The following is a 121492-nucleotide window of genomic DNA, read 5'->3' on the forward strand; positions in this document are numbered from 1 at the left end:
GCCACCCCACGCTGCTCCTCGGGGCTGCAGCAGCCCAGGGCGGGACGTGGAGCGAGCTCCAGCCCCGGGTGCTCCCGGCTGGGAGGAGCCGCCTCCCTGCACGGGACAAAACCTCCTTGAATTCAAAGCTGGAGCCGCCCTGCCCGTCCTGTGGGCTGCCGGACACACGGACAGGCTGGCACAGGGACACACGGACAGACTGGCATTAGGACACACGGACAGGCTGGCACAGGACACATGGACAGACTGGCACAGGGACACACGGACAGGCTGGCACAGGACACACGGACAGGCTGGCACAGGGACACATGGACAGACTGGTACAGGGACACACGGACAGGCTGGCATAGGAACACATGGACAGGCTGGCATTAGGACACACGGACAGGCTGGCACAAGGACACACGGACAGACTGGCATAGGGACCCATGGACAGGCTGGCACAGGGACCCATGGACAGGCTGGCACAGGGACACACAGACAGGCTGGCACAGGGACACACGGACAGGCTGGCACAGGGACACACGGACAGGCTGGCAGAGGACCCACGGACAGGCTGGCACAGCTCCCGGCTCTTGTTTTTCTTCTTTTAACCATTAACTTTAAAAACACAACGCTGTTTTCTGGTTTTCCTTCCCTCGTAAGTCAGCCGGGCTGCAGCCCCTCGTTCCTGCCCTCCCAGCTCCCCCCGGCCGGCTGGCTCAGCCCTCCGGGGATTTCCCCACCGCCCCCAGCCCCTGGGGACCCCCAGGTCACCTCTGCTGTGCCACCGCTCCCCGTTCCTGGCAGCTCAGAGCAGGGCACAGGCGATGTGCAGAGCCCAGCACGGGCAGAGGCACACGGGCACAGAGCGCGGTGACACCGGGGGGGTGCGGTGACAATTGGGGGTTCAATGACACCGGAGGGGTGCAGTGACACTGGGGGAGGGGGTGCAGTGACAATTGGGGGTGCAGTGACACCAGGGGGGGGTGCAGTGACACTGGAGGGCTGTGCAGTGACACTGGGGGGGTGCAGTGACACCGGGGGGGTGCAGTGACACCGGGGGGGGGGTGCAGTGACACTGGGGGAGGGGGTGCAGTGACAATTGGGGGTGCAGTGACACCAGGGGGGGGTGCAGTGACACTGGGGGAGGGGGTGCAGTGACAATTGGGGGTGCAGTGACACCGGGGGGGGTGCAGTGACAATTGGGGGTGCAGTGACACCGGGGGGGGTGCAGTGACACTGGGGGGGGTGCAGTGACAATTGGGGGTGCAGTGACACCGGGGGGGGTGCAGTGACACCGGGGGTTGCAGTGACACCAGGGGGGTGCAGTGACACTGGGGGGGTGCAGTGACACCATGGGGGTGCAGTGACACCGGGGGTTGCAGTGACACCAGGGGGGTGCAGTGACACTGGGGGGGTGCAGTGACACCATGGGGGTGCAGTGACACCAGGGGGTTGCTGTGGCACCGGGGGGGGTGCAGTGACACCAGGGGGGTGCAGTGACACCAGGGGGTTGCTGTGGCACCGGGGGGCTGTGGGGTCAGGCAGGGGGAACCAGGACTGGCTCCTGGAGCCCCAGCCCCAGGAACAAACCCTTTGTCTGGGCTTCCGGGCACGGCTGGGACAGTTAGTGGGGATTTCCACAGGAATTTCGAGAAGCTGTTTGAAGATATTTTTATGCAGGAAAGGCAGTGGCCTTGCCTAATTATGAGAATTAAAAGGATTTGCGTGGAAGCTAACAGTAGGGAGTTGCTGTCACGTGGCCCATGTGTAGGGCTGGTCTCTGAGTGCTGGGGAGAGGAAAATCTCCATCCAGATTGCAGGAGCAGAGACAGAAAAAGAGGCAACACTGAGGGCTGGGACCGCTGAGCAGCACCAGGAGGAAATTGCTATTTACACGGGGGGAGGCAGCGCTTACATCCCCAGGGCTAATGCACAGCAGACATCTCTGGAGCCCCTCCAAAAAGGAAACTAGAGTTTGGTTTGGGAACTTCTGGTTCTAATTCCTGGAAACACAGCTTCAGCTCAATTTCACAGTGGTTTGTGACATTTTTCCAGTGGTTACACAAATTTTGGGAAAACATTCCTCTCCTTGGAATTGTCTTGTGATAATATAACCCCGCTTAAGTGGTTGGAGGTTTCATATGGCTTCACACCCCTCCAGAGGGGCCTGTGAGGAGCAGCCCCCGTCTGCCTGGCGTGGATCCTGCCTCCTCAGGCACAGGAATCCTTAGGGATGGGTTGTCCTTGAAGCTTTTTATGGTGCAGGTGCTGAGGCCCTGGCACAGGGTGCCCAGAGCAGCTGGGGCTGCCCCTGGATCCCTGGCAGTGCCCAAGGCCAGGCTGGACACTGGGGCTGGGAGCACCTGGGACAGTGGGAGGTGTCCCTGCCGTGGCAGGGGGCTGGAATGGGATGTCCCTGAATCCCTTTTGTGTCTCTGGGCTCCCAGGTGCTCTCTGGGAAGGGCTCCCTCTGCACGGGTGCTGCTGGGAGAGGGAGCAGCTCCAGGGTGTCACTGCTGATGGGAGCCAGCCTGGAGTGGGCTATAAATGCTGCTGCTCTGGCCACCTCCAGCTTTTGGGGGAGCTTTGCAGAGCTCCTGCCTGGGGCAGCTGTGCTGGTCACCCAGCCTGGGAGCACTGGTGGCTGCTGGAATCCTCCCTGGAGGCACTGGGCCTCGCCTCCAGCTCCTGTGAGGCCAAAGGCACTGGGATGGGACGTGTGGGTGTCCAGTGCAGGTGGTGGCCAAAGCTTTCCTGCCTTGGCTTTGGGCTTGGTGCACCTCTGGGTGCTGGATGCTGCTGTTCCATCTCCGAGGGACACGGGTGAGTTTTTCTGGAGCAGGATGAGGCACCTTTACACCCCCAGCTCCTTGGGGTCCTGCTCCTCTGCCTGGTGCTCCCTCTCCTCCCCACAACCCCTGGGTCACAGCTGTGGGAGTGTTTATCCATGGAGCATTACCAGACCCAAGCTCCCCTGTGGAACGTGGAGAGAGGCTGATCTTTTATCTTTGGAGAGGAAATGAGTGGCAGCTGCTTGCCTGGGCCTTTGAGGGGATTTTGTATTTCTCCCAAAAAGGAGAGTAAGAATAGGCAGACTGTTTAGCCTTCCCTGACAATGGAACTTTGTCATCTTTATAATTAACTCTGTTATTTAAATACTTCTTCCATGGATATCATTGACAATTTCATAGCCCTTGGTTCCTTTACTTTTCCATTTCAGCTTCCTGCACTGCAATGACTCCCAGGGGCGTGACTAATTTCACTTTTCCATTTAATTGAGAGCTTGTTTCTGACTTTGTGTGTTTAACTGTAGCTTGGCCAGCTGCTCAATGCCTTGTCACTGCCCAAAATGCACCTGTCAGGCCTTTTCTTTTCCTCCTAGGGAATTTAGAGAGCGTCTATGACCAGCTCTTCAAAAACATTTCCATCACAGTGAGGTGTTGTGAGTTTTCTGTATTGTGTGCTGTGTGTCCACCTCCCCCCTTAAGGAATTCACCCAAAAAATCCTGAGCTTGAAGCTCTTCGTACTTACGTATCACTTCTATTTTTCTGTCACTGAGGACTTCTCTGGGGGCCTGTGGTGATGCTTCCTTTGCCACTTCTGTGAGTGGATTCCCTTCTTCCCCTCTCTTGCTAAATATCCCCCACCCTGCTCTGCAGAACCCTTGTGCCAGCAGTCCTGGAGGGACAAGGACCTCCTGAAGCTTGTGGGCAGTGAAAGATCAGGGATGAAGGGAATGGTGAGGCTGGAAGCACACCCTCCTCTCAGGATGAGATGTTACCTGGACCATAAGTGAGGGGACAGTGATCTTCAGCACCACTGACCCTGCCTTTGCCTGCAAATGAAAACAGGGAGTCATGGCTGTCCCATCCCTGGAAGTGTTCAAGGCCAGGTTGGGCAGGGCTTGGAGCAGCCTGGTCCTGTGGAAAGTTGTCCCTGCCATGGTTGGAACTGGATGATTTGGAAGGTCCCTTCCAACCCACCCGTTCTGTGAGGCTCCTTTGTGTTCTTCCTGCACCACGTGAAATGTGCTGACTGCCTCCAGACGTGCCAGCTCCCTGACCCAGCAGTGTCCCACCCTCATCCCTGTGCTTGAGCAGCCGCCACATCTGCAGGAGCTGTGACCTTGCAGCCACTGCCTTCCTGGTCTGTGATAACCCACAGCAGTGATAATGCAGAGCTTTGTGGTGTCCCACGTGTGGGCACAGCCCTGGTAACATTTACAGTGGGAATTGCTCCCAGGGGACACAGAGAAGGGTCACTGTGGCTCCAGTCAAATGGGGATTTGTGCTGCTGAGAAACTGAGCCTCTGCAATCCCCCACTGAGGCATTACTCTTTAAAATAACATTTCTGATCTGTAAGTTATTCTAAGTCCCTTTCCTGGCCAGAACAGGGTGAGCACAGACCCCAGCATGGCAATTCTAAAAGCTGCTTCAACATGAGGCTCTCAGGGTGCCTTTGATCACTGGTCATCAATAGCATCACTGAATTATGGGGACACAAAGCAGACATTGAGAGTGGCAGCCAGGCTCCAGCACCCTGAGGATCATCCTGGAAACAAAAGTCAAACTTGACATCAGGCTGGGAAATGCCAGAGGGGTTTGTGAGTATCCCTGTGCTCTGAGCAGGATCCTGGTCTTGGGGGTCTGTCAGCAGGCAGGGTTGGGGTCACACATTCGGACAGGAGGAGGGAGGTTTGCAGTTGAACAGGTGTTGGAGCAGAGTTTAAATCTTAATGAAGTAGTAAAAATGTAAGTAAGCTGCCTCTGAAATTGGGGAAGGGGAAGACAAGCAGCACTCTGGGGAATTGTGCCAAAAATTGACAGAGTTGGGCGAAGTGCCACCCACGCAGCGTGACAGGAGGAGCCCAGCAAAGCTGGGAGCAGCTCAGGGGTCAGGGGTACACACAGCTGCCCAGGGCCTCAGCTGAAGAGTTTTCTTCTGTTTTTAACAAGGAACCAAAGGAAACAAACCTTCCCCAGTGGCTGAAAGCACAAGCACCAGAAGCCTCTCTCAAGCCTGAGGAGCTGGGTCCTGCTCTATCTGCTCTGACACCTGCCAGGGAGATGAAAGGGAGATGAAAGGGAGCAGTGCCTCTTCTGGAGACAGCTCCCCTCGGGTGCACGGCCTGGGGGCGTTGTCCCGGAGATCCCTGCTCTCCCTGGTGCTCCAGGTCTCTGAGAGGCACGTGCCAGGCTTGGCAGAGGCGGCACAGCGAGGAGCTGGGCGTGTCCAGGCAGGTGAGTGTGGCAGAGCACGAGCAGGAGGTGAAGCCAATTAGCTAAGACAGATGAGAGGCTCGGCTGTGGTTACAGCAACGTGCAGGGGAGAGAGGAACTCATGGCCCAAGGCATCATCATTCCCTTCATCCCTGATCTTTCACTGCCCACAAGCTTCACTAGGTCCTTGTCCATCCAGGCACCGCTGGCACAAGGGCTCTGCAGAGCAGGGTGGGGGATATTTAGCAAGAGAGGGGAAGAAGAGGTGCTTCCAGGGACCTGGAAGGAGCTGGATGTGGAGATGGTTGTGGCCCCACAGGCTGACTCACAGGAGATGGCACTGATATTTCCATTCAACGGGAAACCAGTTCCAAAACCAGTTCCAAACCTGTGGTGTCTGGGGAGACTTGGCAGCACAAGTGGTAATGATGAGTACTGCAAAAAAATCGTGGGAGGTTAATGAGCACGAGCTGGGAGCTGAAGAGGGTTGGGAGCAGAGACCCCAGCCCGGTTTGCTTTTCATTTTGGGGGGATCTGTCCCCCTGCAGAGGCTCAGCTGTGTCACTGCTGCTCCCGTCTCCTGTCTCGTCTCGCCCACCCCTGCAAATCTGCCTGAGGGCCAGGAGGAGTGACTGCATGGAGAAAAGTGAGCTGCAGAAGGGAAAAAAAAGGAATTGAGTAGGTGGAAATTCATGTGTGACTGTGAGAGGTGCGACGCAGTAAGGAAAAGTACTGCTCCACTCTGAAATGCAGAGCTCTGAAATCGTGTTCCACGGAAAGCTCGTGAGTGCTCGGTGGAGGGAGCGCTGTCACGCTGAAGGTGTCGCTGAGGCTGTTTGCTGCAGTCACATGGAGAAGTTTCAAACAAGAATATACCCACAGCACATTTCAGCACAGCACGGGAGAAGGGGAAGCCCTTGGTGTCTGCCCTGGAGCTGTATTCACAGCCAAGGAAAGGTGCAAGGTCAAGGATCAGATCTCTTGGAGGCTGGTCAACAACAGGTCAATGTTCCCCTTTGCTTTACAACGGGGAACTCAAGGGGATTCCTTATGATGTCTAATGCATTATCTGGAGCAGGGCTGCTGTGTTTTTGCCATATACAATGCCTCATTTGTGTCTAGCCCAATGAAAGAGTCCTGGGAGCAAGGAAGATGCGAGTGTGATATACAGCCACGTAATAAATAGACCTTGAACATTGCTGCCTGAGGGCAATTCCAAGAAACCTCTGGTACAGCTCCTGCATTCTGGCAGTCAGGACGCCTGCTGTTGTCTCCTGGGGTTTAAGGAAATGCATTAGTGCCCAAGTTGTGAGACCTGGAGCAGCGGGTGGTTTTCCACCGTCCCTGCCCCTGTAACGCGGGTTCTGTCTGGTTTTTGCAGGGTGGGAACGCTGCTGGACCGGGGCAGCGTTGGAGGGAGGCTCCAAGATCCCCCGAGGACAGTCGGGGATGAGGGGTTTAGCTCGGAGCCAGCCCCTCCGCGGGGCTCTGTGGCTCGGAGCTGCCGTGCGGGGTCGGGGCTGGCTCCTCTGGCTCCTCAGCTCCCGCTCCTGCTGTCACTCCAGCTTTCCCTGCTTGCTAAACTTAACTGGCAGAGCGCTTCCCCGGAGGAGAAGGGGCTCCTTCTGCCGCGTTAGCGATGGATGTGTCACGGGCACCCAGTGACAACGGCAGCGAGGATGGGCTGGGATGTGGAGGTGGGAGGATGCTGGGCTCAGATGAGGGAGCTGATCCAGCTGAAGGCTCACTCTGGAAAGAATTGCTGTTTTCCGAACAAACCGGTTGAATCCAGCTGGTTGTGTGACCCACCCAGAGATAAGGCTGGGGACAGCAGCTGGGGCTGAGCTGATGCTACTGCAGGCAGAGAACCTGGGCTGGAAAGGGCCTCAAAGATCACCCAGTTCTAACCCCTGCCATGGCAGGGACACCTTCCACTATCCCAGGCTGCTCCAAGCTCCAGTGCCTTGGGCACTGCCAGGGATCCAGGGGCAGCCACAGCTTCCCTGTGCCAGGGCCTGCCCACCCTCCCAGGGAAGGATTTCTTCCCAATATCCCATCTAACCCTGTCCTCTGGCAGTCTCCCCCTTCCTTCCACAGCCCCCACCCCTGCACCAGGTACAGAATCACCTAATCTAGGTAGAAACTGCTCTTTTTTAAAAATTTATTTTAATGCTGGAGTAGTTTTCTGCAGATGTTCCCTGAGTGAGTGAGCGAGCTGTGGGATGTGGGTTGGTGAGTGAGGGAGAATGTGCTAATGTGTGGTCAAGGACGGCTCAGGGGTGGGAGTGAGGGATTAGGGCAGCCACAGCTTTCCTCTGTGGGGAGGATGTGTGAGCACAGCCCTGCAGAGGCTCGCAGGAGGACTGGCTGTGGCCAGTGGGACGAGCTCTCAGTGGCCAGGGTTCTGGCCAGTGCTGCTGGATCCCTGCACGGTGTCCAGCTGACCTGGCTCACTCGGGGTGAGACAACCCAGCTGCTTGAAACAATAAATCAAAGCAGGCAAATATGGCAGGGATTATGGGGGATGCAAGCTGTTGTCATCCACAGGCAGGAGGATGTGGAAGTCTGGGGCGTTTGTTTATTTTTCCCTTCAGTGATAAACGTCCTCAGGAATGTGGTGGGGTTCTTGTGGTGTCCTGTGCAGGGCCATGAGCTGGGCTTCGTGATCTCTGTTGGTACCTTCCAACTCAGAGTATTCCATGATCTTCTTTTGCAGTTTGGATGCACAGTCCCAGGGAAATGGGGCTGGGAGATGTCCATGGCTGTCCCTCACCAGTCCTGCCGCCCTGCTCTGCCCCCACATTTGGAGCTCAAACACAACGAGTGTCTCCTGATGAATGCAGGAGAAGGGGAGAAGGTTCCTCGCTGCCTGCCTGAGGCCTCGGTTCCAGTGGTATGTGTGGTGCTTCATGTGTGGCAGAGCTTTGTGTGGCCTCGATTCTGTCCTCATCAGAAAATGACAGTCTAGGCATCATCATTTTCTGTGATTCTGGAAAAGAGCTGAAAAAAAAAATCAATTTCCAGCCCCAGATATTCACATCCTCTAAGGCAGTGTCCTATAAATCTAGTTACAGGTTCTTCTCTATTAGCAGTAAGCGCTGGAACACTTTCAGATATGAACAATGGTGATGGAGAAGGATAAAACCAAAATAGTGCTCCCGTGGCTTTGCGCAGGGTAGAATTAGGGAGCATAATCCAAATAATAACGTCTCATGCTTTTATGGGGCTGTGCGCATATGGCGTAAATGACAGCTCATTAAACTTTATATCCTGCCTACAAGATAAGCATGTAATTAGTATTACATCCTTTTTTATAATTAGGAGGCCTCATCCAAAAAAATGTGGCTCACAAACCATATTTGAAGGCGGTGACTCAGCCCGAATTAGGCTGTGGTGTGAGGATGGAGAGACTCGTGCTTTAGAGGACTAAAAAAACAGAGACAAAAGGTTGAGCTGGTGTCAGGTTCCTGTGGGTGCCCGCACCCACCCGCTGGAAAACACAGGTGGATGAACTTTCTAACACCGGGCGTGGGGCCGGAGGAGCCCGAGCTTTGTGCAGGACCATCCTCCCGCAGCTCGCAGGAGCTGGCCCGGGCCCCGGCGGCGTTTCACGGCCGAGCTGACAGGAATGCTCGCTGCGAGCGGGGCTCGCCTTCCACGGCTGAGCGGGGGAAACGGGGAACCGCAGCCCCTCGGGGATCGTCCGCAAGCGTGGCTGTGGGTCACAGCCCGCGGGGAGAGGTCACCGCCGGCCCGGCCCGGCCCCGCGGGTCCCGGCCCGGGGCTTGGGGCGCTTCGCTCCCGGCCGGGCCGGGGCGTTCTGCCATAAAGCAACACCAGGATGTGAACCGAAATAAGCACAGGGAAAAGTGCCAGACGTGGGAGCCCTGGTGCCGGTTCTTGTGCTGGCTTTGATTTTTTTGGGGGGGGTTTGTTTTTTTTGGTTTTTTTTTTTTTTTGGGGGGGGGGTTGCTTTTTTGGGGGGGGTTTGTTTTTTTTTTTTTGGGGAGGGTTTTTTTTTGGGGGGGATTTGTTTTTTTGGGGGGTTTGTTTTTTTGGGGGGGGTTGTTTTTTTTTGTTTTTTTTTGTTTTTTTGTTTTTTGGGGGGTTTTGTTTTTTTGGGTTTTTTTTTTTTGGGTTTGTTTTTTGGGGTTTGCCCGGCCCGCGGGGCTGGCGCTGCCGGTGTGTCCCGGTGTCCCGGCGATCAGGGCGGCCCCGCGAGGAGGAGCAGCTGTTTTGTGCGGCTGCAGCTTGCTCCGGGAGCTCCCGGCCGGGGGGAAGGAGGTGACGAGCCAGCTGCTGCGCCCGGGCCAAATTCCTGGCGTGCTCCCGAAGGAAGCGGGCTGTGGGGAGAAGCCACCGGGGCTGTGTGCGCGGCGACAGCCATCGGGAGAAGTGGCGACATCCACCATCTGTGGAGGGAAGTGGTGACAGCCATCGTCCGTGGGACGATGCTTTTGGGGGCACGGTGCTGGGACAGGGGCCCCGCAGCTCCTCCCGCAGCCGCTCCACACACCCAGCGCTTCCAGGGGATTTACGGCTTCATTCTCCCCGATCACACCGCTAAGCCCGGGCAGTAATCTCCCGCACGGATGTGCCATGACGGGAGCAGAAACGTGCGGGGCGGGCCGGAGCGGCGCTCCCGGAGGCCGGGCGCGGGTTTCCCCGCGGCGGGGTCGGGTCGGGCAGGGTCGCGGGGAGCGGGACAGGGCCGGGCTGGGCCGGGCTGGGCCGGGCTGGGCTGGGCTGGGCAGGACCGGGCCCGCCCCGGGCAGAGGCGGCTCCGCAGCGGCGGCGCCGGCCCAGGTGCGGGAGCTGCGGGCAGGGCCCGGCCCGGCCCCGCCCCCGCGGCTGATTGGCCGAGCGGGCGAAGTGGGCGGGGAAAGGCGGTGCTGGGGCGCGCCCATTGGCCGGCGGTGGGTGGGCGTGGCGCGGGCGTGGCCCGGGCGGGGCCCCAGCGCGGCCGCAGCGGCTCCGCCCCCGCGCGGCTCCGCTCCCGCCGCTCCGCCCGGCCCCGCTCCCGGCCCCGCTCCCGGCCCCGCTCCCGCCTCGCCTCGCCTCGGCCTGGCCCCGCACCGCGCTCCCGCCACCCGCCCGCGCCGGCGGCTGCGCGCCTCGCCCTACCAGCCCTTCCGTTTTGCGTTTTCTCCGGTTTTTTTTATTTTTTTTTTATTTTTTTTTTTTGGCGTGCTTTCCCCCCGCCGTGCCGGGCAGCATGGGGCTGCCGGCGCTGGAGTTCAGCGAGTGCTGCCTGGACAGTCCGCAGTTCCGGGAGCGGCTGCGCTCCCACGAGGCCGAGCTGGAGAAGACCAACAAGTTCATCAAGGAGCTCATCAAGGACGGGAAGTCGCTCGTCGCCGCCCTCAAGAGTAAGTGCGGGGCTGGGGGAGGCCCTGCGGGACCCCGCGACCCCCGCCCGCCCGCTGAGCCCCGCCCGCCCCGCGCTGCCCCCGCAACCGGGGCTCCTCCATCCGGGACCACCTGCGCCCGCCCGAGCCCCCCCGGTGTGGCTGGGCCACGGGGCCGCGCCTGCTCCTGCTCCAGCAGGACGTGCCTGGCCGTGGGGACACGTGCGGTCCTGCTTCTGGACCATCAGCACATGCACGGGCCCTGCCCTAGCCCACCTAGGCACGTGTGCTCCTTCGGGGTGGATCCATCGGGACCTGCAGGGCTCCGGTGCTGCTCCATGGGGACGTGCGTGGCCGTGGTGCTGGCCCACCAGGTCCCGGCCCGTGGCCCTCGGGGGTCGCATCCTTTGGGAGCGGTTTTCTGGGGTGATGGGTTGGTGCCTGCCCGCCCCCCCCACTCCGGCTGTGCTCTGTCCCGTCCCCGCTCAGGGTGGGGGATGCCCGGAGCCCCCCCTGTGGCTCTGCCCGGGCTGACCCCATCCAGTGCCGTCCTCTCCGTCTCCATGGGGAAGCGGAGGTGGCTGCAGAGCTGCAAGCCGGTGAGGAGCGCTCTGGGTGGGAGGGGGATGCAGCGATGCAGGCTCCGGGGCTGGGGAGACCCTCACCTGTGGCTGGCAGCGTCCCGCTCCTCCCTGGTGCCCGGGCAGGGCTGGCTCCTGTCCCCGGGGCTGGGGACAGCTCTGCGTGGCTGCCCCGCTGCCAGCGTTGGGTGGGCTGTGCCCTGGGGGTGCTGTGCTGAGCCCCGAGCTGTGGAGCTGTTGTTTCTGCTGTTCCCTCACGGGGTCATGGGGGTTTTCTCTGTGTTTAGGTTTCTTTGGCCCAAATCACAGGGCATTTCCCCATCCAGGGGGGTGCCTGTACCCACCACGCTGGCAGCACACGTGGTCACCAGTCTGTGCCACGGGGTGACAGGGGCACATCACAAACAGGTGCCATGGAGCCCCTGCAGTGGGTAATTACCCCCCAGGGTAATTCTGGGGGCTGTGGGACAGCGAGGTCACCCCAGGGTGCACGGGCAGGTGATGCTCCATCCATTCCCACCACCCTGTCCGTTCCCAGAAGGGCTGATTCCTGCTCCCTCCCCTTCTATCTCACACCGAGCCCCATGGGTGTAGTTCCTGTGTGCTGAAGTAGCAGCTGGTAACATCTGGCTTACAGGGACTCCCATTGTACCAATTCTTGGCATTTGGGGTTAAAAGAATCTCAAACCCGACAGCTGTGGGTGCATTCATGGTTCTGCAGGTCTGAGCTGTGTTCTGCTGTGGAGTGGTTGCTGAAGGCAGCAGTGCCTGGCCCTGCCTGTAGCATTCATTTTATCCCAGAACAAATCCTACAGCGCTGTTCTTCACAGAAAATACATTTTGGCAGTGAGCTGGTGAGTCCTCAGGTGTCTCTGGGCTTAGTCAGTGAGCTCGTGGCAGGTGCTGGCTGAGGTGCTCAGCCAGCCCTGGCCACGCTGTGTGCAGGTGTTTTGGGGTGTGCTGGGAGCCCCTGTGGGCTCGTGGCTGCCAGTGGGCTCCTGTCCCCCGGCCGTGGCCGTGGCCCAGCGCCGGGCAGGAAGAACGCTCGCTGGCCTCTGCAGATAAGGATGTTTTTATGGCTGAATTGTTTTGTAGCTTCTATTGAATGTGTTCCTGGATTAGCCCTTAATTCCTGCACAGGGCTGGGGGGGAGTTCCAGTGCTGCAGGGACGGGAATAATGCTGATTGTGCTGCAGGGTAAATCAGTGCCCAGGCGCCGGCACTGCCTGCCCTGCCGCCACCTCCCTGGCACCGGGGGAGGGCCATGTGGGGCAGGGCAGTGCCCGGCAGGCTGGGAAGGGGTGTCCCCTCCCTGGCTGGGATGCTCGGCCCTCTGTGCATCCTTCTCCTGCTGTAGGAGTGACTTGAGGGGCTGTGGGGCTGCTTCGAGCCGTGATGCCTCCGGCTGCTCCCGTGCTGGGTGGGACCTGCGCTGGCTCTTCCCACGTGTGTCACCCTCAGTGTGTGACAGGTCCGAGGTCTGATGTGTTGCATGAGGCCTTGCAGACCATTGCAGTGTCCAGCAGCAGGGACGGAGATGCTCCAGGGGTGAGGAGCTGCCGTGCTGCCTGTTGCTGGTTGTGTCACTGCTGCAGGGGCTGGGATGTCACCCCTGTGAGCCAGTGCACATCTGGGCGCCGTTCCTGTGGCCAGGGGCTTGCTTTTCTTAGCCAGCTTTTATTTTTTAATGGTGTTTCCAAGTGGTTTTGGTTTGTCTGGCCCGTGGCTGGGCGTGGTGGCCTTATCTCACTGTCATTGTCTCCATGCTGCTCCTCAGCTGTTGCTGGGACACGTGGCTGTGGAGCTGGGCAGGCCTGGGGGCAGCAGACCCCTGGCTCAGGACTTGAGGGGTTCTTGGGGGTGTCTGGGCCCTTGGGCAGCGTGACTGCCTGCAACCAGAGTTTCGTGAGGTCTTGGCAATATCCTCTCTCGTTTTCCTTCCTCTCGCCTTTTCTGCTGAACGTTTCACATCCTCTTTGTGTGAAGGCAGGCGTGGGGAGAACATGTAACTCTGTGCTGTTGGTGAGGGGCCGCTGGGGCTGGGCGGTGGAGGGGAGGAGGATGAAGAGGGAGGAAGAGCCCTCTGCAGAGCTGGGCAGGAGCAGCAGCACGGGCATGCAGGGATGGTGAGACTGGAGTAAGGACACGGGGCAAGGTCTCTGCCAGGGTTTGGTGAAAGGGCTGCTCTGCCCTGCTTTCGCCCTCAGTGTAGGTACAGAGAGAAACAGGAATGATTCACAGCACTTTCTCCTTCCCTTAGAAGAAAGAATAAATTCAGAATGTTGAAAATGATCCTCATTTGCTGAAGGGCTGGTCTTTCTAAATGTCCTCAGATGTCAAGGGCATCTCTGGAGTGTGTGTGTCTGTGTGTACATAAATGCTGTTGGATCTTTTTCCCCCACTGAGTTTCTGTGCCTGTTTCCATTGTCTCCCTTTGCTGCTTGGCTGGTATTCAGTGACCTGGTTTTCAGCAAAACGTGTCCCTCTTCCTCCCTGATCCACCATCCATAAATTATTCAGAAAGTTTTGCAGATGCAGAGACTTCAAGTGTGACATAAATAATGAACTCGAAGCCTGGATGCCGTGAAACTCGTTCTCCAGCACAGGAGCTGTGGTGACCATGAGGATGCTGAAGGATTTTGTCCCTTTGCCTGTCCCTGTGCCTGTGTGAGGGCCAGGCAGGGAGCCAGTGGCTCGTCCCTGTGCTGGCATCACCTCCAGCCCCTGTGCTGGCACGGAGGGGGAGCTGGAGGCCAGGCACCCGCATGGTGATGTGGAGATGCCCACAGCTTGCTTTGGGAAGCGAGCAGCACACCTGAGGGTAGAGGATAGAGGGGCTGCCAGCCATCACCTCCCCCTGCTGTAGCACAGGGCTGAGCCTGGCACCCTCCTCCTCCTCCTCCTCCTCCTCCCTGTGCCCTTCTCCTGTGCTGCCAGGCGCCGTGTCCCGGTGGCGATGGGGCTGTTGTCCCCTCCAGGCACTGGGTGCAGCCCGGTGCCCTGCCACGTTTCTGCTGGTTTGTTTTCCTTCTTCCAACTCCCAGGCACTAATTTGAAGCCACCAAACCCGTCCACGCCCCGGCTGCTGCACAAACTGCAATTTGTGTGGTGGGGCTGGGCCGGGCTGGGCTGGGGGAGGCTCTGTGAACCCCCTCCCCACGAGGGCACACGGGCTGGGGCTGTGCCATGCCCCGGGCTCCCATGGGAAAGGCGGTGGTGCCCATGCCCCAGGAGGCACACCTGGGCTGGTTTGGTGTTTTGGATCACTTTTCCTTGTGCTGTTTTCTTGGCCAGATCACGCAGAGCTGTGGCTGGCAGTGAGGAGGGACGGGACCGAGGGGGTGATGCTGGGCTGGACCCGGATCCTGCAGTGCCTGGGAACTCCTCTGGCCCCGCCAGCCTCCCGGGGCACACGCTGTGCCACTGCCCCACAGGTCTCATGCCAGCTCTGCCCCCCACCAGCGTGTCCCCTGCTGGCTGTGGGGAGCAGCTGGGGGTTGCCCCTGCTCCCAGGTGAGGTTTGCTGTCCGAGAGGTGTGGTCTCCCTTCTGTCTGTGCCTGCAGGGTGTGATTTTAATGAGTTGTCCCCTGGGCTGACCCCTGTGTGCCTGGCCACCGTGGGAAATGCCAGCAGGGCTTTTGCTGCAGCTCTGGGGTGTTTCCTGGGACACGTCCTGCTCCGGGGCTGCTGTGCAGCTCACAAGGTGAAGAGGGCTGGTGGGGTAGCTCCTGGTGCTGCTGTTGGTGTTCCAGACTCGGGGATGTGCTTGCACATGGGCTCTGTTCCACAGGTCTGCAGCTTCTTGGTGAAAGCAAGCCTTTATGGGACGTCTGTGCCCGTGGCTGTGGGGTGGCAGTGCCTGTCCTGGATGGAGCTGGCACTGGATCTGCACCAGACTGGAAGTGAAAGTGAAACTTTTGCCCAGTGTTTGCTTAATTTCCTTTTTACACAAACAAGGCTTAGGCAGGTGATAAGGAAACCTGACAGGGATTGCCCACTTTGCCACTTTGTCATTGCCTTTGCCATCCTGCTCCCCATGGCCCCTGGTTCAGCTCACTTGGTCGCCCTGGGAGTGGGTCGGGGGAGCCCTGGCTCGGCTGGGCAAAGGGCAGGTAGAACACAGGCTGCTGTGCACCCCAGGTGCCCTCGTGTGCCTCTGCAGGGAGAAAGCCCTTGGGTGTGCTGAGCATGATCCCACTCTGGGGCTGCTTTGTAACCTGCTGCCATCTGAGGTGACAGGTCCTTGTTCCCCAGGTGTTTGGTGCTGGGGAGAAGGAATCCAAAGCCCATCTGACGTTATTTTCATCCTTCTTGCTCTTCTGGTCCCTGAAGAAAACAGTCACAGCCCAAACCTCCTCACCAGCTTTGCACAGAGGGGTCAAGGATCAGAGGTTTAGGTCTGGCCTTTCGAGGAGCAGCCCCTGTTTGTGCAGGTGCACACCTGAGTGCTCAGAGCTGTGCTCCTGCCCCGGAGAGCGCTGGGCTTTGCAGGCTCCAGTTGGGAGCAGAAGGAGCTTCCTGGAGGGTGCAGAAGCAGCAGTCAGCACCTGGCTGGGTCGCTGTGACCGCTGGCACCGGGCTCTGCTCGGGCTGTGCCCTGGGAAATGGTGCTGGGCAGCCCAGGTGAGTCACCTGCAGCTGCACAGCCCAGCGCCAGGAATTGCTGCCTTGCCGCAGGGGGGATTTCCTGGAGCATCCATGCGTTTCCCAAGGAGCTCATTCCATGCTTGGAGGGGCAGGGGAGGTTCCTGCCTGCCCCGGCCAGGCCTGCCTGGGCTCTCCCTCTGCCTTGCAAACCACAGGGAAAGCACGTGGCTTTGGGTTTGGCTGGTAAAATGATTTACTTTGATTTTTTTCCCTGCTTTGCTCACCCAGCCGAGGTGTAACGTGGCTCTCCTGTGCCAGGGTTCGTTTTTCCCCCCCTCTTCATTCCTGTAAGAAACAGTTGGTGCAGGGAATACTTTGAGCTGTGGAGGAGGGACATGGTTATGGCTCAGCCAGGGCTGCACCAGTGGAGCCAGAGACACCAAGGACTTCTCTTCCTTTGCATGACCTGTGTGGCTTGTGCAGCCACATCTTTAATAACTTGTCTGGGATTTTATTCAAATGAGGGCCAGGACGGGTGATAATAGTGTGCTTCAGTTTTAGCAGAAGTTGATCCTCCTCTTCCTCCCCAGTGGAAATTAGCAGCAGGAGCTCATTCCTGCTTGGGAGATGCTCTTTGTGATGGTGGGTCTGCACTGTGAGCCCTGGAGGGTCGGGCCTGCCAGCAGGGCTGGCTCCAGGGGGCTGCACACTTGTCCCACCTGGCTGTGCCTGAGTGCCAGAGGGAGCTCACCCCACGTGGATGCTGCAGTGGTTCCCGTGTGCCCTGCCCGGCTGTGATCCATGCGGGACGATCCTCACACCCAGGAACCAACCCAGCATCCCCAGGGAACATTCACCCATCTCCCAGGGGCTCCCACCCCAGCCAGGACCCCACAGTGCTGGCAGCTTTGGGGACTGCTGGCGGAGCCAGGGAGGGCAGGGTGAGCTCCTTGGGTGCTGCGGGAGGCACTGGGTGGGTGCTGTGAGCCGTGGGGCTGGGCTGGAGCTGGCTCTGCACTGACAGGGAGCCCCGTGAGCACCGGGGTCTGGGTGTGTGCAGGAGAGCCCGTGCTCGTGATTGCATCCTTTACACTGTGCTGACACGGGGCTGGTTAACAGGGCTGGGGGATCTCAGTAGCTGGGAGCATGCCACAGAGCACCTCTGGGCACGTGGCCCCATACGCTGGGATGGGGACAGAGCCCCGAGGAGCCGCGGGGCCCGCGCTGAGCGCGTGTGCCAGGCAGGTTAAACCCAGCTTCTGGCATGGCAGGGGATGGCCTGGGATCAAGGGCAGCTCTGAGAGGCAGGGGCTGGCACTGCCGGGGCTGTGGAGAGTGGCAGTGCACACCTGTGTCCAGGGAGTGACTCTGGGCAGGGGGGCCTGGGAGGGGTGTGAAGGGCCAGGTTGGATGTCCCCGTGTTCCTCCAGCACCGGCAGTCACCCACAAGCTGTGTCCTGCTCGTGCTTCCAGCGTGGAGCAGATTTGCCTGGTTTGGGTCAGGAGGCTGTTTTCCCAAGGCTGCAGATGTGCTGGCACAGCTTGAATCATCTGTCTCCATTTGCTTCTGCAATGCTGCCAGACTGAGAGGTGTGTGGCATCACCTGCGGCGTGTGTGGCATCACCTGCGGCGTGTGTGGCATCACCTGTGTGCCCTGGACACGGGCTGGGAGCGGTGGGCTCTTTAGGTTTCCCCTTTAGGTTTCCCCTTTCTTCCTTTGCTGTGCTGTAGCAGCTCGCAGTGACGTTGGGTATCCGTGTGAGGAAATGCCGTTCCCATGGTTGCTGCGGGGAGGGTGGGAGGCGGCGTGCCCGCGTGTCCCTGTGCTCTCTGCAGGTTGGCACACGTGGAGCTTCTCCGGCTGATTCAGTGCCAGGCGTGGCATGGGGCAAGTCCTTGCTGCCTGCCAGACCCCTGCCCGGCTGGCAGAAGGGGACCACCAACCCCTTTGCACCCTAAAACCCTGGTGTGCATCTCCCTGCCAGCATCCCTGCACAAGCCAGGGCAGGGCTGCTCAGGGCTCGGCATTCCTGCACCACGACAGAGGGGCTTCAGTGCCCACACCGTGTCCGGGGGGCAGCAGCGGTGCCAGTGCAGCCCAGGCAGCCCTGCCCACGCTGTGCTTCTGGTTTGGGGCATTCTGAGCCCCTTCTGCAGCATCCAGCGGGGGCCGGGCTGTGCCGGGCATCCGTCGCTGCCTGCGGGTTCCTTCGTGCCTCGCTTTCCCCGAGCGCGGTGATGAGGAGCTGGAGCGTGACCGGGGTGGGCGGGAGGGGAGGCAGAGCGAGGGGGAGCTCGTACGGAAACCTGCACAGCTTGTTCAGCCCTGCGGTGAATCATCCTCCTCCTCCTCCCCCGGGCACGCGAGCGGCTGTCACCGCCGGCGGGGACGGCGATGTTTTCCCCGTTTATCCTGGGATGGGATGTTTTCCCAGTTTTCCTGGGACAGGGATGTTTACCTGGGACAGGAATGTTTTCCCCGTTTTCCTGGGACAGGGGATGTTTTCCTGGGACAGGGATGTTTTCCTGGACAGGGATGTTTTCCTGGGATAGCGATGTTTTCCCCGTTTTCCTAGGACAGGGGATGTTTTCCCCGTTTTCCTGGGACAGGGACGTTTTCCTGCGACTGGGATGTTTTCCTGGGACAGGGTTGTTTTCCCCATTTTCCTGGAACAGAGACATTTTCCTGGGACAGGGATGTTTTCCCTGTTTTCCTGGGACAGGGACATTTTCCCGGGACAGGGATGTTTTTCCCATTTTCCTGGGACAGGGATGTTTTCCTGGACAGGGATGTTTTCCTGGGACAGGAATGTTTTCCCCATTTTCCTAGGACAGGGATGTTTTCCCCGTTTTCCTGGGACAGGGATGTTTTCCCAGTTTTCCTGGGGCAGGCATGTTTTCCCAGTTTTCCTAGGACAGGGATGTTTTCCCCGTTTTCCTGGCACGCTCCCCACGCCAAAGGTGCTTCCACCTGCTCCGTGTGGTCCGTGACCTTTAGGGCTTCACCCCGGCTGTTAGTGGCAAGGATGGTCTCCAGCATGGCTTGCAGGAGCTGGGAATTGGCTCCTCTGTGGAGCTGGGGGGTCCTGGCACGCCGAATGAGATGAGCTTTGAGGTCCCTTCCAGCCCAAACCAGTCTGGGATTCCATGGTCCACAAGGAGGGAAGTGTGAAGGGCTCTCTGGGCCGAGTGACCTGTAGAAAGAGCTGGTGTGTGCCTTTCCCTAACACTGCCTGCTACCGTGTCCCTTTGCTGGCTTTTTATTCTGTTTCTGGCTGAAGCAGTGTCTGTCCAGAGCGATGCCCTCGTTGAGTGCTGGTTGCTAAGCAATGTTTTACAAAAAAAAACACCCAACCGTTGCAGAGCAGAGCATTGGGTGTCTCTCCCACGAATTCTAGGGGAAAGCCCAGGTTAAAGGCACTGATTTCTTCCTGGAAAGGATGGTCAGATACTGGAACAGGCTAGCCAGGGCAGTGGTGGAGTCACCATCCTGGAGGGGCTTTACAGATGATGACAATGGTGATTGTTGGCTTTGGCAGTGCAGGGGGAACAGCACGATGTGAGAATCTTAGAGGGCTTTTCCCACCTCAACTATTCCATGGTCCTGTGCTGTGCCTTGGGCTGTGCATCCCTGTCCTCACCCTGCGTGCCTCCCTATGCTCCGCTGCAGGTTTTAATTTATATTTCTCTTTTCCTGCCGAAGCAGGAAAAATTGACTCACTTGCCACTGATGTTCCTGCAAGCACAGTGGGATTTTTCCTGTTCTTACAGCTGAGGTGGAGGAGCACCGGCGACAAAAGGATTTCCGCAGCCTCCCTGGGAGGAGAAGGAAGGGGGTTGTGCAGGGCAGCTTCTGGAGGGGCTGGGAGCTGGCCCCGCTCCCTGCCCTGGCTGTGGGCGAGAGCTGCTGCCTCTGGGATGGGGACAGGGGACAGGGGACAGGGGAGGCACTGCCCCATGTGCCAGGAAGGTCTCCTGTCCGTCCTGCCCGCAGGGACAGGGCGTTGGTCCCCTCCCCACCTGGGGCACGGGGGTCTCTGGGCCCTTCACCCCCTGGGGACCCCAATGCTTTAGTGCTGGCCCCTTGAGAAATCCAGCGGGCTCCCTGTGGCCCACCTATTAGCTGATTAGGTTTAATAACTAACTAATCCAGAAGCGGGGCCCGTGCCTGAGGCAATCTGCTCTGCCTGGTGGGGTCTGGCAGGGGCTCTGCCACAGCCCCCCTGCCAGACCCCCTTCTGCTCCACTAATGGGCATTGCCTGGGTCAGGAGCAAATTTCTTCTGGATTAGTGTCCTCTAAATCGATTAGCTGTCTCGGGCAGGCCATTCTGTCCTAATGAAATGTGATTCCCGGCTCCAGTCGATGAAATATTGTGGTAACAAGGGTAATCTGCAGCCTTCCTGGGGGTCGTGCCAGGGTTTGGAGAGGAATCACAGAAATACACGATGATTGAGGATGGAAACGACCTCCAAGATTATCCAGTCCAACCTGTGACCCATCACCGTCTTGTCAACCAGCCCAGAGCACAGAGTGCCACATCCAGTCCTTCCTTAGACATCTCCAGGCATGGGGGCTCCACCACCTCCCTGGCAGCCCCTTCCAATGCCTCACCATTCTTTCCAGCAAGAAATTTCTCCCGATGCCCAACCTGAACCTCTCCTGGCTCTTGGAGGAGAAGCTGCAATTATTGGAGCGGTGTTATGCTGATAGGGACTGACCTGCACTCCCCAGTGGGGGAACTGGGGCCAGTGTGGAGCTGTGAGTAAAACATGGCACTTCCATCCTGCCCTCAGAGGTGCTTTACTCACAGGTGTGAGGCTGGAGGCATTTACATGACCTGCCTGGGGCAGGGGCAGTGTGCAGGTGGAGGGGAAAGGCGATATTCAAAATCCTGCTTTTGGGAATAGCGGTCAGGGATTGGGGTTTGGAGGTCAGGCACTGGGTGCAGTGGGACAGCTGAGCTCAGCAGGTCTGACATCTCCCTCTCTGAGCCACCACTGTGCCCAAATCCCCGGCCTGGTTGGGACACAGGGATTTTCACTGCTGCTTCCTCACGCTGTGCGCCGGTGCAGCCGGCTGCCCGTGGAAATGCCAGCCAGGGCGGTAATTTTCCATTTCATTACCACGTCCCTGATGTTTTCCAGGCACTTAAGCTGTTGCCTGTGTTTGCTGTTTGGATGCATCCCTCCTCTGTGTTGGAGTGGTGAATATTTGCATTTGATTTTATTCGGAGACCGTGCCTGCTCCCACCTGAGCTCCGACGCCCGGCTCCCTGCCTGGCAGACTCTGTGCCACAGGTTGGGACGGGCCAGGGGGTTCTGCCATAAAACAACACCAGGATGTGAACAAAAATAAGCACAGGGAAAAGTGCCAGACGTGGGAGCTGGGTGGGGAAGTGGAGAAATCCCGTTTTATTTTGTTCTGCTGCTGAGTGCACGAAACGCTCCGTGTCCAGCGCAAGAGACCGGGGGTGGCATCCGGGGGGTGCTGCCCTGAGCTGGGGGGCAGCTGGGCTGTGCCCCTGCAGGAGCTGCAGGCAGTGATGCTCTGGGGGCTGTGGGAGCACTGGGATGTTGCTGTGTTCGTGCAGAGCACCAGGAAGCCCCCTGGGCAGGGGTCACCAGGGGCTCTGCTGATCCCATGTGCTGGTTCCCTGCACGGTGATGCTCAGCCTGGAAGCTGCCTGCCAGGGTGGTGGTACCTGGCTTCAGCCCCTTTACCTGCCAGGGCCATCCTGGGGGTATGTAGTGGTTGCCAAGGCTGCCAGGAGGGCTCTGGCAGGCCTGTGTTTCTCTGAGCCCCACTGCTGCTTGCTGGGAGTGAGGACTGGTGTTGGGCTGTGCCTCCCTGCAGCTGCAGACATCTGTCTCCTCAGGCTCTCCAGGAACGGGGAGCCTTTTGGGGGTCGTTTACATCATTCCTGGGTTTTGTTTCCTGCGTGGCCTGGCTGCAGGCAGGGCAGGCTCTGCTGCCTGGCACCTGTGGCTGCACACACAGCTCTCAGTCACTCCAGCTGCCATCGCTGCCCTTCGTCCCACCCGGCATCAGCGCCTCTGTCACTCTGCCCACGGTGGTCTCTGAGTCAAGAGCTGCTGCAGCTCCTTAAAATAACCTGATTAATGCAGAGCAGGGGTAGGGCCAGACTGTGCTGGGCACGAGACAGAGAACCACTCTTTGGAGTGGTTCCTGCAGAAAAGTCCTGTTTGGGCAAGTGGAGAACATCCTCCAGGGTTTCCATGCGGGACTGTGGGAGTCTCCCAAGTCTTCCTTTCCTGGTGGGGTGGAGAGGTCGTTGCTTGATGGTTCACATGCCCAGTGCTGAAGTCCCTCCAGGTGGGACCCTTGGTGAGGGGCACTTCATTAATCAACTGCATCATTAACCCATCCCTGCTGCCCTGACCAGCCCCTCTCCTGCCAGTGTCACAACCCTGGTGACACTCTGAGGGGGGAAAGGCAGAGCCATTTGCATGAGCTGGGTTTCTGCAGTGTCTCAGCCACTGTGAGACAAAGATCTGACTCACGAAAGTGGCTTTGTTGCAATATGACTTGATGGGCAAGCGCTAAGAAAAGCTGAACAGGAAGGATGGAGAGAGGCTGCAAGACCTTTGCCCCCGTGGCAAAGCAGGCTCAGCACTGGGCTTAGGGCTCCAGAGCCTGAGGAAGTCCAGAGCTGATTCATGGTTGGGAACTGGGACAGAAGGGCAAGGGTTCCAGATGACCATCAGCTCCCTCAAACCAGGGGAAAACAGGAGAGTGGCTGCAGCAGTGGGAGTTGAAGGAAGTGGCCTCTTGCCTTGGTGCTGCTGCAGCCCTGGCCCAGCTGCTGGATGTCACACTGGACATTCTGGACTGGCCCTGATGGTCCTTCTGGCTCCATTTCCCTTCCTGCCTTCCATCAGGAATCTTGGGAAGCTCTGCAGAAACGTCCTGGCCTGGCAAAGCTCCCAAGATAACTCCAAGCATTATTGATTTGGGGGTGGCACGATGACGTGGCCAGGGTGCTGGGCTGGTGGGCAGTGGGGGATAATTTCGGCTGTGCAGCCAGGCAGTCCTTCCAGGGGATAACTTTGTTTTTCAGGAAGCACAGAACCTTTATCTGTTAAGACACCGTGGCAGTAATTCCTGTCTCCAGCGTGTTGCTCAGATCTGATCTGCTGCTTGAGCCTGGTCAATGGTGCCATTCAGCACACAAAGGGTCCTGTGTCCCTCTGCCCTACGGAGCCACGCTGAGCGTGGGGAACCTCGGCTGGCAGCAGTGCCCAGCACTCCCCTGGCTGCAGGGCAGGGCTGAGCCAGGCCTGGGGCACCTCCTGGACCTGCAGGGCTTCAGGTCTCAGCACCCCTGAGCGGTTTTGGGGTTTCTGCTTGGAGCGTGCTTTGTAGGGAATATGTGCTTGTGAACTTTTGTGGTAAAACTGAAGCGCTGGGGTTTGGCCTCCCTGGCTGTGCTGCTGAGACAAGGCTCAGCTGGAGGCTGTGTCTGTGGAAAAGGCACCAAAATGGGGTCTGGGGGGCTGTGGGGCCACGTCAGCGATGCTCTCCCTGCCTTGGGGGTCCTGCCTGGGGTGACTGCAGGGACTGTGCCCGTGGCCCTGCTCCTTGGGGTCACCTTGCTGTCTTTGCCTCCATCTGTGGCGTGTGCCAGGCCGTGGCAGTTGTGCAGAGCATGGTGGCAGAAGCTGTGCTGGAGGTGGGGTGGGCTCTGCCCATCTGGTTTTATATATTTGCTCAGGATGATTCAGAGGGGGAACCTGCCAGCAGCTGCTGTCCCATCCTAAATCACGGATTAACTCCAACCACCTGGTGGAGAAGTTGTTTAATAAACAAATCAGTGCTAATTCGGTATGGAAGTGACTCTGGGCCCGGGCCAGGCCCAGAGGACCGCAGTGTCTCACGGGAGCAGGGCTTTGCTGACCTTGCTGGGAAGCTCAGAGAGGGGATTTAAACCTTCTGGAGCAAATGAAGCGTTTTGTGACGCTGCCCTGACGCTTGGTGCTGACCCCAGTGCTGCAAGGGCTGGGGCTGGGCGGGTGAAACCCCAAGCTGGCAGCTGCAAACGCTGCTTTCAGGCACGAGCTTCTTGTTGCTGGATTCCTGCACGAACTGCGGGGCCAGGTCGGACGAGTGTCCCATGCAGGGTGCCCCGTGCATCCATGGGCCAGGCCCAGCTGGCCATTCCCAGCTCTGACCTTGCCCAAAGCCCCTCCCTGGCTATCCCTGAGTGTTGTGTGACCCCAGAAGGGTGCTGTGCTGCAGCCCTGGGTGTCCCTGAGTGTTGTGTGACCCCAGAAGGGTGCTGTGCTGCAGCCCTGGCTGTCCCTGAGCGTTGTGTGACCCCACAGCTGCTGCTGTGCTGCAGCCCTGGGTGTCCCTGAGCGTTATGTGACCCCAGAAGGGTGCTGTGCTGCACCCCTGGCTATCCCTGAGTGTTGTGTGACCCCAGATGGGTGCTGTGCTGCAGCCCTGGCTATCCCTGAGCATTGTGTGACCCCAGATGGGTGCTGTGCTGCACCCCTGGCTATCCCTGAGTGTTGTGTGACCCCAGAAGGGTGCTGTGCTGCAGCCCTGGGTGTCCCTGAGCGTTGTGTGACCCCAGATGGGTGCTGTGCTGCAGCCCTGGGTGTCCCTGAGCATTGTGTGACCCCACAGCTGCTGCTGTGCTGCAGCCCTGGGTGTCCCTGAGTGTTGTGTGACCCCAAAAGGGTGCTGTGCTGCAGCCCTGGCTATCCCTGATCATTGTGTGACCCCACAGCTGCTGCTGTGCTGCAGCCCTGGCTCGCCGTGGGGACAGACACCATATTGCAGCTCCCTAAGCACCCTTGGCAGGCTGTAATCCGGCTGCTGATTAGAGCAGCTCTTCCCTGGGTTACCCATCCCGGCTGGCCCCCTGCCCTGGGGAGCTGTGGGGCTGTGGAGGTGCTGCCCCAGGGGCTGTGTCCTGTTCCCTGCAGCCAAACGAGGGCTGTGGGTGGTGACCCCCCAGGTCTGCCCTGCTTGGGGCAGAGGGGCTGCTGGTGGGGACTGGCGCTGCCCTCCTGTCCCTCTGTGGGGCTCGCAGGGGACAGACAGCCTGAGCCTGGTGTTGTGCTGCTCCGTGCTGTGGGGGAAGGAAGGGGCAGGAGTCTCAGTTCCTGTTGTCCACTTGAACAGTAAATATAGGCTATTAAGCAGTTTTCTTTGCAGGAAGTGTAGAAATCCTGCTCCGTGTGAGCAGGGAGCCCAGAGCTGGGAGCAGCAGCATCCTCTGTAGCAGCATTAACCCTTCATGGCCAGACTCAGCACCAGGCTTGTCTTTAACCTGAACCACCCATCCTGCTGCTTCTGCCCTGTCCTGGGCCCAGCTGAGCCAGAGCTTTTTGCTCTTTCCAGCTTATGCAGCAGCCTGGCTGCAGAGTCAGCTCTGGGGAGAGCCCCCACCTCTGAGCCAGCAGTTTCACTTTGCCCTGGCTGACCTGATCTTTCCAACACAGGACCAGGCAGGGGGGGACATTTGTCTTCCTGACCTCTCAGTTTGGTGTGTTGTGGTTCCCCTCAGTGTCCTACCCGTTGTTTCTGGGGTGCTGATTGCAGACCTGGCTGAGTGGGGTCACCCCACAGTGCCCAGGCTGCTGCACTCATGGAGGAGGGCTGGGAAATCATGGCACAATCCTTCTACAAACAGCCTTTTCCAGTAGTTCCAAATTCCTTTGGAAGAGGCTTTTTATGTAAGAAGCAACCACTTCAGCCTCCTTGTAGTAGCAGCAACCACTTCCCAGAAAGACTGAACTCTGAGTGGCTGAGGAGGAGGAGGAGGAGGAGGGGGGACACAGGGAGCACGAGGTGCTCCTTTGCTGCTGACCCCTTGCAGGATTCCTGGGGGCTGGAGAAGGTCCCTTTATCAGGTTTGGGGGGAGCCCTGGAGCTGGAGGTGTGTGGCTGGGGTGGAATTCAGCCAGCAATAGCCCAGCTGCAGAGGGAGGAAGGTGGGGTGACCCCTGGGCTGGGTGTGAGGGAGCAGGGACAGGCAGAGGGGTTACTGAGGCTGCTTCCAGGAAAGGCTGCTGCCCTCTGACCTGCTGGGAGCTGTCTCCCTTCCTGCTGTTCCTGAGGTGGGTGTCGAGGATGCAGTGGAGGGGGAGAATGCATCACTTTTAAAAGGGCATTTTTTTTTTTGCATCCTTGGTGGCTGTAGCTGTGCAGGTGGACTTGGGTGTGGCAGTTTTCTGTCAAGGGGACTTTCCTGAAGGGATTGTCCCATCCTCACCAGCCCAGGTGGGAAAAGGGAGCCATGGGAGGTGATGATGATGATGATGAGACCTGCAGCCTGAGCTGCTTGTGTTGCTCAGGCAGAAGGACTTTTCAGGCTTTTTTTGTGGTGGCTTTCCCTGATGCTGTGGTTGACTGATCAAGCCAGCAGAGAACCTGGAAGGAAAACTTGCCAGCCCCTGGTGTGACTCATGTGCAGTGTCTGGGTGGTTTTGTTGTGCGTGAGAGGAAGCAGCAGATTCTGTCGAGCCCTTGCAGGATTTTGGGTTTGCTTGTTCACAGCCCTGGGGAAGAAGAACCCTCAGGAGCTGAGGCTCATCGAGGGGCTGCCCTGTTCTCCCTGTGCCTGCTCCCACTGCAGGGGTGTTGTCCCGAAATGTAGTTGAGGGGTTCCAGGAAGAGGGCAAGCTGGGCCATGGGTGGCCTGACAGTGGCCTGGGGAGGACAGTGGGGCCCCACAGGGTGGGCATGGGTGCCCCTCTCTCCTTCCCTGGCTGATCCTGCTGCTAATTTTATCCTTTATCACTGTCACTCCAGGAGTTATCTCCCTCTCCCTTGCCTATTTATAAGCACTGTGGGCCATTGCTGCTCTTGGCTTTGCTCTGGCTCGTGCCTGGTCCCAGAGCCCTGACCTGCTCCTCGCTCTCAGGTGCAGGAGAGGGTGGCCCTGGAGAGGGTGGCCCTGCCCCGGGCTGGGGAGGTCAGTTCCCCCCAGGTGTTCATCCCTGTGCTGCAGCAGTCTCCAGCTCTGGGGTCCAGCCAGTGGTGGGCACGAGGGGTGTCACACCAGGCCTGGTTCAGGTGGGGACGTGGCACATGGAATGTGGCCAAGGGCTTGGGGGGGGGGCTGGGGCCAGCAGGGGCTGGGGGAGAGGAAATGGCTCCTTAGGTCATTAACATCATCTTTGTGGTTATTCCAGGGCAGGCAGGAGGGACTGGGTGAGAGTCCCCGAGCCCTGGGGCTGCTCCCATGAGCTCTGGTGAGGGAAGGAGGCTGCTCTGCTGCTGACATCAGCATGGGCATGGAAGGGAGCAGGGAGAGCTGCACGGGGCTGTGCCAGTGCCCTTTGCTCAGCCCTGTGCTCCCTCCCACCCTCCCGAGTCCCTCTTCTCAACCCTACCCAGGAGCACCTGGGAAGTTCCCCCAAAAAAATGTCTTTCTTCTGTAGCTGCCCGTGGAGACTGCTGGCAGCTCCAGGCATGGGAAGGGTGTAAAAGCCATGCTCGTTCCATCCTCCAGGGAGCAAAGTGCAAATCCTGTTATGTGTGAACCTTCTCCTTGAAGAAGCCCCCTCTGTACTTTTCCACTGGGAAAGCTCCCAGGGATTTCCCTCTCCCTGCCTGCCTTGGCTGGGTGATTTCCTGCTGCCTTAGGAAGCAGTTGTGTGCAGGCAGCCGGGACTGAACTGGGCAGGATTAACCCCAGGGCTGTCAGCAGCGATACTGGGAAAACAGCTTGAATGCTTGGAGAAAGCTGCCAACTCCCTTATCCCATGGGGAAAGCAAAACACTTGGACTGTGGTGTGGTTATCTCTTGGCTGTTGGTGTCTGAGAGGAGGAAACGGCCTTTGCGTGCACACACATTTTCCACCCATGCTGGGAAAGGGAAAAACCCACGGAATTTTGGGCTTTGAGTGAAGAAGTGCACGGGGAGTGAACACTGAGTTCCTCGCACCGGCAGTGCTGCAGCCACACGGTGCCTTTGGTGGCCACACGGTGCCTTTGGTGGCCACACGGTGCCTTTGGTGGCCTCACAGTGCCCAGCACTGTCTGTGTGTGCTGCTGGCTGGAAAAGCCAATCCTGGATCCACTCGGGTCACTGCGAGTAAGAACTTAATAGGATCCAGATCTCAGAGAGAATCTGCAGCTCGGGAAGCAATAAAGCTCTGTGCCACTGCCTTCCCCCCGCGGGACAGGAGCATGGCAGAGGTGCCATCTCTTGGGGGGCAGCGTCACTGTGTGTCACCATTTGCTGCTGCCCCGTGGCTCTAGGTCTGAGCTCTGGGGTGGCTCTTTTGGTATTTTGAAGTTTCATCTCCTGTAGGGTATTTTGGGGGGTGCTGGCAGGGCCCCCCTGTCCCTGGGGTGGCTGCAGAAGGGCGGCGCTCTGGGGACTTCCCTGGTGGCAGGGGTCCCTCTGTGGGTGTTTCCTGGCTGGGATCACGTGTCTGGTGGGGCACTTTCCCCTTTGTAACGTGCCCGTGTTCCCTGCTCCTGCTCTCACAGACCTGTCGGCCGCCAAGCGCAAATTCGCCGATTCCCTCAACGAGTTCAAATTCCGCTGCATCGGCGACGCCGAGACCGACGACGAGATCTGCATTGGTGAGTCCTGGTGCTCCTGGGGCCTCACCCCTGAGCAGGGCAGCCAGGGAAGCACACACCAGGACACCGAGGGAATTTGTCTGGGTGCTCTCTGGAAACGCCTTGCTCCTCCTGGTTGGACAGCAGCAAAGCCTTCCCCAGGGAATCACTTGTTGCTTCTTGGCCTAAATCTGTCCCTGCCAGATGGGAAAGGGAGAAGATTGTATCTGAAAGCACCTCAGTTAGCTGGATGTTTTGCACTGGAGAGGAGCATCTGGAGGTGGTTGTGGCTGGATACCCTGCAAGGGGCTGTGCTGCTCTGAAGCAGAGGAGCAGCAGTGTCACACAGAATCCTGTGCTTGAGGGAAGCAGCGGTGCCAAGCCTGCCAAAGCTCTCTCAACTAAGCCTGGCTCTGCCACAGAGCTTCTCCTGGCACAGGGCAGTGGCTTCAGCCTCTTCCCTCTCCCATGCTGCTCCTGCCCCAGCTGAACTTTTAGAGCTTATTGTGCACATCGTCTGGAGCCAGGAGAGCAAAGAAGCTTTAGCCCTGATTTAACTTTGCTTGTTTATTTGTGCCCAGTCTCTCAGCAGAAATAGCTCCTCATCCAGGTCTCCCTGGTGCTGTGCCCGTGCTGGGGAGCTGCCCCTCGTGTGCTGGGCATGGCTGGAGGCCAGTGCTGTGCTGTGGGGCAGGGCAGGTTTGAGCTGAGGATGTTGCTGTCTGGAGGAGGAAGCCTGGTCCTGGGCATGCTCTGCTGCCAGCTGTAGGCGGCAGGAACCTTTCTAGGGAGAGAGCAAAGATAATAAAAACCCCAAGCTCCCCACCCAAAACACAGACAGACAAAACCCCTGTGTGCAGTTTCTTCCTTTGAAAACTGAATGTTAAATGCTGACTGTGTCCCTTCCAGCCAAGTCTCTGCAGGAGTTTGCCACGGTGCTGCGGAACCTGGAGGACGAGCGGATGCGCATGGTACGGCCCCAGCTGTCCTGGGCAGGGGGTGGTGGCACCTGGGACACCGTGGTGACAGTGGCTGCCAGCCCCAGTGCTCCTTCCCTCGCCCGGCGTGGAGCTGCAGGGGAGGGCAGAGGAAGGAGAGGGTGGCTTGGTGGGGAAAAACTTGAAAAGCATCAGGAATGGATCTTGCTGTTGGAGAGCGGCCGGTGCTGGTGCAGGGGGCTCACAGGTGTGCAGAGATGCAGGGGTGAAGCCTGGGGCTGTCTGGGGCTGTGGGAAGGTTTCCATGGAAAAGGCTGTGGAGCAGCACAGGTGAGCTGTGCCTGTCTTTGCCCCCAGATCGAGAACGCCAGCGAGGTGCTGATCACGCCGCTGGAGAAGTTCCGCAAGGAGCAGATTGGGGCTGCCAAGGTAACCCAGCCACTGCCCCCCAGAGCTGGCCAGGACCTGGCACACTGCAGGGCGGGCTCGGGCATGGGAGGAGGCCGTGTGCTGCTGTGGGATGGACACGGGGCGATCCAGCTCCTGGGAAGTGCCTCAGTGTTCTGAGTTCACCCACAGCCAAAAACGTGCCAAGGGCAAAAAGCTGCATGCCAGCTGAAGTGAACATTTTTCCTTACTCCAAGGAAGAATTAGGATTTTCTTGGAGGGGCTCTCATTTTCCTGAGTCCCCCAGCCTGCACTCCCCACGCCGAGGCATCGCTGGGGGCTGCACGGGAACTCGGACGCTTCAGGCAGGACGGGGAAGCGCCGGTGTGGCTGAGGGTGGCTGTGAGACAGCCTGGCCCCCCCTCTTGCTTTCCTGCCTTTGTTCTGAAATGAAAACCACTGTCTGTGGCTCCCCTGTTGTTATAACAACCTGCTGCTGCCTGCAAGCAGCTCATGCCAGCGCCCGGGGCCGCGTTCGCATGGCAGTGGTGCCCAGGCCGGCCCCGTGCAGCTGAAAACAAAACACAGAGAGGAATCCTGCAGCATGCACCTGCTCCTGAGCAGCTGCTGGCATGGATTGGGGTGGCCAGGCTGGGACAGGGGTGCAAAGGAAAGTGAAGTTGGCGTCCTTAATGCTGCTGCTGCCACAAACAGCCGAGGTGCTGTGTCATTGTCCCCCGTGACACAGAGCAGAAGCTCTTGCAAGGGCTGGCAGGGGTGAGAGGTGGATTTGTGACCATGTTCTGCTTAGAAAGCACTTTCCTTGCTCTGTGGTTTTTGGACCTGGATCTGGATGTTTTACCAAGCACTGGGCCCCAGGAATAGAGGAGGGGTTCCCTCAAGCCTTGGGTTTTGGCAGCATAAGCTGCTTTCCTGTAGCTGCCTGATGCTGGCAGATAAGAGCAGCCTCACCTGCTCCCAGCTGCTGCCCCCAGGTCCTGTCTCATGTTAGCTCCCACCTGGGACTGCCATCCTGCCCGGTGCCATGGGGATGCTGTCACAGCTGCTCTGGGACCGTTGTGTTCAGTGTCACACTTGCCGTCCTGTTTTGTAGGATGCCAAAAAGAAATACGACAAGGAGACTGAGAAATACTGTGGTGTCCTAGAAAAACACTTGAACTTGTCTTCCAAGAAGAAAGAATCCCAGCTTCAGGAGGTGAGAGCAACCTCTGAGTTTCCATGTCTGGCTGTGAGTGTGGAGAGCTTTTTGAATGCCTCACACAGCTTATAACAATGGTTCTCCTGGCTGTAAACTCATTTTTTCCCCTCATTCTGGCTGCGGGTGCTGGGTTTTCCCCTTTTCCTGTAATGAAAGGATATGGAGCTTTCTTGGTGAGTAAATCAGAGAGATCCTAAAATGGATAGCAATCAAAAAGGAGAGAGGGTTTATAATTAAAGAGTGTAACAGAAAGAAACTGGTTCTGCTGCAGGCTTCCCATGTGCCAGCACAAATCATGGATGTCTGGTCTCCTTCTCTGCAAGTGGCTGCTCTGCTTTGTGCTCCAGGCAAGAAGGGATCAGGCTTAAACTCTTTAAGAGCCATCAGTGATTCAGGACGTGGTTAGCTGTGGTGACAAGTGCTCCTACTGGATGAGAATGCTGAGTTTTTTCAATCACTTCTTTCAAGTGTGGAATTCCTTGTGCTGGCCCAGAGCTGGGCTGGTCCTGCAGGATGTGTGTCCTGGCCCTTGGGCATGGTGCTGGTGTGCTGCTGGTCCCTTACTGGGGGCACTGGTGGGCTCCTGCACCCAGGTGGTGGGACCGTGCCCAGCAGAGCTGGGGACTTGGGAGCAGAAATATCTGGGGCACAGGGGATCATCTTCCAGCAAATCAGGGCTGAGGAGGGCTCAGAATCCAGGCAGATGTGCCTGCAAGCCAGCCTTGTCCTTGGGGTTTGTAAATAACTTCCCATGTGGCAGCACCCAGGTGTTCCAGGGAATGGTGGCTTTTAAATGGCCCTCGGAGCCCTTGGTTTAGTTTGTGTTTGAGGTACTGATATGGGGCAGGGGAGTGGAAGGAATTCTGGCTGTGGAGGGAAGGATCCACTCGTGGCTGTCAGAGGTGTGATCCTGTGCCCTGGACAGAGCATGGCCCTGTGGGGCTGCCTGGAGATGCCATGTGGGGTCCAGGTGGGATGCAGAGTGGGATGTGTGCGGGATCCTGGGCGGGATTCTGTGCAGGATGTGTTTGGGATAGAGCATGGGATTCTGTACAAGATTCTGCTGGGGATTCAGTTCAGGATTCTGTACAGGATTCTGTTGGGGATTTGTGCGGGATTCTCTTTGGGATTCAGTCTGGGATGTGTTTGGGATGCAGCATGGGATTCTGTTTGGGATTCTGTTTGGGATTCTGTTTGGGATTCAATCCGGGATGTGTGCAGGGTTCAGTTTGGGATGCAGTCCAGGATTCTGTCTGGGATGTGTGCAGGATGCAGTCGGGATTCTATTTGGGATTCTGTTTGGGATTCAATCGGGGATGTGTTTGGGATGCAGCCTGGGATTCAGTCCGGGACGTGTGCAGGATTCAGTCCGGGACGTGTGCAGGATTCACTCCGGGATGTGTTCGGGATTCAGTCCGGGATTCAGTCCGGGATGTGTGCGGGATTCTGTTCAGGATTCAGTCTGGGATGTGTGCGGGATTCTGTTCAGGATTCAGTCTGGGATGTGTGCGGGATTCAGTCCGGGATTCAGTCCGGGATTCAGTCCGGGATGTGTGCGGGATTCAGTCCGGGATTCAGCCCGGGATTCAGTCCGGGATGTGTGCGGGATTCAGTCCGGGATTCAGCCCGGGATTCAGCCCGGGATTCAGTCCGGGATGTGTGCGGGATTCAGCCCGGGATTCAGCCCGGGATTCAGCCCGGGATTCAGCCCGGGATGTGTGCGGGATTCAGTCCGGGATTCAGCCCGGGATGCCGTCGGACGCCGTGCAGGTGCGGTGGAGCAGCGCTGGCTGCTGGTGCCATCTGGTGGCATCTCCCAGCCGGACCCTGACTCGGGCTGCTGCCGGGAGGGCAGGAGGGGCTGCAGCCCGCTGGAAGCAGCTCCCAGTTCAGGTGCTGGTTCCTGTTCCCCACCGAGGGAGGGGTTACTTTAGAAGGAGGATTCAGTGTGGAGTTGTGAAATGTGGATGTGGCATCCCTGGAGAGGGGGAGAGCTTCCCAGAAAAGGGAGAGCTTCCCAGAAAAGGGAGAGTTGCCTTTTCTTGTCAAGTTCACAGTGATTTCCATTTTTCTCATCTCTACTGCATGTTTTCTACCCAGCTGTTGGGGAGGTGAGAACATGAGTCACCACACCCATTTTTCTCAGCTGAAGGAAGAGCTTGCTCATGTGGATCAGGTTTATGTTTATTGCTGTGCCATCTGTCCAGCTGGGGCTGGGGGCTGGAGCTGGGTTTGCTGTGCTTGGGGCTGTTCCCATCAGAGCCAGGTGTGCTCTGGCCATTCCTGAGCTGTTTCCTCTCCAACCCCTCTGCAGGCAGACAGCCAGGTGGACCTGGTTCGGCAGCACTTCTACGAGGTCTCCCTGGAATATGTCTTCAAGGTGCAGGAGGTCCAGGAGAGGAAGATGTTTGAGTTTGTGGAACCTGTAAGTGAGCTCTCAGTCTGGCTCAGCCTGCACAAAACGGGGGTGGTGTGGTGAAACGGGGTCATGGGGAGCCCTGGCAGTGCAGGGGCCAGGGGGTCCAGCCTCACCCCACAGCCCCTCTCACAGAGGGCCCACCAGGGAGCTCCTCCACCCCGGGGGGCTGCAGGGCCCCCTCCCCTCAGCACTGGTGGCTCTGGGTCTCTACTGACCATCTCCATCTGCTTTTTCCCAATGCAGCTGCTGGCCTTTCTGCAGGGGCTGTTCACATTCTACCACCACGGCTACGAGCTTGCAAAGGACTTCAGTGATTTCAAGACAGAGCTGACAATCAGCATCCAGAATGTGAGTGTGCCCAGGGTGTCCCTGTGCCCTGTGCCCATCGCTGGCAGTGTCTCCAGAGCCACCTCACCTTCTGGTGTATTTTAATCACAGAATCCCACACCGGTTTGGGTTGGAAAGGACCTTGAAGCTCATCTCATTCCACCCTCTGCCATGGCAGGGACACCTCCCACTGTCCCAGGTGTTTCCAGCCCTATCCAACCTGGCCTTGGGCACTGCCAGGGATCCAGGGGCAGCCACAGCTGCTCTGGGCACCTCTGCCAGGGCCTGCCCACCCTCCCAGGGAAGAATCCTCTCCTAATATCCAATCCAAATCTCTCCACTTTTAGTTTAATCCATATCCCTTGTCCTATCACTATTGACCCACGTCAAAAATCACTCTCCCTCTTTTTGTAAGACCCCTTAAAGTTCTGAAAAGTCTTGCCAATTGTTGTAATATTTTTTGCTTTAGCTTAAATCTGGGCCCAGGAAGCAACCCTGCCCTGTGGCTGCCCCTGGGCTCCCCAGTCCCATTTCCCACAGGGCTGTAGGGACCCAGCCCCACCCCACGTGCTGCAGAGCCAGGCACGGGTCCCTGCACTGGAGAAGACATTCCTGTTTTAATTTGCAGACAAGAAATCGCTTTGAAGGAACCAGGTCAGAGGTTGAAGCTTTGATGAAGAAGATGAAGGAGAATCCCCACGAGCACAAAAACATCAGCCCTTACACCATGGAGGGGTATCTCTACGTGCAGGAGAAGCGTAGGTGTTGGGCTGGGGAATGGGGGGGTGGCAGCCTGGGGAAGGGGCTTGCCAGGACAGGGGCACGAAGGCTGATTCAGCAGAGGCAGAGTCCCTGGAAGACAGGGATTGGCCCATGAGTGGGGCATTCAGTGGGAATGTGGCAGCCAGGGAGGATCACTGCCAGTGCCTCAGGAAGGTCTGTTAGGTACAGCAGCCTGGTGTGTGTGACAGGATGGTTAAACATAGAGGGTTCTAATGGGAGGGCTTTGAAACTGTTCTGGGCACGAGCCCTGTGTTTGCTCTGCAGGTCACTTTGGGACTTCCTGGGTGAAGCATTACTGCACCTACCAGAGGGAATCCAAGCGCATCACCATGGTGCCCTTTGACCAGAAGTCAGGAGGAAAAGGGGTGAGTGAGTGCTGGGAGCAGCAGGAAAATGGGTGAGTGAGTGCTGGGAGCAGGAGGAAAAGGGGTGAGTGAGTGCTGGGAGCAGCAGGAAAAGGGGTGAGTGAGTGCTGGGAGCAGGAGGAAAAGGGGTGAGTGAGTGCTGGGAGCAGGAGGAAAATGGGTGAGTGAGTGCTGGGAGCAGCAGGAAAAGGGGTGAGTGAGTGCTGGGAGCAGCAGGAAAAGGGGTGAGTGAGTGCTGCCTGGGAGCAGGACTGTGTCCTGCCAGGGAGCACGTGGCACTGCTGGCTGCAGGCTCTCCTGGGGATCAAACTGTGTCACCTTTTTGGCAAGGTGACACAAAGGCAGTGAAGTGGGTCACATTCATTCCAGGCTGAGTGGCTGCCACACAGGGAATGAACTTGGCACCTGGTTTGAGAAAGAAAAGACAGGAAACCCCCAGAGCCCACAGATCTTTGCCAGCCACGAGCACCCACCACCTTCCAGCTCCATGGGTGCCTGCTCCCCAGGCCCTCATTCCTGCTCCAAGGCACAGACAAGAGAACCTGTTCATCATTTTGCTCCTTCTGCAATGCCTGTGACTTGTCCAAGGCCAGCTTGGATGGGGCTTGGAGCAAGCTGGTCGAGTGGAAGTGTCCTTGCCCATGGCAGAGTGGAACAAGATGAGCTCTAAGTGCCCTTTCTTCCCAAACCACTCTGAGTGAGTCTCTGATGATCCTATGACTCGGCCAGTGAAGTTGTTTTGTTTTGGACAGAGCCACAGGAGAGCCTGGAGCTCCCCTGGGCCCGAGGGGGTGTGAAGAGCAGGGGGAGCAGTGGGGGTGGGCTGTGGGGAGCCAGCACATGCTGTGTCCCAGTGCTCCCAGGGCTGTATCCAGGGCTGGCTCTGCTCCTCTGTACAGCAGGAACAATAGACCCCTCCACAGTGTTCCCAGCTGGGACAGTTTGCAAACACAATCCCCTTGCTGGGGAGTGCCTGGGGCAGCTGGACAGGCTCCCACACGGCTTCCTGCTGGCATGGGGAGCCAGCTGTGGGCAGGGAAGCTTCTAAAATTAATTTCCTCTTGCCTTGGAGCATCTTCATTATAGCTCAGCATTAACATATCCCAGCCCTGTAATCATCAGTGGCTGTACTGTGTTTCATCTGGTCCCTTCTCATTTCAGGGCTCTCCCAGCACCCAGGGCTGTGGGAGCTGCTGGCAGCAGCCTGAGCCCCTCTCCAGGGCCAGGCTGGAGCCCCTCTCCTGGGCTGTGCTTGCACTTGTGGCTGGCACCAGCCTGGCATGAGGTGCTGCCCGTGCTGGGGCAGCTCTGGCTGGGCTCCAGGGTCTGTCAGTGGTGACCACCATGGCCATCTGAGCATGGAGCAGCCCGGGGGCTTGGGGCTGCCCTGCTGGGAATTCTGGGGTCTGGCTGGAACAGGTGCTGAGGTGCTGCATGAGGAGACCCATCACTCCTGGGTCATTGGTGGCATCAGCCCCTCGTGACCTTGGGCTGTGGCCAGAGCTGGGTATTGGTGGCTTTGGAGCAGGGGCATTCCCTGAATTCTGGGCAGGGAGCTGGGCAGAGTGGGAGCAGCCTTGTGCTGGCAGTGGGCCAGGCTGGGGGCACCAGGGGCAGGCCACTGCCAGACCCAGGGACCAGCCCTGCAGGAGCTCTTCTGTCCTCCTGGGTCTGTGCTGGGTCCCTTGTCTGGGGCAGGAGAGTTCTTGGTGGGTCAGAACCCATGGAAGCACATGAGAACAGTCAGGTTAGGGCTTTTTTGGGGCAGGCTCAGAGTCCCAAGAGCAGAGCATCTGCAGCAGTGCCTGCAACATGGGCAACAAGCAGGAGGGGCTGGGAGCCAGAGTGCAGCAGGAAAACTGCTGCCAGCACGGTGGGATGGGTAGGACTGAGTAAAATTTAGGGTGTTTTGGTTGTCAGGAGCTGAATGGTGGTGGCAGTGGGGAGGAGTTCATGGATAAGAACCAGGGAGTCACCCTGGACGTGTAGTTGTGGCACGTGAGGACATGGATTAGTGGTGGGCTTGGCTGTTCTGGGCAACTTTCAGACTCTGTGATCTTTGAGGTCTTTTCCAACCTAAGTGATTCTAAATATGTTTCCTGGAAAAATGGTGATGTCAGGGAACAGGGTGGTCAGCCAAGGTGTCATCAGGAACAGCACAGAGGGCCCAAAAAAGTGTCTGTCTCCAGGAACTCCTTCAGAATTCATTTTCTCTTAAGTCATCAGTGGAATTTCACAGTCGCAGGAGAAGTGTCTGTGCTGGCAGGGGCTGAGGCAGGATTCCCTCCAGCAGAGGACAGCAGTGCTCACAGATCCTGCTGGGTCTCTGCTCAGCCCTCTGGAAATCCAGTACAGCTTGGATGCAGAGAGGCATTCTCTGGGTGGCAGAATGGTTTTGTCACTGATTTGTTACATAATAAACATTTTAAGACGTGTTTGCTCCTGTTAAGAGTCCTCGTGTGCACAGAGCTGCCAAAAACGCAGCGTGGAGTGCAAACTGCCAGCAGGTCTAGGGAGTGTTGTTCAGCAATGGAAAATAAAGCTGGTTTTGCCCAAAAGTTGTGGTCCAGCAGTACCTGCCCACATGAAGAATGGGTTGTGAGGTGCTTTATGCACAGATTGAATTGTAGACATCCTCAAGGGAAGGCTCCTCATGAAAGGTTTTGGACTAAATAAGGGTAAGAAGACAAGTCCTCCTGTCAGAGATATAAATAGGTATTTTTAGCAGGGTGATGTTGCCAGATCCCCCCGGGTTTGAACCTGCTCATTGACAGCTGGGGACAGGCCTGTGGCTGTTGGTTGCTCTCAGGCTCAGCTGTGATTTTGTCTCTTCTCAGGGGGAGGATGAAGCTGTCACCCTGAAATCCTGCACACGGCGGAAAACAGACTCCATTGAGAAGAGGTTCTGCTTTGATGTGGAGGCTGTGGATCGGTGAGTGCTGCCAGGAAGCTCCTGGGGCTGTGCTGACCGTGTGGAGGGAAGGGCTGTGCTCCTGCCCTTGGCTTTGGGACGCTTCCTGCGCAGTTCCCGTGTTTCTCTCCGTTAGTCACACCCCCTGTGAGTGGAAAGCATTAGTCCATGGAATCACACCTTTCCCAGCCAGGTGCTCTCTGCGTATTGAGTCAGTGCTTTGGTTTACAAGTCTCTCTGACTCAAGTCTCTGTGACTTGAAGGGTGCTTTAGCACTTCTGCAGCCTCTGGCCACGCAAGGCTGAGTGGTTGCCAGCCTGGAAAAGGTGCTCTGTGGCTGTTCTGGGAGGGATGTGCTGCCTCTTTCCAGCACTGGCTATGTGTTGAAATAGTGTCAGCTTTCTGCTGGACTGGCTGGTGCTGGTTCATCATGGGTGGGTGATAATTGACTCTGGCTCGTGCCTCCAGGCACTTCCACTCCTTTTTCCTGAAGAAGGAAAACACTTCTGCTGTGACTTATCACACAGCAGCTGGACCTGAGGTATGTGTGGATTCAATCTCTGGCACCCAGGAGTGAGAGCTGTTACCGTATCAGCTAGCATCACGCATGGCTTACACAAATAAACAGGAAAGCCAGGCTGGTGTTGCTGTTCCAAGAGGAATTAGTCACTGCCTCGGGTCTCCCTCGCTGCACAAGTTCACATGGTTCACAAAAGCCTGCTGCAAAGGCACTCGGAGTGTTCTCCCAGTTGTGTGCCTGTCCAGCTCTGCAGGAATTCCCTGGAAGTCTCAGAAAAACCCAAGTTCATTAAAACCTGGGTGTTGAATAATGCTGCAAGAACCCCTGGGGCCTCTCCCTGTCCAGGCTGTGCTTGGGCAGCGTTTCGGTGCCAGCCCGTGGCAGGGAGGGGTGGGGGTGATGGAGCTCTGCCTGTGTTGGCTGAGGCAGGAGATAACCTGGGGCTGCCTCCCACTCTCTGGAGCTGTGCTTTTCTCCAGAAAGCTGCAGTATTTCTGCTGACACAGGATTTTTTTTTTTTTTTTTTTTTTTTGCTGTGCCCTGAAGATATTTTTTTTTATAATGTGAAAATCAAACTAAAAAGTGGGAGAAGGAGAATGGAGCCACAGTAATTTTCTTCAGCGTGTTCAGAGGCAGCTGAAGCTTCCCTTAATGTTTGGAGCCTGCCAGGCATGGGATCAGGAGCTGCTCCAGAAATCTGCATGCTCCATGTAAATCATGGCAGTGGAGTAGCACAGGAAGGGAAACCTGAGGAATTTCTCCTTTCATGTACACATTCCTGCTGCAGGGATTTGCCCGAGAGAGCAGGAGAGGAGGACACAGCTGAAGGAAAAGGTTGTTTTTCCCAATATACAGGCAGCTCTGCATTCTCTTGGTATCAGAATTTGTCATTAGGTGTCTAAAATATTGGCTATTCCCAAGATAAACTTAAGAGGAAGAGGAAACAAGTTTAGCCAGGGCTGAAAGAGGCTGTGATGTGCCCAGCCTGTCTCCCTCTTCCTGGGGTAGATCTGGGCACCACCAGGTCCCGCTGTCAGTGGCAGGGTGTGCTGGAGATCACCTCCAGCACCTCCTCACCTCCTCACCCTGCCAGCTCTCGGGGCTTGGGCTGTCCTACAGCTCTCAGACAGCCTGGAGGTGGCAGCCTCGGCTGCTGCTTCACACTGCACAGGAACGGGCTTTTGTCAGCCTTGCACTTGGGGAGCTCAGACAAGCACGGGCTGTGGGGCTGGAGCTCAGCAGTAACACCCTAAATAGCACCAGCCAAGAGCTGTTCCTCCCTAGGTGGGGAAAAAAAAAAAAAAAAAAGTGGATTTTTCTCCTGTAAAGATGATTCAGCACAACCAAGCTGAAAATCTGGAGCCTGGTCTGTTATTACAGCATTGCCTCCTTGTCACAGAATCCCAGAATAGTTTCTGTTGGACCTCAAAACTCATCTCATTCCGCCCCCTGCCAGGGGCAGGGACACTTTCCACTAGAGCAGGTTGCTCCAGCCCCCATCCAACCTGGCCTTGGCATTTACAAACAGCTCTCGTGTTCAATGTAGCCAGTTAGAAGTATTGTATTGTGCTGTTACAGCAAAATTAACCCCAGAATGGTGTTCTAGGGTCTGGCTGAAATACACCCCCAGTGTGATGGATACTGTGTTTTACTGCTAATGCTTTTTTCTCATTAACTAAACTGGTTTGTAGTCTCTGCACATTAAATCAGGTTTGTAAACAAGGTGAACGGGGATGTCAGCCAGTGTCTTATAAAATGAGTCTGGGGAGGAGGAGTATCTCATTTGACTGATGACAAAAGCTTTGTCATTTAGGATAATGTAGGTCATTGCTCTGGGCCAGAAGCAAACTGCTTCTGAGTGTCAGCTGGCTTTTAGGGGAGCAGGAGCTTTTCAAATGCTCGGTTTGGCCTCTTGGTGTGTCACCAGAGCAGGTGCCACCACTGCCCTAGGCTCTGCCTGGCTGCCCCCAGAGCGACTGGCACCACACCTGGGCACGGTGGAACTGTAGAGCCAGAACCCCAGAGCCACTGAGGTGGGAAAAGACCCCCAGCACCACCGAGTCCAAGCTGTGCCTGACCCCCACCTTGTCCCCAGCCCAGAGTCCTTCCTTGGACACCTCCAGGGATGGGGATCCAAACCTCCCTGGGCAGCCCCTTCCAGTGCCCGACCGCCCTTTCCATGCAGAAATTCCTGAAAGAAGTGGCGCAGTGGCTGGGTGGTTGGCACGGGGGTGGGAGGGCTGCCAGGCACCTGCCAAGTGCTGCCCTGAGCAGATGGTTTTCCCCAGGAGGGCTGCTGGCCTTGCTCTGGGGATGCACTTGACAGATGCAGGGCTCTGGCAGGGGCAGGAGCTGTCCCCTGCTCCCCCGTGCCCCCAGCCCCGCGCTGTCCCCGTGCCCGCAGCGCCTCAGTGCAGTGCAGCCTGTCCCTGTTCCTCTGCCGGTGTCACCTTTCCAGCGACCTTTACAACAAAGCCTCGGGGGGTGTCGCAGGGGGGTGAGGGATGGCTTGTCACAGCGAGGGACGAGGCTCCTTCCCCTTGGTGGCCACGGTGGCCCCGAGCCCTGCGGAACGTGCCGGTGGCTGTACTGGTGGTGCTCTGAGCTCTGCGTGGGCACCCCGACTTTCTGAGTTCAGGGGCAGTCTCCCCCTTAATTCCATCTTTGCTGCCCAGCGTTTTGGGGCCACATCTGGCAGCTGGTGCCTGGCCCATGGCCGTGGGGTCCTGCCAGGGCTGCACTGCTCTGCTCAGGACTGGGAACATCTCTGTGCACTCAGCCCAGCTCAGCCCCTGTTATTAATGCACTCTTGTGTGTTTTCATCAGCAGTTTAGATTGTCTCGCTGTGATAAGCTGCTACAGCAGTTGGAAGTTCTTATCTCTTTCTATTGCTTTCCTTATTTGTTTGTTTTCCTGGAAGAAGGAAAAGCTATTGCAGTTTCTCATTTTCTCAGTGTGCTTAGTCACATCTCCTTAAGGCCAGGCCATTTGTCACAAAAGCTGAGATATTGAGAAAATTCAAATTTCCTGTGTGGTCTCATAGGGGAAAATCTTCCATTTTTAGATTATAGCATATTGAAAATATTCTTTCTTATTAAGTGTTTGCCATGTTCTGCTCTTGTCTCACCCTCCTACACTCAGTCAGTTTAGAAATGGATTTCTTCTGATCCCAAAATATCCCTTCCCCTCCTTGTGTCCCAGAAAAAGGCAAAGGGGTTTGGTGCCCGCAGGTGGAAACTTGGAATGCAGCACCTAGGAGTGAACCAGGAGGTCCTTGATGTCGTTTGCCACAAGAGCTCAGGTTCCAGGAGGGTGTCCTGCTGCCCTGATGGCACAGCTGGGGCTGGCTCCACGCGGGTCCAGGTGCATCCTGTGCGTTGGGAGGAGGTGGGATCTGCCCCACACCAAAATCTGTATTTACTGTATGTTATCCTTACAAACAATTACCTGTTTAAGTGACCCCAGCATTCAAATGACCCCAGGGGTCGTTTGTTGGGTGAGGGGGACAGATCTGTTTTGTTAATCTTTTGGGAAAGGACGTCAGAGCGGGGTTTTTGAAAGGACATCAGAGCAGGGTTTTTGAAAGGACATCAGAGCAGGGTTTTTGAAAGGACATCAGAGCAGGGTTTTTGCCGTGGCTGTGGAAGGGGTTGGTCCTGAGGAGGCTCGCTGGGGATGGTGCTGTTGGCAGGCAGTGTTTCCAGCAGGAAGCTGATCCATCCGACCTGGCTGTGAGCACATGGAACCCCGTGGGCATCGGCCACATCCATAATGAATGAGGCGTAATGTGTGGGTGCATTTTAAATTTATCACAGCCAGGAAGATGGTTCTGCTCAGGAAAGTGATGCAATGGGTGCCCTGGCAAATAAACACTGGGGGAGGAAATGCAAGGCTATTTGCAATGGAAATTGGGTTTGATTCAGTTTCACAGCCCCTCCCCTCATGCTGTTAAAGGAGTTTGACTTTGAAGTGAAGCCCGAGGAGTTGTTATCTGCTCAGAGGCAGAACAAACATTTTGCTGTTATCACCTCTTTGCCCTGTGCTGTGGGAAGCTGGCACTCCAGATACCAGCACTGCCACTCTGGGACCCTGCTCTGCTGGGAGTCCAGTGCCCAGCACACCATGAATGGAGGGTTTAAATTTCTCTGTTCTAATGCCTTGGCTGAAGAGACAGAAATCCCAGTATTTCCTTTCCTGTGTGTCCCCAGCTGAGCTAGAGCCCTTCCAGGGCTTTCTGACTGAGGTGTCTGTGCCTTCAGCAGCAGCTTGGCTTAAAGTCAGGCCTAAGTCCTGGCTAAAGTGGCCACTGCAGCTCACCAGGTACCAGGGACTGCTCTTGAGTCACTTGGTACCTGCACAACAAGGAGCTTTGTGCAGTGTTTTGAACATATTTGCTGTTGGATGTGGAGCGTTTTTCCTCTCAGATGGGGCGATGGTTAAGTGGTTTCCTCTTCCCTCCGAAGTGAATAAACTTCCAAACCACTAAGCTGGTGAGTATTGACTGACTCACCAATGGGATTAGCAGAGATCAAGCACATTATGTCTGGTTTTTGGACCTGGGCACAGCTTCCACTGGTGGGACAGTGCTGAGCTGCCGTGTGTGTGCTGAAAGCCGGGCTGGTTGGATGGGGAGTGGAGCTGGGGAGAAGGGTTAATCCTCAGTTCCTGGCCTGTGCGTGCCACAGAGCAGCAGCAGAGGGGCCAAGCCCACCTTTTGAGAGCCCCTGTTAAAGTTTAATTTTCTTAAAGGCTCTTATCAAGGACCAAAGGGCATCTGCAGGGTGTTGGTGCAGCTCACGTTTTCCAGCTGAATCACCCTTGGGAAGTTCAAGTTAGAAATCACCCCTCTCCGCAGGCTTTATCAGGTTTTGGGGGCTGAGTGCTGAACAGAGCCTACGTGCTCAGTGGAACACTCTGCAGGTGGTTGGCAGCTCCCGAGGTTTAATCCCCTTCCCTTCCCTCCCTCCCTGTGCCCCGCAGCGCTCCTGGCTGCTGTGCCCTTCCAGAGCCCCCGCTCTGCTGGGCTGGGAAGAGCAGCATCCCAGGCTCTCAGCTGTCACATCAGGGTTTGAAACCCCACGGGCAGAGAGCGCAGCAGCCCCGCCGCGTGTCCCCGTTGCCAGGGAATCTGCTCTGCTGCTGTGTCTGGGAAGAGCCGGGGAGGGAGCGGCAGCGCCCGCCAGACACACGGACAGGTCTGGCTGTCTGCCTGAGCCCGGGGGCAGCGCTGGGGGGATGCGGCCACCCCGGGGAGCTGCAGACCCGGCCCAAGGGCACAAGGCTGGCGAGGAGCAGGCGGTGTGTGGTGGGATCCAGGCTGCAGGATGGGCCGGCATGGCAGATGGAAGTCCTGGCAGCTCACAGCCAAGCGTGGCGCAGTGAGGTGCCGACCCCTGACCGCAGCTCCCGCCCCCCGTGTCCCCCACACCTGAGGCTGTGCAGGCACTCTGTCTTGTCAAATCCATCCTCACCCTGCTGGTCACGCTCAGCAGAGCAGGTAATGGAGGTGTGACTCCTTGCATGGAAAGGTGGTCCAGGAGTGGACTCAGCCTCCACTGAGGAGCCTGGAAGTGGCGTTGGCCCTCGGGCAAGGGTGGTGCCACTGCTGTCCCCTGCTCCTGTGCTGTGTGTGCAGCACCCAGGCCTGTCCTTTCCCCTTCTCATTGCAGTAAATGAGCAGCCCCAGGGCTGTTTGTTGGAGGCTGGATTGACAGGGCAGCTCAGGGCTGGGGTGAGTGTGACAGTGCTGGGGGCAGGAGCAGCACCCTGGGGCACCCCGGGTCTCCTGCACTGCTCCCCCTGTGAGGCTGCTGGAGGGGGACACGGGCCAGCATCGTGTCACTGCCACTGCTGTGTCTTACAGCAGGGTAAGGGCAGGAACAGGCACAGCCATGAGGGCACAGATGTCTTGGGGATGAAATGCTTTGCACAGCGGAAGGTCCCCGTGAGCCTGGTGCTTGGGGTGCTGGTGAGACACGGGGGGCTGGGATGTGTGAGGCTCCTGCTTGCTTGGTTACCTTCCTTCCTTACCTTCCTTCTCCTGCCATTGCTTGGGTGTGCTTAACACAGTGCAGGTGAGCTGGCTGGCCAAGGGCCAGAGGAGGAATTTGGCACCCAGCTCTTGCACAAAACCACTGGAAAGGTGTGTTGATTGTTGGAGATGCCCTCTGCTCGCTTGCTGATCCTGGTCAGGACCTGCAGGGATGTCCGTGGCTTTTGTCCTCCTTGTGCTGAGGCTTGGCTAGGAAGGAGCTTGTCCTCCTTCCTTTTCCTCTCATGAAAAACCCATCTTTCACTGACGGCGTCCCCTTTCTGTTGGCAGGCCGGGTGTCATCACCATGCAGGCGCTTTCGGAGGAGGACCGGCGGCTGTGGATGGAGGCGATGGACGGCCGGGAGCCGGTGAGGAGGAATTTTGGGCAGAGGGAACCGTGGCGAGCTCTCGGCAGCCCGGGGCAGAGCGCTCGCCGTCACGCAGCGCGCGCCAGCCGGCGAGGGAGCTGTATCCGTGGGGCAGCTCCTGCCTCCTGCCAAGAGAGTCCTTTAATCCCTTGGTTAAATATTTGAGGTAATACTGTATCTCCCGTGCTTGGATTGCTCGGAGGTGCGGTGGAGAGGAGGAGGGTAGGCTTGGCCAGCACAAACATGCTGCTCTGCCGTGCTGAAAGGAAAACATGGCAAAAAGAGCAGTGGAAGAAAATACGTTGTAGATTTCCAGGGCTTTTGGAGTCCTGCGGCTCCTTGGCAGCCGTTTCTGGGTCTGGTAGAGAATTGTACATTTCGTGTGAGCGGAGGAGTGTGGCCCCCGTTCCCCGTGTTTGCTCCTGCTGTGCCAAAGGCTTCCTCACCTCTGGAAGGGATTCTGGAGGCCTGCAGAAAACTCCTTGTTGTTAGTTTTGATTTTGGAATGCATTTGCAAGCCTCGCTGCCAGCTTGAGCAGCGTTGGCCGGTTGTGAGCGGGTCCCTCGGGGGTGCTGGGGTCACGGTGTGGCCCATCCCAGCTTCGCGCGGTGACTCTCCCGTGGCACCTACGGCACCGCCGAGCAGCCAGGGCAGTCTGTGCCCTCTGTGCCTGCTCATGGCCAACAGCGTTTTGGGCTGTGAAAAGAAGCCATGTGGAGAGCCAGAGCGGCCAGGGCTGTTCTGTGGCAGCCCGTGTGGCTTTGGAGTGGGTGTCCGCGTGCTGGGCTCGAGCCAGGCTCTGGCAGTCAGAGCAGAGTCCATGCAGGGAGCAGGGTGTCCCATCCCAGCCCAGCCTGCTCCCACAGACTGGTCCTGGTTTGAGCAGACCCCCCCCCCCCAGATCCATGGAAAGGTTCTTGTTTGTCAGGAAAAGTGTTCATTGAAGCCAGGACACACGAGGCTGTTCCGCGAGCGCTGGACTTGGTCAAGCGCTTGTTGTGGAGCGTTCAGCAGCTGGGAGATCAGGAGGCTGCGTGTGGGAGGTGCTGCCCTGCATTTCAGGGAAAGGATTGCGTGGTGGATTGCAGCCAGGACCCAGCCTGGAGTCGTAGATCTATCAGGTAATTCAGGTAGGACGGGAGCTCAGGAGGTTTCTGGTCCAACCTCCTGCTCAGAGCAGGTTCCTCGGGGTGTTACTGGTCAGAGCTGAGAGCATCCGAGGGAGGAGAGGGCACAGCCTGCCTGGGCTCCAGCCCAGCTGCTTCCCTGGCCTCCTGACCCCAAGGCTGAACCTCTCTCGTTTCAATTTACACCCGCCCAGAGAAGCTGTGGTTGCCCCATCCCTGGTCCAGATCCACGCTGGACAGGGCAGGGGGTAGGACTGGATGAGATTTAAGGGCCTTTCCAGTTTAAACCATTCCATGATTCTCTGGTTCTGTGACAGCTTCTGCTCCCTTTTTCTATCATCTGTTGAAAAGAGGCCTTTGTTTGGGAGAACCAGCCTGCTCCTCCACCCTTGGCTCTTGACCCCTGGCGCAGCCAGGGTGCCTCTCCAGCTGTCTTGACCCCTCCTAAAGAAACCCCTGCCTCGATTCTGGTGGCACCATTTCTTCAGAAACAAAATGTGCATTGTTGCTCCTAATCTGAACGGAGTCTTGTGCTCCTCCAGCCTGCTCACCTGCCTCCCACTGCCCACCAGCAGACTGGGAGCTGCTGTGGCAGGGCTGGCAAAGCCAGTCAGCTGCAGGAAAGCAGTGCACGAGCTGCTGATGGTACCAGGGTGCAGCACAGGAGCAGAGCCAGCCTGCAGAGGTGCAGACACAGGTCTTGGGTGCTTGCAGAGAGCTGTGCATACCAAAGGTTCCATGGAGCAACCAGGACAGGACTGCCTGGATTATCCTGTTCCAGAATCATGAGAATGCCCTCAAAACCGCACAGGTGGTGGTGCTGCCTGCGTGCTGCCCTTCTCCCCTGCCGTGCCCATCAGCTGAGGTGAGGGCAGCTGGCTCATCCAGCACGTCAGGGGCTGTGGCTGTGCATTAATGCAATACCTTGTGGCACTTAATTGCTAATGGCTTACACTGCCCTTCAGGTGCGGAGTGGGAGCGATGGGAATGCCGCCTGCATGGAAAGGGATCCAAGAGACACTTTGCTGCTGAAGGTGGAGTGTGTTGACACATGAGGCAGCTCCTTGTCCTCAGTTATCCTCCTCCATCCATCAAAAATACTGCTGTGGGCTGTTCTGTTAGGGTTCTTATCTTACAACACCGGGGTGCAGCGTGTTATCTTCGTGTTACCTATTCCGCAGGGATTTCCTTGAGCAAGAGATGAGGGTTTAACCTTTGGACTCACAGAAATATCCACCCGATGCTTTGACTGTATTTCTGTAACCAAAGAACCCTACTGGAAAGAATGTCTGGTTTTCCTTTGATTTGACTGTAGAGTGTGGGGAAGGATTGGCACGGTGGGGATGGTAATTCCATGTGCAAATTCAGGCTCTGGAGAGATTAGCGCGGACTGGAGTTTGTTTCTTAATTATAATGAAAAAAGTAAACCCAAATGTCAAATTACATCTTAGTGAGATTTAAACATAGAATGTGGCTGCATTAGCCAAGACATTTGTCACAACTTGAGGAGATTTACGCTGTGTCTCACAGTCAGAGCAGCCTCCAGACAGCCCTCATCACGCCGTTAACTCTTACCACTTGTTACTCATTTGGATAAAGCCCCCGTGTTGACTTTGGATTTTCTTCCATGTTGCAGAGGCTGGAAACAGGAGAAACTGCTAACTCCATGACGGAGCAGTGGTGTTTGGTTTTGTTAAGATACTCAGGATCAGTTTCTTATGGATTTTCTGCTCTGCTAACGCAGTTTGCAAATGTATGTGGTGGAGGCCAGAGCGATTCTGAAACTTCCTTGGAACCTGAGTCAGGAATAAAAGCTGTGTTGGCTGATGGTGGCTGTGCTTGGCTGCGGGTTTAGGAGAGGCACAAATTAGGCTGTGTCTTGTGGCAAAGAACAAGGTAAGCATTTAGGTAAGGTTGTGGTGAATGAGTGTGGAGGAGGAGGAGGAGGAGGGTCAGGGGGGCCCTTCTGGCTCTGCACAGCTCCTGACAGGAGGGGACAGCCGGGGGGGTCGGGCTCTGCTCCAGGGAACAGGGACAGGAGGAGAGGGAACGGCCTCAGGCTGGGCCAGGGCAGGCTCAGGGTGGGCAGCAGCAGGAATTTCCCCATGGAAAGGGTGCTCAGGCCCTGGAACTGCCCAGGGAGGTTTGGATCCCCATCCCTGGAGTGTCCCAGGAAGGGCTGGAGGTGGCACTCGGTGCTCTGGGCTGGGGACAAGGTGGGGTTGGGGCACATGTTGGACTCCACGGGCTGGGAGGGCTTTTCCCCCAGCGCTGCCGGACCCGCTGCCAGCCCGGAGCCGCGGCCGCTCCCCACTAGATGGCGGCTGAGACCGGCCACTCGTGGCCCCTGTGCCCCGGGGGTGGCACAGCAACGCGGGGGTGGCACAGCACCCCGGGGGTGGCACAGTGCCCCAAGGGTGGCACAGCGCCCCAAGGGTGGCACAGTGCCCCAAGGATGGCACAGCACCCCAAGGGTGGCACAGTGCCCCAAGGGTGGCACAGTGCCCCAAGGGTGGCACAGCAACGCGGGGGTGGCACAGCACCCCAAGGGTGGCACAGTGCCCCAAGGGTGGCACAGCAATGCGGGGGTGGCACAGCACCCCAAGGGTGGCACAGCACCCCGGGCTCTGGGCAGCGGGGTGAGCCCTGCCCGCACCCACGGGCTGCTGGTGCTGCTCGGAGCGGGGACAGCGCTCACCTCCCACTGTGTCCCCAGACCCAGCACAGCCCCAAACCTCCTCTGTTCCTCCTCTGTTCCTCCTCTGTTCCTCCTCTCTTCTTCCTCTCTTCCTCCTGTTCCTCCTCTGTTCCTCCTCTGTTCCTCCTCTCTTCCTCCTCTCTTCCTCCTCTGTTCCTCCTCTGTTCCTCCTCTGTTCCTCCTCTCTTCCTCCTCTCTTCCTCCTCTCTTCCTCCTCTCTTCCTCCTCTCTTCCTCCTCTCTTCCTCCTCTCTTCCTCCTGTCCCTCTGCTCTTCCTCCTCTCTTCCTTCTCTCTTCCTCTTCTCTTCCTCCTGTTCCTCCTCTCTCCCTCCTCTCTCCCTCCTCTCTCCCTCCTCTCTCCCTCCTCTCTCCCTCCTCTCTCCCTCCTCTCTCCCTCCTCTCTCCCTCCTCTCTCCCTCCTCTCTCCCTCCTCTCTTCCTCCTCTCTTCCTCCTCTCTTCCTCCTCTCTCCCTCCTCTCTTCCCCCTCTCTTCCTCCTCTCCCTCCTCTCTCCCTCCCCTGTTCCTCCTGTTCCTCTGCCTCCCCCTCCCGCGGTGTGTCCCCTCATGGCTCCTGCACACGGGCTGGGTGCCACGGCTGCTCTGGCCGTGGATGTGCCTCTGGAGCTGGCCGAGCCCTGCTCCTGTGCCAGTGCTCCTGGTGGCACATCTGTCCGTGGGCCTGGAGCTCCTCCAGCCCTGCTGCTGGAGATGCCCCCGTGTTCGTGTGGCAGTGACAGCAGAGCCCAGCCCCACATTCCTGCCCAGCACACCTCTCACCTCCTCCTTGGATGTTGCTTCTGGGAAGTCTTTCAGAAATTGTTTTTCATTTTCCTTGCCTAATTATACGAAATGGTGAGAGATTTATTTCCCAGTGGAAACGCTGTCTCTTGAACTCACTCCAGTGCTTTCAAACTCAGCATTCCTGTTATTTTGGCTCATTCAAAAAATAAATTCACTTGAAGGACTTCAGTCCCAGCCTGTCTGCAGGGGGATGGACAGGCACCCACTGCTCACCTTCCCAACCCCTTGTACTGCCCTGGGGCTCACTGGAGCTGCAGATCTGCTTTATCATGTGAGTTCATTCCATCTCAGTTGTCAGAGGTGGTAGAAGAAGCCTCACCCCGAGCATCTTTGAGCACAGATGGTGTCTGTGGCCTGGGCTCTCTGCACAGGGAGCCTGTGGGCGAGTGCCGGAGTGATCCCCGTGTTCTCTGCTCTGCTCTCCCAGGGTCTGCTCCGTGCCTGCCTCTTCTGTGTCTTCCCTCACAGCCTTTTTCATGCTGAACTTTGATTATGCTCTCAATCCCACAGACGTGTTTTTGTCAGCTTTCTGGAAAATATGGTTTTTTGTGTGCTCTGTCTTGCTGTTTTTCATGGCCTTCATCCTGCCTGGGTTTGTTTGCTTATAGCAGATTTCTTTTGTTGTTCTCTATGACCTGAGTCATTCCTGTTGCTGCTTCTCCATCTCCCTGTCTCTCTCTTAACTGAACAGAACATTTTTTCCCCTACTCTGCTCACTCCTAATGTCTAAGTTTCTATTGTTTGCTGCTTCTCTTTGCCTCTACTCTGTTCCCCAGCCCAGACAACCCAGTGAACTTTCCCTGAACTGGAGCTCAGTCTCTCCATGCTCTGGGGGCATCGGTGCCACCCCGCAGTGCAGGGAGCTGTGGTGATGGTGAGTCCCACTGGGAACAAAACTGGCCCAGGGGAGCCCCTGCTTGGCATTTTTTTTTTTTTTTGCATCCCACAGCTCAAGATTATTGCCCCAATTTTTTTTTGTCCTTTTTGGGGACAAGGTAGTAGCAGAGGATCCTCAGAGAAGCAGGGTCCATGTCATGTTCCATGTTAGTTCTGGGATCGCGTGCTCTTGCCGCTGCTCCCTCATTCCCCCTCTCCTGTTTGGTAACCCTTTAAGCCTGTAATAGCAGTAACTTTACATGGAGTTTGTAAGCTTTTATTTTGCTTCTAAATAACTTAAGCCAGTGAGGTCTTAAGCCCTGACTTCAGGCTTTTATTCCTGGTTCCAGCAACTGCTGCTTCAGTGGCTGCCGGCTCGCCCAGCTGGAGTCACTGCGGCTGCTGGGGTTTGTGCTCTGCTTAAGGAGCTGTTTCAGAGAAAAATACTTAAGAGAAGCATTATAGATGATTTTGAAAAGAGCAAAGAGCCCTCTGGATTGCTTTTACACACCTACAAGTGCTGTCCCACCCAGTTCTGGCAAGTCTGTGACCCCTTGTTCCAGCTGTGCTGTCGGGGGTGTCCAGGAGCAGAGCAGTGCTCCTGTCTCTGGTGTGAATGCCTCGCTGTTTCTGTAATGCATTCCTTGCTCTTCCCCGGGGCCTGTGCTGCAGAAATTGGCCACGAGAGTTTGGCTTTGCCTGCACACTGGGGTGGCTGGTCCCAGGACACCAGTGGGGAGCCTTTGGGAGAGTTTTGCTCTCCCTTTGGGAGATGTTGCCTCTGCTGGGGACCCGGTGGCAGCCACTTATCTCCTTCTGTGTGATGTCACTGCTGATACCCCCGAGAGGAGCTCACAGGGGGTCAGGGCTGGGGATGTGGCTGTGGCTCCTGGTCCACAGGACGTGGCACAACACACGTCTCCTACGTGGGACAGCCACCAGCTCTGCTGCAGGTGTGTTCTTGGGTTTTGGGTTCAGGCTGGGGCTGAGTGCGGTGCTCAGGGGTGGGATGGGTCTGTGGGGTGCCTGGGCAATGGGGATAATTGAACCTGGATTGCAGCACAGATGTGGAACAGGATGGAGCAGCTGCTTGCAGCAGCTTGTTTGTGAGCCTGGGCCCAGAGAGGTGAACCAGCCTCAGGGCAGGGAGCAGGGTGCTTGCATCCAGAGATTTCGTGTCGTGGTTTGGTGGGAACTTGCTGTCCACCCTTCAGCCATGCTGGCAGCCTCAGCAGGGAGGCACAGAGCCTCAGCTGGAGTGACAGACCAAAGAGAGCATACTCACTTTCCTTTCCTCTCTTTATCACCTCTGCTTCGAGTTATTTGAGCAGGCAATTCAACAAACATGTAGAAATTCAGGGAATAGCTCCATGTTGGGAGAACAAATTTCCCTGCCAATTTAAATAGGCTATTAGAGTATTGTTTCCTACTTTAAATTAAAAATTAAAGTAAATGGTTCATGCTACGATGACTTGCAAAGCCAGCCTCTTCCATTATTTCCCCCTTTATTGGGTCTTACATTTGGTTTTAAGCAGTGATTTACTGTCCTGCTGCAGCCCCACCACCTTCCCTCACCCAGGGGTTTTTCTTCTCCCAGCTGCAGCCCCAGAAGAAGGTCTTTGGACTCTGTTGTTTTGATAATTTTATTTCTGTGTTCACCCTCGTTTTGTCATTCCTGGCAGATCTGTGTGTGGAGCTGGGCTCTGCAGGATCAGGAGCAGGACTGGGAGCAGGACTGGGGTCAGAAGCAGGACTGGGATCAGGAGCAGGACTGGGATCAGGAGTAGGATTAGGATCAGGAGCAGGCAGGCTGCAGGCTCAGGCCATGGCAGGGTGGATGTGTCCCACGCTGTCTCACAACCAGTGCTTGTTGGATGGTGGAAATGGTGGTGGGGGAGTGTTGGCAGCCCCTGGGGTGGGGTACAGGCAGGGCTGAGGGTTTCCCAGGGAGGTTAGGAGTGTTGTGGAATTTCAGGTCCTGTCTGGAGAGGGATAAACATTCTGCTGCACTTTTGGAGAGGGACACCAGGAGCCTTTAAAGCCCCACTGGGCTGGCTCCCAGGTCCAGGAAAGAACCTTGTGCAGCATCCCAGGATTGGTCCAAGAAACCTCTGCAGCCACCCTGGGCTTAGAGAAGTCTCTCAGGATGGGACTGTGTCCCCTTTCTGCTGCTTTCCCCAGACCCCCACACGTGTCCCCAGGTGCAAATGGGGGATTGAAAGGGGTCTCACCTCGGGGATGTCCCAGTCCTTAAAGCTCCAGGCAGTGGTGACTGAGCCAGTCCTGGCACGAAGCCACCACCCTTGTTCGGAGCACCCGGGCAGTGTCAAAGCTCTTTCAGAGAGGAGGAGCGCCAGGCACGGCTGCATTACAGTTATTTTAAAAATAAAGATGACACTGCCATTTAAAATTAGGCCGGTTTTGATGTGTTGAGAGCCCGTGTTCGTCAGCAGACGTTGGGAGGAGGAAGGGTGTGTGTGCTGGCTGGGGCTGGCCGGGCTCCAGGCAGAGCTGCCGGAGGAGGATGTGCAAGTTGTTGCTCAAGCATCCTAGAAAACTTGGGGGAAGCTTAGAGCAGTAGAAGTTTTCACTTTTAATCAGTTATTTAAGTGATCCCAACATGTCTCCTTCGCTGGACCCAGCTTAAAAATGCTGCTCTGGGAAACTTTAGGCCCTTTAGTTATTCCAGAAATGCATTTTGTTGGAGCAGTTGACCTTTAGCTGTGTTATTCCGAGGCTGCTGCGTATGTGACACGCTCTGCTCCCCTCGCTCCCACACACCCCCCAGAGTGGCTGCTGCTGCATTCCCTGTTCAGAGTGAGCCATGGGAAGCTGACAGTTTGACCCAGGTGATTTTTTTCCCTCGTTCTGACCCAGGTGATTGTTTCCTTGGGTGACAAACACAGTTATATAACTGCGCTGAGCTAAGCAGCCCAGCTGGCTGGCGGGGAGCCCGGCTGGCCTCGGCTCCAGAGGCCCTTGGGAATGCCTGCACTTGTAATAAAATGTGGGCTTGTTTTTAATTAGAACCATCCTTTAGCTCAGCTCCGAGAGACAGAAGAGCAAGACCCATGTAGGGGATTCTAAGCCCCACAGATGCTTCATTTTTGATAGATTTTTTCTTTTCTGTCTTTTGATCAGGCTATAAGTTTGGGTATAAGTTTGAAGCTGAAATTTATGTTGGAAGGAAGGAGCAGGAGAGAGAAAGGGGGACACCAGGTGGGAGATGACTCCGAGTGCGATGAACAGTAGGTTGGGAGGGAAGGAAGGAAGGAAGGAAGGAAGGAGCTGCCAGAGTCCCTGGCCACCCTCTTCCAAATGAACAGCTTCGTCTGCATGACATAAACCAGCATTTCACAGTGGGTTTCTGCTGCCCTGCCAAGTTCTCCACTTGGGGAAGTAAGGCATAATTTTCCCTCCCCTCCTGCTGCAGAGAGGTTTGCAGGGATGTGGGCTGGGAGAGATCATACTCCTATCTATATCCTTCTGGCTCTCAGAGCAGGGAAGGTTATTTCTAACCACAACACAGTGTAGTCTAGCTCTGAAAATCCTGCTTGTAGTACGAAAACCTGGCTCTCAGACAGAAATAGAACAGGGCTGATAAGGCAGAGCCAGGAACAAGGGCTGATTTCATCAAGGTTGCCAGGTGTCCTGCTTTTAACAAGGAAATAGGCTTTTTGTACATGAGCTTTGCTGGGGTGCTGCTGCAGGGCTGTGAAGCAGCTCCGCAGTGCCGAGCTCAGGGGCAGGTCCGGAGGGTCCACCTCCCTCTTCTCTCCTTCCTTCTCTCCATTCTTCCTCTGACCCTTCCCTGTTGCTGCAGGGACAGGATTCAGGGTGCCCCCCCTGCCTCAGTGCCATCTCTGGGGTCTCTCTGGGTGCCAGAGCTCCAGCCCTGCTCTGGCCATCCCTGTGCCCGTGGAGGGCCCTGCTGGGGACTCTGGGGACACGATCAGGCACATCCCTGCTGTCCCAGTGAGGAAGGCATCAAGAGGAGAGACTTGCAGGTTCTGTTGCAGGGCAGTTGAGGTGTGGAGAGGGACGTGTGGGATCCCCAGCTTTCCCTGCTCGGGCTGTGAGCTCCGGGGTGCTCGGGGTGCTGCAGACACCCAGCAGCAGCTGAGTCAGTCGGGGTGGCCTCACTCCAGCTGGAGCTCTGCTCTCCAGCCCATTTGCCCTTATAAAAGGGTTGCAAAACACTCACGTGGGATGTCTGTGCTCCTCCTGCCCATGGCTCCCCAGACTGTCCCAGCGTGGCTGGGAAGCCACTTGGGCTACCAGGTCTGAGGGAAAGTCATTACCCGTTAGGCTTGTGCATCTCTTGAGCTGAAAGTTGAAAGACTCATTCCTGGCTGTTTTGAGGATTTCTGAATATGAATCACAAGGAAATTGCATAACACTGCAGCATTTCCTCCCATTGCTCTGGACCTTGCAAACACCCTGCTCCCCCAGGGAGACCAGGGAACTCTGGCAGGACTGGCCCGTTCTGAGAGTCCAAATGGAAAGTCTGGCTTGAAGGGAAGCACCAGCACCAGTGAAGGGAGTGGGAGGTGGAATCTTCCACGCCAGGGCATGGAGTTGAAATCCCCCTCTCTGCAAACCAGAGCTGCTGGCCTCCTGGTCTCCAGTGCTTTCCTTAAACCCCTCTTTCCTCTGAGCAGCTGGACAATCCTTCCCTCTAGATTTTAGCCATCAGGCAGAATTTCACGCCAGTGTTGGAATTGGAAGGATTTTGGGAATTGTGCTAAACACTGCAGCCTCCAAGGGATGCAGCTTAGGTTGGGCTGTTTTGGATTTTCAACTTTAAAGGAAAGTGAATGAAGCTTAAAATGAAGCAAGTGCCATAGGAAATCATAGCCCACGTCTTGTGGAGGTTAATGAGCACCATGGGCAACAGCATGACCCCTGAAATGAGGAAATAAAAATGAAATTTCTCAACATCATCTTTTTGTAGTTCCCCTTCCAACCCTCATACTTCCTTTTCCTTTTCTTTTCCCACAGTCCAGTGTCATCCCAAACCACTCACATACCCATTTGCTCTTTGCAGTTTGTTTAGGATCAGGTTGGAAAACTGATGGGTTGAATTCTTCTTGATTTGATGGGTTGAATTCTTGGGTTAGGTTGGAAAACTGATGGGTTGAATTCTTCTTGATTTGATGGGTTGAATTCTTGGGTTAGGTTGGAAAACTGATGGGTTGAATTCTTGATTTATCAGTGCACAAGCAGGAAGTGCATCAGATGATGAAGAGTGGCTGTAGGACTGTTTTAGGCTCTGGATGGTGCCTGAGGGGTGTTTCAGGCTCTGGGTGGTGGCTCTGGGTGGCTGTAGGAGTATTTTAGTCTCCAGATGGTGTCTTTCAAAGGATTTCCGATTAGGGAAATCCACAGCTGATGTTTGCATGGTGCACAGCTCCAGTGTCGGGTGTGTGGTAGTGGCAGGGCTGAATTTAGAGGGGGCAGGAGCAGGTGCAGCACCTGCATTGCTGCTTCTGCCCAGGCTTTGGTCCATGAGCAATTTGGGACATGGATCCAGGAGCAAACACTGGGTGTGAGTGAGTGACCCCCAGCTCATCCCTGGGCTCATCCCTGCGGCTCCAGGGGAGCAGGGAGCTGCCTCCTGGGCTGTGTGCTCCTCTGCCACACCCTCGAACATCTTAGAGCTCTTAATCATCCCTATAAAACCATTTCCTCTGCAAAACATAGCATGTATTTGGTGAAATGTCTCAGCAAAGGAAATAACTGGTTCTTTGATGAATTATCTTAAATATCAAGTTCATAATTGAGCATAGTGCAAGTGTCAAAGTAGTCATGAGTTGTCACTGCTCTCATAAAATTTATCTTTCTGGATTACTTGCAGATGCATCTTGGAATTTTTCAATAATAGCTTGTAAAGGCCTTCTTTAAGCTTCCAAACAGCAATTATCCTGCAGGAATGAAGCAGCAGTAGCTTCTGCTAAAAAAAAATTATACAATCTGGTTTTGTTCAGGATATTTGACCATCAACAGTAGGAGTTTAGAAAACTAAATACAAGCTATCAAAGTCTGTAAGTGTTTTACTATCCTAATATATATTTTTTGTATACACATCACTTCTGAAACTGCCTGGGAGAATATTTTGGCTCTGGAAATACAATCAAGTGGGAATAATTAGTGAGAGCGAGATGTTAAAGCATGGCAGTGCTGCAGGGCAGGGATTTGTCTCCACGTTAGTCACTAGTCCCAATTCTGGGAGTTTTATAACCCAGCCTGTTCTCACACGTGTCCATGGCCCACAGGCCCTTCACCTCCCAGCAATGTTTCTTCCCTCTGATTTCCCACCCTTTGTCAGTGACTAATACTGGGAAGTGAAAGAAGTTTTTGATTTCACGAGAAACTCTCTGGGTTTAGGGCTGTTTGCTCCAGAGTGTGTTAACAACAGGAAAAAACAGTGTGTGGGCATCAAAATGCACTCATTTGATGGTGTTTTATTGTCTGGCCTGGTGCTGGGCGATGTGTGTGTCTGCAGAGCTCCTGCCTGCCTGTCCCCAGCAGAGCTCCCACGAGCTGGGTGTTGGATGCTGTCACCCTGGGAGGTGGCACTGTGCTGTCCCTTTGTGTTCCCCTGGCCCACAGCTGTGTGTGTGAGGCAGCCACAGCCAGCCTGGGCATGGGAATGGTGCAAAAACATCTGAGAGAGAGGGTGAGGGCAGGGGGAAATCAAACCCAGCACTCGGCAGTTGTGTGGAAGAGGGTTCAGAGAGCTTTTCCAAGGTGCTCCCAGCCCATCTCTCCTGGGACAGAGCTGCTGCAGTCCTGGGCTCAGTGCCATGTGTGTGGTGTGGGGAATAGCAAGAACCTCTGTAAAATTCTGCACCCTTTCCCGAGGGGAGGTTGGTCCATGAACTCACTCACGTGCGTGTGAGGCTTAATCTTCAAATGCATCCTTCTGCTTTAAGCCCTGCCTGTTATCAGAGCTGTTTTGGAAAGAGTGGGATATCAACATCCTCAGGGCCAGGCTGGGCAGGAGCGACCTTTGCCAAGGCACGAGCCCAAGGGGTTGCCAGCAGAGCAGGGGTGACCCTTGGGCCACTGGAGGAGCCTCACTCCTGGACCTCTTCTACAGCAGCCCTTTCCTCAAACTTGGAAACTTTCTCTTATCCAGAAAAATCTCCCTCTAAAAGATTTGAGGCAGCATAGGAAAAGTATTTGTTGGAAAAGGAAGGGATGTTACAGACTTGGGGCTTGGCTAAAACCTTGCTGGTGTGGAGTTGTGCTAGTGGATTATCAGAGACAATGGATAAAAGGTTTGTCCTCGATACAATGGGTGCAGGGTGCCAGTCTCTGTGTTTTATGGTTGCTGTTGACCTCTGTGTGAAACGTCCCTCTTGCTGTGTGCACACTTTGCAATTAATGGCAAAAGCATATTGTGTTTCCTTGTTTGCCCTTTTCCCTTGTTTTAAGAGCAGTCTCTGGTGATAACAAGCTCTGTTGTTTCATGGATCCAAACTGGAAGAGCAAACGTGCAGGCAGAGGATCTCCCCGGAGCTGCTGTGCTGTGCACTAGGAGTTGGAATGGTTTAGGTTGAAATGGTTAAAAACTCATCCCATTCCACCCCCTGCCATGGGCAGGGACACCTCCCACCATCCCAGGGCGCTCCAAGCCTGATCCTTTGCCGTGTTTAGTGTCACCTGTGTGGGGGGATGAGCCAGGGCACGAAATCTGTGTGTGATCCCAAGGAAGGGCCGTGTGTCTCCAAGCCTTTGAGTAACAGGCTGAGCCCCAGTCCCTGCAGTGAGCCCTCAAGAGAGGCTCTGAAGTTGGGGGGAGAACTTCCTTAGGGAAGGCTGACTCCATGCTGGGGCTGCAGGGCTGTCGGGGGAGCCTGCGGGTGTTTTCCTTCCCTCTTTCCACTCATTTAATTTTCTTGATATAAACACTGTTCCTAGAGGAAAACTCACTTGCTGACTGCAGCTGGTTTTGCTGCTGAATCATCTGCTGCTTGCCAGATGTGGCTGATGGATTTTCTCCTGCAAACAATCATCTCTGCTTGGTCTTGTGTTACGTAGCCAGGTGTCCTGGGAGGGGGGGAGGGAAGATGCTCCTTGGAGGGGTCAGTCCCTGCCCAAACTCCAGTTTTGAGCTGCTCCATTGGATTCCTGAAGGGAGGTGCAGACAGGTGGGGTCGGTCTCTTCCACTGGGCAGCGCTGACAGAACAAGAGGACACAGCCTCAGGCTACGTCAGGGCAGGTACAGGTTGGATATTAGGAAAAAAATTTTCACTGAAAGAATAATAAAGTACTGGAATTGTCTTCCCAGGGAGGTGGTGGAGTCACCATCTCTGGGTGTGTTTAAAAAAAGACTGGACGTGGCACTTGGTGCTATGGTCTGGTTGAGGTGTCAGGGCATAGGTTGGACTTGATGATCTTGGAGGTCTCTTCCAACCTCATTATTCTGGGATTCTGTGATTCTGGGATTCTGTGATTCTGGGATTCTGGGATTCTGGGATTCTGGGATTCTGGGATTTGTGCTTGCCCATTTGAGCACATCCTGGGTGATCCAGGGTGTCCTGCCATGCTCTGGCTGGTGCCCAGCAGGACAGCTCAGGAGCAGCCTGTGTTTGGGTGACCTCCAGGGAAGGGACCTGTTTATGTGCCCTGCCGGTGGCACGCCCTGTGGCACACAGCCTTGCTGGGTGGTTTTGGTAGCAGTGGCCCTTGGGGCACCCTGGCTGGGCAGCACGGTGAGCTCTGCTGTGCCAGCAGCGCCCGAGCCTGGCTCTGACCCTCTGAGAGCACCACAGGCAGCTCCCCAACCTCGCCCTGCAGCTGGATGGAGCTCCTGGGGCACATCCCCACAGCAGGGACCCTTCATCCCTGTGGGTGCCAGGGGCTGGGATGCCTGGAGCTGAGCCCTGCCCGTTGCTGCTGGGTGTTGCTATCAACACTGCCTTTGGAAGCTCGCCCTGCCCGCTGGCTATTTCAGGAGGCAGCATGTGATGCAGGCAGCTCCCTCTGCAAGGGGGCTCCCAGCCCTGTTCCCAGCAGCTTGCTGTTCAGTGGACACATCCAGGGTGAAAAATGCGTATTTTGTGATTGGCTTTTTTTGCAAATATTACGCTGAATGCTATATGTGTAATGTTAGGAAGTTGTGCTGTATTAATTCTCTTAAGTGGTATGTTAAATGCAGTTTTAGGTTATAACATAATGTTAAAATGGAAACTCTGCGATGTAAGATATTTTTTACTAGCTGAAGAAAGGGATGAGATAATCAAGAAACTCTCTGCACAGAGATAACAGCGACAGGGCACACAAAGAGTTACAGCCTCCTTATCAGAAAAGACAAACATCCTTCCACCTTCTCTCCATCTTTATGGAACCACCAGGAGTAAGGGGAAGAAGTTGACAAAAACCAGAAAAATTCTTAATTAGCAATGAATTTCTGCACCATGTATGAGATCTATGAAGATGCAACAGGCTGTTGCTTTTAAGGGTTGTTCCTTTGTTCACAAGGCATGGTTTTGACAGCTCATTGCCCAAAAACATCCAGACATCCAAAATTCTTTGCTTTTTTATTGTCTCATAGTGTCCTAATCCTCATTGTCCAAATTTTTATTACTCTAATTTTATTGCTATTTTTAATAACTATTTTATTACTAATAAACTTTTAATATTTTAAAAAACAAGTGATTGGTGTTTTTCACATCCAGGGTGCTGCTGGAGCACTGCGATGTGTTTGTGTGTTCCTGGTGGCACTGAAGGATTACTTTAAACCATTTTACTCTGTTGAGCTGGAGAAATACAACCTGTCTGAGGGCTGATCTTCTTACAGCTGCTCTTGGTATTATCCTGGGCTTTTAAAGTGCCCTCACATCTTGACTAAAACCTCCTGCCAGTGTTTTCCCTTTTTGTTGTGTCCGCTGAAGTGTCACTTTGATCTCCAGCAGCCAGTGGTGGTGTGGTGATGGGGGTGGGAGGAGGAACATGGGTATTTGAAGGTTGGAGAGGTTTGGGATGGAGTCCTGGTGGTGGCTCTGCTGCTGTGAGCAGTGCTGGATGCGTTCAGGGCCTCATCCTGCTGCACTTCTTGTGCTCTCTAAATGAATGTTTCCTTTTCCTCTCCTGCTCTTTGCCTGACTCGTTTGCTCAGGCTGTACCTGAGGTGGTTGGTACCTGCTCCCTGCCCCAGCTGCCCCTACCAGAGGTTCCTGTAATGCCCAAAAGGGAATTGCCTGCTTTGCTCTACATGTGTCTTTCAGGAGAGGAGTTGCAGGATCATGGGACAGTTTGGGTTGGAAGAGACCTTTAAAGGTCATCCAGTCCAATCCCACCCTCATTTTGTTTAGAAACCTCTAATTTCTGTTTTTACCTGGTCCATCCTCTTTGCATTCTTTCCTTTTAAGAGCTGTCCTGGTCAGTATTGTAACATAACTCCAGAGCTGGGCCAGCCCAACATTTGTGTGCAGGAGGTCGTGGTGGTGCCTGGGGACCTGGCTGCTGGGGGAGGTCCTGGCAGCAGCCACGCTGTGGTGACACCAGCTGTGCCAGCAGTGCCAGCCCAGCTGGAGCCAGGGTCTTCATGAGGCTTTCTGCTTGTGTTTTCCAGGTGTACAACTCGAACAAGGACAACCAGAGTGAAGGCAGTGAGTATTTCTTCTCAAGCCTGACCCCTGAGAGGTGGCTGAGCTGCGGGAGGGGTCAGCAGGAGGTGCTGGTGACACTGGGCTCTGCTGGGCTCCCTGGAGCTGGGGGGTGACAGGGCTCAGTGTGGGGACCCCAGGGTGGCCCCAGGCAGAGCTGAGTGTGGCACCCAGCAGGGACCAGGGGCAGAAACCTGCTGGTGGGACCTGGGGCTGTGGAGAGCAGTGCCAGGCAGTCCCTGCACCCCTCAGGGTGTGTCCCCTCCTGCCCCAGTGGCACTGCAGGGGTCTGGTGGCCTTGGGACCTGCTCCTGAAGTTCAGCAGAGGGATCAGGTGACACCTGGGACCAAGCAGCTCTTCTCTCTGAGCCAGAATGTGCAGGGTTGAATGTGTCTTTCCAAAGGGGAATTGGAGCAGAAATAGAGGAGTAAGGAGGTCCTGCCCTGTCAAGATTGTCAACAAGAGCCCTTAAAAATAAAAATCTTTTTGTTGTAGTTCAGGCAATCAAAGCCCTGGGTCAAGAAAGCATTTGTTTTTCTTCCTAGAGGAGCAGTTGCACCTGGTCCTGCCTCTTACATCCTGTGTTTTAAAACCCTTAATTGAGCCATTTCCCAGTAGGTTGGATTTGCCATAATTGCAATACTCCAGCCCCAATCCCTTCCCTGCTTCCCTCAGAGCCAGCAGTCAGGCAGGCCCAGGTTGGTGTTCAGTGCTTGGTTCATTTTGGTGCTGCCTCAGACACGACATTTTCATCTGGAGCCCAAGCATTTTTCTCTCAGTAATTGGTATAATTTGCAGCTAATGTGCCTCACACCCATTTCAGCCCTCGCACAAAGCGGCCTCTTCCCCCTCTCTGCTCTCTCCTCTGTGGTTTCTCCTTCCCTTTGATCCTCTCTGGCATCAGCTGCACATCCATCTTTTCCTGCTTGTATCCCCTGGCTCTGTGCCCCCCAGGTGATGCCAGCAGAGCTCAGTGCTGTGCCTCAGCTGGAAGGGCAGCACAGCCAGTGCCCCTGGGGAAGGAGCTCTGCTAGAACAGCTCCTCTGGTCTCTTTTTCCCAGAGGGCAAAAGGAGTTTGTGGGGTGCAGAGCCCAGGGGTGGCTCAGCTCCGTGCTGCCTGCCCATGAGCTGTCAGTGCTCAGTGTCCCTGCACACAGCCCTGGCTCTGCCAGCTCTGTACCTGCTGGTTTGCCTCACGAGACTGTTTTGATGGCCTCTCTTAAAAATGAGACTGTTCCTCCTTGTCTGTCCTTCCTGGTTCTGGGAGCAGCTTGGGACCCCCGGCTGAAGGTGCTTCGGAACCCTCTGCTTGGGCTGGGGCTGCCACTGGTGTGGGCAGAGGGCTGAACTGCTTCAGCCTCGTGAAATCCCTGCTTCAGAGCTCTGCCTGCCTCTCCAGCCACTCTAAAATTGATTCAGCAACTGGTTCTCTGCCAGCAGCCCTTGATCGAGGCTCTTCCTCTAAGGACTTGCAACGAGTGTGGTGATGGAGGATGCAGCTCCTGCCCCTGGCACCCTCCGTGCCTCTGCTTCCTGCCTGCACTTCTGGGAGCCTGGCAGTGCCTCCCAGTGCTGTGGTGGCACTTTTCAGAACGCTGTAATGCTGCAGAGCTCCTGGGTTTTGTGTCCTGCTGTGTGGCCAGATGGCCGTGGGCCTGTGGGTGATTTATCTTGGTGTGCTGCAGAGGGGGAGGAGGCCGAGCAGAGGGGCTGAGTGCTGTCACTGAGCCACGAGAGCCAGGGGAATTTAGATGCTCCAGTTTGCTAACCAGAAGGACTTGCCCTGCTCCATGGAAACAAATCCTCCAGGCCATTTGTGCTTATTGCATGGAACAGCACAAAATTCCTCCTTGCCCTTCCTTCCCACCATTTCACTCTCCATCTTGTACGTCCACTCTTGAGTCCCTTTGGCTGCCCCGTCTGCTCTGCCCTTGTCTGGGTGCTCTGGCCCTTCCCAGCAATCACAGTCATGGAATCACAGAATATTTTGGGTTGGAAGGGCTTTAAAGCTCCTCTTTTCTCCTCCCTACCATGGGCAGGGACACCTTCTACTGTCCCAGTTTGCTCCAAGCCCTGTCCAGCCTGGCCTTGGGCACTGCCAGGGATCCAGGGGCAGCCCAGCTGCTCTGGGCACCCTGTGCCAGGGCCTGCCCACCCTCACTGTAGAAAACTTCAATTTCTCTAACCTAATCTGACCCTCAGTCTTCCTTTCCCAATCTTGGCTCTAACTGGTAGTTAGAGCCCTGAAAACTCATTTCTGGGAGGACTTGAAAGCTCATTCCTCGGGTCTCTGCTTCATGATTTCCCCCCTCCTCTGTGGTTCTCATTTCCAAAATGTCTTTGAAAGAATTCAAACCAGAGATGGTTACATGGCACAGGAACGTGTGGTGGGGAGGCAGAGGAGCTGCTTTGACCTTGCACTGCCCTGACACACAGCTGGAGCCAGGCAGGCTGACAGAGCTGATTCAGCCCCCTGGCCCCTTCCCTTTACACTGATATGTCACATCAGTGTAAAGGGAAGGAATTAATGGATTAAATAGAAATAATCTGCCAGGCAAAAATAGAAAGGGATGAGAGCAGTTCAGTAGCACTTGGAACGTGATGCTGTTGAAGGTCGGATGAGCGTGGGGGTGTGTGGGCAGCAGCTGCTGTCCAGGTGATGTGTGTCACCTGTGCTGATGTAAAATGTTTCTGGGTGGATCCCAGCCCGGGCAGGGCATCTCCTTGGGCTCTGCTGCTCCTGGAGGAAGAGCCTGTGACACGTGTGGTGGCCTGGAGCTGAGCCTCACACCCTGCCCTGAGGAGGGAGAGCCTCAAGGGAGGCTCTTCCACGTGGCCTCAGCCAGGCAGGGACAGTTCAGATTGGAAACTTCTTCTCTGGAAGGGCTGTCCAGCCTTGGCACATCTGCCCAGGGCAGGGGGGGTCCCCATTCCTGGAAGGGCTTTACAGCCATGTGGATGTGGCTCTTGGGGACAGAGGTTAGTGGTGGCCTTGGCCGTGCTGGGGGAATGGTTAGACTTGGTGACCTTGGGGAGCTTTTCAAACCCAGATGATTCCATGGATCTGTCATCTGGGCAGCAGCAGATCCAGATCTGCCTTTGATCTGGACCACTGAATCATTGGTAAATGACTGAGATAAAGAGCAGATGCTCTGAGAGAGGGGAAATCAAGCTTTTACAATGCTCATTGGAAGTTAAATTTAAGGATATATAAAGGCACTTTGGATATTTAATCAGATATTATTTCTGGATATAACTCTTGCAAATAAATCCCCGGCCTTTCCTGATCCAGAGCTTGACAGTGAGTGGAAGAGCTTATTCATGTGCTTAGGGGGATTATGCCAGGTCACTTCATCCAGAGGCACTGCTGGGTCTCCTCCTCCTCCTCCTGCTGCAGGGAGCTGGGATCCCAGCCCTGCCAGCCGTGGGGTGGGGGGCCCTGCAGGGTTATGGAATCATGGGATGGGAAAGGACCTTAAAGATGACCCAGTTCCACCCCCTGCTTCCCATCTTCCACTATCCCAGGTTGCTCCAAGCCCTGTCCAACCTGACCTTGGGGGCCCAAACACGCAAGGGGCTAAGGGAAAACTGCTGGTTTGTGGGATGGCTTGGCACCTCCAGTGGGTGGCAGAGAGCCTGAAGCAGTGATCCAAAACTGTCAGCCCCACGCAGGGATACCCACGGGTCACACAGTGCCCAGCAAGGCTGACCAGACCTGCTGAGCTGGGTTTGCTGGAGCCAAGAGGGTTTCCACACCAGGGTTTTGAGCTCCTCAGGTATCCTTGTGTTTATCAGTGGCCTGGGAATGGCAGCTGTGCCCTGCTGCTGATGGCACGTTGGCTTTGTGCTGCATCCATGCTGGGAGCCCTGAGGGTGCCCAGCAAAGGGCCCTGCAGCTTCTGGATTGCCCTCACGTCCTGTGGCACGGGCATCCTGCAGCTCGTGTGCTTGTGTTGGCTCGGCGCTTCGGCCTGCGTGCCCAGAAAAACATAATGGAGCTGTTTTCCTTTGCACTGCTGTGGGTCCCCGTGCCTTTCACCAGACAGAGCCCACCCCCAGCAGAGCACTCCGAGCCAGGGCTCAGGAAGGGGCTGTGAGCTGGCAGCTGCCCATGGACGGGGCACGAGAGCAGGGGAATGCAGAGCAGGGAAGCTGCACGTGCCTTGCAGAGGGCACTGCCAGCCTGGGCTGCACTCCCTGCCTGCCCTGCCCTGCCCTGAACGAGTTGTGGCTGTCACATCACAGCCTTCCCTGGGCTCTGGAGCCCGGGGTGGCTTTGCCCACCCTTCCCTGAGGGGCTCCTGCCCTGTGGAAGGTTTTTTTCCAAACCTTTCTGTGGGGAGGAACTAATTTTCCCTAACAAATGGCTGGTTGTGGGCAGTGTTTTCCAGGCAGTGGTGGAAAGCTCTCTGTGGGATGAATCCTTCCAGTAGGTGTTGGGGTCCCTGTATTAGTAATTCCTTGAACCTAGAAGTGAAAACCTGCATTGGCACAGGTGAATTGAGTTCTACATCCCATTAACTCTCCTGTTTGAGCTCTCACTCTTAGACTGAGGCAAGGCACCTCACGTGCCATTTTCGGGGATTTGTTGTGTCCAAATGTACAATTTAATTTCTTTCCAAGCAACCTGTTGTCAACTTTCCAGACAAACTTGGGTTATCTCACCTTGATCCTAAATTAATTTTTGTCCATCTGCACTGGTGGATGCCTGGCAGAGCCCAGGGCAGGGCCTGGTTCAGAGGGATGTGGAGGCTGGCATGATGATCAGTGTTTGCCCGGGTTACAGCTGGTACAAACTGCTGTTCTTGTGGTTTTCTGCCCTCGTTTGTCTCCTCCTGGTCTGGGCAGTGGTGCATTGCTGGGATGGCAGGGATTCAGGAGGGCCCTGCCCTGCCAGCTGTTCACCCTGCTCTCTGCCCTTCCCCTGCAGCTGCCCAGCTGGACAGCATCGGCTTCAGCATCATCAAGAAGTGCATCCACGCTGTGGAAACAAGAGGTAGGGCAGCCTCGGGCCGGGCTTGCTCTGGGGCAGCTGTTGGCAGTGGAGCAGTTGCTCTCCTGCCCTTTTCATGGGCAGAATGATTCATGAACCCTCACACCCACATCAGATGAACCCATAACGTGCCGGGGCCGATGCTGAGAAGCGTTTGCCCCGCGGCTGGGCCAGCAGGGACTCCCAGACGTGGGGCAGAGTTAGCAAAAAACACCCTGGGTGTGCAAAGGGGGGTGTTCACTCCAGCATCCTTCCTGCAGGAATGCTGCCAAGCACGTCCTCTCATGTGGGATTCTGTCCCCAAAAGCTCTTGTGAGCCTCCTTGTGTACAGGTGGGATTGTCCCAGCCCCGCAGGGGGTGGTGACATGCAAAAGGCTCAGACCTCAACCTGAAAAACTTGACACAGCAAAATTTTCCCAGATTGTCCTGGCTAAGTGCAGATCCTGCATGGGGCTGCCATGGCTGTGGGAAGGAGGAAAAGTGTCCTCAGATCCTTATTCCTGAGCTAACTGGGGGTAACTCTTCTAATGAAAGGATACGTGAAAACCTTGATATCAACCCCAAATTTTACATTCTTCTGTGGCTTTGTATTTGATAGGTGAGAAGGTTTCATTGGCTTTGCTATTTGAGAAGCCAAAGAAGTGAAAGAAATCTTAGCAGCTCTCGTGACCTTCTGCTGACAAGTTCCTTGTTCCTCCTAGGGATCAATGAGCAGGGGCTCTACCGGATCGTCGGGGTGAACTCCAGAGTTCAGAAGCTGCTGAGTATATTAATGGGTGAGTAGCTGGGATTTTGGTAAAGGCAAGTAGACTGTGCTGCTTTGAAGCCTGGCCAAGCAGGAGCAGAGGCTCTTGTTGGGGTCCCTAATGGTGGTGACTGTGCCCTTAGGACCATGTGCTGGCCGAGGCAGGGAGGTCCTGGGCACCGTGGGCAGGTCTGAAGGTAGGACTCGTGTAGGACTGGCTTCACCAGCTCCTGCTGCAGTCACTGGTGTCCTGCTCACACATGCTCTGAGTTCTGGCAGCCTTCCCAAATGCAAACCAAAATCTTCAAAGAAATAGCTGAAAGCTTTGGCTTTTCATCTCCTACTTGCCCCCTTGTTCCCAGCACCCTTTGAAATTATTTTCTCCTGGATGTTGCATGCTGCCCGTGGCTGTTCTTGCTTTCCCCACGGACTTTCTTGTGCCTGTTTATCTCAGTCTTGCCCAGAGTTTTCCAGCATGTGTTTCCCTCGTGACTGAGACATTGGATCCTGCAGTTCTGGATGCTCCAAGCTGCTGGGTCTTGGCACAGCAGAGGTTTGCTCTGGCTGTGGGGACAGAACCATTTCAGCCCTGACCTCACAGGCAGCATTTCAGTCCCACAGCTGCAGCCCTGGACCAGTCTGTCCATCTGTCCAGACATGCCTGAGACACAACAGTGGAAGAGAGAACAGAGCTGGGCTGGAGCAGGGCAGCTGCCCTTGGCCAGTCCTGTGTGATGCTGCTCAGACTTGGCAAACCACAGATGAAATAGCTGTAGGAATAGGGAAACTAATGCTTACGAATTTGCTAGTGCCCTATTGAATGTGTTTGTTCCTCCTTGGGGAAAATGCGTGGCATTTCTGGTCATCTTCTTTCCCTTCACTTACTGTCTTTCCTTTTCTACATGATTTCCTTTTCCTTGTCCTCACAAAACTCCAGTACTCCTTTCTCTGCATATTTCTTCTTGCAGAAGGTTTTCATCTGTTGTGTTTCAACATCTTTTCCTTCTCCTTTTCCGATTCCTCCTTCTTTTCCCACCATTAAGGTGTTCAGTGAGCAAAGCCCACGGTGGCTGTTACAGCTGTCAGTGTTAACCTGTAGAAAATAGATAATCCAGGTGATTGCAGTAGAAGGGCAGGGCTCCAAATCCGGGTGCAGGGGACCTCGTTGCTGTGGCATTTGGAAAGTTCACTGCAGTCACGAGAGCTGGTGCCTGGTGCTGCTATTAGAGAAGTTTGGCACAGGCTGGGGATGTGAAGGTGCCCTGCAGTCCCAGGGCTGTCCTGTGGCACACACGGTGGGCACGGGGACAGCACCAGTCCAAGAGCACTGCTGATAGAAACAGGCTGGCCTGGTGCCCTGGGGCAGGTCCTGGCAGGTCCACAGCCAGGTCCTCGGGTGATGCTCGTCAGCACATCCCACAGGTGGCAGGGCCATGGACCCCGTTCTCCTGTCACAGAGGTGTCAGTGCTGCTGTCAGTCCCCAGGCTGTGGCAGATGGCAGAACTGGCCTGGGTGAAGAGCTCTGCAGAGCTGGGAGGGATTCAGTTTTGGACACCATCCAGCATCCATTATCTCCTCAGCCACTGAAGCCACTCAGCTGTCACCCTGGTGGCTCCTAAGGAGGTGATAAATTGCTGGTGCTTTTCCTTTGTCCTGGTGTGTCCTCGTTGGTTGGTGGTGCTGGAAGCCCTGCTGGAGGCATCAGGGCTGGCAGTGGGACCCTCTTGGGAATCCCCCACGGTGTCGATCTTTGGGGTGCTTTGCAAACCCGTGACTCCAGAATTTCTCCAAATTGTGGGGGATTAAACCTCCATCAGGTGTTTGGGCTGTCTGTGAAGTCAGTGTCACAGGGAAACGTGTCCCTTGTCAAACCCCATCTGTTCTCGCTGCCCTCGGGCTCCTCCTCAATGGAGGAGCCAACTTGTGCTTCCACTGTCAGGTTTCCCTTATATTTAGAAATGAATGTGGGCAGCGTTGCTGCTTCACATACAGCTGAAATGGCAAAAAGATCGAGTTTCCCTGAGCTGCTGTCAGTGACTGTGCTGGGAAGGGCTTGGGCAGGGTGTCCTGCAGGAGGTCGGCGTGGTGGCCCCAGGGCACTGCTCCCCGTGGGCACAGGGGGGTCAGGGCAGCCCCAGCCCCCGGGTTGGGTTTCAGGGCAGATCTTGTCGGGGTCTGGACTGGGGTGAAGCAGTGAGGGGGTGCTCCCAAGGCTGGTGGGGGGCAGATCATCTCCCCAGCATCCACTGGTACCATGTGCCATCGAAATGAGGACAAAACCCAACAAATAACCAAACTTTCATCAGTGGGGGCTCCCATGGGAGGGTTTATTGTGGCAGTGTGGGGCCCCAGCAGGTCTGAACTCTGCAGAAGATGAGTTACAGCATCTGATCTGCTCCTGCTCCCTTGCCATGTGGGCCATAAGGGCTGGGAGGGGGGCTCCTTCCAGCCCCTCACTGCTGGGCTGTGTCATCCCTGAGGCTGTTTTGGAAGTGTCTCCCTGATGATCACACCGGGGTGATGAGGTGCTTCCCCGGGGTTGTTCCCCTCACCCTGGAGAAATCTGGGGGAGACATCAGATCAGGGATTGGCAGCAGAAAGCAGCTGCAGGGTTAGTGCTGACTGTGGCTCTGGGTGCTTTTCCAGCCCCTGACTCCACCTGGCCCCAGTTCCTGTGGAAGTGTGTCCTTGTGGGAGGCAGGGCTGGCACGGCCCCGCTGCCTGGGCAGACAGATGCTGCAGCTGCAGCCCACGGCGGCAACTTCTTGCAGACTCATAAATCTGAGGGTCAAGGGGAGCTGATTAACTGCTCTGAGCCTTTTCATGGGACTGACTGTGGAATTTCACCTCGTGTTCCATGATCCTGCCTAGGAGCTGCTGGGGGAGCCTTTGCAAAGACACGCTCTGTTTGTTCTGCTTTGGTTAAAAAGCTTTTTGTAAAAAAAAAAAAAAGATGGAACTTCTGAGGATTTTTGTTTGGTTGTTTTTTTTTTTTTTTTTACTATGCCAAATTTATCTTGACTCCTTATCTTAGAATTCTCTCCTTGTAAAGGCAGTGCTGTAGGAAGTTTCCTGGGCATTGAGTCAGGAGGATGGAGGTCATTTGTGTGATTGCTGAGACACACGTGATCTTTGAGTGAATATGCATTTCTTATGTATTTACTTTTCCAAGCGCCTCTTGATGGTTTTTTAAATTAAAATAAACCCTTTGCCCTGAGGGAAAGCTGAACTCTATTCACAGCATTCTTTTAAGTAGGTTAAAAATTGCCCAATGCTTACATGGGGCTTTAAAATTCAAAAGTGCATTATTTGTGTCTGTGAAGAGGCAAAACCCCCCTGAGCTGATCCCGTGGGAGCAGATGGTGGTAGCAGCTGTGGCTCTGTCACCCTGGGCCTTGGGGACAGTGGGAGCCCTGGCACCCAGGCTCCCCAGGGACACTTGGCACTGGTGGGACCCACAGCAGGGACCCCCACGGGGGCTTCCCTGGGGTTCTGCTGGGAGCAGGATCCTGGCTGAGTTTCCAGGATGGAGTTGGCCAAGACCATTGGTGGAGCAGCACCGGGCAGGAGAGATGGGCACATGGGGCACTCCATGCCAGGCTTTCCATGGCCTTGGCTGGGTGCTCCTGGCCTCAGTTGGGTGCTCCTGGCCTTGTTTTGGTGCTCCTGGCCTTGTTTTGGTGCTCCTGGCCTTGGCTTGGTGCTCCTGGCCTTGTTTTGGTGCTCCTGGCCTTGGCTTGGTGCTCCTGGCCTTGTTTTGGTGCTCCTGGCCTTGGCTTGGTGCTCCTGGCCTCAGTTGGGTGCTCCTGGCCTTGTTTTGGTGCTCCTGGCCTTGTTTTGGTGCTCCTGGCCTCAGTTTGGTGCTCCTGGCCTTGGTTTGGTGCTCCTGGCCTTGTTTTGGTGTTCCTGGCCTCAGTTTGGTGCTCCTGGCCTTGTTTTGGTGCTCCTGGCCTTGTTTTGGTGCTCCTGGCCTTGGCTTGGTGCTCCTGGTCTCAGTTTGGTGTTCCTGGTCTCAGTTTGGTGCTCCTGGTCTCAGTTTGGTGCTCCTGGTCTCGGTTTGGTGTTCCTGGCCTCAGTTTGGTGTTCCTGGTCTCAGTTTGGTGCTCCTGGTCTCAGTTTGGTGCTCCTGGCCCAGCTCAGAGCTGTCACCATTGGGGTCTCAGTGGTGTGCCTGAGCCCACATCCCTCTGGCCTGCAGGTGGCTGTGCAGGTGGCTGCAGGTGGCTGCAGGTGGCTGTGGCTGTAACTGCCAGCCAAGAGCTGGGTGGCTGTGGGATGATGATGCTGGCCATTGTGGGGAGGAGGGTCCCTGGGTCCTCGTGTCTGTGCCTGGCTGTCACTGCTGTCACTGAGCACCCCGGGCTGCTGTGCCTGGTGTCCTGGCACGCTCCAAGCCACCCTGCCCCATCCTTGCTCGGGGTGGAGGATTCCCTTTTCTTTCTCTCGTCCCATGCCAGTGAGTCTGGCCTGCCCTACACCCCTGCAGGTGTGTCCTGAGCTGGGAATAGCAAATAAAACGGGGTGTGATGGTGTCCCCACGCAGCTGAGCTGGCACGAGCTGGAACTGTCTTCAGTTTCCTTCAGTTACTGCTTTTTTGTCTTTTTCCATAGATCCCAAGACAGCCACAGAGACAGACACAGAGATCTGTGCAGAGTGGGAGATCAAGACCATTACTAGTGCACTGAAAACGTACCTGAGGTAAGGAGAAAAGCCTCACCTGGCTTCAGGAGGGGTTTGGTGCTGGCCTGGGATTTTACTGCCTGTTATTGCAGACCCTTAACAGCAGCACTTTTATAGAAACAGAGCAGAAACAGCTCTTAGGGAATTTATTCTGGTTTTTCCCTGGCTTTCCAGTATGTTTGAATAGGATCTGTGGAACACACTCAGCTCTGACAGATGCACATATTATACAGACATGATTTTAGAAGCTCATGCTTGCATCCCCCACCTTGATTTAAGCTTTTCCCTGAGCTTTTCCCAGTGGACTTCCACCTTCTGAGCGTGTGGCAGAAGGGCAGGGCAGTGCTGTGTAAGGGCAGGGGCTGAAGAGCTTTACCAGACCTGCTGCTGGGCTTTATTGTAGTTCTGATTTCTGGCTGTCAGGCAAGCCAGTATCATCCTGGGGATCTTCCCAACAGGATTGGGTGTTGGCAGCCAGCAGCATCTCATCATCCACAGCGTGCTCCTACCTGTTGTGACCGCAGCTCCTTGCTCTCAGTGACTGTTGTGTGCTGGGCTGTGTTTGAGAGAGCGAGGGAGCACGAGAGAGAGCCTAAATCCAATTAGGGTGATAAGTGTAATTAGCCTGGTGGATCCCAGCCTAGAAAATCACACAATTTTGCATGATTGGCAACCTTTGCTCTAGAGTCTGAACTGTTGGCTAAGCAAAGAGGAATGTGGGCAGCACCAGTGTGTCCCTCTGAAGGGATGCAGCAGTGGGAGGGGACAATGGGAATGGGGATTGGGAAAGTTTTACAGCTAGGCTTGTTTATATTTTTAATTATTTTCAAACTTACTTGTAAATCATGGGCTCAGTAATGCACTGAAGCTGTGTTACTGAAGGAATGCTAAAATTAAAGATTAATTTAGTGGTGAATAAATCAAAGGTCCTTGCATAGATCTTACTCCTTCTGATGGGGGGAATTAATTAGAGTTGGTGTTGCTTAATTCTGCCCTTTTCAAAATGGAGCTGAGTTTCTTGCAGGGGCAAAGCTTCCTTACTGTGGATTGTGTTCCTCAGATGTGTTTTGTGCCTGTTTCCTTTTTATCTTCCAGAATGCTCCCAGGGCCCCTCATGATGTACCAGTTTCAAAGGAGCTTCATCAAAGCAGCGAGTGAGTTTGTTGGTGTTCATGGCCCCGCTCCCATGGATTGCCAGTGGCTGCGATCCCCCCTGCCCTGCTGCCTCCCCAGCACGCTCCTTCCCCTGCAGCTGTGTCCTGCTGGGGCTGGGGCTGGGGCAGGTGCTGCTGGGGGGTGACCAGAGCAGGAGGGAGCACTGGCTGGGACCACTGGCTGCTGTTGAAGTGCCCCGTGGTGTTTGAGGGGCTCACTGTTGCTTCACGTGTCTGGGCCGTGTTTCCTTCACTGCCCAGGGGAAGGGGCTTTGCTGGGAGCAGGGGATTTTCTGTTGGCAGCTGTGCAGCCTGTGGATGTGGGAGTGGGATGTCAGGAGGGCCCCGTGGCCCATGGCCATGGCAGTGCTGGGCTCCTCCAGCAGCTCCCACTTAGCACCGTGGACCCAAGCAGCCTGTGGGGCTCCAGATGCTCCAGCCTGGCCTGCACTGGGCACGCTGAACACGGGGATGTGCCCATGTTCCCATCCCTGGAATCGCTCTGGCTGCAGCCAGCCCTGCCCTGCTCACCATGCTGTTCACGTGGGTCTGCTCTCAGCTCACTGCAGTATCTGCACTGCCTGGGTGTGGGATGGAGCAGCTCCCTGGGATGTCTGTCAGGGACAGCGTTAGTCCTCTTCCCATAACAGCCCCCTAACGTGGAGATAAATCATCTTCTATTCCCCATGCAGAACTAGAGAATCAGGAGTCCAGGGTGTCGGAGATCCACAGCCTCGTTCATCGGCTCCCGGAGAAAAACAGGCAGATGCTGCACTTGCTCATGAACCATTTGGCAAAGTACGTTTATGACTGATGTGTTTTTCTCTCCTTTTTCCATTTCCTCTGAAAGTTAATAGTGGTGGAAAAGTTTCCTTGTGTGTGTGTGGTGTTGAGTCATTTCTGGTTGGCAACTGGAAACGCGCGTGTGAGCGAACCGAGGGCCGAGAGAGCGAGGGGGGATGAGGGAGGGAGGGAGGGATGAGGGACAGGAGCTTCCCAGCCAGCCCCAGCCCCGCAGCAGCACCAGGAGCCCATTCACTCCTGGGAACCTTGTGTTGCTTCTGATGGCCTGGAATGGGCTTGGCTACCCAGGCTGTGCAGGGGGCAGAGTGCAGGTGAAGCTCCTCACGTGGTTTCAGAGCAAACCTGCCACTGAAGGACTAAAAGTAATTTCTTTGCACAACAAATGACTACTCTGGGGCGTATTTTATGCCATTATGCACCCTGATGAATCAATATTTTTGTGTTACCTTGAAACTTTGCAAGGGCGAAGGAACGGGATAATTTTTTTTTCTTTTGGTCGTAGAGCTGACCTGTAATTTCCCATCTTCTTCCTGCTCCTGCAGGTTCCCATGGAAACCTTTGATTAGTATTTTAGAAGTGAAAGCATCATCAGGTGTTTGTGGCAGCCTCAAGGCTGCAGGGTTGGACCTGCCCTTGCTGTTTGCAGCAGTGCTGCAGGAGCAGCAGGGCTGAGGCAGGACTGGGAAACCTGGGGAATGACTTAATTGGGATAACTGCTTAGGAGGAGGTCTGGAAGAATCCAAGTTATCTGTTTAAAAGAAAAAATAACAAATGATACTTGAAATAGGCTTAAACACAACTCCAGATGCTTTCTTGTCTCCTGGGCTTGTGCCTGCTCCGTGGGGTCCCTGGCAAGGCTGTTAGAAACCAAATTGCTGGTTTAGGTGTTGGTTTCAAACCTTCTGCATTTACAGCCTGAAGCCAAGGCCCCGTGGTTCCAGGTGCACCCATCAGCCAGATGGGATTGCCCAGAGAAGCTGTGGCTGCCCCTGCATCCCTGGAAGTGTCTGAGGCCAGGTTGGACGGGGCTTGGGGTACCCTGGGATAGTGGGAGGTGTCCCTGCCCATGGCAAGGAGTGGAACTGGGGGAGATTTAAGTTCCCTTCCCACCCAAAGTATTCTGGGATTCTGTGATTTTCTATGTGCAGGGAATCTGTAATTGCTCCAGTGTTTTCCATCTAAAGGAAAAATCTGGTGATGGAGTAGAGATGTGGAGTCAGGTTTACAGTGGGGTTTTTTGCTGCTTTAGTGGGGAAGGAATTCAAACAAAACAAACTGTGTGTGTGGTGGTGTGTGCTATTTTGGGAAGACAAACAGCTCATAGTGTTATTTAATAGGAAAAAAATTATCTCAGAGAAGTGCAGGAAGCTGGGGAGCGAGAGCCTGCTGAGCTCTCCAGCCCTGGTGCCATTCCTGGGGGATCCTGGGCTGCAGAGGCACAGCCAGCCCCAGGGATGGGCTCACAGCATCCCCCTGGGGCTGGTCCTGCAGCCCCTGCTCTGATCCAGGAGCAGTGCCCTGATTGAGGAGCATTGCCCTGATCCAGGAGCATTGCCTTGATTGAGGAGCAGTGCCCTGATCCAGGTTCATTGTCCTGATTGAGGAGAGAGCCCTGACTGAGGAGCAGTGCCCTGATCCAGGAGCAGTGCCCTGATCCAGGTTCATTGCCCTGATCCAGGTTCAATGCCCTGATCCAGGTTCATTGCCCTGATCCAGGTTCAATGCCCTGATCCAGGTTTATTGTCCTGATCCAGGAGCAGTGCCCTGATCCAGGTTCATTGCCCTGATCCAGGAGCAGTGCCTTGATTGAGGAGCAGTGCCCTGATCCAGGTTCATTGCCCTGATCCAGGTTCAATGCCCTGATCCAGGAGCAGTGCCCTGATCCAGGTTCAATGCCTTGATTGAGGAGCAGTGCCCTGATCCAGGTTCAATGCCCTGATCCAGGTTCAATGCCCTGATCCAGGTTCATTGCCCTGATCCAGGAGTGCCCATGGGGCAGCCAGGGCCAGGGCTTGTGTCCATTGCTCTCTAAAAGAGCTGCTTGAGGCTGCAGTGCCGTTGAGCCAGATTAAAGACAAGAATGGAGAGAAACCTTCACATCTGCTGCAGATGTTTGGAGGGAGGGGCCGAGCTGCAGAAGGGACAGGCCTGGCTGCCCCGGGGGGATGCTCCAGACGGGTGGGACCAGCTGGGTCAGGTGCTGCTGAGAGCAGAGCAGCCAACAGGGCACCCACAGCCAACAGGGGCAAGGCCAAGGGCCTCTGGCTGCCCCTGCCAAGCTGGGCTGCACTGCTTGGAGGGGTTTGTCTCATCTCTTTCTGTCTGGGTTTTTTTATTTTAAGTAACGTATGAATAATCAAGATTTGCATGTTTATCAGATGAGTTAAAAAAATACTTCTCACAGTCTTGCTGCAGAGAGTTCTGACACTAAAACCAGAACTTGGGCTGAGTCGGTCAAGTAAAGAAAGAGCCTGTCTTGGGTGGTTTCTGACTTCTGTGTTTTTGGGGTGTACATGCTCTGCTGCACTGATGAGGGATGTGGAGCTCCTCATGTGATGAAGTTGCAGTTTTTATTAACAGTAATAAGACTGGTAAGAAAGCTGAAATGTTCAAAAATAGCAATTAGTAACCCCAGTATCAGGCAGGATAAGTGCCTTGGAGGTGGTTCAGCAGTGCCCTTCCCCATGTGGTGGGTCCCATGGCACCTGGGGCCACAGAATTGGGGTGCAGCGAGAGGGGCCACAGAGCAGGGAGAGGACAAATCTCAGGAACAGGCACAGACAGGGTAGAGGGTGAGGAGCATTTTGATAGAAAACTATTTTGGTTTCTGCCTCTTACTACATCTCCAAGCCCATTTGTGCTGCCTTCTGCCTCATGTCCACATGTCCAGGCAGTTGTTCACTGTGGCCCAGAGAGCAGGAGCTGTCCCCATTCCTGCTCCTTTTAGCCTTCCAGCCTGAACCAGTCTGGGATTCTGTGATTAAACCAATTTGTTTTAATGCCAAATAAGTCAAAGCGAGACAAGGTGCCTGTGCTGCTGCCGGGCTGGTGGTTGCTGTGCCAGGACTGCTGCTGGAGTGGAGCTGGTAGCAGAAAATTGCCATTTTTGTTAGTGGAGCTGCAATATCATCCCTGTCTCCTTCTTCTTTTGTAATGTACTTTCTCACCCAGGAGTCAATGCTGTGGAGGTGCAGAGCAGGGGGATTTCACTCTGATTATATTTCAAGCATTTAGGGAATTATTTTTCAAGCATGGCCATAATTTGACACCTGAGCTTTGCTTTGTTCTTGTGGCAGCGAGTCCGGGTTCTCCAGCACAGATGGTGCCAGGCTCATAGCCCTTCTGTGGGGCTCCCAGACCCTTCTGTGGGCTGGCATCGCTGCCACTGCCCCACACAACCCCTGATCCACGCACCCACTGCTCTTGTGCCAAGCTCAGGCCCACGGAGGAGGCTGCAGCCGAGCGGAGTGTACGTGTATTTAGCAGAATTAATTATCTCTAATCACTCCCAGCTGTGGCCTGGCCAACACCGGCTGGTTCCCTTTGGTTTTGCCGCGGCGGTGTTTTCTAGTTTACGTGTTTTAACCAAGATGACAGCGATTGTTATCTCCTGCACGAATCGTTTGCTGTTTATCAGGGCCATGGTTTCCACGGGCTCTGCAGGGCAGCTGCTCATGGGGATCCAGCAAAGCCCTCGCTGGGGCAGGGGCCGGACACGGAGCCTGGCGCGTTCTGGAGGGCTCTGCTCAACCAGGGATTGCTGGCAAAGGAGGAGAAGAAGAAATTCCTGCAGGTCTTCTGCCTAAAAATACAGCCGGGGCTCGTCCTGCTCGGCGCGGGGCGGCTCCGCGCCGTGCCCGGGGCTGTGCTGCCCTGCAGGGCTCTGCTCCCGAGCTCACCACGGTGCCTCTGTGCCCAGCAGCTCCAGGACCCCGCGGGGCACCTGTGCAGGCCCAGGGGTGGCAGCTCCCCCAGGAATGTGCTTTTCCTTGGGTTGTTTTGCCGGGTTCCCCCGAAGGTGCAGCCGGCAAGGAGGCTGACGCCTCTTGGCACAGCAGGTCTGATTTCATCCCCGTGGCAGCTGTTTATGCTGCTGTCTGGTAACTATTCATTTGCTTGATTTATGTATTGCTTCCAGTAAGTCACTCTTGTCCAGGACATTCTGGAAATTTCCACTAGCCACTGAGGCCTCTGAGATGCCCCGCTCTCGTGTGCTGCTCACCTGGTTTGGCTGCCAGAAGCAAACGGGGAGCTGTCTCTGAGCTGGTGTGGCTGGGCCAGGCAATGATCCTCCTTGCTGCCTTTGGGAATGCCATTTTTATGCCCAGTGCCTGTTTCTGCTCCTTTTGGGTCATGGCAGTGCTGGATCCAGGTAAAGCCCTGGAGTTCAAGTGACCCAAAGGATCTGGGTGCTCCTATGGGGAGTAAAAGGGAGGTGACGTGGAAGGAGACTCCCTGTAGGCACATGCTGCCTTGCAGGACAGGGACAATCCTGCCTGGGGCTTGGCTGTCCTGAGTCAGGTTCATGCTGTGCTCTTTTACCCATTTTCCTTTGTCCCTAGTTGGAATGAGTTGGGCTTTAAGGTCCCTCCCAACCCAACCCATTCTGTTCCATGGTTCTATGATTTGTGCTCTGGAGCTGGAGGTACCAGAGCCTTGTGGGGATCAGCAGCACCTCTGGTTTCCCCTTTGCTCTCCTCTCCCTCAGGTGTTTTGGTGGAGGAGCCGGTGATGCTTCTGCAGAGGTGAGGCAGCCCTGCAGGACTCTGTGCCTGCCCTTGCCAGCTCTGCCTCCCTCTCACTCCTCTGCTTTTGTTTTTAATATGAGGTTCTGCAGAATTACAAACCACCACAAAAAGCCCTGTAGGTGTTCGCTGGGTTTTTTTGGGCTTGGCTTCCTGTAATGTGTAAATTAGCAAAAGGTTTTGTTCTGCTTCTGCAAATGAACTTTTAACCCCCTCTGTCTGGATTGTCCCTGGAGCAGCTGTGTGGGTGCTGGTAGCTTTTCCTTCCATGCTTCTCTAAAAGCTCCTTATATTTCATGCAGGCTGTCCAGTTTTTAGCTGGAGAGGAATGTGCCCTGGAGCCTGCAGTCCCTTGTTAGGTTCTTTTGCACCCACAACCTGCACAAGACTCGAGTGTGGAGATAGGATAATGGGGGCTTGGACTAAAGCTGGCATCACCAACCTGGCATGGTGATTCAGCAGCTCGTAACAAAGCACCTGCTGGGTTTGCTGTGGAGTTCCTGTGGTTGAACATCTCTGCTGAGCTCCTCCTGGATCTCCAGGAGCAGCACCAGGCATTTTGCATTTCTCAAGTGCAAATTCTTGTGGGCTTGTGTCTGAACTTGGTGTTGTTGGGTAGAGGTTGATGATAGCGCATCATTTTTTAATTGTTTATCACAGTGAAACTGAAACTGGGTATGGAAAGAGATTGAATTGAGAGTGAGCAAGAGATTTCCAATAACTGATTGGAGTCTCCCTGGTGGCGTCTGCGCTGTCCCCGCAGACAGAGTGGGATGGAGGTGTCTTTATGAGCACATGCCTTGATGAACAGACCCAGCACTGAACCAAACTCAGATGGAGAGATTTTAGTCAGACAGTCTTTCAGCAGAAGAAGGGAGACTGGAAATCACCATTGCCAAGATGTCTTTGAGCTGCAGTTTTTGCCAGGATGCTTGAGTGATCCCTGGCCTGCAGAATCACAGAAAGGTTGGGGTTGGGAGGGACATTTAAAGGCCATCTCGTTCCAACCCATGTGTGTGCCAGGGAGCTCAGAACTGAGGGAGTGAGGGTTGTTTCCAGCCATTGAGCAAAACCTAGTCCCACTGGCAAAGGCAGAGAAGCGTTCTTCCTGCTGTTGTTCACATCATTAATTCTGAAAGCTCCTTATTCCTATATTGCCTTTCTTCCAACACTGTCTTCTAGGAATTCAGTATTTTGGAGGGATGAGCTCCAACCTTGCATTTGTGACGTGAATGAGCTCCAAAACACCTCTAAGGGAAAAAAATAGGTCAACCCCCCTCTGTTGCTCTTCCCTATGGCCGCTGCACTCGTGCAAAGGTGCAGGTGTGCACCGGGCACCTCCTGCACGTGGCCCTGTGACCTGGCTCTGGCTTGGAATGGCTCCCTGTGGGGATGTGGGAGCTGCACTTGCTCACCCCAGTGCTGTTGCTGCTGTTGCTCTCTGGGAGCCCGTTTACTTTGGCTGTTTTCCATGCAGCAGGTTGCAGACTCCGGCGCGGCGCTTGCTGCGGCGGCAGATCTTTCAAAGGGTTCCTTGTTAACCCAGACCTGCTGCGTTGGGCTCTCCTTGCCCTACTGGCCATGGGGTGTTGTTATTGCACTGTGACAGCACCAGTGAGGTCTGGTTTTGGAGGAAAACCTGCCGGTGCAGCAGGGCTTTGCCGAGGCTCTGGAGCTGGCACGGGGGTGCCAGTCTCACGGTTTGCAGCCATGGCAGGCCCTGTTCCAGCCCCATCCCCAGAGGTATTTGAGTGTGAGGCCCCTTTGCTGGCTGTGTTTGTGCAGGTGGAAACCTTGGTGACATTTCACATCAGCTCTGGCCGTGGTTTTCACCAGGGTGTCTGTGGAAACGCTCAGTGCTGCCGTGCCAGGCACAGGGAATTGCCAGCCCGGTGCCACTCAGCCCTGGGCTGAGGGTTGGTGAGCAGGGCTGGGGTCACTCTGAGATCCCCCCTCAAGCTCAGCTTGCCCAAAGCTGCAGAGGATGGCTTTGGAAACCCCTCTGGCTCAGGCTGGGAAGCCTGAACCACAGCAGCGTTGAGCTCCCTGCGTGTTTCCCTGCAAGTCGCAGCACGTTTGGTATTCGCGCTGATCTGGCTCACTGATACTGAACCTCACATTTGGCCCCGGTGTCTTCTCAGTGCAACATGAGCCCTTTTTTTTTCCCTGGGAGTGAACCCAAGCATCCAGCTGTGGCCAGATCCACCCAGGAGAAGAAGCGAGTCTTGTTGGAGCAAGTCAGAGCGCCCGGAATCAGTGCAGGCACAGGTTTGGTCCCAGCTGAGCAGGGAACCCGAGAGCAGCAAGGGTTTTGCATTCAGCAAGTTTCCCCGTGTCTTCACTGGGAGGATTTGTCATTCCCTGGGGATCCATCCTCCTTCTGGATCCGCTGGCCTCCATGTGCATTCCTGGGGCTTGGCTCTCCTCTGGAGCAGTGGGGCTGGGGGAGCTGCAGAGCTGTGAGCCCACGGCCTGGCTGCAGGCAGCGGGGTTTGTCCACATTCCCCACGTTCCCAGTGTGCCTGAGTGAGCCCAGTTTGCTCCTGCTGCTCTGGACTCTGGCCCTTGCAGTGCTCCGTGCATCCAGAGCAGCCTGGGGAAGGCAGGCATGTCCAGAGCCTGGATAAACAGGCAGGATGAAGGGATGGTGGTGCAATGTGGGAGTGTGGTGTTTCTGTGCGTGTGTACTCCGGCTTGGGAATCATGCAACCTTTAAAGTTGGAAAAACCCACTAAGATCATCGTCTCCAGCCATTCCCCCAGCACTGCCAAGGCCACCACTAGCCCATGTCCCCAGGTGCCACATCCACGTGGCTTTTGAACACAAGATGAAGTGGAGCTGGTTGTGCTCCCTGCTTCTCCATGGCTGTCTGCCAGCAGCCACTGCAAACCAGTGTCCCTGTCAGCTCCTCCCATGCACATGTGCCTTTTAGGAAGGATTTAGGAATGTGGGATTGACTGATGTAGCTGCCTGGCACACCAGTGGGTGCTGCTGCAGCTGGAATTGCATCACTGGTTTCACCAGCTCTGTGCTGTGTGCCAGTCACCACATTCCTGCAATAAACACCTGCTGCATTCCCATTCCCGAGGCTGGGAAACCCACCATGGGTTTGAGTGAGAAGTGAGTCATCCCCAGGGAGCTGCAGGGCTGCCATCTCTGGGGACAGGCTCCACCAGCCCCAGGGAGAGGGGGGAAGCTGGGTGGTGGCCAGCCCAGCCCCTCTTCCCTCTCCACCTCTGTGCTCATCAGCCACAGCCCAATTAAACTCCATAACGTGCAGGGATGAGTTAAATGCACCCAGGAACGTTTCCCAGAACTCATTAGATTGTATCTGACAAATGCCCCCAGTCATGTGTGCTCAGGCTGCCGTGTCTGTCTGTCTGTCCATTCCCAGAGAGGTCCAGGATAACGGGCTGGGAGTGGGGGCTGCTGTCTGATAAACACCCCCAGTTGTGTCTGTCTGTCTGTCTGTCTGTCCATCCATTCCCAGAGAGGTCCAGGATAACGGGCTGGGAGTGGGGGCTGCTGTCTGATAAACACCCCCAGTTGTGTCTGTCTGTCTGTCTGTCCATCCATTCCCAGAGAGGTCCAGGTTAACGGGCTGGGACTGGGGGCTGCTGTCTGATAAGTGCCCCCAGCTCTGTGAGCTCAGACCGCCATGTCCGTCTGTCTGTCCATTCCTGATGAGGTTAACGGGCTGGGACTGGGGGCTGCCAGGGCAGGGGCTGTGGGGTCCCAACCCCTTTCTGGAGCCTGCCCAGAGACAGAAGGGAGCTGTGGAAGGGCCCTGGAGCACGAGGCTGATGAGGAGCAGCTGGGGGAGCTGGGAAGGGGCTCAGCCTGGAGAAAAGGAGGCTCAGGGGGGCCCTTCTGGCTCTGCACAGCTCCTGCCAGGAGGTTGGAGGCAAGTGAGTGGGAGTCAGCCTCTTTTCCTGGGTAACAAGTGAACAGAACAAGAGGAAATGTCCTCAAGTTGCAGAAGGGGAGGTTGAGATGGGATATTAGGGAAAATTCCTTCCTTGAAAGGGTTGTCCAGCCCTGTCACAGGCTGCCCAGGGAAGTGGTGGAGTCACCATTGCTGGAGGGATTTAAAACTGTGTAGATGTGGCACCTGAGGATATTGCTTAGTGTTGGCCTTGGCAGTGCTGGGGGAGCAGTTGGGCTCGAGGATCCTGGAGGGTTTTCCCACCTAAATGATTCCATGTTTCTTTGCACATACTTTTGTGGGAACAAGGCTGGTGGCTCTGGTGCCACAGGTACCTCTCCACCCACTGTGCTGCCTCTACTCCCTCTGCTTTTTACCTTCCCTGTATGTCCAGAGTCAAAGGTGTTTAATTTCTATCAGACTACCCAGAGCAGCCCAAATAATTTTGGGGATTGCTGGCCTCTGTGTGTTTGGCTTTTCATGTTAAACAGAAGCTCTACAGGTGGTGGCAGACAGGGGATGGATTTTTACCTGTAGCAAGAGGAATGAGCTGCATTATTTTCTATCCTAGGAGGATTTGCTAGGCCAGCCACAACAAGCACTTTGCAAATGTTTGTCCCAGGCATGGAAATAGAAATGCTCCCAGACTTTCCTTTTGTTCCCTTTGGATGGTTGTTTGCTCAGTGATGTTGTTCCGAATCAGGGAAGATATTTGAACTAATAATGACACTTTTGGCTGAGATTCAGATACATGCATTCTGTATATAAAATATGTGTTTATATACAAAATAAACACACAGTAGTTTATACATGTATAAATTACATATATAAAATACATGTAGGAAGTAATTCCAGACACGGGAGGCAGGAGTTCTGTGGGAGCAGAGCCAGGAGCCCCTGTGGCACCCACTGGAGCTCCGACCACACTGGAATATTTACTCTTCCCTGCTTCCCCTGCACTGAACCTTGGCTACCAATTACCCTGTATTAAATTGTGTTTGGTCATGGCAGTGATTATACAGTATCCAGGCAACCTGGACATAATCTAATTTAACACCCAACATGGATTTACTCTGCTGCTGCTCTCCTTTGTTTTGCTGGAAGGGAGTGAGAAGTGAGCGGTGTCCAGGGACACCCTGGGAATGGCCTGGGGGCTCCTGGCCTGGGCTGTCCCCAGGGCATGGCAGGGCTCGGTCCCAGTGACCCCAGCTGGGTGCTGCCAGTGTCCAGCACGCTGCTGGGGCAGCACCAAGCGGGTCAGGTGTTCCTGGAGCTGCTGGCTGGTGAGGCAGTGCTGAGCACAGCCCTTCCCCTGGCCAGGGGGCTCTGCCTGTCCCACACCCCCAGGCTGATCCCCCCCTGATCCCCGTGGGAAGCACCGTGTGCTGCCAGGAGAAGGACCAGCCTGGGGTCCCAAAGCCACTGGCAGCCTGGCCCACTGTGAGCAGGAGTGAAGTGAAGAGGTTCTGCACATTCCTCCATTAGTTGTTGCTTTCTCCTGTGCTGGAAGTGGGGAGCAGAAAAAGGACCCATAGAAATGACTGGTAGTGCAGTTCTCTCAGAGTGCATCAAGGGCCAGAAAGAAACAGCAGGTTAAAAGGAAAATACAGTGAATGCTTGGAAAACTTCTAAAGAGCATCTCAGGAATGGCACTGACAGTCCCTGCCGAGCAGCCCCAGCATTAAGCCCACTTTGGGCTGAGAACACCCATCTTTAGAAACTGCGGCGTTATTTCCTAGTACAAAGGATGATGAAGAGGTATAATTTAGAGTGAATTATCCTGTGGGTAATGGATGGGGAATTTGAAGGATGTGAAAGGTGAATCATGTTTTGGAGCACGGCTGTGGTGACCTGGTACAGGGATGGCTATTGCTGGAAAAGTACCCGGGGTGCAGAGCAGGAGCTCGTGTGGCCCTGGGGTTTATTCCAGAAAGGAGGCAGATTGCACAGCTGCAGAGCAGCTCCCACGCTTCCAGAGGCAAAGCAGAGTACACTGGGGAGGGTGAGGTGGTGGTGGAGGCGAGGGCCAGCACCCTGTGGGTGAGTGGGCAGTCCCTGGGCAGGCCCGTGGCTGGTGCTGCGGGACCATGTCCTGCCTGGAAAGCCATTAATAGCCCAGTCTGAAATAATTGCCAGGACCACGCTCAGCTGCCTCCCTGTAATGAGCTGATGACAGTGCAATTTATTAGAGTGATGTAGGACATGGTAACGGTAATGAGAAATGGAGGCACCTAATTTTGCGCGACTTAGATCAATTCAGTTGTTTTTTTATAAATGAACACTGTTTTACTAACCACAGAAGATCATTAAAATTATTATTTTATTAATGCTTTTGAAAGCCATTTGGACTGCAGCTGCGTTTTTTCCATATCCAATTAGGAGCATGTGAATGTGTGTCTGAAATGCAGTTTTGCAATGCAAAAATGTCATTGGGATTTGTGAGTGATGTGGGTAGGAGCGGGGGGTGGGTTTGAATCCCCAGACAAGCATTATTTAGTAGATATTGTTTCTTATCAGACTTGTTCTGCCTTTCTTGCTGCTCCATGAGGTTGTGACTCCCTAAGGAGAGTTTGTTTCCCCTCCCAGCTCGGCGGTGCTGGCATGGCCATGAGCAGCTTGGCGAGCTCTTGGCCGTGGTGAGGATGAGGATGGGGATGGGGATGGGGAGAGGCTCTGTGCCAGCCCAGAGGTGGGGATGGCCAGCCTGGCTGGGTGGCAGTGTCACCTCTGGTGAGGCTGTCACCTCTGTGGCAGAGCCCACCTGCCCCAGGGGTGTGCTGACACCGGAGATTCCCGCAGGCTGTGATCGAATATTCAGAGCTTCCTGGCAGTGGGGGGAGTTACGGGTAGGAGGGACATCCCGCCAGCTCCCGAGGGCTTTGGCCAGGACCTCCCCGCTCTGAGTTTGGATCCCAAGCACAGACTCAGCCGAGGGAACAGCTCTGCCTGTTCCCCGGGGATGAAATGTGCACCAGCCTGAGGCTGCCTGCCCAGGCAGTGAGGAGGGCTGGTGTTGCTGCTGGGGGGAGCTAAGCCAGCAGCCCTGAGTCCCTGAGCCCCCCTTGTGATGAGGCCCCTGTCTGCTGCCTGAGGAGCTGTGTGTAGGGGTGAGTTCTTTGCTGGCTCAGGTGAGATTTGGGTGGAAGAGGATGGAAAGCATCTTTTCTTTTTAGCCAGCCTGGGCTTGCAGTGTGCTGAAATAAGCTGAGCTTGCACACGAATGTCTTGACCCCAAGATCAGTGGTAGAAACTCACAATAAATTTTAGGGTCAGTCCAGCAAGTGAGTCTGAGCCTCACCGTGTGCTGGCCTGCTGCATTTGTCCAGGGAAACAGGAGAGAAAGCAAAGACACTAAAACTCCCTCAGGCTGTGTGAGCACGCAGCCTGGAGCCACCACATTTCCTGGTTGAAGAGGTCAGGAGCAAACCACAAGAAAGACTCCTGGGGCTGCAGGGCTGCACTGCAGGTCACGGGCACACAGGTGTGACTCAGCAGTGCCAGGGGGCACACAGGTGTGACTCAGCAGTGCCAGGGGGCACACAGGTGTTCCTGTGTGACTCAGCAGTGCCAGGGGGCACACCTGTGTGCCCGTGTGTCCCAGCAGTGCCCAGGGTGCCCAGTGAGCTCTGTCCTTCCTGGAGAGCTGATCACCTGCAGCCCAGCGTGGCCGAGGGGCACCTGCCTGTGTCCCTGTTGCTGTGTCCCTCGGGGTGAGGCAGAGCAGAGGACGTGTCCCTTTAGGGCTGCTGGGGCTCTGTGCCTCTAGGGCCAGGTGCCAGCTGGAGCTGCTCCAGGGTAACCCCTCAAACACCATAAGCCAGGTGCCACATCCTCAGCCTGAGCTGCTTCACTTTGCTGTGCTGGTCTGTGCCCTCTTGTGAGCTGAAAGAGATGGAGGTGGTGAGGAGGAAGGCTTGGGTGTCCCTGGATCCCATCTTGTGGGGGTCCCCGTGCCAGGGAGAAGGGAACACATGGGGATCTGGGGGCAAAGCCCCATCTTGGCCTCCCAGCCAGCCTGGCTGGGCCGGATGGGGCTGACCTCTGGTGCTGGAATGGCTGGGAAGGAATTGGCCTTTGGAACATATGAGGTCACTCACTGAGTTGGAGAGCAGCATGTGTCAGAGGTCCAACAATTTGTTTTCAGAAGGGTTTTAAGCATTAATGATTCAAGATGTTTTCCTGGGAGTGGTTTGCAGCATGAGGCTCAGTGGCTGGCGTGGGGTTGAGGTTTTGAGGGATTAGTCAGTTCATGGAGGCTGAAAGGTCCCCAGGAACACAACAGTTAAATTTGTACTTTTCCACATGGCTGAGCCTTCAAGGAGCTCACCAGGAGCGTGAAAAATGTAAACAGCCTTGTAAGCCTTGTGCCAGCCACGAGGCAGGGAAGGCAGGGAGGGGGTTCCCTGTGGATTAGTTCCATCACCTACTTCATTTTCTTTCTCTTTTTTTCCCAGAGTTGCAGATAATCACAAGCAGAACCTGATGACTGTTGCTAATCTGGGTGTGGTGTTTGGGCCGACGCTGCTTCGACCTCAAGAGGAAACAGTGGCTGCCATTATGGACATCAAATTCCAGAACATCGTGATTGAAATTTTAATAGAGAACCATGAGAAGGTAATGGCTTCCCTTGCTTCTTTCATGTCAGTGGTTTATGGAAAGGAATTGGTCTCTCTTGGCCCCTGGCAGCCCCTCTCCCAGGCCCCCCTCTCTCCCCATGGCCACCACGGTGGGGCTGTGCTGGGGAGGGGGCAGCTGGCACCTCGTTCTTGGGCTGTGGCTACCAGTGCTGCTGGTAGCCAGCCTTGTTTATGGTCATCCCAGTGTGAGTCAGCATGGCCGTGTGTCCATCACAGAAATTCCCTTTCTCCCCCCTTCCCACTGTTTAATGGGAATTTGTCCTTGGTGTCACAGTGAGAGGCACACCTCGGCTGGCTCCTGCTTTGCTGACTAAATCCAGGTTTATCCAAGTACTGGCTTTATCCACAGTGTTGCTCTGAATCCTGATGTGTTTGTGTTTGTTTGCCATGGGTGTTGGGCTCTGTCAGTGGAGCAGTGGTGGCTCGGTGGGGCCGAGGTCCTGGCCATCCCTCCCTGGCTGCATGTGCTAAAAAATACCATTTTCTTCTAAATGCAGCCAGTTCCCTGATTATGATCTTTTGTTAGTCTGGTTTGGATTGGAAAGGAGTAATGGATTTGGGCAGCAGTGAAGGCAGAAGTAGAAACCAGCTTGCCCTGGCTGGGGTGCCATAGTGGCTCTAAGTCCACATCCAGTTCTGTCTTGAGTGCCAACACGTGCTTTTTTTGCTGGGAAAGCCTGGCCTTGCCAGTTTTCTGTCTGGCAGGGGCAGGTGGAGCAGGAAAGACCCCGAGGAATGGGTTTAATGGACTCTCAGCAACAGAGAGAGACTTTGAGAGAGCTGGTCTGGAGGGGTCACCGCCCTTCTCTGAGCCTGTGGGGTCTAGAAAAGGAGCAGCCCATAACCAAGGATCAGCAACCAGCAAGGCTGCTGCCCTTTGGGTTCGTGCAGTTTTAAAATTTCATCCCCTTGAGAAAAAATGCGATTACTCAGTTTTCTGACAGCTGTAGCTGGAAGTTGCAAAGACTTTCCCAAGCTGGTCTGCAGCCGTGGGAGCGTGGGCGCCGGGGTCACGCAGTGGGGGGCTCGGGGGGGGACACTGCTGCTCTGCCTGGGCTGCTCAGCATCACCTGCACCCCCAGAAAGCCAGCAGAGTGCCAGAGAGTCAGGGCTCTTCACAGCTTGCAGTGTGCATCTTGGGTGAAAAAAAAAGAGGAGTGCAGCCAGGGTGGGAACGTGGGATTTAGGAATCTGTCCCCAAAAACGTTGCCCCGTTGAGCGCATGTCTTCCTCAGAGGCTGCGCTGTGGAGCGGTGCAGCCCAGGCAGGTGGGCAGCCGTCCTGTTCCACGGGGTGATGCCAAAGAACAACTTGTTTATTGTTTTTAACAGATATTTAACACGGTGCCAGAGGCTCCGGCGTCGAACTCGCAGCTGCTGTTATCCCGCAAGAAGAGCACGGAGTCGAAGCCTCCCTCGTGCAGCGAGCGGCCGCTGACGCTCTTCCACACGCCCCAGCCCAACGAGAAGCGTGAGTGCAGTGCCCTCCCAGCCCTCCAGCTTTGCCCCAGTCGTGCCTAACACGCTGTCATTCCCTGTGCAGCTTTCCTGCTGTCAGTGGAAGGGATGATTCCCTAACAGCGTCAGGCTTCGGTTTCCTCCGCTGTCGCGTTGGTGGGGAGTGGAATCTCTCCTGGCATCCGAGCCCTTAGCCGGGGCTCGACACGAGGCTGCCTTAGCACGGGATAAAGTGTTGCTGTCCCCTCCCCACCTGACGGGCCCCTGCGTGTCCCCTTCTCATGTTGCTGGGCCCGTCATCGCTCCATCAGCTGCCGGGACGCGGGTGCCACACCTGTGGCAAGGGCAGCTACCACAGGGTGGCCCTTGCGGGATGCCCGCGGGCACTTCGCCTTTTACAGACAGGAAAACTCGGCCAGGAGGGTCGGCATTTTCCTGAGGATTATGTACCATGGCAGTTGAAAAATGTCGGAGCTCATCTTTCCATTTCTGTCACTAATTGATGCTCCAGATATTTGGGTGAAAGAGCCAAGGCCCCAGCCCTGCTCATGGGGTGGCAGAAGTGTGTCTGCTCAGGCTGTTGTTTCATGTTACAGAGTAAAGCCCATTCCCAGCTCTCTGGTTCTTCCTGCCCACGTGCTCCTGGAGCCAGGCAGCTGCACACAGGGAGCTCTCCCAGTTTGGTAAAAAAAGCAGGAGAATCTCCTGGTGAGCAGGACAAGCACAAGTGGAGCAAGGAGCAGGGGAGGGCTGGGGATAGCCAGCTCCCCAGGGTGCACAGAGTGGTTGCTGTGGACTTTGCTGACTCTCAAAACATGTGGGTTTGTCTGATTGAGTTACTGTTAACTACCAGGCGCTCTCCTTTCGGAGGGAGCCGGAAAGATCCGCGTGGGTTTGAGGAAGCAGTGGTGGCCCCAGAGCGTGCTCTGGAAATGGTGTGGGACGACTCTCGGTGAAGCCTCAAATATCAAACGCCGCTTTTGAAAACTTTCAGCCCCAGTAATTTATTTGCTGCTAACTAAGCAGTGGCTTGTCAGCCTCCAGGCTCTCTGGGCTCCGTGTGCCATCCTCCCCGTGCCTGGGACAGGAGCTGAGCTCATTTCTTCATTTCTGCATTTATTTATTCCCAGCTGAAGCAACATTTTCTTGGTGTTCCTACCGACAGTCTATAACCTCCTGTGTCTTTGGGAAGCCACTACTGTTTTATTTGCCTTCCCTGCTGCACATCACGAGAAATATGTGAGGTTTCCTTTCTTCTTCTTTTCTTCTTCCTTTCCTTTCTTACTGGTCTGCGGACAGAGCAAGGCTCTGAAGTCAGGGTGAAGCACAAGGCAGCAGCTCAAGCCCAACTGAGCACCACAAAAATTGAAAGTTGAAATTGAAGCTAGAAATGTTCTAAATGGGAGCAGGGTGCACATTTTTGAAGACTGGGAGCAGTCTGACATAAAAAGAAGTGGAGTGGGATGGTGGATTTTCCATCACTTGTAATCTGTTCACTGAAGTCTAATATCTTTCTAATGTTTTCTAGCATTCATGATACCAAGCTGTGTCTAAGTCAAAAATTATAATATTCAACACACAGGGAGGAGATTAGATAATTGTGATTAATCTGTGATTATAGTGATTGTTTTGTTGTTAAACATTTACATTTTTGTCCACATCTGACCCTGGGAGTAGCTCTTGTGACACAAGTGTCACCAACACAGCAAACACCATTTTGTTCCTTATCAGTTCTTTTGTCATCCCCTCTCTGGTCCCTGGGGTCACTGTCACCAAAGTGCCCTGGATCAGTTATCAGGGTTCCTGGGGACAAGGGCTCTGGGGAGGCTCCAGTGGCTCTGCCTGCCTGACTTCCCACTAGAGATAGGAAGTTTGGGTAAGGTGTGAAAGGCTCTTTCCTCTGCGTGCTGGAAATGCTCTTGAGCAGATGGGCAGCTCTGCTCTTGTAGCTGTAAGACCAAATCAAATCTTCCAGTGAAGAATCCTTCACATGAGCTTTCAAAAGCATGAAGCAAAGTACAGTTTCAGCCTTTTAAAGAGGAGGAAATAAAGTGAAGCAGGAGTTTCAGATTCTGCCATTCATCTCCTGAGCTGAGGCGCTTCCAGTTCTGTGGCTGACAGGAGCTCCAGCTCGCTCTTGGACGTGGCTGCTGTGGAGATTAGAGGGACAATCCACGCTGAGCTGCCCAGCTTATGGAGCTTATTCCCAGCCTTCAGCCTTGGGCAGAAGATGTTTGCAAATAATGAGCTGGTGTCCACACTCTGGGGGGCTCAGGTCAGCTCCTCAGGGCCTTGGGGCTGCCAGGCTCAGCACAGGCAGTCCTTGGACTTGGCCAGCTGTGTACAGGTGGCCTCTCATGGGCTGCCTAAAACTTGCTCTGGCAGATGCAAAACCAGAGGGATTTGGGGGTTTTAGGTACTTAGCTTAATTTCTTTATTTTTTCATCTGCTGGCTATCTGCCTGTCAGTGTTTGTGGAGGTCAGTACTCTGCTTTTCTTCACTTTTCCCTCTTTGTCTTCTGCATGGATCATCTTTTTCATCCCAAGGTGCTGGTGCCCTGAGGGTTGAGCTTTCACAGAGCTGAGGACAGAGAAATGTCCGTGCTGCTTGTTCCCATGGTGGCTCATTGCAGATGAGGATTAATGAAATCCAGTTTCAGGAACACGTTGACGTGTATCAGCATCACACATGCTTGGCTCATCTCTGGAAGATAAGCTCAACCTGAGCTAAACCAAGCCCTGTCCTGCTGCCCTGCAGGTGCTGATTCTGTCCAGGCACCTGGGAAATGCAGCAGCTCCAGAGAAGGAGCAGGACAAGGAGCCTTGGACTCTGCTCTGGGCATCCACAGTCCTTTGGCTGATGTGGCATTTCCCTTTGGAGTGGTGGCAGAGCTGCACCAGCACCCCAGACAATGCTCCTGCCAGGCTGTTTTGCAGGCAGTTCCCTTCTGCTGTGTGCTCAGGATTAACCTTTCACACAACCCAGGAGTTCCTCTTGCACTCTTTTACCCCCCTTTATATGTGCACAGGATACAAATTAATATTGCACATTCTCCTCACTCAAAAAGAGGTGGAATTTAAAGGGATTGAGAGCAAGGATTCCCTGTCACTACATGCTTTTGGATTTTAGTTTGACCATGTTATTGTGCACTGGAAAAATAATTTTGGAAAGAAATATCCTTGCAGTAGGACTCCATGTTTTCCAGCTGGTGCCTGTCTTTCAGCAAAGCAGCATCCCAGAAGCAGCAGCTCTCTGCCCAGGGCTGCTCTTGTGCCATCAGCGTTGCTAATTGCTTCTCACAACTGCAATTACTGCTCCAATGGCAAAGGCATCTCCTGGAAATGAGTTAATGGGATTTTGGGTGGCCTGGCAGAGCTGAGGAGGGGGCCTGGGCTGTGGTGGCTCTTTGAGATGCACAATGTTGTCAGTGCTCACTGCTGGAGTTACACAAACAATGGGGAGATCTCTCAGCAGACCTGAAGGAGGGAAATGGGGGCCTTGGAGAAGCCCTGGCCTGTCAGCAGAGCAGGGGCAGCACTCCCCCAGCACTGGGCCATGCCCAGCACATCCCCTTCCTGACCTGATCCAAAGGCAAACTTCTGCTCCACTGCTGCAGAGCTGAGCCAAAACAGAGCAGAGACCCATCCTTTCCCCCCTTCAGAACTGACTAGGAAAGAGAAACAGCAGCTGGTGTCAAATATGAGGCTGAAGCAACTTCAGCTGGGTGATCTGCCCTGTTCCTGGTCTAAGGTGTTGTCCTACTCTGTCACCCAAACACTCTGTCCCTTGGGAGCTGATTTCAGTCACACAAATCCATTCCTGTACATAGCTTACATTTCCATTTCTTTCAGGTTGTGGCATTTTGGAATATTTTACACTCCTTCAGGAATGTAAAATATTAACACCTTAAGAAAAGTGTGTATTTTCCTACTAAAAATGGCATTCTTTTAAATGTATCAGCATCTGAAACCCAAAAGAGCCGACGAGTACCTGGTATTTCTTGTGGTTTAATGTATAATGTGTCTGTAACTAGCTGAGCTCTGGGGAGATGTCCCTGTTTGCACTGGCACAGGGTTTCCTGGGAATGCTCAATGCCCTCACAGCCATTTGCTCTTCACTTTGTCTGCAGTGGCAGCTGATGATTCTTGGGCTTTGGTGTTTTTTAGAGGAGAACAGGAACAGCATCATCAACTCGAGCCTGGAATCCGTCGTCTCTTCAAATGTGAACAGCTTCCTCAACTCCAACAGTGCTCCCCAGCCCAGCCTGAACTCGAGTGATCTTGAACTGGAAGTAATTAAGCCCAACAGGCCAAATTCCCTGTAAGTACAATGGTAATTAGTGTTTTATAGACTCTCCATCCTTAATCCTTTATCGGGATGGTTTGTTATTCTCAACTTCAGCAGTCTGCTGAAGAATGCGATTTCACATTTTAGTTTTTAACGGGCACCAAACATTTGCCTCCATTTGTAACTCGGTCTAAGCAGTGGAATTAGTTACTGTGGGCTACATCTGCCATGGGTTCCAGCTCTGATGGTTTTGCCCATGTGGGATATTTTTGAGCAGAACTCCCCAGTGCTGCCCGGCCCATCTGGTGATAACTCCAACACGCACAAAGGACTTTTCTTCTGAGTTCAATCCTGTGACTGTTGTCAGTACAGTTGATCTCCGGCCAAATCTATGCTGTTGCTTCTGCTATTGCTTCCTTCATCTGGAAAGTTCAAGGGAAAAAATAGTGACCTTAGCAATGCCTCCCTGGGGACGGCCGGGTTATTTCTGAAGTCCCTGAACTTGCCGCGGTGGAGCCCTGGCGATGGCGGCTCCGCTGGGGGAATTTCCTTCCTGCCGGGCCCGGCCAGCCCCGCAGCATTTTCCCACAGAAGCTCCCCTCCCCACCACGTGAGGATCTGCTCAGATCTCCAGGAGATGAAACCCATTTCCCCGGAGCTCCGGGCACGCCCTGCGCATCCCCGGGATGGGCGGCAGGGACACCGTCCTTGTCACCCCTCCCAGAGCAGGGACACCGTCCTTGTCACCCCTCCCAGAGCAGGGACACCATCCTTGTCACCCCTCCCAGTGCAGCACACCGTCCTTGTCACCCCTCCCAGTGCAGCACACCGTCCTTGTCACCCCTCCCAGTGCAGGACACTGTCCTTGTCACCCCTCCCAGAGCAGGGACACCGTCCTTGTCACCCCTCCCAGAGCAGAGACATCGTCCTTGTCACCCCTTCCAGAGCAGAGACATCGTCCTTGTCACCCCTCCCAGAGCAGGACACCGTCCTTGTCACCCCTCCCAGAGCAGGGACACCGTCCTTGTCACCCCTCCCAGAGCAGAGACATCGTCCTTGTCACCCCTCCCAGAGCAGGACACCGTCCTTGTCACCCCTCCCAGTGCAGGGACACCGTCCTTGTCACCCCTCCCAGAGCAGGACACCGTCCTTGTCACCCCTCCCAGAGCAGGGACACTGTCCTTGTCACCCCTCCCAGTGCAGGGACACCGTCCTTGTCACCCCTCCCAGTGCAGGGACACCGTCCTTGTCACCCCTCTCAGTGCAGGACACCGTCCTTGTCACCCCTCCCAGTGCAGGACACCGTCCTTGTCACCCCTCCCAGAGCAGGACACTGTCCCTCCCAGTGCAGGACACCATCCTTGTCACCCCTCCCAGTGCAGGACACCGTCCTTGTCACCCCTCCCAGTGCAGGACACCGTCCTTGTCACCCCTCCCAGAGCAGGACACTGTCCTTGTCACCCCTCCCAGTGCAGGACACTGTCCTTGTCACCCCTCCCAGTGCAGGACACCGTCCTTGTCACCCCTCCCAGAAGAGGGACACATCCTTGCCACCCCTCCCACGGCCCCAGACACTCCCAGTCCCCACACACCTGAAGCACCCCCGTGCCCTGGGGGCAGGCAGGCCATGCCAGGGTAGCTGGGTGCCAGTGGGGCCGGGCATGGCCGGTGCTGTGGACGTGGTGAGCTGTTGCCTTGGCTGGGTTGGGTTTGGGGTTTGGGGTTTGAGGAGCAGCTCTCACTCCGGCATTCAGGATGGCTCCAGGCGCTGCTGGGCTCTCCCAGGCAGGAAGGTAAGTGTGGAACAGACACAGGCTTCATCCAGCTTCACCATCTGCTCTGCTTCCATCATCCTCCTCCTGCCACTATCCGCTGAGCTGCAGCAGCCCCACAGCAGCCTCTCCTCGGTGTGCCCGGGAGCAGGGTCAGGATGCCCAGCCCAGGAGAGCCATGGGGGCAGGACAGACCACCCAAAGGTAGGACACCTCCAAATCAAGGCTGTGCTCTACATATGGTGCATACAGAGTGAAGATGCTTCTCTCTCTCGTGCCTGGTTGAAGCTCTGGAGTCAGTCACATCCCATTCCCCAACAGGACGGCTTTAGTTTATCCTTCAAGGGGGAAAAAAAATGGTGTGCCTTATCACAGAATGAGGTTTGTGAGCCGGTCCTTACAAGGACTGGTTGCCAAATTCACAGTTTTTCAGATTCCAAGAGTTGCCTCTTCCTAACGATTTCTTTCTTAACGGGAGTTACAGAGGAATTCAGCAGAATAACTCGGTTAAAGCTGTGTGAGGCTCTGGGGAGCGGGGGCACCGTGCTGTTCCCAAGGGATTAGGTGAGCAGGCTGGCACTGAACCAGGTGCTTGTGCCAGTTACAGAGCCTTTAGTCCTGCCAGGTGGAACAGGGCTGAGCAGGACAGCACTGGCAGCTCGTGCCCCTGACAGTGCTGGTGGCATTTGGTGCTTTTCCACAAGTTGAGCACGTGCAGGATCATACAGGGTTTTGGTCTATGTTGAGCTTCAATTTGAAATATGGATCCTGAGGGGGCTAGTGCCACAGGGCAAATATTCTCTGTGACCCCAAATATTTAAATCAAATATCTTTAATTCAATCTTTCAATGAGAAATTAAGCAGATAACTAGATTTTATTCTAAGTGCATGAGGCTGTCACTCCTGCTTGCCCAGGAGTGGTTTTGAGAGCTCCGTAGGGTTCTGCCCTTGGTGGGATGGGGTTTGCAGTGGTGAGGATGAGGAGGGTAAGGAGGGCTGCCAGCAGTGGGTCTGTCCCCAGCCCTGCCCTGTGGCTGCAGGCTGGGCTGGGGCAGGGTGTGAATGGTGCCAGTGTCCGGCGGCTCCATCCCGCTGCTCCGCGGGGCTGCCCAAATAATGTCTCCATAAAGACACTTCTGTTTGTCCAGGCAGCTGAGAAATGTGGCCTTTGCAGGCAGCCTCGGGCAGCCACACACTCTGCCCCGGGCTGGGGCAGTGGTGCTGCTGTGCCGGGGTTCTGGAGCTCCCCTGGAATCACCTGCCCACAGTTAGGATCGTGGCCATGGCAGGGTCTGGAGGTGCCTTGGGGTTTGTGCTCCTTCAAACACTGCCAAATCCTCTGCTGGCCCTGTGACACCTATCCCTGAGCTCTGCTTCAGGACTTTGGGGTGTTTTCTTGTGTTCCCCACAATTTTCTGTCATTTTTAGCTGTGGAGCAGGGCCGCTGTGCTGGGGAGCTGCTCAGGAGGGGCTGTCTCCTGGCAGCCCCCACGAGCCCATTGGGAGCCTGTGCTCGCCCAAACTGGGAAGCTGCAGGGAAAGGAGTTGGGTCATTCTGATGTTCTTCGATCCTACAAGTAGTCCTAATGATATTCCTGTGGGAATACCTCCTGTGGATTTCAGCAGGAGGCTCCTTGGAGTGCAAATATTGAGTCCTGCAGGCCCGGGGCGTTTCTTGTGTCCCATTTGAGGCTGTGAGCACCGATGTGTCCAAGGTGGCCTTTAAATGTGCCAGCTGTAAATTGTGAGCACCATCTGTGAAATGAGAGATGTTTGTTTGAGCTTCTGTTTACAAAAGCCCTTGGCTCCCTGCTAAATGCTCGTGTATCCCCCAGGTCTGCTCTGCCAGGAGCTGTGCCAATTCCTAAATCCCCCTCGTGAGCGAGTGTCGCTCCTTCCCAGCTGCTACAGCAGTGGCTGTGCTGGGGCTGGGGTCCCTCCACCTCAGTGCTGGTCCCCCTGTCCCCCTCCCCAGGGAAATGGGCTCCTTCTGATGTGCTTTCCCTGGAGCACAGACCAGAGTCTCCAATCCAGAGGGAATTTTTTTTTGCTGCTGGGCTCAGGCTCTTCCTTCCCAGCTACGAGTCGGGCTTTTACGATGGGAATGCATTTATTTATTAGGGCTGGGTTTATTTTTATGGAAGAACTGCTCTGGGCAGGAGTTGTACTGGGTGAGTCAGCAGGACTGCTGTACAGGTGCTCCGTGCCAGGAGCTCTCGCTGTGGCTGCAGCTGCCCGGGCACCGGGGCCACCAGGCCGTGGGCAGGGATGGTGTCCAAAGCAGTGCTGGCTTTCTGTGTCCCAGGTTTCTGTGTCCCGTTGGTTTGTATGTCCTGTTGGGTGTCTTTATGCTGCCCCTGCAGAAAGCATCTTCCTTAGAAACCAGCCAAGCATGAAGCAGAAAGCACTGTGCTTTAGCAGAGATGCTAAAGCTGAGGTAGGGCAAGGACAAGGGAATGGCTTCACACTGATAGGGCAGGGATAGATGGGATACTGGGGAGGAATTGTTCCCTGGCAGGGTGGGGAGGTGCCCAGAGCAGCTGTGGCTGCCTCCTTCCTGAGAATTTCCAAGGCCAGGCTGGACAGGGCTTGGAGCCACCTGGGACAGTGGAAGCTGTCCCTGCCATGGCAGGGGTGGCACTGGGTGGTTCCAGCCAGGGAGACAGAACCAGTTTAACATCCTCCCCGTGTTCATCCCTGCCTCCAGGCCTGCCAGTGTTCCCTGTGCCCATCCTCAGCCTCAGGCCCAGGGCACAGGTAGATGGGGCCACGGGCCAGGCTGAGCCCCCACACTGCCAACCCTAGCCCAGGCTGATGCTGCCCCTCCTTCACCCCAGGGACTTGGCATTTAGAGAAATAATAACCTTGGGAAACTCAGATTTAGTCAGTACATGTCTATTTGCATTTAATTTCATTTTCTCACTGACCAAGTATGGCTATTTCTTGCCCTCTGTGGGTATGGAAAGAAATGAGGAGCAGATCTAAGGTCTAGTGGTCATGAAAAAATAACCCAGTTGCTCCAAGGAAGAGTGGTTATTCCCACATAAATAAATCTTCATTAGGCATCCCAGTTAAAATTGAACATTCCTCTTTCCGTGCCTGAAAATGAGAGAAATTTCAACTATTACTGTCTCCATCAGGGACTTCTCCAAGTGGCTGGGAGGGAGCTGTGGGGCAGGGGGACAGGGGACAGCACACCAGAGCTGTGGGACTGGGGTGATGCTGCACCTTCCTCCCATTGCTCTGTTCCTGTGCTCTGCTCTGAGGGCCCTCACCATCCCAAATCCAAGTGCAGCATCCCAGAGCCGTGGAACCACACGCTGCTTTGTGTGGCCTTCAAGCTCCTCCATCCCATGGGCAGGGACACCTTCCACTGTCCCAGGTTGCTCCAAGCCCTGTCCAGCCCGGCCTTGGGCACTGCCAGGGATGGGGCAATGGATCAAACAGGACAGGGTAGGATTTCTTTGGAAAAATGGCCTCTTAAAAATGCAGGTAACTTTGACAATTATCAGCTGGGACACATGAAAGCAGAAGCTCCTGGGGAGCTGGGCAGAGCTGCAGGAGAGACCAGGCTGTGCCTGCCCATGTGCCCTCATCAGAGGGGCTGTGGTGAGCCAGAAATGAGCCCTTAGCCTGCCTGACCTCCAGTTCCTGTCCCTGTGCTCCCAGGCCCTTGTTCTGTTGAGCTTTCATGGCTCTCTGCTCGGTGGCTCCTGTTGTTTATATTCCTGAAGAATAATGGCAATTAGAGGTGCAGAGGCGCAGGAGCGGGTCCCACCCTCATCCTGCCTTCCCAGCAGCCACTTTGGGAATGTCCCTCTGAAATGGCATCTCTGGGACTTCTGTTTAAGAAATCTACTCATAAATCAAGTGCTTCTGTTCCCTGAGGAACCTGGATTCTCACCCGCTCTCCTCCCACCCTGATATTCAGCCCCATTTTAATTTGGAAAAGGGCCAGGAAAATGCACTGGTGTTTTGTTTTGATGTGTGTCACTATAAAAACAGTGACTTGTGCTCAGAGGGGTCCAGATGAGGAGGAGTTTCTCCATGGAAAGGGTGCTCAGGCACTGGAACTGCCCAGGGAGGTTTGGATCCCCATCCCTGGAGGTGTCCAAGGAAGGGCTGGAGGTGGCACACGGTGCTCTGGGCTGGGGACAAGGTGGGGATGGGGCACAGAATGGACTTGATGCTCTTGGAGGTCATTTCCAGCCTAAATGACTCTGGGATTCCACGTGTCCCTCCTGGGTGGGAGAGCTGGTGCCCAGAGGGGGTGCCAGGGGATGGTGCTGGCAGGGCTGGGGCTGCCAGGAGCTCCAGAGGCTCCCGTCTTGCACTGGCCCCTGAGGGCCCTGAGTGGTTCTCACCGTAGCAAAGACGTTCCTATTTCACGTTAATTTCATTTTCTGGTTCTCTGCTCAGGTGAAATTGCAAAGCAAACCCTGTGCTCGGTGCGGGGGCTCTGCCATGGCTGGGAGCTGCTGGTGCATTTGGGGTGGGGAACGTGGAACTGCGAGGAAATAGGAACTTGATTAATTGCGAGGCTTTGGGCAAAACAAAGCTGTTTCTTCTTCCTTCCACTGCATTGTGGCCGCCTGGCCGGGAGCCACCGCGGCTCTGGAGCAAGCCAAGAGCTGGGAGAGGCGTGTTGGGGCCAGCAGAGCAGGGCTGGGGCTCCCTGGGGACCTCCTCTGCTGCTGTGTCCCCTGCTGCCTTCCTTGGGGGATTGACCCCCGAGCACACCCAGTGTGTGCTGGGCACCCGTGGGTGGCTGCAGCGAGCCCCAGCTGGAAACTGGGGCTGGGGGGAAGTGTCTCCCTCCATCTGCTCCCTGCAGCCACTCAGAGCTCATTCAGACCCCAAAATCCTGGTCTTCTGCCTAATCTGGGTTTGGATGGCCAAGGCCAGCCCCGAGGGGCGGATCTTCGGGCTGCCAAACAATAAATGGCATTTTTGGGGGATTAGGTAAAATCTTGTAATCAGAGCAGCTCCAGAGCAGCCTTATCTAAATTGCTCTTTAAGAGGAGCAGACCTAGCTGTGGTCCTAGGCTGGGACAGGACGTTTTACACCCAGTATCTGTGCTTCCAGCAGAGTGGGATGGCTGGAGCTGTGCAAGATGTGCACTGGGTGGCCCCAGCCCTGATCCCCAACCCAGGCTTTTGCTGCTTGAAGTGTTGCCTTCCAGGCAGGGTCAGGGTACTCGATTATTTTACCTCCCCTCCCCTCGTGTGGCTGCTCAGGGTTTGCATCTTCTGTGCCTCAGACAGGGGTTGGTTTGTGCTCAGGAGGAGTCGAGACTGCTGCCAGGCTAGAACAGAACCCGCCTATCTCCCAGTCCTCTTACTTGAGAAAAGCTCCTAAAATTCCCAGTGTGCTGTTTGGCTGGTTCCAGATGACATAACATTCAAACTATCCTGTGACTTATTTATTTATATTTTTTTTGGTGCAGACTGTTGTGAGGGTGTCTGTGTGTTTGTTTCTTTTAGAGCAGTTTTAGCTTGGGAGTCCTAGATCATGCCTGTGGTGAGAAAGCTCCATAAACCAGAGTGATTCAGGGCTCTGGCAAATGTCCTTAAACCTGGCTCATGGAAAACACAAGCAGCAAACTCAGTAGACTCCACAGATAAATATACTTGAGGCTTAGTTGCTGATGGCCATATAACCTTTAAATTTATGTCTATATATCTATATATACACATGTATATGTGCAGATTCCATAAAGAAGGTTGAACTTTATGATCCTGGAGGTCTTTTCCAACCTTAATGATTCTGTGAATTCCTTCCCGTGTTGTGCTTAAATAATCCAGGATTTCTTTCCTGAGCATCTGTATCCTTCCATGAGGCACTTGGAGATGTGTGGGAAGGAGCGATGCCTGTGGGCCGCAGGAGCAGGGGTCGGTCTGGGGAGGGCAGAGAGGGTGATGGATTTCCATTTGAGGTGGGATGTTTGGGCAGGAGAATCCCCAGCAGTGGGGTCCTGCCTGCCCCAGCATCCCCGTGTGCTGCTCTGGGCTCGCAGGGGGAAAAGGTGGGATGTGTTTTCCTGCTGGGTGGGCTCTCCACGGGCCCTGGGGTTTGGCACAACAGCTGTGCAAGGCTTTAGCTCCTTCACTGTTCGCTGGGCTCTTGGTCTAGAAACTTTCCACAACTTGAACTTGAAAGCGAAGCCAAATATTCTCATGAAACGAGTCTCCAGCCCTGTGGCCAGCCCCACGTGACCCAGTGGTCACATGTCAAAACACTTTCTCCAGCCTCATCCATTCAAACAAAGGTAATTTGTCCGAGCCCTCTGCTAAGGGGAGCAGCGCCCATCGCTCCTTCCCCGGCAGCAATGAGGCTCTGGATCCTCTGCCTTGCCCTGCCCGTGGGCTCCTCTGGGGTCTGGTGGCACAGGGGTGTGTGAGTGGCTGCAGGTGGACAGACAGATGGACAGACAGATGGACAGATGAACGGCCTCTTCAGAGTCTCTGCACTCCAGGCCACCCCGCAGCTCCTGCAGCCTGACTCCCACCATCCACAGCTTTTCCCAGTGCTGCCCCTCAGGAGACCCCTCAGATGTTTCTGCCTTTGAAGAGCACTGTTCTATTTGGGTGATGCTCTGAGAACATCTAAGGGTGCTTCTCACAAGCTGAATTAATTTAGATTTCCTTGCAAGAGTTCTAAAAATGCTCCTTAAACTTCAGCAGCACATGATGCTTAAGAGGCAGCTTTCTGGAAAGCCTTGGAAAAAAAAAAAAAAAAGAGATCTTGCACTCCATTGCTTTCCTAATTCCTGTAATTAGTGTGGAGATCGCTGCATGGCAGCATCTTCTTCAAAGAAACTGCCTCAGACAAATATTGGCTAATGGAAATTTTACTTTCAAATGGAGCAGGATTTGAAATCCATCCCAGTCACTGTGGGGGGAAGGATGCAGGAATCAAAGATGCTCCACCAAAGCCTTCCCTGGGGCAGCCACAGGCACTCTGTGTGCTGAGCTGCTGTGTGGAGCTCAGGATCATCATCCTGCTGCCCAGGCCTCTCTTTTTCTCTTTCTCCTCCCCTGCCTGCCTTCCCCCCTTTGACTTTGGGGTCCCAGCCTGCTCAGCCCCCACGTCCAGCTCCACTCCCAGCCCCTCTGCTCAGTCAACATCTGAGTTTCCTTTGGGCAGAGTCTCAAGTGTGAGCCCAGCCAAACCTTTCACTGAGCCTGCTGAAAGCAGAGGGATGGTACATTCGGTCTTCCTGCCACCTATAAATGTCACCTCAGGTGAAATATAGTAGAGAAACGGCCAAGTGCATTCTTTGGTTGCTCTTTTTGCAGGGAGATCAAATTCAAAGCCAGGGACGTGGCCCAGACTCTCCCTTGTAAAAGTCTTCTGGAGTGTTTTTGAGGCAGTGCCCGGCTCCAGCCACACCACACAGCACTGGGAGTGCTGAAAGCATCCCCGAGCTGCCCCGTGGCCTGGCAGCTCCAGCTGCCAGTGCTGGAAGGAGCTGGGCTGGCACAGGGGATGTGAGCAGGGTTCAGATGGGGACCACCCCCCTGCACCACCCCATTTCCCAGCAAAAGGCTGACAGATCCCCCCAAGGGACCGAGGGGAGCCGGGCTGCTGCTCATAGAGACATCGTGTCTCCTCTGAAAGGAGATCCTTGTGCCTAATTAATCTCCTAAATGAGCTGGAGCTGTCAGGCCATCGCTTCCCCCTCACCTGGGGGTAACCAGACACGGGTGACAGGGCAGTGCTAAGCTGGGACATTGTCAGCAGCACCACAGCTGCCACCAGTCCCCTGCCTGTCCCCACGTGCTGGCACCGTGCCCCAGGCCTGGGAGTGAGGGATCCTCGGGGAAGGTGTCCTGGCTGGGCACTGGGAAGGGAACTGCAGGGACACAGGAGCACTGACCCATCTTTTGGCGTTGGCTGCACCAGCACTTGGAAACACGTGAGTGTCAGCTGTGGAGCTGAGGAGAATCCCTGTGGCTTCAGCCTGTGCCGAGCTGAGGGGGCGTGGGGACAGGGAGGGGAGGCCCTGGGAATGGCTCCCTGCCCCAGACAGCACCCAGGGCTCGCTGCAGACCCTGGGGGAGCCCGGGGAGCAGGGCAGCTTCATCCCCTTCTGTTGCCACAAACGTGCTCCGGGGCTGGAGCCAGGCTGGGGGTGCTCACCTGCCAAAGGGAAGGCTCCAGGGAGGGCTCAGAGCCCTGCCAGGGCTTGAAGGAGAATTGGAGAAGGACTTTGGAGAAAGGTCTGGAGTGACAGTGGGAATGGCTGCCCACTGCCAGGGGGCAGGGTTGGATGGGATATTGGGAAGAAATCCTTCCCTGTGAGGGTGGGCAGGCCCTGGCACAGGTGCCAGAGCAGCTGTGGCTGCCCCTGGATCCCTGGCAGTGCCCAAGGCCAGGCTGGACAGGGCTGGGAGCACCTGGGACAGTGGGAGGTGTCCCTGCCATGGCAGGGGTGGCACTGGATGAGCTTCAAGGTCCCTTCCAGCCCCTGCTCGAGCAGGAGGTTGGGCTGGAAGTGCTGGGTGGGCAGCACAGCAGTGGGTGCAGCACAGGGAGATTTGGGAAAGCACACGGAGTAAGAAGTGGGAAAATACCCAGCCAGAGAGAAGTCAATTGAATGTCTTAATCTTTGCTGTATTTGATTACTGGGAAGGGTTCTCCAAGACTGCATGTCCAGCTTGATGGCAGAGAGAGGAATTGAGGCTGGGCCAGTAAAGTGGGAGGGTTGTGGTGCTCACACCTCCCAGCTGTGCGACTGGAGGAGGAGAGTTTAGCTGGTTAGAGCTGCTGAAGCAAAAATGTTATTACAAAGTTTGGTAGTTGTAAGTGAAAAAAAAAAAAAAAGATGGAAAAAGAAAGAACAGAACTAGCATGGTGGTTTTTTTTTTGATAAATATGATCGAGTTGGATTGTTTCAGTGTTGTGGTTTGCAGTGAAATGCTCTGATCAGCTCTCGGAACTGGTGTTTGCAGAATGCTGCAGAGCAAAGCAGCACAAGGCCAGATGGACAAAACGGAATCAGGGAAACCAAGAAAATGCAGGAAATTATTCTGCAGTGGCTTTACTCATCCATTGTTCTTAAATCGCCGTCTCAGGCCCAAGAAATCCCCATTGTTTTTCCCACTGCGTGTGCTCTCCGTGGGCAGTGTTGGCTCCTGGTGCTGCAGGGAGGAGATTTACACACTAAAAAATGAGAGTTTGGGCCCGTGGTGCTAATGAGGCTCAAAGGAACTGTCTTTGTTTTCTGTTAGGATCTGAGCCTGGAAGTGGCCTCCTATCAAGTTATGTGGGGAATATTCCTTAGCCAGGAATGAATTTTTTACAGTGGGGAATAACTGTTCTGGTGGTTTCCAGAAAGAGCTTAAAAAGTGAAAGGAGCCTCTCTCCCTTTGGAGAGCTGACAGTGCCAGCTCCTGGGGGGAGCTGCTGCTGCCATCCCGAAATCCGTGCCCTCCTTTGGGTGCTGGCAGAGCTCTGTTTGCCCCCCCTGGGAGTACGTGGGGCAGAGCAGGGGCTCCCCCATGCCTGCCTTGGGCCACCCGGGCATCCCTCTGGGCTCCTGCAGCAGAACAGCTCTGCCAGCCAGGGGAGGGCTTGGCTTGGGGGCATAGGGACCCAGTGCCCTCACTTGGCACCCAAAGCCAGGCTCCCGGGGTGCTGGGGCAGCACGGGGTGGGTGCTGCAGGGCTGGAGCCAGCGGAGCCGTGGGCAGGGGTCAGGGCTGTCCTCCCCTGGGCCAGCTGATGGTGGCTGGCAGCAAGGACAGCCTCCCTCTGCATCCCTCAGCTTCCCTGCAGCTCCGAGTTCCCAAAAGGAGGTCACCCTCCCTCAGCACAAAGCTCAGGTTTAGCTGCTGGTGGCTGGCAGAGCCCTGGGGCTGCCTGGGGCACAGGATGTGTTTAGCTCAAATATTTGATCCTCCCAAACCCCCCACAGCTGAGCTGGGAGCTGTGATCCCACAGGGACTTTAATTTCCTTCATTTCTCAAGCATCCCATATGGTTGTTGGGGTGGCAGATGGGAGAGTTTTCTTTTCAGGGGGATGTAAGATAGCAGTGCATTGAATGCCAGAGAGGAGTGAGATTTCTGGAGGGCTGTTGAGTTCTGCTTAATTGCAAACAATTTGTTGGTGACTAATGCACCCAGCCTTGCAGCATTATCTCGTGTTAGAAGCTGTGGCACGATGGAGAAGCCATGACTAAGACACTGGCTCCTGATTTACCAACACTTCCCTCCTAAACTGCTGCTTTGGCTCCCTGCTGCCACATTACAACTTTTCTATTAATAATTGAGAGCTTTAACACAGTTTGAAAGCATTTGGTTCAACATAAAACCCTCCAGCCTGATTTTGAGTCTGCTGAGAGCCTTTTGGGCAGAGAGCAAGAGGGACAGGGGTATTGATGGAGCAGAAAATGCAGCTGCTGAGCAAAAGGTGGAGTGAGATACTGGGAAGAAATCCTTCCTGGCAGGGTGGGCAGGCCCTGGCACAGGGTGCCCAGAGCAGCTCTGGCTGCCCCTGGGTCCCTGTGAGTGCCCAAGGCCAGGCTGGGCAGGGCTTGGAGCAGCCTGGGACAGTGGGAGGTTGGGGTGGCACTGGAGGGGTCCCTTCCAGGCCAGGCCATTCTGTGCCTCTGTGTCCTGTCCAGGCTGGTTCGTGTGGAGCCGTGGCCGCCTCCATTCCCTGCCCTGCCCCATCTCCCCCTGCCTGTCCCAGTGCTGGGGCTGTGTGAGAGCAGTCCCTGGTGATCCTGGGAATTCTCTGTTTCAAACAAGTCGTGCAGCTGTCACTGAAATGCTGCTCCCTGTTCAGATGGCACGATGTCCCATCACCTGGAGCTCACCTGGCGGGAGGCCACCTGTGCTGGCAGCAGGCTGGTCCTGCAGCTTCCTTCCTGCAGTGCCTGCAGCGCTTGCTCACGCTGAGAACTCTCCCACTGCTGACTCTCTGCTTACTCCCTCACTGTCTCCAGCTCTGGCTCTGAGCTCCGTGCCAGAATTCCATACCTGCCACCTCCTCCCTGTGTGCCATGGAGCACCATCCGTCTGCGCCTGGAAACGGGAATGTGGGACAGCAGCTCCAGCGCTCCTCCCCAGAGCCAGAACTCATCCCGGGCTCTCTCTCCTTCCAGTGGAAAAGCTTTTGCATGGTTGGTGAAATGACTAAAGCAGGGAAATATTCCCACACGTGGGAAATCAGCCAAGCAGCAAAGTGACAAGACAAACCCATGTGCTGGGTGTCATCGGGATTACAGAGGGACACGTCCGTGTTGTTGGAAAGAAGATTCTGAAATCTGTGCTGATGGAGATGGGGAACTGGTAAATGGAGATGTGGGGAAGGTCTGTACTGAAGAATTTGAGATTTTTTTGGACCAGTTTGGTCAAGTGATGCTGACCACAGACCATTCTAGCTGCTTATTTCTTTAAATTTCTTTAATTTTTTCCACCCAAATGAGCATGCAGCAACATTACTCCTGAGAGAGTAACACTGCAGAGAGTTTAACATCATTTTTCTTGCATTAAAACACCAAGCACAGGAAGAGCCCTGCCAGCCTGGAGCCCTGTGAGCTGGTGGTCAGGTGTGGGGTGCTTCTGCCAGTGCCCAGGAGCTGCTTCCTAGAGCCCATCCATCACTCCAAGCTTTGCTAGGACCTGCTGCACTGCTGAGCTCCATGAGCTTCTCAAACCCAGGCTGCCTTCCATTTCATTTAGGCAACAGCCATGGCTGCTGGTGAGCTGCAGTCTTGTTCTTGTTTCAGCAGAGCTGAAGTGCTCTGGCATTACATAAAGCTATAGTTCTCTTTTTTCTTGTTTCCTTTGAGAAGAACCTTATGTTCTGCAGCTTTGTTCTATAGGAATAGATCAGGGAGCAAAGGGCTGGGTGGTCCTTGATGTGTTTTACTGCAGTCAGGTACTGATCATGTCAGAATGGGAATATTGTTGTTTATTCTTGAGGTGATTTCATGAAAGGGCTGGAATGCATCAGTGGGCTCTGCCCGTCCGTAGCTGTGAGATGTTCTGTGGCAGAAATAGCCCCGAGTTCCACAAAAATAAACAAGTTGTAAACATGTTTGAAGTGGAACCGATGTCCTCTCAGCCAGGAGATGAAAGCAGCAGAAGTTGTCTGGAGACCTGCTGAGAGGGGCTCTGAGAGCTGCACCTGCCTGGGGGCCTGCGCCGCGTGAGGAGCGCCAGGGGCAGCCTGGGCTGAGGAAGAGGAATGAAAGAGGCAGCTTAGGAGAAGGGATCACAAGAGAATTTTTTTAGTTCCAGCAACTCCAGCAGAGTCTTGAAACAAGAGTTACTGCTTTGTTTTCACGTGTTCGGGCAGCAAACTAAACATCTGCATGGGAAAGGCAGCGTGTACGGCCGGCACGGGAAGCAGGGAGGAGGATTTGGCTCCTAAATTCATTTCCAAGTACTGTGTTTGCTAGAAGAGTGGGATTGCCAGAGGGACACATGGAATGGAAGGTGCAGGTGCCCCTGCAGGTGCTGTGGCACAGTGCCCTCCTTGCCCTGCCCGTGCTCCCTCCCTGTGGGATCACAGCCACTGCTTCCGAGGCCCAGCCGGACCAGCAGGAAGGGCAAGAGCCTCAGGATGCCTTGGGCTACTCATGGAGTTCCCCCAGCTGCTTCTGCTGGGGAAAGGCCCATTCTCACCTTGGAAGACTCTAATTTGAGCCATTTCTTTGTTTCCTGCTTCTGATGGTTTTGGTTCTTAGTCGTTTTCTCTGTTTTGTTTCCACTGTGCACCCAACAGGAAGAGCCCCTCGCAAAGCCCTCCCGAGTAAGAAGAAGGAAAAAAAAACGTCCAGCTGACATTTGCTGCCTGCAGGCAGCAGCCAGAACTTCCCCTCAGCCTCTCACCACCTCTGCTCTTTTTGTGAGAAGCAAAGGAAATTGGATCCTACAAGAAAACTGCTTTCCAAAACTCCAGAGACCTTGGGATAGCCCATTCCCTCGTGTGCACTGACACCTCCAGCAAGGCAGGACTTGGGTCTGGCAGTCACATAAGCTCAGGAAGGTGAAACTCAAGCAGCAGCTCGAAAATAAATACCTGTATTTCATGGGAGGGAGATGAACCCTTCATACCCATCATACCCCAGGGTCTGTCGGTGCTGGGCAGCAGCTCAGGTGAGTCCTGAGCTATCCATGGCTTCTTCCTGAGGAAATGTTCTGGAAGGACTTGCAGAGCAGCTCAGTCACCGTAGGACCGTGTTCATCTCCTCTGTGAGCACCTGATGGGCCCGGGGTGCTCTGCACACCCCAAGGCACACACTGGCATTAGTGAGCCATGGGTTTGCTGAGTGTTTTTTGTGACACCAAGGATCCAAAGACACCAAAATCCTGCTCCAAATTAGTGGTAACTTCTTAGGCAGAGGCTGGCCCAAGTGTTGGTTTTTTCAGGCTTCTTTCCCTGATAACTCTGAGCTCCTGCTGGTTGCATTCCCCGCTGTCACGAGCGGAGCGGGCGCGCAGTTGTGGAGCGATGACAGCGCCTTGAGGAAAAATGAGAGCTGCATTCTTTTGCCATGATTTCATCTCAAAAAGTGCAGTAGCAATTTCTGGTCCTGGAGCCCTGTGCCACTGGATTTTCCTTCCTTCGTGCAGTGGAGAGGGCCAGGGTTGGTGGCAGACACGGTGGCCATCCCATGCTGGCACACCCGTGCCATGTCCCAGTGGCCATCCCATGCTGGCACACCCAGTGCCATGTCCCAGTGGCCATCCCATGCTGGCACACCCGTGCCATGTCCCAGTGGCCAAACCATGCTGGCACACCCAGTGCCATGTCCCAGTGGCCATCCCATGTTGGCACACCCGTGCCATGTCCCAGTGGCCATCCCATGCTGGCACACCCGTGCCATGTCCCAGTGGCCATCCCATCACTGGCACACCCGTGCCATGTCCCAGTGGCCAAACCATGCTGGCACACCCAGTGCTGTGTCCCAGTGGCCATCCCATCACTGGCACACCCGTGCCATGTCCCAGTGGCCATCCCATCACTGGCACACCCGTGCCATGTCCCAGTGGCCATCCCATGCTGGCACACCCGTGCCATGGCCTCTTGCACCTCGAGCCTGCTGCCCACAGCCACAGTGCTGGGAGGGCTGGTGGGTGCTTGTGGCCACTCTCAGCAGGAGAGGCTCAGCCACATTTTGGTCACCAGCTCATTGCCCCTCCAAGTCCCACCTTGGCCAGGCTCCTCTTGGAGAAGGGAATTGCTAGGCCATCTCTTTGAAAGAACTGGTGCTTAAAGGGTTAATTTTGGCAGTTTGGGATGACTGGTGACCTTGGTAGCACCTCCTGTTTGGGGGTGGGGATAGATGGAGTATCTGGTGAGTACCAATGGCTGTCAGGTTTGGTAAAGACTCAGGAAAACTCATTTTTCAAAAGATAGACAGTTTTGATGATAGAAATGCCAAAGGATTGTTTTTAAATAGTGATGATTATTAGCAGAACATTTTGAGGACCCTGTTGATAGCCTGCCTGACAGCATTCCCTGTTTTCCAAGCCTCTGGTGAAGTCATGCTGCACTCACTGCTGTATCCATTTATTTATGTGTGTAATCTTCTGACATAATAAAGGTGTTGCCTGTAATTTCAGAGGGAATTAATCAGTGTCTCTTGAATCCAGTGACACAGCTTCTGCAAGGAGTCAAGCCAAGAGTTTGGCCTTCAGCAGAGATGGTCCAATTTCCAAGGGGAAAGCATCCATGTCATAAATATCCCCCCGTGGTGGCAGCCAGAGGACACTGGGGAAGGTTAAACGCTGGTCTGAACTCCTGCAGGGCTGAGGTTCCCCACAGGTTCTGGAGCCTCTATTCCCTGAATCCCTTCCCTCTACCCCAGGAGGCCCCAGCTGAGGGATAAGGATGTCCTGGGGGAGTGCCCTGTCCCCACCTCATCACACCTGTGTGATCAGAGGTACTGTCCCTCTCTCAAAGAGAGAACATAAGTCATGATGCTTTTACAAAACTTCTTGTTTTTACAGAGGCATTTGCAGTGTGGAGAGAGATTTCTCGTGTTTTATCAGGGATGGAGTTTCTAATCTGAATTGGGTAGGGAATACCAATGAGTGCTAAGCAGAGAAGCAGTAAATTAATCAAACTGGTATTTTAGTACAATAATTGCTTTTTGGTGAACTTGAGAGTGACCTGAATCGAACCGTTTGGAAGGACCCAAAAACTTCCAGCTTAGTAACTTGATTCAGCTCCATTTGACAGCTGTGGCTTCAGGAATCAGCACAAGGGGAAAAAGGGATGTGAAACATGGGAAACAAAATAATGACATTTTTATACACTGGATGGATGAGCACCACAAGTGACAGACCGAGGGGCTGGAGGCTGCTCGCAGGCATCATTAACATCCAGAAATACCAGCAGCTATTTCTGGGAGCTCTGGGGGAAGCACGAGGCAGGTAAGTGGCCGTGCTGCAGCGCAGACCCTGGGCACACGGGGTGCCAGGTGCGACGGACGGGGCAGTGGAGTGGGGGTTGACTGGAAGATCCAGCTCTTGTTGTCCAGACAAATGCAGACCCAGCCTTGAAACACTTCCCAAGGTCTTGGCACTTCATTTTGTAGCTGTGTCTCACGCTCGGAATATTCCCAAGGCACTCGCTGTCGTCGGCTGTCGTCTCTGTGTCTCTTGGTTGCTGTTTGTTGCTGTGGTTGCACGTTGATAAGGTCTATGGTTGTGTCTTGCAGCCCTCAGAATCCAAGCCCAACGTCACCCCTCTCACCGTCCTGGCCCATGTTCTCTGCGCCATCAAGTCCTATGCCCACCTCCTCTACGTCCAGCGACTCATCCCCCATCAGGTCTGTTGCACAATTCGCTTGGCTTTTTGTTGCTTTTGCTATTTCTGTTGAATTTCCCCGGTTTCCTCCACTTCACTTCCCTTTCCCTTGGCATCCTGCTCGAGCCCTCCCAACGCCGCTGTCTGCACTCAGCAAGAGGGGAGCTTTCAAACCCCCCTGCCCCAGGAGAGCCCCTCGGAGCACCCCGAGCCCCGGCTGGAGCCCGCAGCCCCCGGGTGAGGGGAGCAGGAGCTGTGCTGGGTGTCACTGCTGGGCTCAGCTCAGCTCAGCTCAGCGCTGTGCTGGCTTTGCTCTGCTCTGCAGCAGGTAAGAAGTGTACTGCGAGGAGTAAAGAGCCTTTGGAGAGCTCTGCCACCCTGGTTTTCTGGCCACGGCCTCGTCTGGGATCCCAGCAGGGTGATGGGCACGGGGTAGCACAGGCTGCTCTGTGCCCACCTGAAGGTCCTTGGGCATTGCTGGAGCAAACCCTTCCTGGAAGCTGCACAGGAGCCAGCACAGGATTCCCAGCAAGTCCCGGAGCAGCGGGTCAGGCTGAGCTGTGTGCCAGCCCCGTGGGGTCCCTCTGTGCCCTGGGGTGCCTGGCACCAGAGCAGCGCTGCCCAGGGTCCCGTGGCCTTGGCACCAGCGATGCCATCGTGCCCTGAGTGCACAGTGAGCCTGAAAATTCCTTTTGTTTTCCACCTGATGGTCTCAAGCACTCCGCATGAGCGGTGCCTCCCCGGCAGTGAAGGACCCTCTGGAGTGGGAGGATTGTTTGCCCATCCTGGTTTTTAAGTGTTTGGGAGCTGCTCGTGTCAGGCACCTGGAATTTGGAGAAGAGAGATCTCCACTTTGGGGCTCTCTTTGCAGCAAAGCCAAAGCCATTCCCAGCTCCCAGGTTTGGAGTTGGGTGTGGAGGGGAGCTGCTCTTGCCATGAAGCGTTGCTGCTTCCCTGGGCTCATCCGAGGATCTCAGGGGAACTTCAAGTGCTCGGAAAGATAAAGATTGGTAAAAGCACTGGTCTGAGAAGGGTGACACCTTGTTCCCCACCCCAGCAGCTCCTGGGGGCACTTCATCACTTCCCTTGGCCATGTCACAGCTGAGAGCAGTGCTGGATGTGTCCAGCTGCTCGAATGCCAGGGCCTGGCTGGGCTGGCACTGTCACTGTCACTGTCACTGCAGCCTGGCAGTGTCACAGCTTTCCACCAGCCCTGCTCCAGCCCAAAGCTGGGAAGGATGGGTGGGGATTCCAGGTGCAGGGACAGCTCTGTGTGCCTGTGCTGTGCCTGAGGAGCCCTGAGGTCCCTCATTTTCTGCTCTCTGCCAGCAGTTTGCTCCATTCCTGGCTCTCCCTGCTCCAATTCCCTCCCCTGCAGCGTGGGCACGCTGACACTTCCAGCAAAATCTAATGGCTTTTAAATCTTTTTTACCTTCAGGTACAGGCTCTAAAGAAGTGCAGCAAATTCTTCATGGACCTGCTTGTCTTTCTGTTTTGAAATAACCTTCCCTAAATGCTAATTCTTCCTTGTGAAATTTTCCTTGTGGTTGCAGCTGCACTTGGATGGGTTTGGCAGAGCGGGGCCAGTGGCAGTGGGTCACTGCCAGCACTTGCTGCCACCTTTGCTGTGTCCCAGCCTCTGGTCAGTGGTGGCCCCTGAGACACTGAGCATTCCAGCTCCAGCCTAGAGCCTGGGGCTGTTGTGGAGACCCCTGGGTTGGGCTGGTGCTGTTTGGGCACCAGTGTGGGCTCCAGTCCAGGCGGTGCCAGCTGGGCTCAGACTGGGATTTGCACTGGGGTGAAATGGGGCTCATCCCCGAGAGCCTTCAGCCTCTGCTGGTGCCTCCCTCCCTCCTGGGCAGCGTGGCAGAGCAGCAGAGCCCCAGCGCGGTTGCACAGCGCCGTGAGGGCTGTGCTGTGCTCTGCTCTGCTCTGCTGTGCTGTGCTGTGCTGTGCTCTGTGTGTGTGTGTGCCCTCTGTGCCCACCCGTGCCCTCTCTTGCAGCTCCCCGCTGCGCAAGGCGCGCGCGCTCTACGCCTGCAAAGCCGAGCACGACTCCGAGCTCTCCTTCACGGCCGGCACCGTCTTCGACAACGGTGAGTGCCAGGCTCCTCCAGGGCATGGCCAGCCATGTTCCCAGCGTGTCCCAGGGGGGCTGCACACCCCGGGGGCTCCACGGCCCTCCCGGGGCTCCGGACCCCTCCCCTGAGCCCAAGGGAGACCCTGGTGAGCCGTGCCTGCCCCGGCGTTTGCCATAAGCCAGAGTTCTTCTGTGAAGGGGAGATCAGATTCTGGGTGTCAGCACCAGAAATGCTCTGGGTAGCTGCTGTAATGTTTTGTGCAGGAGATGGGAAAGCCACGTGTGCTTTTTCCCTCTGGATAGGAGCGCTGGAGCAAGGTGGGCTTTGCTCACTCAGACCGCGCTAATGAACACAGAGTTGGTGTTTCCTGCACCAAGAGTTTGTGCCCCATGGAACTGAGCAGCTCTGGCTTAGCTACAATCCCAGTGTAACGAGAAGACTTTTTACTCCTTTCCAAGTCATTCTTGGCTTTTAAATGTTAAGCATTGTCATTTGGGAAGCTGCTACCACATGCACTGTTTTTGCCCTGGGATATAGAGGCGAATACAGCAGAAAGGGGAGGAGAATGAATACATGTGAATTAAAGACAATCCTTCTCTGAAGCAGCTCCATAGTCATCTTATAAATAAATATGGTCTCCCCTCTGAGGGCCTGTGGGAATCAGAGCAGCTAGGAGGGGAACAAGTTTGAATTAAATACATTATGTTTGCTGATAAAAATCAATGGATTATTCAGGGGGAAAAGTACACAGCGTGTTCCAGTTACTCAGCAGCACAGCCGGGGCTCACGTTGGCTGCAGGACCTGAGGTAGAACCAGCCTGGCTTGGTGGGAGCCTTGCTGTGATCAAGGGGCTTTTCAAACCCCAGTGAAGGCAAAGGGGTCTTGGCAATACTTGGAGCCAGGTTCCAGTTTGACTTTGAGCTTCTGCGAGGCTGCACGTGGCTGAGCAGCAGCTTGATCCCGCTGGGCTTTGGGGCTGCTGCTGCCCACAGGGAGCAGCACCCACGTTTGGGAGCTCCAGTTCCACTGACCCCAGGCACGGAGTGAGGGAGTGAGGCCAGACCTGCGGAGTCACAGGAGCCTCAGGAGCTCTGGAACACGGGCTTCCCACCATTATTGTGGGAGGGGGGATATTCCTCTGCCTGCAGGCGTAACCCTGGCCTGGCTCCTGCAGAATCAGCAAATTTTTGGGAGTTGATTGAATAAAGAAAGGCCTTTGAGGACTGATCAGGTTTCTGGTTGCACACAATCAGGTTGCAGGGTTTGCTTTCCCACTGGGATTGTTCCCTAATGCAATTTCCCTCCCAGGGCAAGCCGGGATGTGCAGAGTTACCATGTGACAGAGTTAACCACGTTCTCTCCAACTTCCAAGAGATCTTAGCTCAAATCTGGAGGAAGTTTTGAGCCCCTGTTTTTATCCCAAATGCTCCACTTCCCTCAGCCCAGCAGCCCCAGGGAGTATTTGGAGCCTGCAGCTCACTTGGTGAAGGAAAGGCCAAGGAGTCCCACGGGGAGCAGGCAGGGACAGAGCACTTCAGCTGCCTGAGCCCCGCGGTGCGTTCACAGAACCATGGAGTGGTTTGGGTCAGAAGGGACCTTGAAGGTCATCTTTAACTCTCTTAGTTCCCTTTCTTCAAAATGAGCACAAATTTTAAAAATTCTCACCTGCCCTTCCCCTGTCTCCGCAGTGCACCCGTCCCAGGAGCCCGGCTGGCTGGAAGGGACCCTCAACGGCAAGACAGGACTGATCCCCGAGAACTACGTCGAGTTCCTATAACTGTGGGGTGCACAGAGCCACTGCTGAGCATTCCATGGTATCCATGGCGAGTCCTGCAGGCCCCTGTGCCCTTTGCCACTGCGTGACCGGGGTGAGGACACCCCTGTGCCCGCTGCTGGATGCTCGTGCGGATCAGACGTCGCCTCTCGTGGCATTCCGCGGGGGAGTGGTCCTGGGGAGATGGGGAGACTCCCCCAGCCCCGAGGTGGGGGTGCTTCGAGCCCACATCCCAGCGATGGAACACCAGCCAAGGGACAGCCAAGTGCCCCGAGGGGCCGAGCTGAAGACTGGGACTGGCCGGAGCTGCCCCGAGGGGGGGTTCCCTGCAGGGGGACATTCCCCGGCTGCGCAGGGACCCCAGGGCCCCCCACCCGGCAGGGTCCCACCAAGGAGGAGTCCTGTGCTCCCAGAGCCTTCCCCGTGCTTCCCTGGTGGCCCAAGCACAGCCCTGGGTGCTGCCAGGGAGCACCCCGAGCTGTGGGGCAGGGCTGGGGGGCTGAGTGGGGCAGCCCTGGCCGCTGTCCCCTCCTTGTGCCACCGCAGCTCTTGCGGGCAAGAGCGAGCCCCGGGCGGGCTCTGCAGGGCTGGCAGGGCTCAGCAGGCACCTGCTGGCTGGAGAGAGGATGTTTTGGACCAAACCTCTCAAACTCTTCTTTTTTTATTTTCAGGATTTTGACTCTGTGGGGTAAGCCTCAGTCTGTGCGAGGTGGGCAGCCCGTGCTGCCCTCCTGCTGCAGCCCCAGACAAACCCCAGTGCTGTTGTTTGGCTGTTTGGTACCTCCCCTTCCCCAGTCCCACTGTACAGACACATCCGTGCTCCCAGCAGCGCCCAGGCTGCTGATGTGCCCTGCTGGAGCTGCCTCTGCCTCTCTCCAGCGTTGCTTTTCGGGCCTCCCCTTGCTTGCAGCCTCGTCCGTGCCAATCTGTGCAGTGCTGGTTGTGCCAGGTGAATTATTTCCATCCTTGAGGGGCATTTGCTGTTGGTGTGGCCAAGATGGGGCTGTGGAGAGCCAGGGAGGAGCCCTTGGGCTGCACCAGCCCAGCTCCTTCCTCCATGGACACGCCACGAGGGCTCGGCAGGGCGAGCGTGCAAAGCCCTCATCATTCCGGGTCCTTTGGAAGGGGGAGGGAGGGAGAAGGAGCCCTGTTTGACTGCAGAGCCGGGATTCTGAGAGCTGGAATCATATTTTATAAAAAGAAAGTCTCAACCCCCAGGCCGCGGCGCTGGGGATGGATGTCGTGGCTTTTTGTAACAGTTTTAAAGACTCTGAGTGACTGAATTGCTCTATGTGTCACTTTTTATTTTTGAAAGGATTAATGTATAAATAGAGTATCTTAAAATATTATGAGGAAAAGATCTATATTTGATATTTTTAGAAGAGCTGTAAGGAGAGAAGCAAAGGACATTTGAAGCTGGTCACCGAGAGGCTCCAAACCCCCCGACCCCCAACCTGGAGCTGCTGCTTCCTTCACTCCGTGGTGTCCCTTCGAGAGAAGGGAGCTGAAATTTCAGCCCTCTTCACGTTTTTGTCCACAGTAATTAAACTTCCTGGGTTTTTGTCTTGGGGGAAAAAAAAGAGGAAAAAGGCAATCATTTTTTTCCTGCTTTCCAAGGTGGGTGGCACAGCTCATTCCCGTGGGATCACACCCTCTCCATAGCACTCTGACCCCTTGGGGAGCACTCTGGGCCTCTCATGTGGGGGGTATGGTTTGGGCAGGGGTGAGGTCCCCAAACTGCCCCGTGGTCCCTGCTCTGAGGTGCTGGATGGAGAAGGCGAGAGGTTTGTAGGGATAAAATCCGGTGTTTCCCTAGCTGGTTCATCTCCATTTGCATTTTATAGCCAACTTTTGTGCTATTTCTTGGCTTTCCTGAAGCCAAGGATGAGGCCAGGCTTTATCCAGCCCTGGCATCCGATGGGGCTGGGCTGTATCCAGCCTTGGCTTAGGATGAGGCCAGGCTTTATCCAGCCCCGGCATCGCTCCGTGGCTGTGGCTGGTGCTGGCACCTGGGGGCTGCCTGGGCCGGGTGTGTGAGAGCCCCTCCCTGGGGGTGGGAGAGGGATGGGGAGGGCTGATGGAAAGGAGTTTTACAAACCCTTAATACTTCATCTGTCAGCACTGTTTGTGTTTGTAACTGTCCTGTGCCGAGCTGCTCCCTCCTGCCTTCCCGGGCTGCTGCTGGAGCAGAGCGAGTGCTGGGGATGAATGGGAATTGCAAACCTGCCAAGAGCCCTCCAAAAGGCATTATTTGGGGACAGGGTATTTAGGGACCTGCTTAGCAATGCTGTGTGAGCACCAGCACCGCGCTGCTCCCGCCGTGTCCCCACAAAACCTTCCCGTGCAGGGTCCCCCTTCGGCTCCTTGGATACTCCAGTTACTCTGAGAGCGGAGTAAATTCCTTTTCAGAGGCACTTGGGAGCTTTTGGATGTGCTACCTAGAGAGTTTCTGGGAACAAAAGTCCCACACACATGTATTTACGAGATGTCTCCTGGAGGAAAGGAAATCAAACCGAGGCAGAAGTTATTGCTCTTACAGGAGAGCCAGTGGAATATTTTTTTTTAATTAAAATTTTCCAAAAAGAAAAACTTGTCTGGAACGCTTACTAAATGTTCCCATTTTGGGCCAGCTTTAATACTGTAGTAAACATTGGTTTATTCCAAGAGAAATTAAAGCTAGGAAATATTTTTTTAAACCAGCCTGACACAGCATTTGATGCTTAATATTAAAGTCATCAGTCAAAATGAAACAAAAGCTGGGTGGTAACACTGCCAGTGGGCAGAGCCTCTCCCCTGGCCCCTGGTCAGTCACGGAGAAAAAGAGATGGTGCAGTGCTGGCTGTTGGAAGTGACATCAGAAGAGTCTCTTGGTGCAGCCCTGCCATGTTTCACGTTGATGGCTGATGTTCCACAAGTGCGCCGTGAGTTTGGTTTGGGTTTGGTGGCAGCTGGATTAATTGGGGTGGGCTGGGTTTGGTGTCGGGCTGGGTTTGGTTTGGTGTTGAGTTGGGCTGGGTTTGGTGTTGGGCTGGGTTTGGTGCTGGGCTGGGCTGGGTTTGGGTTTGGGTTTGGTGTCGGGCTGGGTTTGGTGTTGGGCTGGGCTTGGTGTTGGGTTGGGTTTGGTGTTGGGCTGGGTTTGGGTTTGGGTTTGGTGTTGGGCTGGGTTTGGGTTTGGGTTTGGGTTGGGTTGCTGGATTAGTTGGGTTGGGTTTGGTGTTGGGCTGGGTTTGGTGTTGGGCTGGGCTGGGTTTGGGTTTGGGTTTGGGTTTGGGTTTGGGTTGGGTTGCTGGATTAGTTGGGTTGGGTTTTGTGTTGGGCTGGGTTTGGTGTTGGGCTGGGTTTGGGTTTGGGTTTGGGCTGGCTGTGGGTTGGGTTGCTGGATTAGTTGGGTTGGGTTTTGTGTTGGGCTGGGTTTGGTGTTGGGCTGGGTTTGGGTTTGGTGTTGAGCTGGGTTTGGTGCTGGGCTGGGTTTGGGTTTGGGTTTGGTGCTGGGCTGGGTTTGGGTTTGGTTTGGGTTGGGTTGCTGGATTAGTTGGGTTGGGGTCGGTGTTGGGCTGGGTTTGGTGTTGGGCTGGGTTTGGTGTTGGGCTGGGTTTGGGTTTGGGTTGGGTTTGGGTTGTGTTGCTGGATTAGTTGGGTTGGGGTCGGTGTTGGGCTGGGTTTGGTGTTGGGCTGGGCTGGGTTTGGGTTTGGGTTTGGGTTGGGTTGCTGGATTAGTTGGGTTGGGGTTGGTGTTGGGCTGGGTTTGGTGTTGGGCTGGGTTTGGTGTTGGGCTGGGCTGGGTTTGGGTTTGGGTTTGGTGTTGGGCTGGGTTTGGGTTTGGGTTTGGGTTGGGTTGCTGGATTAGTTGGGTTGGGTTTGGGTGTTGGGCTGTGGTTGGATTGGTTGGGTTTGGTTTGCAGTGCCGCTGGGGTTGGCTTGGATGCTTGAGGCCATCTCCTCCTGTCCTGTCCCTGGCTGCCTGGGGAAGAGGCCCCAGCCCTGGTTCACGGGCAGCTGTGGAGCCCAGGGGTGGATCAGGGCAGCTGAAGGGGAAGTCACCTGCACAGAGCCCGAGGGTGGAGAGACGTGTTAGTGAGTGCATGGTGGTTTAATGCTCCTAACGAACCAGAAACCTCAAAGCAATTATAATTTGTACATTTGGGCTAATTCAGATTTTCAGCTTTTGGGAAATAACGATTAAAAGCAAAGGTTTTTAAAGAAATAGCCGTTTAAAGCTCTGCTCTCTGGGTGAGGAGCTGATTGTTTGCAGGTAATTTAGCACGATGCTGACGGCTCACAAGGTAGCACCTACCTATTACTTATTGTAAATCCTCCCTTCTGCTAATGAAGCTCATTCTGCTTCTAAACCTCAGACAAAAGGGTCTAGAAAATCACACCTGGGCTCTAAACTCACTGACGCACGCAGGAAGGGGAAAATGTCTGCAGGAGCCGGCTGCCCCGGAGACCAGCCTGGCTTGGATTAGGTGGGGATGGCAGAGCAGGAGCTGGGAGCGTGGGGGAGTTGGAGCACTCCCATCTCCACAGGGAGATTTCTGTGTCCCTGCCGTGTCCCCATCCCTCTGGGAGCCCCCCACAGCCCCCATTGCTCCCCATCAGCGGCTCCCCCGGGCCTGCCCTGCCCCAGGATCCAGCTTACCCAGCAATCAGATAATTAAATATCTGCAGATTGCTCAGAGCTTTTGCTCACAGCCAGCTGTGGGTGAAGAGCAGAGCAGGAGGGACAAGGGACGGGAGAGCTCCGGGGATGAGCCCCAGAAGGGCTGGAATGTGGCTGGCAGTGAAGGTTCCACTGGGGTGAGCCTCTCCCTGGCACAGGGGGCTGGAAAGGACTTAAAGCGCACCCAGTGCCACCCCTGCCATGGCAGGGACACCTCCCGCAGCCCCAGGCTGCTCCAGCCCTGTCCAGCCTGGCCTTGGGCACTGCCAGGGATCCAGGGGCAGCCCCAGCTGCTCTGGGCACCCTGTGCCAGGGCTGCCCACCCTGCCAGGGGAGGATTCCTTCCCAATCTCCCATCCATCCCTGCCCTCTGGCAGTGGGATGCCATTCCCTGAGTCCTGTCCCTCCACGCCTTGTCCAAAGCCCCTCTCCACGGTCACACCGAGGTGAGTGCTCATTCCCAGCTGATGGCACCGTGTCCTGCTGTCCTGGCAGCCAGCAAGGAGCTTTCCCCAGGGCTGCCCCAGCTCTTGAGCAAACGAGCTCGTTGTGGCCCTGGGTACCTCAGCCAGCCCTGCCCGTGGCCCTGCAGTGACACCTCGGTGACACCACACCGGGACAGTGCCACCTCCCCTGGCCCCATGGATGACCCAGCTGCCCTCCCTTTGCCACCTCCCAGAGATCCTGGAGATGCTTTGTCCCTTTTCAAAGCTTATTAATTTTGCTGCAGCATTATCACAAATATTTCCGACTCTGGGAGATGTACATGCTGCTTTTCGCTCTGTTTTACTGCTGGTTGCTTTTTGCCAAGTTTGTGTTTGGCTGGGCTATTTGTTCAGCCACTGCTGTTGTTGTTTTTGCCCGGTTTTTGTTGGGTTTTGCTGCCCTGTGTGGTACCCGGAGCGCTGCAGCCCCAGCCCGAGCAGAACCAATGACTCTGTGCCATCCCTATCGAGCTGCTGTTTATTATTTATTTCCCCAGCAACGGGGATATATTTAGCCCGACAGCTTTGAGCTGTTTCAGCCCTGTTATGCTCAGCAAACCCAGCAGCGAGCAGTGGCCGAGGGGCAGCAGGAGCCCCCCGGGACCCCAGCAGGGACCCCCGACCTGTCCTTGCCCCGGGCAGGGGCTGCAGGAGGGGAGGGCGTGAGAGCCACATCCCTCGGCTTCCCTTGGACTTGCCAAGGGTTGGGTTGGGCTGGGTGGATTTTTAAAAATTATTTTTAGTAATTGCAGTGTTTGAGCCTCGCAGGCCAGCGCTGTGTTTGTTTGGGGTAGGAACACGTGTGGCTCAGCTGCAGCCAGCTGGAGGAACTCTGCCTGCGAGCCAAAAAGGGTAAAAAAGGGAAAGGGCGGGAGAGAAATGAGGAATTAAAAATGCTGGGGTTTAATTCTGGATTTGTTCTTGCAGGAGCCCAGATAGGCGTGTGCTGGGGCCAAGGCAGGAGCCCAGGGTGACAGGACAGCAGGGACAGCCCCCCTGGCCTGTGTCCCTGCCTGTGCCTCTGTTTCCCCTCTCAGCTCCTCAGGGATGCAGCTCCCCGTGTCCATCCCTGGAGATTATTTCCCCTCCACGCTCTGCTCCTTGGGGACACATCCCTGAGCCCCCTGCCCAGCCCTGGGCACACCAGGTCACCTTTCTCAGCAGGAAGTGTCACCTCATCTCCTGCATCAGGAGCACAATTAGTGCCCACAGCTGATTCTGCCTCAGCAGTTTTGCCCCAACCTTTTTATGTGGTTTGATCTCAAATCAACAGATCCCGTAATTAGAAGTATTCCACTTACTTGTTATTTTTTTAACCTAAGGTTCCCTGTTGTGACCTCAGAGAATATCCTTCATTATGCTCTGGAGCTGTGCCAGGCCTGTGATGGATTGGATAAGGCTATTTAATGCCACCACCCCTCCTCCAGGTTGGATTTTATCAGCTGAGCCCCGGGCTCAGGCACTGGACATCAGTGAGCTCCCTTGTGATGGCTCCTCTCCGTGCCACTCCTCCAGCCAGACTTTGACAAGTTCAATATTTGCACTGTTTTATTTTGAAATGTCCATGTATTATATATAATATATAATGCATTTTCAGGTTCACCAGTAATTGAAGTTATTGGTAACCCTGGTAAGGAAATGCACCAAACTTGCTGGACCCTGGCAGGAGCTTGGCAAGAGCACTGAGAGCATCTGGGAGCCCCTTTGGGATAAGCAGTAATCCACAGCCAAGGAGTCTTTTATTCTGTAAAAGCCCAGGATTTGTGCCTGACACAGAACAGCTCGACACGAGCTCACGCTGCAGGGGGGACACAGCCAGGGACAAACCAGCCCACTGGGGACCCTCCCGGGGGCAAACACGAACTCAAAAGCTCAAATCTTAAATGTCAGAACTGTAAAAATGGCATTTAATGGCATCTTTTCCTGACCAGTCTGAAATGGCATCATTTTACTGGGATAATGTGAACACAACAGAAGTCATGAATTGCAATCACGTGCTGGGCTGCACCCGGATTTCTTGGAAGCTGAGGATAGAGCCCAAGAAAGCAGAAAGAGCAGAACAAGGTGGCAGGTGAGGGAGGGCAGCAGCCCGTGTCCCAACCCACCACCAGGCCATGGAGCACAGGAGGGTGCAGAGGGAAGGGGCAGAAACCCTGCAGGAATCACATCCTGGGCCACAGATGCTTCTGCTCTCAATGCTTTTGTAAATGGAACGGGACAAAGGGGATTTCGGGTGGGATGTGACCACACTGAGGACTCGATGCACTTACCATGAGGCTGGAGCCCGTGAGGCACTGAGCAGTTCCTTATCTGAGTGGCTGATGGCTCTCCTTACAGCATCTTCCCATAACTGCAGCCCGAACAAACGTGGTTATCGTAAATCCCATCCTTGCCTTGCCTCTGACCCCCATCCGCAGCCATCCAGCTTGGGAATTACCAAAGGGAAATTTATGTAAGCTTTGTTTTAATTGCAAACAGTTCAAAGAAATCATTCCCTGCTGGGAACTCGGCCTTTTCTGCTGCAGTTAAGTGGGATTTTATTACAGCAGGCCTCGCTCTGTGGCTCGGGGGAAGGCTGAGCTGTGCTGGGGGAAAACCGCGGCGGTTTGAGGGGTTGGAAACGTCGAAAACTCCAGCACGGCAGGCAAGGAGCTTCATGGCAGCATCTTCTGCTCCAGGGCTGAGACTTTCTGAACCCAAGTGCAGCATCTTCACAGCCAGAGGCTCCTTGCAGCCCTGCTGACCTACCAAGTCCTTTTCCCATTTTCCTGGGATCAGTTCTGTCTCTGCACAGGACCCCACCACCCGTCCCCTGCCCAGGGCCTCTGTCCCAGCCCACACCTGGGGAGCC

The 121492-nt window shown here is 55.3% G+C and overlaps 1 protein-coding gene across 4 annotated transcripts; it reads left to right on the forward strand.

Moving 5' to 3' along the window:
• The first annotated feature begins 10411 nt into the window (after positions 1 to 10411).
• On the forward strand, positions 10412 to 114779 carry ARHGAP26 (Rho GTPase activating protein 26). Of its 4 annotated transcripts, XM_053991024.1 has the most exons (23): positions 10412 to 10575; positions 28198 to 28293; positions 29182 to 29243; positions 29568 to 29639; positions 30712 to 30813; positions 33131 to 33241; positions 33479 to 33583; positions 34191 to 34320; positions 34610 to 34710; positions 37548 to 37642; positions 44464 to 44542; positions 60630 to 60666; positions 65596 to 65661; positions 66361 to 66435; positions 71017 to 71104; positions 72182 to 72240; positions 72933 to 73038; positions 86169 to 86328; positions 87683 to 87821; positions 91976 to 92129; positions 109552 to 109662; positions 111645 to 111736; positions 113411 to 114779. In XM_053991024.1, the coding sequence occupies exons 1-23, from the start codon at positions 10422 to 10424 to the stop codon at positions 113497 to 113499; spliced, it is 2283 nt and encodes a 760-aa protein (XP_053846999.1). In that variant the 5' UTR covers positions 10412 to 10421; the 3' UTR covers positions 113500 to 114779. The 4 variants fall into 4 exon arrangements, with proteins under 4 accessions (XP_053846999.1, XP_053847000.1, XP_053847001.1 ...); XM_053991025.1 differs by lacking the exon at positions 109552 to 109662; XM_053991026.1 differs by lacking the exons at positions 109552 to 109662; positions 111645 to 111736; positions 113411 to 114779 and adding an exon at positions 106608 to 108437.
• The last annotated feature ends 6713 nt before the right edge of the window (positions 114780 to 121492 follow it).

This window comes from Vidua macroura, chromosome 15, assembly GCF_024509145.1.
Source record: "Vidua macroura isolate BioBank_ID:100142 chromosome 15, ASM2450914v1, whole genome shotgun sequence".
Taxonomy (NCBI): domain Eukaryota; kingdom Metazoa; phylum Chordata; class Aves; order Passeriformes; family Viduidae; genus Vidua; species Vidua macroura.

Bases quoted from the DNA above. Each gene is read 5' to 3' on its own strand.
- ARHGAP26 (XM_053991024.1), top strand. From the start codon at position 10,422: ATGGGGCTGCCGGCGCTGGAGTTCAGCGAGTGCTGCCTGGACAGTCCG. The intron at 60,667-65,595 runs GTGAGTATTTCT...CTTCCCCTGCAG, and splicing joins GGACAACCAGAGTGAAGGCA to CTGCCCAGCTGGACAGCATC. The intron at 111,737-113,410 runs GTGAGTGCCAGG...CTGTCTCCGCAG, and splicing joins CGGCACCGTCTTCGACAACG to TGCACCCGTCCCAGGAGCCC.